Source organism: Coregonus lavaretus (assembly GCF_964263955.1).
Source record: "Coregonus lavaretus genome assembly, contig: HAP1_SCAFFOLD_175, whole genome shotgun sequence".
NCBI classification, from domain to species: Eukaryota; Metazoa; Chordata; class Actinopteri; order Salmoniformes; family Salmonidae; genus Coregonus; species Coregonus lavaretus.
The window spans coordinates 486,777-599,276 of record NW_028164027.1 but is presented as its reverse complement, the minus strand read 5'-3'; the positions used below and the strand labels follow the sequence as shown (position 1 = coordinate 599,276).

At 43.5% G+C, this 112,500-nt stretch overlaps 6 protein-coding genes across 7 annotated transcripts in view; 4 read left to right on the top strand and 2 right to left on the bottom strand.

The window, feature by feature from the left end:
- Positions 1–2,581: 2,581 nt before the first annotated feature.
- Positions 2,582–4,792, top strand: LOC311117530 (von Hippel-Lindau disease tumor suppressor-like). The gene is made up of 3 exons (XM_084192450.1): positions 2,582–2,813; positions 3,022–3,162; positions 4,192–4,792. Exons 1-3 carry the CDS (start codon positions 2,621–2,623, stop codon positions 4,359–4,361), a joined length of 504 nt encoding a protein of 167 aa, XP_084048576.1. The 5' UTR covers positions 2,582–2,620; the 3' UTR covers positions 4,362–4,792.
- A 7,291-nt stretch (positions 4,793–12,083) lies between these two features.
- Positions 12,084–31,182, bottom strand: LOC311117552 (protein lifeguard 4-like). The gene is made up of 7 exons (XM_084192478.1): positions 30,955–31,182; positions 30,599–30,707; positions 29,973–30,078; positions 29,784–29,817; positions 25,706–25,823; positions 22,693–22,738; positions 12,084–13,933 (listed from the first exon to the last, which is right to left on the bottom strand). The coding sequence occupies exons 1-7, from the start codon at positions 31,046–31,048 to the stop codon at positions 13,727–13,729; spliced, it is 714 nt and encodes a 237-aa protein (XP_084048604.1). The 5' UTR covers positions 31,049–31,182; the 3' UTR covers positions 12,084–13,726.
- A 2,391-nt stretch (positions 31,183–33,573) lies between these two features.
- On the top strand, positions 33,574–36,626 carry LOC311117536 (beta-2-microglobulin-like). Its single transcript, XM_084192456.1, has 4 exons — positions 33,574–33,755; positions 34,680–34,952; positions 35,576–35,611; positions 35,722–36,626. Exons 1-3 carry the CDS (start codon positions 33,692–33,694, stop codon positions 35,587–35,589), a joined length of 351 nt encoding a protein of 116 aa, XP_084048582.1. The 5' UTR covers positions 33,574–33,691; the 3' UTR covers positions 35,590–35,611; positions 35,722–36,626.
- A 749-nt stretch (positions 36,627–37,375) lies between these two features.
- On the top strand, positions 37,376–52,218 carry LOC311117537 (beta-2-microglobulin-like). 2 transcript variants are annotated; one of them, XM_084192458.1, is made up of 4 exons: positions 37,376–37,588; positions 45,264–45,536; positions 48,995–49,031; positions 51,581–52,218. In XM_084192458.1, exons 1-3 carry the CDS (start codon positions 37,525–37,527, stop codon positions 49,006–49,008), a joined length of 351 nt encoding a protein of 116 aa, XP_084048584.1. In that variant the 5' UTR covers positions 37,376–37,524; the 3' UTR covers positions 49,009–49,031; positions 51,581–52,218. The 2 variants fall into 2 exon arrangements, with proteins under 2 accessions (XP_084048584.1, XP_084048583.1); XM_084192457.1 differs by lacking the exon at positions 37,376–37,588 and adding an exon at positions 44,753–44,928.
- A 425-nt stretch (positions 52,219–52,643) lies between these two features.
- Positions 52,644–68,381, bottom strand: LOC311117535 (serine protease FAM111A-like). Its single transcript, XM_084192455.1, has 3 exons — positions 68,187–68,381; positions 55,823–55,878; positions 52,644–55,433 (listed from the first exon to the last, which is right to left on the bottom strand). The coding sequence occupies exons 2-3, from the start codon at positions 55,859–55,861 to the stop codon at positions 53,571–53,573; spliced, it is 1,902 nt and encodes a 633-aa protein (XP_084048581.1). The 5' UTR covers positions 55,862–55,878; positions 68,187–68,381; the 3' UTR covers positions 52,644–53,570.
- A 22,902-nt stretch (positions 68,382–91,283) lies between these two features.
- The window catches only part of LOC311117527 (carboxypeptidase M-like), a gene marked incomplete at both ends in the record, with an annotated part of 78,777 nt that continues 57,560 nt past the window's right edge, over positions 91,284–112,500 (top strand). The window contains 2 exons of the mRNA XM_084192448.1: positions 91,284–91,446; positions 108,988–109,085. Of these exons, the coding sequence (XP_084048574.1) occupies positions 91,284–91,446; positions 108,988–109,085 (261 nt within the window). The remainder of the gene's footprint in view (positions 91,447–108,987; positions 109,086–112,500) is intronic.

The following is a 112,500-nucleotide window of genomic DNA, read 5'->3' as shown; positions in this document are numbered from 1 at the left end:
ATTAGACTATTGGACTCTATTGAACTATATTAGACTCTATTGGAATCTATTAGACTATATTGGACTCTATTGAACTATATTAGACTCTATTAGACTCTATTGGACTATATTGGACTCTATTGGACTCTATTGGACTCTATTGGACTCTATTAGACTATTGGACTCTATTGAACTATATTGGACTCTATTGGACTCTATTGGACTCTATTAGACTATATTGGACTATATTGGACTCTATTGGACTCAATTGAACTATATTGGACTCTATTGGACTCTATTGGACTCTATTGGACTCCATTGGACTAAATAAGCTAAACACACACTGTACCTTGCCTCTACAAGGTGTCGTATTTCTGTCAGACTAGGAGTCAACACCGAAACTACTGTAGCTCATCAGAGACTATTAGTAGTGATGAAAGCACAGCCACACACACACACACACACACACACACACACACACACACACACACACACACACACACACATACACACACACACACTCCCCAAAACACTCCCTTAATAGTGTTCACACATTATTACCTACTGCAAAACACAGGACTCTCTCAGAGATCTTTAATAGGACTCTTTTGGGGTCTATTGGACTCTATTGGACTCTATTGGACTCTATTAGACTCGATTGAACTATATTAGACTATATTGGACTCTATTGGACTCTATTGGACTATATTGGACTCTATTGGACTATATTGGACTATATTAAACTATATTAGACTCTATTGGACTCTATTGGACTCTATTGAACTATATTAGACTATATTGGACTCTATTGGACTCTATTGAACTACATTGGACTCTATTAGACTATATTAGACTATATTAGACTCTATTGGACTCTATTGGACTCTATTGTGTCATCGGTCTGTATGGCAGAAAGGTTGTTCCAAAACAAAGCACGGTGTGGAGGGGAGACAGAGTAGGACCCTATTCCCTGTAGTGCACTGCTTTTGACAGGGGTCTCTCTCTGCCCAGGGCGTGCTTGCTTTGTGGAGGACCTGAGCCCCAGGACCATGCCTCAGGACTACCTGGCCTGATGACTCCTGGCTGTCCCCAGTCCACCTGGTCGTGCTGCTGCTCCAGTTTCCACTCTTCTGCCTGTGGCTATGGAACCCTGACCTGTTCACCGGACGTGCTACCTTGTCCCAGACTTGCTGTTTTCAACTCTCTCTCTCTACCGCACCTGCTATTTCAACCCCTAAATGGCCGGCTATGAAAAGCCAAGTGACATTTACTCCTGATGTACTGACCTGTTGCAACCTCTACAACCACTCTGATTATTATTTGACCCTGCTGGTCATCTATGAACGTTTGAACATCTTGAAGAACAATCTGGCCTTAAATGGCCATGTACTGTTATGATCTCCACCCGGCACAGCCAGAAGAGGACTGGCAACCCCTCAGAGCCTGGTTCCTCTCTAGGTTTCTGCCTTTCTAGGGAGTTTTTCCTAGCCACCGTGCTTCTACATCTGCATTGTTTGCTGTTTGGGGTTTTAGGCTGGGTTTCTGTATAGCACTTTGTGACATCTGCTGATGTAAAAAGGGCTTTATAAATAACATTTGATTGATACGGGCCCAGGGCGTGCTTCTCTTCCAGAAGGCTATTATCCCCCATTCTCCTTTGATTTCCTTTAAATATGTGTGTGTGTGTGTGTGTGTGTGTGTGTGTGTGTGTGTGTGTGTGTGTGCGTGCGTGCGTGCGTGCGTGCGTGCGTGCGTGCGTGCGTGCGTGCGTGCGTGTGTGCGTGCGTGCGTGCGTGCGTGTGTGTGTCAGTTCTTTGCTGGGTAGCGTACCATGCGAGGTTTGGGTCTGTGATGTTTGCTTGACACCTTGACGGTTCTGAGGGATACAAGGTGCTGGTCAGAGGTAGTGCACTAGGGTATAGGGTGCCATTCAGGACTGGATAAGTACACGGCGAGGCCAAACGATACGAAGGGTAACTGGTCTTATAGCCAGTCTCCTTGGGATGGCAAGGACAGATCAGCTGAAGGTAGGGAGGGTATTGGAAAGCATGTCCCCCACCCATCAGGCAGATACTACCTCCAACTGTGTTGATGAGCTCCCTGTTATTGAAATAGTATTGAAATGAGTATTGACATTTAAATGAGTATTGACATAAATGACTGTCATCATTGTTTTATCCTGCTATTTGTTACAGTGATTTAATTGGTCAAAGCAGGAAACCTCAGAAGCAAAATACCATCATGGGCTGAACCAAGGGGACAGTTATACCCCAACAAAGCATTACTCAGCTATGGGCTGAACCAAGGGGACAGTTATACCCCAACAAAGCATTACTCAGCTATGGGCTGAACCAAGGGGACAGTTATACCCCAACAAAGCATTACTCAGCTATGGACTGAACCAAGGGGACAGTTATACCCCTACAAAGCATTACTCAGCTACTTGCAAATATGATAATATTGGGTTTTATGCATCAATGATGGGAATATTGGAGACTTGAGCAACACAACCCACCACACCACATCTGGTCACCAGAATGACATTTCAATGTCTGACTCGTCAGAGCGCTGAACAACAGCGCCCTCTTCTGGTCCGTTTAGGGAACGACATCGTCGTGGCATTCCGAGTGTTTATATCGTCATGGATGAGCAAGAAGTAGTCATTGGCGAAAATAAAGCTCTCCGGTCTCTAAATTCTGATGTCCAAACCCACGTTAATTTTATTAACAGGTCGACACGAAGCGCCCGAGCATGGTGGTTGGATTTTTCCGGACATCCAGTTTCATATGGCGATATACGACCGAGCGGGTTATTACATATGGACACATTTCTGAGTGAGTCCCTCCCTCATGCAACACAGCCTTCTGTCTTTCCGTTATTTTGTCTTTCTTGTGTTACTCAAATTCTTTATTAAGTTTAACACGTAATGTAATTCAGCTATATGCCTTTCCCAAATGTCGAATTGAATGCGTTATAGCCTATAGCCTAAAAACTATTTCGCATGACATGTAATTTCCCTCAATCTCATTCCACTCTCCGCAGCGCATCCGTGGGTTTTCAGAGCCTCTCGAAATGGGCCGAAACTTGTAGCTGATCAGCAGGACGTTTATATGCCAGCAGCTGCCACCGAATATGAAGAGGACGGTAGACCCAAGTTTCTGAATGTGGTCATAACTGCCCCAGGTGCGTCCCTCTCTGTGTGCTTCCCGTCAACCGCCCAGATTCACAAAACCTTCTTAAGAAGACATTTCATCTTAACTGCCATTTTTCCCTTAACTATATATATAAGAAGAAAGTTAAGCAAAGTTGCTATTCCTCAAAAAGGTTATTGAAAATGTTCTTGCGCCATTTATAATGTTTCTCCTTAAGCAAAAAGTTAAAAAGAAATTAGATTCTTGAAAATAAAGTACTTGGAAATGTTCTTAATTCCAAGATCGCTAAACCCTTGTCTTAAACTCAGGGCAGTGAGAGAAAAAGCAATTGAAAACAATTGAACATGTTTAATTCACTCACAAACTTCATCTGAAAGTTTCAGTATTGATTATTTTAAACCCAAGAACATGTTTTAGAACAGTAATCTTAGTAAGAAATATGCTAACATGATTGCCATTGCTAGCTAGATAGCTAGCTAAATCGGTTGACTAGCAACAGACATCTTAAGAAGATAGTTAAGAAATCCATAAGAAGATATTTTAGAAGTTATCAAGAAAATCATTAAATCTTAAGATATTGTTGAGGAATTGCACTTACAAACTATCTTATGAACCTCTTTATTTTCTTCTTAAGATGCTTCTTAAGTTTTTGCATAAGAAGTGTTTTGTGAATCTGGGACCAGCTCTGTCCAGGAGTGTTGACAGATCTGGGACCAGCTCTGTCCAGGAGTGTTGACAGATTTAGAACCAACTCTGTCCAGGAGTGTTGACAGATCTAGGACCAACTCTGTCCAGTACTGTTGACAGATTTGGGAACCTGCTCTGTCCAGGAGTGTTGACAGATCTGGGACCAACTCTGTCCAGGAGTGTTGACAGATATGGAACCACCTCTGTTCAGGAGTGTTGACAGATTTGGGACCAACTCTGTCCAGGAGTGTTGACAGATATGGCTCCAGCTCTGTCCAGGAGTGTTGACAGACACAGGACCAACTCTGTCCAGGAGTGATGTAAAAACACACGTCAAGTGTCAAAGACATAATTGTTTCTCTCTGTGTTCCAGTGTACTCTCTCCAGGAGTTGTGTCTGATGCTAATCCGTAAACTGGTAGAAGAGGAGGACTACGGCCGACTGGACATCCCTGAGTCACTGAAGACAGACCTCAGACAACGGCCTGACTTACTGAAGGAGCTGGGGCTCATCAACCGTCTCAGAATAGGAGTGTTGATTTAGGATCAGTTGTGTCATTTAGAACATAATGAATCAGATGACATGGACAGGGGGGGACCTGATCCTAGATCAACACTCCATCTCTGAGAAGCATTATGCATACAGGCCCTGAATCATGGACTTTCTGTTTGACCAAATGTATCCTTTCTTTTCCCCTCCTCCGGACTCTTTGGTGTCTCTAGAACAGTGGTACTCAGAGTCGGGGGAACTGCAGTGGGGTCGCCAATTAAGAGTACATATTATTGTATGAGACAAAAAAAAATAACGTTTTTGAGAAAGATAATACAAAAATATATATGTTTATTGAATAAATGTATTTCATTTTGATAAGAGATTAAAATGCAATGAATTTAAGGTTATTTGTTGATGTAAACATTTTAATGTATCGATCGTGTCATTAGATTTTGGGGTGGGGTCGCAATACATTCTGGAGGAAAAAATGGGGTCCCCACAGAAACAGTTTGAATACCACTGGCTTAGAGCATTTGAATGGAACTTATCCCTGCCCTGAACTCATTGGTGACTCAAGAATGTGTTCACAAGATATGTAAGCTTAGAGTATTTTAATGAAACTTGTCCCTACCCTGAACTCGTTGGTGACTCTAAGGATGAAGAGTATGTGAGCACAGTGCTTTATGTTGTTTCCTAGCCTGGTCCCAGATCTATTTGTGCTGTCTTACCAACTCCTATGGTCATTGACACTCCTGTGATCATTGACACTCCTGTGATCATTGACACTCCTATGGTCATTGATACTCTTATGGTCATTGACACTCCTGTGATCATTGACACTCCTGTGGTCATTGACACTCCTGTGATCATTGACACTCCTATGGTCATTGACACTCCTGTGATCATTGACACTCCTATGGTCATTGACACTCCTGTGATCATTGACACTCCTATGGTCATTGACACTCCTATGGTCAATGACACTCCTATGGTCATTGACACTCCTGTGATCATTGACACTCCTGTGATCATTGCCACTCCTGTGGTAAAGACAAGATCTGAGATCAGGTTAGCCTTCCCCTTCCTCAAAAGACTCAAGAGTATAGAATGTATGAACAACATATTTAGGCTTAGAGCATTTGAATGGAACTTGTGACCAAACATTATCACAGAGCAACACAGTGGGCCTGCTCCTACTTATCAGCCAAGCCTTGTTTCTACAGTATAATACAGGGCCTTGCAGAAGTATTCAGACCCCTTGGATTTATTCACCTTTTATTGTGTTACAAAGTGGGATTCAAATGGATTGAATCTTTTTTTTTGTCAACAGTCTACACAAAATACTCTGTAATGTCGAAGTGGAATTACTTTTATTTAGATTAATACACATTTTATAACAGAAATATAGTCATCGCATAAGTATTCAGCTCCCTGAGTCAATACATGTTAGAATCACCTTTGGCATCGATTACAGCTGTGAGTCTTTCTGGGTAAGTCTCTAAGAGCTTTCCACACCTGGATTGGACAACATTAGCCCATTATTCTTTTTTATAATTCTTCAAGCTCTGTCAAGATGTTGGGGATCATGGCTTGATAGCAATTTTCTAAACATGCCATGGATTTTCAAGCAGATTTAAGTCAAAACTGTTGGCCGCTCAGGAACATTCACTGTCTTCTTGGTAAGCAACTCCAGTGTAGATTTGGCCTTGTGTTTTAGGTTATTGTCCTGCTGAAAGGTGAATTCCTCTCCCAGTGTCTGGTGGAAAGCAGACTGAAGCAGGTTTTCCGCTAGGATTTAGCCTGTGCTTAGCTCCATCCCCGTTTTTTAAAATCCTGAATCCCCAGTATTTGCCCATACCCAGACAGTACCATGATGCAGCCCACCACCACACTTAAAACGAAGGAGGCAGTTGTCAACCTCTATTATTTCACACAGAGTGAGTCCATGTAACGTATTATGTGAATTGTTAAGCCAAAATGTACTCCTGAACTAATTTAGGCTTGCCTAAACAAAGGATCTGAATACTTATGCAATGACTATATTTTAATTATGAATTGATCTTTTAAAAAATATGATTTTTCTTCCACTTTGACATTACAGAGTATTCTGTGTTGATTGTTGACAAAAAATGAAAAATCAATTTTAATCCCACTTTATAACACAATAAATTGTGAAGAGATCCAAGGGGTCTGAATACTTTTGCAAGGCACTGTAGGTGTGTTCACCTGGTCTAGTGGTATAACTGGTTCTGGATAGGGGAGTGCTCACCTGGTCTAGTGGTATAACTAGTTCTGTATAGGTGAGTGTTCACCTGGTCTGGTGGTATAACTGGTTCTGTGTAGGTGAGTGTTCACCTGGTCTAGTGGTATAACTGGTTCTGTATAGGGGAGTGTTCACCTGGTCTAGTGGTATAACTGGTTCTGTATAGGGGAGTGTTCACCTGGTCTGGTGGTATAACTGGTTCTGTATAGGGGAGTGTTCACCTGGTCTAGTGGTATAACTGGTTCTGTATAGGTGAGTGTTCACCTGGTCTACTGGTTCTGTATAGGTGAGTGTTCACCTGGTCTAGTGGTATAACTGGTTCTGTATAGGTGAGTGTTCACCTGGTCTAGTGGTATAACTGGTTCTGTATAGGTGAGTGTTCACCTGGTCTGGTGGTCTACTGGTTCTGTGTAGGTGAGTGTTCACCTGGTCTAGTGGTATAACTGGTTCTGTATAGGTGAGTGTTGTCTAGTGGTATAACTGGTTCTGTATAGGTGAGCGCTCACCTGGTCTACTAGTTCTGTATAGGTGAGTGTTCACCTGGTCTACTGGTTCTGTATAGGTGAGTGTTCACCTGGTCTACTGGTTCTGTATAGGTGAGTGTTCACCTGGTCTACTGGTTCTGTGTAGGTGAGTGTTCACCTGGTCTAGTGGTATAACTGGTTCTGTATAGGGGAGTGTTCACCTGGTCTAGTGGTATAACTGGTTCTGTATAGGTGAGTGTTCACCTGGTCTAGTGGTATAACTGGTTCTGTATAGGGGAGTGTTCACCTGGTCTAGTGGTATAACTGGTTCTGTATAGGGGAGTGTTCACCTGGTCTGGTGGTATAACTGGTTCTGTATAGGGGAGTGTTCACCTGGTCTAGTGGTATAACTGGTTCTGTATAGGGGAGTGTTCACCTGGTCTAGTGGTATAACTGGTTCTGTATAGGGGAGTGTTCACCTGGTCTGGTGGTCTACTGGTTCTGTATAGGGGAGTGTTCACCTGGTCTAGTGGTATAACTGGTTCTGTATAGGGGAGTGTTCACCTGGTCTAGTGGTATAACTGGTTCTGTATAGGGGAGTGTTCACCTGGTCTAGTGGTATAACTGGTTCTGTATAGGGGAGTGTTCACCTGGTCTAGTGGTATAACTGGTTCTGTATAGGGGAGTGTTCACCTGGTCTAGTGGTATAACTGGTTCTGTATAGGTGAGTGTTCACCTGGTCTAGTGGTATAACTGGTTCTGTATAGGTGAGTGTTCACCTGGTCTAGTGGTATAACTGGTTCTGTATAGGGGAGTGTTCACCTGGTCTAGTGGTATAACTGGTTCTGTATAGGGGAGTGTTCACCTGGTCTGGTGGTATAATTGGTTCTGTATAGGGGAGTGTTCACCTGGTCTAGTGGTATAACTGGTTCTGTATAGGGGAGTGTTCACCTGGTCTAGTGGTATAACTGGTTCTGTATAGGGGGGTGTTCACCTGGTCTGGTGGTCTACTGGTTCTGTGTAGGTGAGTGTTCACCTGGTCTAGTGGTATAACTGGTTCTGTATAGGTGAGTGTTGTCTAGTGGTATAACTGGTTCTGTATAGGTGAGTTTTCACCTGGTCTACTGGTTCTGTATAGGTGAGCGCTCACCTGGTCTACTAGTTCTGTATAGGTGAGTTTTCACCTGGTCTACTGGTTCTGTATAGGTGAGTGTTCACCTGGTCAACTGGTTCTGTATAGGTGAGTGTTCACCTGGTCTACTGGTTCTGTATAGGTGAGTGTTCACCTGGTCTACTGGTTCTGTGTAGGTGAGTGTTCACCTGGTCTAGTGGTATAACTGGTTCTGTATAGGGGAGTGTTCACCTGGTCTAGTGGTATAACTGGTTCTGTATAGGGGAGTGTTCACCTGGTCTAGTGGTATAACTGGTTCTGTATAGGGGAGTGTTCACCTGGTCTGGTGGTATAACTGGTTCTGTATAGGGGAGTGTTCACCTGGTCTAGTGGTATAACTGGTTCTGTATAGGGGAGTGTTCACCTGGTCTAGTGGTATAACTGGTTCTGTATAGGGGAGTGTTCACCTGGTCTGGTGGTATAACTGGTTCTGTATTGGGGAGTGTTCACCTAGTCTAGTGGTATAACTGGTTCTGTATAGGGGAGTGTTCACCTGGTCTAGTGGTATAACTGGTTCTGTATAGGGGAGTGTTCACCTGGTCTAGTGGTATAACTGGTTCTGTATAGGGGAGTGTTCACCTGGTCTAGTGGTATAACTGGTTCTGTATAGGGGAGTGTTCACCTGGTCTAGTGTATAACTGGTTCTGTATAGGGGAGTGTTCACCTGGTCTAGTGGTATAACTGGTTCTGTATAGGTGAGTGTTCACCTGGTCTAGTGGTATAACTGGTTCTGTATAGGGGAGTGTTGTCTAGTGGTATAACTGGTTCTGTATAGGGGGGTGTTCACCTGGTCTAGTGGTATAACTGGTTCTGTATAGGGGAGTGTTCACCTGGTCTGGTGGTATAACTGGTTCTGTATAGGGGAGTGTTCACCTGGTCTGGTGGTATAACTGGTTCTGTATAGGGGAGTGTTCACCTGGTCTAGTGGTATAACTGGTTCTGTATAGGGGAGTGTTCACCTGGTCTGGTGGTATAACTGGTTCTGTATAGGGGAGTGTTCACCTGGTCTGGTGGTCTACTGGTTCTGTGTAGGTGAGTGTTCACCTGGTCTAGTGGTATAACTGGTTCTGTATAGGTGAGTGTTGTCTAGTGGTATAACTGGTTCTGTATAGGTGAGCGCTCACCTGGTCTACTGGTTCTGTATAGGTGAGCGCTCACCTGGTCTACTAGTTCTGTATAGGTGAGTGTTCACCTGGTCTACTGGTTCTGTATAGGTGAGTGTTCACCTGGTCCACTGGTTCTGTGTAGGTGAGTGTTTACCTGGTCTAGTGGTATAACTGGTTCTGTATAGGTGAGCGCTCACCTGGTCTACTAGTTCTGTATAGGTGAGTTTTCACCTGGTCTACTGGTTCTGTATAGGTGAGTGTTCACCTGGTCTACTGGTTCTGTATAGGTGAGTGTTCACCTGGTCTACTGGTTCTGTATAGGTGAGTGTTCACCTGGTCAACTGGTTCTGTGTAGGTGAGTGTTCACCTGGTCTAGTGGTATAACTGGTTCTGTATAGGGGAGTGTTCACCTAGTCTGGTGGTATAACTGGTTCTGTATAGGGGAGTGTTCGCCTGGTCTAGTGGTATAACTGGTTCTGTATAGGGGAGTGTTCACCTGGTCTAGTGGTATAACTGGTTCTGTATAGGGGAGTGTTCACCTGGTCTAGTGGTATAACTGGTTCTGTATAGGGGAGTGTTCACCTGGTCTACTGGTATAACTGGTTCTGTATAGGGGAGTGTTCACCTGGTCTAGTGGTATAACTGGTTCTGTATAGGGGAGTGTTCACCTGGTCTGGTGGTATAACTGGTTCTGCATAGGGGAGTGTTCACCTGGTCTAGTGGTATAACTGGTTCTGTATAGGGGAGTGTTCACCTGGTCTAGTGGTATAACTGGTTCTGTATAGGGGAGTGTTCACCTGGTCTAGTGGTATAACTGGTTCTGTATAGGGGAGTGTTCACCTGGTCTAGTGGTATAACTGGTTCTGTATAGGTGAGTGTTCACCTGGTCTAGTGGTATAACTGGTTCTGTATAGGTGAGTGTTCACCTGGTCTAGTGGTATAACTGGTTCTGTATAGGGGAGTGTTCACCTGGTCTAGTGGTATAACTGGTTCTGTATAGGGGAGTGTTCACCTGGTCTAGTGGTATAACTGGTTCTGTATAGGGGAGTGTTCACCTGGTCTGGTGGTATAACTGGTTCTGTATAGGGGAGTGTTCACCTGGTCTAGTGGTATAACTGGTTCTGTATAGGGGAGTGTTCACCTGGTCTAGTGGTATAACTGGTTCTGTATAGGGGAGTGTTCACCTGGTCTGGTGGTATAACTGGTTCTGTATAGGGGAGTGTTCACCTGGTCTGGTGGTCTACTGGTTCTGTGTAGGTGAGTGTTCACCTGGTCTAGTGGTATAACTGGTTCTGTATAGGTGAGTGTTGTCTAGTGGTATAACTGGTTCTGTATAGGTGAGTGTTCACCTGGTCTACTGGTTCTGTATAGGTGAGTGTTCACCTGGTCTACTGGTTCTGTATAGGTGAGTGTTCACCTGGTCTACTGGTTCTGTGTAGGTGAGTGTTCACCTGGTCTAGTGGTATAACTGGTTCTGTATAGGGGAGTGTTCACCTGGTCTAGTGGTATAACTGGTTCTGTATAGGGGAGTGTTCACCTGGTCTAGTGGTATAACTGGTTCTGTATAGGGGAGTGTTCTCCTGGTCTGGTGGTATAACTGGTTCTGTATAGGGGAGTGTTCACCTGGTCTAGTGGTATAACTGGTTCTGTATAGGGGAATGTTCACCTGGTCTAGTGGTATAACTGGTTCTGTATAGGGGAGTGTTCACCTGGTCTGGTGGTATAACTGGTTCTGTATAGGGGAGTGTTCACCTGGTCTAGTGGTATAACTGGTTCTGTATAGGGGAGTGTTCACCTGGTCTAGTGGTATAACTGGTTCTGTATAGGGGAGTGTTCACCTGGTCTAGTGGTATAACTGGTTCTGTATAGGGGAGTGTTCACCTGGTCTAGTGGTATAACTGGTTCTGTATAGGGGAGTGTTCACCTGGTCTAGTGGTATAACTGGTTCTGTATAGGTGAGTGTTCACCTGGTCTAGTGGTATAACTGGTTCTGTATAGGGGAATGTTCACCTGGTCTGGTGGTATAACTGGTTCTGTATAGGGGAGTGTTCACCTGGTCTGGTGGTCTACTGGTTCTGTGTAGGTGAGTGTTCACCTGGTCTAGTGGTATAACTGGTTCTGTATAGGGGAGTGTTCACCTGGTCTGGTGGTATAACTGGTTCTGTATAGGGGAGTGTTCACCTGGTCTGGTGGTATAACTGGTTCTGTATAGGGGAGTGTTCACCTGGTCTAGTGGTATAACTGGTTCTGTATAGGGGAATGTTCACCTGGTCTGGTGGTATAACTGGTTCTGTATAGGGGAGTGTTCACCTGGTCTGGTGGTCTACTGGTTCTGTGTAGGTGAGTGTTCACCTGGTCTAGTGGTATAACTGGTTCTGTATAGGTGAGTGTTGTCTAGTGGTATAACTGGTTCTGTATAGGTGAGTGCTCACCTGGTCTACTGGTTCTGTATAGGTGAGCGCTCACCTGGTCTACTAGTTCTGTATAGGTGAGTGTTCACCTGGTCTACTGGTTCTGTATAGGTGAGTGTTCACCTGGTCCACTGGTTCTGTGTAGGTGAGTGTTCACCTGGTCTAGTGGTATAACTGGTTCTGTGTAGGGGAATGTTCACCTGGTCTAGTGGTATAACTGGTTCTGTATAGGGGAGTGTTCACCTGGTCTAGTGGTATAACTGGTTCTGTATAGGTGAGTGTTGTCTAGTGGAATAACTGGTTCAACTGAGTTAGCGGAAGCAGACATCTATCTACATGAAAATCTATAGTGCAACAATTTAAAACACTCAACTCCACAATTTAATCAAGAAACGAAATCAAAGCATGTACAATTGACAGTGCATTCACAGTTCACCAAATAGACGTGCAACTACTCTGCTCTCCACCTGACAATTTGGTATTGCACTTGCGGGCTTGTTAATAAATGAATGACTGCAGAAACATAATATATAGCCTAGTGAAAATCCCTTCATAGTATTTACATGATCTCAAATGGAGACCTCTTATTATCCAAATCTGTAGTGTTCTTCAGATTCCCTTTATCCTGGCAACTGACGTGGTGTTATTCTACTGTGAATAGCTAACTGGTTGAACATGTTTCCCGGTCCAAGAGCAATCCCTCTTGTTTGCTGGCATATCAAAGCTCCGTCCCAAAATGACTCCTAGGGGCTCTGGTCAAAAGTAGTGCACTACATAGGGAGCCGTTTGGGATGCACACACTGGTCAAAAGTAGTGCACTATATAGGGAATAGGGTGCTATGTTTGATACATTTTCTCAGGTGTCCTGGTTAAGTCTATAGTGCAGAATACTGTATTTTATAAAACTTTACTGTGACTACTATTTAAGTCTTTCTAGAATGATCAGATCTCTACACTCAGTGGCCAGTTTATTAGGTACACCACCCCGTTCACGAAAATGGTTAGAGATGGACCTGATACACTGGGGGTCCGACCCGGTTCCAGATGGACCTAATACACTGGGGGTCCGACCCGGTACCAGATGGACCTAATACACTGGGGGTCCGACCCGGTACTAGATGGACCTGATACACTGGGGATCCGACCCGGTTCCAGATGGACCTAATACACTGGGGGTCCGACCCGGTACTAGATGGACCTGATACACTGGGGGTCCGACCCGGTTCCAGATGGACCTAATACACTGGGGGTTCGACCCGGTACCAGATGGACCTAATACACTGGGGGTTCGACCCGGTTCCAGATGGACCTAATACACTGGCCAATGAGTGTATTTATCTATTATTATGGAGACTAACCAAGGGACTGTTTTTATGTGTTGAAATTCAGAAGAATACCAGCAAGGTAGCGGATGGAAGTTAGACTAAAGTATTTCCCCCAAAAAATGTGTTCTGCTATTTTACACCATCACCCAAAACAACCTTACACAATCCGTATGCTTGAATATTCAGAAAGGTATCATTCACTGAGCGAGCACCCACAATTAAACATGATTTTTTTTTAAACATTCAGGATAATAAACAGAACAGAACGAACAGCATAAGTCTACAACACATCCAGTTCCAGAAATGATAAAACAAAAATGTAATAATAATATTATTCCCGGGGTTAAACTTAGATGGCGGGTCTGCGTTTCACATTCACTGGTAGGATCTACAGCAGGGTTGGCCTATCAGAGTTTGGGAGGCAAATCAGTTTTCAATTCAGGAGGTGAATCGATAAAATGCCCATTTCTTTTCTATGAGGATTTTCTAAATTCAAGAAAATGTACTGAATTGAGAAATGAATCGATCCCAAGTCGCTCTGTGAGCTAAGCAACAGAACACTAATAGGGTGCGTCGCAAACCACAAACTATTCCCCTTCACGGTGCACTACTTTCACCCAGAGCCCAATAGCTAAACAGGGAATAGTGTGTAGTGCACTAAACATGTAACGGAAGCTCAGTTCTTCTTCATGGAGTCCAGCATGCGGAGGATGTGCAGGAAGAGGTTAACGATGTCCAGGTACAGGTTAATGGAGGCTAGGACGTGCTCCTCGGGGGACAGCTGGTGCATCAGAAGGTGGGTGTCATAGATGATGAAACCACAGAACAACAGAGCACCTGCACCAGCAAACACCAGCTCCACCGTGTCGTTCTGGAAGAAGAGCTAGGGGAGGGGGGGGGGGGAGAGGGAGGGAAGAGAGGAGACTCAGATTAAACTGTGGACAGATGGATTGACTGACGGATGGATTAAGGATGGATGGATGATAGATGGATGACTGACTGACACGACAAGGCGTCAATGAGGAATGACTACTTAATGGATAATGTAGAAATAATGGATGTTGAAAAGAGTGGTAATGATCTACCTCTACTGTAGTAATAACCACTACCTGAAGGAAACCACCTCTACTGTAGTAACCACTACCTGAAGGAAACCACCTCTACTGTAGTAGTAACCACTACCTGAAGGAAACCACCTCTACTGTAGTAACCACTACCTGAAGGAAACCACCTCTACTGTAGTAACCACTACCTGAAGGAAACCACCTCTACTGTAGTAGTAACCACTACCTGAAGGAAACCACCTCTACTGTAGTAATAACCACTACCTGAAGGAAACCACCTCTACTGTAGTAGTAACCACTACCTGAAGGAAACCACCTCTACTGTAGTAGTAACCACTACCTGAAGGAAACCACCTCTACTGTAGTAACCACTACCTGAAGGAAACCACCTCTACTGTAGTAACCACTACCTGAAGGAAACCACCTCTACTGTAGTAGTAACCACTACCTGAAGGAAACCACCTCTACTGTAGTAGTAACCACTACCTGATGGAAACCACCTCTACTGTAGTAACCACTACCTGAAGGAAACCACCTCTACTGTAGTAACCACTACCTGAAGGAAACCACCTCTACTGTAGTAACCACTACCTGAAGGAAACCACCTCTACTGTAGTAGTAACCACTACCTGAAGGAAACCACCTCTACTGTAGTAGTAACCACTACCTGAAGGAAACCACCTCTACTGTAGTAACCACTACCTGAAGGAAACCACCTCTACTGTAGTAACCACTACCTGAAGGAAACCACCTCTACTGTAGTAACCACTACCTGAAGGAAACCACCTCTACTGTAGTAGTAACCACTACCTGAAGGAAACCACCTCTACTGTAGTAATAACCACTACCTGAAGGAAACCACCTCTACTGTAGTAACCACTACCTGAAGGAAACCACCTCTACTGTAGTAGTAACCACTACCTGAAGGAAACCACCTCTACTGTAGTAACCACTACCTGAAGGAAACCACCTCTACTGTAGTAACCACTACCTGAAGGAAACCACCTCTACTGTAGTAGTAACCACTACCTGAAGGAAACCACCTCTACTGTAGTAGTAACCACTACCTGAAGGAAACCACCTCTACTGTAGTAGTAACCACTACCTGAAGGAAACCACCTCTACTGTAGTAACCACTACCTGAAGGAAACCACCTCTACTGTAGTAGTAACCACTACCTGAAGGAAACCACCTCTACTGTAGTAACCACTACCTGAAGGAAACCACCTCTACTGTAGTAGTAACCACTACCTGAAGGAAACCACCTCTACTGTAGTAGTAACCACTACCTGAAGGAAACCACCTATACTATAATAACCACTACCTGAAGGAAACCACCTCTACTGTAGTAACCACTACCTGAAGGAAACCACCTCTACTGTAGTAACCACTACCTGAAGGAAACCACCTCTACTGTAGTAACCACTAACTGAAGGAAACCACCTCTACTGTAGTAGTAACCACTACCTGAAGGAAACCACCTCTACTGTAGTAGTAACCACTACCTGAAGGAAACCACCTCTACTGTAGTAGTAACCACTACCTGAAGGAAACCACCTCTACTGTAGTAGTAACCACTACCTGAAGGAAACCACCTCTACTGTAGTAGTAACCACTACCTGAAGGAAACCACCTCTACTGTAGTAGTAACCACTACCTGAAGGAAACCACCTCTACTGTAGTAGTAACCACTACCTGAAGGAAACCACCTCTACTGTAGTAACCACTACCTGAAGGAAACCACCTCTACTGTAGTAGTAACCACTACCTGAAGGAAACCACCTCTACTGTAGTAGTAACCACTACCTGAAGGAAACCACCTCTACTGTAGTAACCACTACCTGAAGGAAACCACCTCTACTGTAGTAACCACTACCTGAAGGAAACCACCTCTACTGTAGTAACCACTACCTGAAGGAAACCACCTCTACTGTAGTAACCACTACCTGAAGGAAACCACCTCTACTGTAGTAGTAACCACTACCTGAAGGAAACCACCTCTACTGTAGTAGTAACCACTACCTGAAGGAAACCACCTCTACTGTAGTAACCACTACCTGAAGGAAACCACCTCTACTGTAGTAGTAACCACTACCTGAAGGAAACCACCTCTACTGTAGTAACCACTACCTGAAGGAAACCACCTCTACTGTAGTAACCACTACCTGAAGGAAACCACCTCTACTGTAGTAACCACTACCTGAAGGAAACCACCTCTACTGTAGTAACCACTACCTGAAGGAAACCACCTCTACTGTAGTAACCACTACCTGAAGGAAACCACCTCTACTGTAGTAACCACTACCTGAAGGAAACCACCTCTACTGTAGTAACCACTACCTGAAGGAAACCACCTCTACTGTAGTAGTAACCACTACCTGATGGAAACCACCTCTACTGTAGTAACCACTACCTGAAGGAAACCACCTCTACTGTAGTAGTAACCACTACCTGAAGGAAACCACCTCTACTGTAATAACCACTACCTGAAGGAAACCACCTCTACTGTAGTAGTAACCACTACCTGAAGGAAACCACCTCTACTGTAGTAACCACTACCTGAAGGAAACCACCTCTACTGTAGTAGTAACCACTACCTGAAGGAAACCACCTCTACTGTAGTAACCACTACCTGAAGGAAACCACCTCTACTGTAGTAACCACTACCTGAAGGAAACCACCTCTACTGTAGTAACCACTACCTGAAGGAAACCACCTCTACTGTAGTAGTAACCACTACCTGAAGGAAACCACCTCTACTGTAGTAGTAAACACTACCTGAAGGAAACCACCTCTACTGTAGTAACCACTACCTGAAGGAAACCACCTCTACTGTAGTAGTAACCACTACCTGAAGGAAACCACCTCTACTGTAGTAGTAACCACTACCTGAAGGAAACCACCTCTACTGTAGTAACCACTACCTGAAGGAAACCACCTCTACTGTAGTAACCACTACCTGAAGGAAACCACCTCTACTGTAGTAGTAACCACTACCTGAAGGAAACCACCTCTACTGTAGTAACCACTACCTGAAGGAAACCACCTCTACTGTAGTAACCACTACCTGAAGGAAACCACCTCTACTGTAGTAACCACTACCTGAAGGAAACCACCTCTACTGTAGTAGTAACCACTACCTGAAGGAAACCACCTCTACTGTGGTAGTAACCACTACCTGAAGGAAACCACCTCTACTGTAGTAGTAACCACTACCTGAAGGAAACCACCTCTACTGTAGTAGTAACCACTACCTGAAGGAAACCACCTCTACTGTAGTAGTAACCACTACCTGAAGGAAACCACCTCTACTGTAGTAACCACTACCTGAAGGAAACCACCTCTACTGTAGTAGTAACCACTACCTGAAGGAAACCACCTCTACTGTAGTAGTAACCACTACCTGAAGGAAACCACCTCTACTGTAGTAACCACTACCTGAAGGAAACCACCTCTACTGTAATAACCACTACCTGAAGGAAACCACCTCTACTGTAGTAACCACTACCTGAAGGAAACCACCTCTACTGTAGTAACCACTACCTGAAGGAAACCACCTCTACTGTAGTAGTAACCACTACCTGAAGGAAACCACCTCTACTGTAATAACCACTACCTGAAGGAAACCACCTCTACTGTAGTAACCACTACCTGAAGGAAACCACCTCTACTGTAGTAACCACTACCTGATGGAAACCACCTCTACTGTAGTAACCACTACCTGAAGGAAACCACCTCTACTGTAGTAGTAACCACTACCTGAAGGAAACCACCTCTACTGTAGTAACCACTACCTGAAGGAAACCACCTCTACTGTAGTAGTAACCACTACCTGAAGGAAACCACCTCTACTGTAGTAACCACTACCTGATGGAAACCATCTCTACTGTAGTAACCACTACCTGAAGGAAACCACCTCTACTGTAGTAGTAACCACTACCTGATGGAAACCACCTCTACTGTAGTAGTAACCACTACCTGAAGGAAACCACCTCTACTGTAGTAGTAACCACTACCTGAAGGAAACCACCTCTACTGTAGTAACCACTACCTGAAGGAAACCACCTCTACTGTAGTAGTAACCACTACCTGAAGGAAACCACCTCTACTGTAGTAGTAACCACTACCTGAAGGAAACCACCTCTACTGTAGTAACCACTACCTGAAGGAAACCACCTCTACTGTAGTAGTAACCACTACCTGAAGGAAACCACCTCTACTGTAGTAACCACTACCTGAAGGAAACCACCTCTACTGTAGTAGTAACCACTACCTGAAGGAAACCACCTCTACTGTAGTAGTAAACACTACCTGAAGGAAACCACCTCTACTGTAGTAACCACTACCTGAAGGAAACCACCTCTACTGTAGTAACCACTACCTGAAGGAAACCACCTCTACTGTAGTAGTAACCACTACCTGAAGGAAACCACCTCTACTGTAGTAACCACCACTACCTGAAGGAAACCACCTCTACTGTAGTAGTAACCACTACCTGAAGGAAACCACCTCTACTGTAGTAGTAACCACTACCTGAAGGAAACCACCTCTACTGTAGTAGTAACCACTACCTGAAGGAAACCACCTCTACTGTAGTAACCACTACCTGAAGGAAACCACCTCTACTGTAGTAGTAACCACTACCTGATGGAAACCACCTCTACTGTAGTAGTAACCACTACCTGAAGGAAACCACCTCTACTGTAGTAGTAACCACTACCTGAAGGAAACCACCTCTACTGTAGTAACCACTACCTGAAGGAAACCACCTCTACTGTAGTAGTAACCACTACCTGATGGAAACAACCTCTACTGTAGTAGTAACCACTACCTGAAGGAAACCACCTCTACTGTAGTAACCACTACCTGAAGGAAACCACCTCTACTGTAGTAACCACTACCTGAAGGAAACCACCTCTACTGTAGTAGTAACCACTACCTGAAGGAAACCACCTCTACTGTAGTAGTAACCACTACCTGATGGAAACCACCTCTACTGTAGTAGTAACCACTACCTGAAGGAAACCACCTCTACTGTAGTAGTAACCACTACCTGAAGGAAACCACCTCTACTGTAGTAACCACTACCTGAAGGAAACCACCTCTACTGTAGTAGTAACCACTACCTGATGGAAACAACCTCTACTGTAGTAGTAACCACTACCTGAAGGAAACCACCTCTACTGTAGTAACCACTACCTGATGGAAACCACCTCTACTGTAGTAACCACTACCTGAAGGAAACCACCTCTACTGTAGTAGTAACCACTACCTGATGGAAACCACCTCTACTGTAGTAGTAACCACTACCTGAAGGAAACCACCTCTACTGTAGTAGTAACCACTACCTGAAGGAAACCACCTCTACTGTAGTAGTAACCACTACCTGAAGGAAACCACCTCTACTGTAGTAACCACTACCTGAAGGAAACCACCTCTACTGTAGTAACCACTACCTGAAGGAAACCACCTCTACTGTAGTAGTAACCACTACCTGATGGAAACAACCTCTACTGTAGTAGTAACCACTACCTGAAGGAAACCACCTCTACTGTAGTAGTAACCACTACCTGAAGGAAACCACCTCTACTGTAGTAACCACTACCTGATGGAAACCACCTCTACTGTAGTAACCACTACCTGAAGGAAACCACCTCTACTGTAGTAGTAACCACTACCTGATGGAAACCACCTCTACTGTAGTAGTAACCACTACCTGAAGGAAACCACCTCTACTGTAGTAGTAACCACTACCTGAAGGAAACCACCTCTACTGTAGTAACCACTACCTGAAGGAAACCACCTCTACTGTAGTAGTAACCACTACCTGAAGGAAACCACCTCTACTGTAGTAACCACTACCTGAAGGAAACCACCTCTACTGTAGTAACCACTACCTGAAGGAAACCACCTCTACTGTAGTAGTAACCACTACCTGAAGGAAACCACCTCTACTGTAGTAACCACTACCTGAAGGAAACCACCTCTACTGTAGTAGTAACCACTACCTGAAGGAAACCACCTCTACTGTAGTAACCACTACCTGAAGGAAACCACCTCTACTGTAGTAGTAACCACTACCTGAAGGAAACCACCTCTACTGTAGTAGTAAACACTACCTGAAGGAAACCACCTCTACTGTAGTAACCACTACCTGAAGGAAACCACCTCTACTGTAGTAACCACTACCTGAAGGAAACCACCTCTACTGTAGTAGTAACCACTACCTGAAGGAAACCACCTCTACTGTAGTAACCACCACTACCTGAAGGAAACCACCTCTACTGTAGTAGTAACCACTACCTGAAGGAAACCACCTCTACTGTAGTAACCACTACCTGAAGGAAACCACCTCTACTGTAGTAACCACTACCTGAAGGAAACCACCTCTACTGTAGTAACCACTACCTGAAGGAAACCACCTCTACTGTAGTAACCACTACCTGAAGGAAACCACCTCTACTGTAGTAGTAACCACTACCTGAAGGAAACCACCTCTACTGTAGTAGTAACCACTACCTGAAGGAAACCACCTCTACTGTAGTAACCACTACCTGAAGGAAACCACCTCTACTGTAGTAGTAACCACTACCTGAAGGAAACCACCTCTACTGTAGTAACCACTACCTGAAGGAAACCACCTCTACTGTAGTAGTAACCACTACCTGAAGGAAACCACCTCTACTGTAGTAGTAACCACTACCTGAAGGAAACCACCTCTACTGTAGTAGTAACCACTACCTGAAGGAAACCACCTCTACTGTAGTAACCACTACCTGAAGGAAACCACCTCTACTGTAGTAGTAACCACTACCTGATGGAAACCACCTCTACTGTAGTAACCACTACCTGAAGGAAACCACCTCTACTGTAGTAACCACTACCTGAAGGAAACCACATCTACTGTAGTAACCACTACCTGAAGGAAACCACCTCTACTGTAGTAACCACTACCTGAAGGAAACCACCTCTACTGTAGTAGTAACCACTACCTGAAGGAAACCACCTCTACTGTAGTAACCACTACCTGAAGGAAACCACCTCTACTGTAGTAACCACTACCTGAAGGAAACCACCTCTACTGTAGTAGTAACCACTACCTGAAGGAAACCACCTCTACTGTAGTAACCACTACCTGAAGGAAACCACCTCTACTGTAGTAACCACTACCTGAAGGAAACCACCTCTACTGTAGTAGTAACCACTACCTGAAGGAAACCACCTCTACTGTAGTAGTAACCACTACCTGAAGGAAACCACCTCTACTGTAGTAGTAACCACTACCTGAAGGAAACCACCTCTACTGTAGTAACCACTACCTGAAGGAAACCACCTCTACTGTAGTAGTAAACACTACCTGAAGGAAACCACCTCTACTGTAGTAACCACTACCTGAAGGAAACCACCTCTACTGTAGTAGTAACCACTACCTGAAGGAAACCACCTCTACTGTAGTAACCACTACCTGAAGGAAACCACCTCTACTGTAGTAACCACTACCTGAAGGAAACCACCTCTACTGTAGTAACCACTACCTGAAGGAAACCACCTCTACTGTAGTAGTAACCACTACCTGAAGGAAACCACCTCTACTGTAGTAGTAACCACTACCTGAAGGAAACCACCTCTACTGTAGTAGTAACCACTACCTGAAGGAAACCACCTCTACTGTAGTAACCACTACCTGAAGGAAACCACCTCTACTGTAGTAGTAAACACTACCTGAAGGAAACCACCTCTACTGTAGTAACCACTACCTGAAGGAAACCACCTCTACTGTAGTAGTAACCACTACCTGAAGGAAACCACCTCTACTGTAGTAACCACTACCTGAAGGAAACCACCTCTACTGTAGTAACCACTACCTGAAGGAAACCACCTCTACTGTAGTAACCACTACCTGAAGGAAACCACCTCTACTGTAGTAACCACTACCTGAAGGAAACCACCTCTACTGTAGTAACCACTACCTGAAGGAAACCACCTCTACTGTAGTAACCACTACCTGAAGGAAACCACCTCTACTGTAGTAGTAACCACTACCTGAAGGAAACCACCTCTACTGTAGTAGTAACCACTACCTGAAGGAAACCACCTCTACTGTAGTAGTAACCACTACCTGAAGGAAACCACCTCTACTGTAGTAGTAACCACTACCTGAAGGAAACCACCTCTACTGTAGTAGTAACCACTACCTGAAGGAAACCACCTCTACTGTAGTAACCACTACCTGAAGGAAACCACCTCTACTGTAGTAACCACTACCTGAAGGAAACCACCTCTACTGTAGTAACCACTACCTGAAGGAAACCACCTCTACTGTAGTAGTAACCACTACCTGAAGGAAACCACCTCTACTGTAGTAGTAACCACTACCTGAAGGAAACCACCTCTACTGTAGTAACCACTACCTGATGGAAACCACCTCTACTGTAGTAGTAACCACTACCTGAAGGAAACCACCTCTACTGTAGTAGTAACCACTACCTGAAGGAAACCACCTCTACTGTAGTAACCACTACCTGAAGGAAACCAGATTTTAACAGTAAACATAAACAGTGAAAAGGACTAAACTCACCTTCATGAAACCAGCGATGATCAGGATCCACAGGCCAGAGAACAGTCTGGAACAAAATGAAGGTTCAGATTCTGTTCCGAGTGTTCAACCATTGGATACCTATTACACCTCGTCTGCAGTTGACAACAATACAGTTGTGGATACAGTTGTGGATCCTGTTGTCGATACAGTTGTGTGTGAAGCTTTATCAAGAAGGGGCCTCCCGAGTGGCGCAGCGGTCTAAGGCACTGCATCACAGTGCTAGAGGCGTCACTACAGACCCGGGTTCATTCCCGGGCTGTGCCACAACCGGCCGTGAGTCCCATAGGACGGGGCACAATTGGCCTAGCGTAGTCCGGGTTAGGGGAGGGTTTGGCCGGGGGGGATTTACTTGGCTCATCACGACTCATCTAGCGACTCCTTGTGGCGGACCGGGTGCCTGCAAGCGGACCTCGGTCGCCAGTTGAACGGTATTTCCTCCGACACATTGGTGTGGCTGGCTTCCGGGTTAAGCTGGCGGGTGTTAAGGAGCGCGGTTAGGCGGGTCATGTTTCGGAGGCCGCATGACTAAACCTTCGCCTCTCCAGAGCCCGTTGGGGAGTTGCAGCGGTGAGACAAGATCGGAAATTGGGGAGAAAAAGGGTGGTAAAATACAAAATAAAGGAATAAAATAAGAAGGGGTCTTAGTGGCTCCTATGGTCATAACATGAGACAGCACTAACACATCTGGGACCAGGCTAGCTCTGGGTGTTTACAAATCACCTCTAAATAAACAGGTCATATATCTGTAGCAGTGTAGCAGTGAGCAGCTATAAAAACAGGTAATATATCTGTAGCAGTGAGCAGCTATAAAAACAGGTAATATATCTGTAGCAGTGAGCAGCTATAAAAACAGGTAATATATCTGTAGCAGTGAGCAGCTATAATAACAGGTAATATATCTGTAGCAGTGAGCAGCTATAATAACAGGTAATATATCTGTAGCAGTGTAGCAGTGAGCAGCTAACAGGTAATATATATGTAGCAGTGTAGCAGTGAGTAGCTAACAGGTAATATATATGTAGCAGTGAGTAGCTAACAGGTAATATATATGTAGCAGTGAGCAGCTAACAGGTAATATATCTGTAGCAGTGAGCAGCTAACAGGTAATATATCTGTAGCAGTGAGCAGCTAACAGGTAATATATATGTAGCAGTGAGCAGCTATAATAACAGGTAATATATATGTAGCAGTGTAGCAGTGAGCAGCTATAATAACAGGTAATATATATGTAGCAGTGTAGCAGTGAGTAGCTAACAGGTAATATATATGTAGCAGTGTAGCAGTGAGCAGCTATAATAACAGGTAATATATATGTAGCAGTGTAGCAGTGAGCAGCTATAATAACAGGTAATATATATGTAGCAGTGTAGCAGTGAGTAGCTAACAGGTAATATATATGTAGCAGTGTAGCAGTGAGCAGCTATAATAACAGGTAATATATATGTAGCAGTGTAGCAGTGAGCAGCTATAATAACAGGTAATATATATGTAGCAGTGTAGCAGTGAGTAGCTAACAGGTAATATATATGTAGCAGTGTAGCAGTGAGCAGCTAACAGGTAATATATATGTAGCAGTGAGTAGCTAACAGGTAATATATATGTAGCAGTGAGAAGCTAACAGGTAATATATATGTAGCAGTGTAGCAGTGAGCAGCTAACAGGTAATATATATGTAGCAGTGTAGCAGTGAGTAGCTAACAGGTAATATATATGTAGCAGTGTAGCAGTGAGCAGCTAACAGGTAATATATATGTAGCAGTGTAGCAGTGAGAAGCTAACAGGTAATATATATGTAGCAGTGTAGCAGTGAGCAGCTAACAGGTAATATATATGTAGCAGTGTAGCAGCTAACAGGTAATATATATGTAGCAGTGTAGCAGTGAGCAGCTAACAGGTAATATATATGTAGCAGTGTAGCAGCTAACAGGTAATATATATGTAGCAGTGTAGCAGTGAGAAGCTAACAGGTAATATATATGTAGCAGTGTAGCAGTGAGCAGCTAACAGGTAATATATATGTAGCAGTGTAGCAGTGAGTAGCTAACAGGTAATATATATGTAGCAGTGTAGCAGTGAGCAGCTAACAGGTAATATATATGTAGCAGTGAGAAGCTAACAGGTAATATATCTGTAGCAGTGTAGCAGTGAGCAGCTAACAGGTAATATATATGTAGCAGTGTAGCAGTGAGTAGCTAACAGGTAATATATATGTAGCAGTGTAGCAGTGAGCAGCTAACAGGTAATATATATGTAGCAGTGTAGCAGCTAACAGGTAATATATCTGTAGCAGTGTAGCAGTGAGAAGCTAACAGGTAATATATATGTAGCAGTGTAGCAGTGAGCAGCTAACAGGTAATATATATGTAGCAGTGTAGCAGTGAGCAGCTAACAGGTAATATATATGTAGCAGTGTAGCAGTGAGCAGCTAACAGGTAATATATATGTAGCAGTGTAGCAGCTAACAGGTAATATATATGTAGCAGTGTAGCAGTGAGCAGCTAACAGGTAATATATATGTAGCAGTGTAGCAGTGTAGCAGCTAACAGGTAATATATATGTAGCAGTGTAGCAGTGTAGCAGCTAACAGGTAATATATATGTAGCAGTGAGCAGCTAACAGGTAATATATATGTAGCAGTGTAGCAGCTAACAGGTAATATATATGTAGCAGTGAGCAGCTAACAGGTAATATATATGTAGCAGTGAGCAGCTAACAGGTAATATATATGTAGCAGTGTAGCAGCTAACAGGTAATATATATGTAGCAGTGAGCAGCTAACAGGTAATATATATGTAGCAGTGTAGCAGCTAACAGGTAATATATATGTAGCAGTGAGCAGCTAACAGGTAATATATATGTAGCAGTGTAGCAGCTAACAGGTAGGTCTGCATCCGAAATGGGACCCTATTCCCTACATAGTGCACTACTGTTGAAAAAGAGGGTGCCATTTTGGACGCAGCCAGGTCTCTGACAGGAGTTTAAGGCCTCTTACCCAGCTCCCAGTTTACTGAAGTCTCTCTTAGACTGGAAGGTGTAGGCAGTCAGCCCAAGGAACACCGCTGCTGTGAGGAAGAAGGCCTGGAGCACGATGGAGTACTCATAGAAGGTCACTACAGGGACGAACACAAACACATGGTTGATTCACAATGTATAGGAGGGAAAAAACAACATGGCCTGCATCTGAAATGGCACCCTATTTCCTGTTAAGGGCACTACTTAGTGACCCTATTCCCTATAAAGGACACTACTTAGTGACCCTATTCCCTATAAGGGACACTACTTAGTGATTCTATTCACTATAAAGGACACTACTTAGTGACCCTATTACCTATAAAGGACACTACTTAGTGACCCTATTCCCTATAAAGGACACTACTTAGTGCACCCTATTCCCTATAAAGGACACTACTTAGTGAACCATATTCCCTATAAAGAACACTACTTAGTGACCCTATTCCCTATAAAGGACACTACTTAGTGACCCTATTCCCTATAAAGGACACTACTTAGTGACCCTATTCCCTATAAAGGACACTACTTAGTGCACCCTATTCCCTATAAAGGACACTACTTAGTGCACCCTATTCCCTATAAAGGACACTACTTAGTGCACCCTATTCCCTATAAAGGACACTACTTAGTGCACCCTATTCCCTATAAAGGACACTACTTAGTGCACCCTATTCCCTATAAAGAACACTACTTAGTGACCCTATTCCCTATAAAGGACACTACTTAGTGTACCCTATTCCCTATAAAGGACACTACTTAGTGCACCCTATTCCCTATAAAGGACACTGCTTAGTGCACCCTATTCCCTATAAAGGACACTACTTAGTGACCCTATTCTCTATAAAGGACACTGCTTAGTGACCATATTCCCTATAAAGGACACTACTTAGTGACCCTATTCCCTATAAAGGACACTACTTAGTGTACCCTATTCCCTATAAAGGACACTGCTTAGTGCACCCTATTCCCTATAAAGGACACTACTTAGTGACCCTATTCCCTATAAAGGACACTACTTAGTGACCCTATTCCCTATAAAGGACACTACTTAGTGACCCTATTCCCTATAAAGGACACTACTTAGTGACCCTATTCCCTATAAAGGACACTACTTATTGACCATATTACCTATAAAGGACACTACTTAGTGACCCTATTCCCTATAAAGGGCACTACTTAGTGCACCCTATTCCCTATAAAGGACACTACTTAGTGCACCCTATTCCCTATAAAGGACACTACTTAGTGACCCTATTCCCTATAAAGGGCACTACTTAGTGACCCTATTCCCTATAAAGGACACTGCTTAGTGCACCCTATTCCCTATAAAGGACACTGCTTAGTGCACCCTATTCCCTATAAAGGACACTACTTAGTGCACCCTATTCCCTATAAAGGACACTGCTTAGTGCACCCTATTCCCTATAAAGGACACTACTTAGTGACCCTATTCTCTATAAAGGACACTGCTTAGTGACCATATTCCCTATAAAGGACACTACTTAGTGACCCTATTCCCTATAAAGGACACTACTTAGTGTACCCTATTCCCTATAAAGGACACTGCTTAGTGCACCCTATTCCCTATAAAGGACACTACTAAGTGCACCCTATTCCCTATAAAGGACACTGCTTAGTGCACCCTATTCCCTATAAAGGACACTACTAAGTGCACCCTATTCCCTATAAAGGACACTGCTTAGTGCACCCTATTCCCTATAAAGGACACTGCTTAGTGACCCTATTCCCTATAAAAGGAACTACTTAGTGCACCCTATTCCCTATAAAGGACACTACTTAGTGACCCTATTCCCTATAAAAGGAACTACTTAGTGCACCCTATTCCCTATAAAGGACACTACTTAGTGACCCTATTCCCTATAAAGGACACTACTTAGTGACCCTATTCCCTATAAACGACACTACTTAGTGACCCTATTCCCTATAAAGGACACTACTTAGTGCACCCTATTCCCTATAAAGGACACTACTTAGTGCACCCTATTCCCTATAAAGGACACTGCTTAGTGCACCCTATTCCCTATAAAGGACACTGCTTAGTGCACCCTATTCTCTATAAAGGACACTACTTAGTGACCCTATTCCCTATAAATGACACTACTTAGTGACCCTATTCCCTATAAAGGACACTACTTAGTGCACCCTATTCCCTATAAAGGACACTACTTAGTGCACCCTATTCCCTATAAAGGACACTGCTTAGTGCACCCTATTCTCTATAAAGGACACTACTTAGTGACCCTATTCCCTATAAAGGACACTACTTAGTGACCCTATTCCCTATAAAGGACACTACTTAGTGCACCCTATTCCCTATAAAGGACACTACTTAGTGCACCCTATTCCCTATAAAGAACACTACTTAGTGACCATATTCCCTATAAAGGACACTACTTAGTGACCCTATTCCCTATAAAGGACACTACTTAGTGACCCTATTCCCTATAAAGGGCACTACTTAGTGACTCTATTCCCTATAAAGGACACTACTTAGTGACCCTATTCCCTATAAAGGACACTGCTTAGTGCACCCTATTCCCTATAAAGGACACTACTTAGTGCACCCTATTCCCTATAAAGGACACTACTTAGTGACTATTCCCTATAAAGGACACTACTTAGTGACTCTATTCCCTATAAAGGACACTACTTAGTGACCCTATTCCCTATAAAGGACACTACTTAGTGAACCATATTCCCTATAAAGGACACTACTTAGTGACCCTATTCTCTATAAAGGACACTGCTTAGTGCACCCTATTCCCTATAAAGGACACTGCTTAGTGCACCCTATTCCCTATAAAGGACACTACTTAGTGACCCTATTCCCTATAAAGGACACTGCTTAGTGCACCCTATTCCCTATAAAGGACACTGCTTAGTGCACCCTATTCGCTATAAAGGACACTACTTAGTGCACCCTATTCCCTATAAAGGACACTGCTTAGTGCACCCTATTCGCTATAAAGGACACTGCTTAGTGCACCCTATTCCCTATAAAGGACACTACTTAGTGACCCTATTCCCTATAAAGGACACTACTTAGTGACCCTATTCCCTATAAAGGACACTGCTTAGTGCACCCTATTCCCTATAAAGGACACTACTTAGTGACTATATTCCCTATAAAGGACACTACTTAGTGACCCTATTCCCTATAAAGGACACTACTTAGTGACCCTATTCCCTATAAAGGACACTACTTAGTGACCCTATTCCCTATAAAGGACACTACTTAGTGACCCTATTCCCTATAAAGGACACTACTTAGTGACTATATTCCCTATAAAGGACACTACTTAGTGACCCTATTCCCTATAAAGGACACTACTTAGTGACCCTATTCCCTATAAAGGACACTACTTAGTGACCCTATTCCCTATAAAGGACACTACTTAGTGCACCCTATTCCCTATAAAGGACACTACTTAGTGACCCTATTCCCTATAAAGGACACTACTTAGTGACCCTATTCCCTATAAAGGACACTACTTAGTGCACCCTATTCCCTATAAAGGACACTACTTAGTGACCCTATTCCCTATAAAGGACACTACTTAGTGCACCCTATTCCCTATAAAGGACACTACTTAGTGACTCTATTCCCTATAAAGGGCACTACTTAGTGCACCCTATTCCCTATAACTAAGTAGTGTCCTTTATAGGGAATAGTCCCTAAGTAGTGCCCTTTATAGGGAATAGGGTCACTAAGTAGTGCACTATATAGGGAATAGGGTGCACTAAGTAGTGCACTATATAGGGAATAGGATGCCATGTCAGATGCAGGCACGGAGTGAAGCCTGTGGTGTTGCTATGGAAACTGATATATTTCCTGAGGAGAACCATAAGCTATAAATAATATCATATTACTAATGAGATCAGAGGTGTCTCACAGTAAATTAACTAATTGATTATTTCTTGAGACACAAACAGAATGAATTAAACGTTGTTTATATAGAGGCGTTGGATATTTTCAACGAAAACATAAAATACAACTTTACAAGAGATGACTTGACATCAAGCGGGGCAGAACTCACCTGCGGTAGCAACAGAGACGGACTCCAACAGAGTCTGAAAGAGACAAAGAAAACAATGTTAGGTTAAACTAATTCCCTACATAGTGCCCTACATTTAACCAGAACCCTATGGGCCCTAGTCAAAAAGTAGTGCACTATATAGGGAATAGGGTGCCATTTGGGACGTAGCCTGTGCAAATCAGAACTTACGAATGCGGCAAGCAGGTATAGGTTAATGGGGTGTTGATGTCTGTAGAAGGCTAGGGCAACGATCAACACCAGGGAGCCGATGGCTGACACCAACACTACAGCTGGACTGGGGTGGGGGGGGGACAGAACCAATGAGAAAGTCAGAACCAAGCCAACCAGGCACAGTGTTGGACAGATTATACTACTGCACATCTGGTTGTGCTCTTGTCTCTTGCATTCTCCACTGCATGTTCCATAAGGAGTTGGGCAAGATGGCAGAAACAGACTTGACACCCAGGCTGGAGAGATTAGTATTATAGTAGGGTAGTAATTCTATGTCGTCGTATCACAGTATATGAATACATGCACAATACTGGTGTATAGGGCTCTGTGGGGGGGTCGAGGATTGGCGTACATTCATTTTTTTCCCTCAAAAATGAATGTATGCCTATTCTAACGGTTATTTTATTTTCATGCCGGTCTTCATCCATAACCGGCGATTACCATGGTTACAGCACTAGTGGTGTATGCATGCAACTATCCGAATGTACTAATATCTGTCATAACAATATTGTTACCCCTCTACCACAGTGTTTCCCAGATATGCCCATTGAATTATGTAGGCCTACTAATAGTTCACAATTTACCTTGAATGGACAAAGTCCTTGATGGTGTCACAGAACATGAAGAGAGCAGAGGTAGCCGTGGTCAGGATGATCTGAAGAGACAGGATGGTGTACACCTTGCGCAGGAAATCTGTTCAGGGGAGAGAGAATAGATCGATAGCTAGCTTACTGACATCATGATTTAATTTAGTTAAAATTCTAGACCAGCAGATTTATTTGATTCTGTCATTTAGTTAGATACCACCACAATAAATATCACATCGTTTATTTCATTTGGCAAGGCATGATCTAGATATATTGATAAGATGGCTTGCTAGTTAGCGACCATCATCAGCTAGGCTAACTGAGTAAATAGACTACAACGGGACTTCTCTTACCCATCCGGATTTGCACACTCGCAGTCGCAACGTTTGTCCCATAGTTGAAATCATCTTCAATAGAAGACCGAGGGTATTTTTCAGGTGTAGTCATCTTGATCCAGCTTTAATTGAGAGTAAAATACTGTCTGATGTTTTCTGTTTTGGGGCCCTTGCTCAGCTGTTTCCGTAGACGTGCGTCAGTTCAGTCCACTTCCGGCTTGGTTTGTAAACGTTCGTCATGTGACATGGCTCGTGATTTCTGTGAAACCTGCAATACCAAAACACACCACTAACTGTCGACAAAGGGGTCATTTTCAGGAAACTATTAAAACAGTAGAGAACAGTCGTGGTCAAAAGTTTAGAGAATGACACAAATATAAATTTTCACAAAGTCTGCTGCCTCAGTTTTCATGATGGCAATTTGCATATACTCCAGAATGTTATGAAGAGTGATCAGATGAATTGCAAAGTACCTCTTTGCCATGAAAATTAACTTAATCCCCCAAAAAAACATTTCCACTACATTTCAGCCCTGCCACAAAAGGACCAGCTGACATCATGTCAGTGATTCTCTCGTTAACACAGGTGAGCGTGTTGACGAGGACAAGGCTGGAGATCACTCTGTCATGCTGATTGAGTTAGAATAACAGACTGGAAGCTTTAAAATGAGGGTGGTGCTTGAAATCATTGTTCTTCCTCTTAACCATGGTTACTTGCAAGGAAACATGTGCCGTCATCATTGCTTTGCACAAAAATGGCTTCACAGGCAAGGATAATCCGGCTAGTAAGATTGCACCTAAATCAACCATTTATCGGATCATCAAGAACTTCAAGGAGAGAGGTTCAATCAACCCAAGAAAGTCCAGCAAGTGCCAGGACCATCTCCTAAAGTTGATTCAGCTGCGGGATCAGGGCACCACCAGTGCAGAGCTTGCTCAGGAATGGCAGCAGGCAGGTGTGAGTGCATCTGCACGCACAGTGAGGCGAAGGCTTTTGGAGGATGGCCTGGTGTCAAGAAGGGCAGCGAGGAAGCCACTTCTCTCCAGGAAAAACATCAGGGACAGACTGATATTGTGCAAAAGGTACAGGGATTGGACTGCTGAGGACTGGGGTAAAGTCAATTTCTCTGATGAATCCCCTTTCCGATTGTTTGGGGCATCTGGAAAAAAGCTTGTCCGGAGAAGACAAGGTGAGCGCTACCATCAGTCCTGTGTCATGCCAACAGTAAAGCATCCTGAGACCATTCATGTGTGGGGTTGCTTCTCAGCCAAGGGAGTGGGCTCACTCACAATTTTGCCTAAGAACACAGCCATGAATAAAGAATGGTACCAACACATCCTCCGAGAGCAACTTCTCCCAACCATCCAATAACAGTTTGGTGACGACCAATGCCTTTTCCAGCATGATGGAGCACCTTGCCATAAGGCAAAAGTGATAACTAAGTGGCTCGGGGAACAATAATAATAATAATAATAATAATATGCCATTTAGCAGACGCTTTTATCCAAAGCGACTTACAGTCATGCGTGCATACATTTTTTTTTTTTGTGTATGGGTGGTCCCGGGGATCGAACCCACTATCTTGCCGTTACAAGCGCCGTGCTCTACCAGCTGAGCTACAGAGGACCATCGACATTTTGGGTACATGGCCAGGAAACTCCCCAGACCTTAATCCCATTGAGAATTTGTGGTCAATCCTCAAGAGGCGGGTGGACAAACAAAACCCCACAAATTCTGACAAACTCCAAGCATTGATTATGTAAGAATGGGCTGCCATCAGTCAGGATGTGGCCCAGAAGTTAATTGACAGCATGCCAGGGCGGATTGCAGAGGTCTTGAAAAAGAAGGGTCAACACTGCAAATATTGACTCTTTGCATAAACTTAATGTAATTGTCAATAAAAGCCTTTGACACTTATGGAATGCTTGTAATTATATTTCAGTATACCCATAGTAACATCTGACAAAAAATATCAAAAAACACTGAAGCAGCAAACTTTATGAAGACCAATACTTGTGTCATTCTCAAAACTTTCGACCACGACTGTAGACTATGCTCAACTTGATGTTGAAACTCAAATTGGTATGTGTGTAGTGTCCTAGGGTGGTCTAATGGTCTAAACCGGACATGTCTACGGTGTCGGCACGGGTTCAAATCCGTCCTACTGCCGGACACAAACTATATTTCCCCACTGTCATCCTCCCGCTCTCTTTGTAAAAAAAATTATCAGAAAATACCTTAGAAATACACGTATATTTTTAAAAAGACATACATGCATTGTAATATTGTATTCAGTAATGGTGTGAAACCATTATTGCAGCTTTTCACTGTAATTACTAATATATTAGATAAATGGAGGCATAAAATATTGAAAAGCTAGCACTTCTACTATTCTATTTTATTCTATTTATTTTTTTCTTCTCAAAATGGATGCTAAGTGAAATAACATTATCTCATGACATCCATGTTAAATCGAAAGTGCGATGACGGTAACTCACCTGGATTTCAGGTTATTTCCAGACTATAGTCCTCCCCAATAAACAATCTAACCTGTGCCGCTTTCTTTAGCCTAGCAACAGAAATACAACATTTTTGATTGGCTTTTAAAAAAGAGAGAAGAGGCGGTCCTAGAGAGCATTTATACGACTGTCTGCCATACTCCCAGTTAGGTTATTTCTACAGCCAGGTTCAGACAGACAGCTAGCCATTCTCTGGTTTATTTGAGTACGAATAATTACGGATTAGACCAAAAAAAATGAAGTCTATTCTGTCAATCGTTGTACTTGGGCTCATTTACAGCGCTGTGGAGTCCAAAGAATGTAAGTATCTTGATTTATAAAGTCAACGCAACGTTTGGAAATGCATGGCATTATCGATTTCTTGCCATTAGGTTGTTTGTAGGCTGTTTATATTTTAGTTTTTAACGTTTTTTACTAGGATATTTATTTCTATACAAAATTGATTACTTTTTTTTTTAGAGTTAATAAAACACTTTCTTGTAGTAAACCCTACCTTCGATGATCATGTCATATGGGAGGGAATACACCAAAACCTCGAGCCCTACCTAAATAATTTGAATGAACCCTTTGCCATTTTTGCTAGATAATCATTATTTCTACATACTAATCCTTGATTTTTAATGTAGGCCTCAACTATTTGCTGGCATGCATGTACACTGTTGTGAGATGTGTGTTGAACACGTCACCTAATGTAAAAGTTTTTAACCTTGATCAGAATATAAGTGATTGTTTCAGTAGATCGGTTATATCTTAGCTGGTGTAGGCCAACAATGACATGATGTCACATTTTGTTATGGTTGGAAATCCCCTCCAGATTTTACTTTCACTTTGAGTGAAATGGTTGCTGTCTATGGCAGCCATTATGGGTCAGGGCCATCATAAATTAGATATTACTGCGCTGTCGGAGCTAGAAGCACAATCATTTCGCTACACCCGCAATAACATCTGCTAAACACGTATGTGACAAATACAATTTGATTTGAAATGGTTGTTTCTTTGGCAGCCAGTATGGGTCAGACCCATCATAAATGGCTGATAACTCATAGACCTTTGTCCCTAAGTGTACTTCACTAGGAAATAACTTGGTGAAAATATATAGCATACCTGTGTGAAATGTCAATTAATATATTTATGTATTCAAATACCTGCAAATGGCATAATACAACTTCAACTAATGAAAACCTATGAATCTCCCTGTTGCCTTTCCTTTTGTGTTACTATCAGCTCCTCCCAAGGTGCAGGTGTACAGCCGTAACCCAGGGGATTATGGGAAGGACAACACCCTGATCTGTCACGTGAGTGGCTTCCACCCCCCTGACATCAGCATCCAGCTCCTGCAGAACGGCGTGGAGATCCCCAACGCCAAGCAGACAGACCTGGCCTTCGAACAGGGCTGGCAGTTCCACCTCACCAAGAGTGTTGCCTTCAAACCAGCCAGCGGAGAGGAGTACACCTGCAGAGTCCGCCACCTGAAGAATCTGAAGACCTACACCTGGGGTGAGTTACTAGTATAGTTAGTAGTTAGAGGAGTACACCTGGGGTGAGTTACTTTAGTATTTCCTCCTCCTTGATTAACCCTGGCTCCTGCGTTTATGTGTGACTGTCACCTGCAGAAGCCAACCACTAGACCTGGGCCCTGTACAGAAGCCCCCTACCCCTTAGAATCACTTGTGGAGAGGTTGAAAGAATTTGGTTTAGGTTGAACCTTTTCCTTCTGATTGACTAGATGGAATTTTCGTGCCACAGTGATCTACAACTCAAGTGTCCACTTTTTTATTTGTCCCAGAGAGGGCAATTTTGTTTTTGCAGCAGAGGAGCACGAGATATAAAAATAATATAACATCGTAATGGATTACAATGATACTGAATACAGAGGGCTAGTACAGCAGGCATGGGCTGACTGGCCAATCCTCTCAGATCTCAGTGTCTAAGGAGGAAGGACAGGGGTTGTTTCTGGACAGGGCCCTGGAGAGCTAGGTGCGTTATGTGGTAGTTGATTTAGATACCAATGGATGAGCGGTTTAGTTACAGGAACAAGACTGATTCCATGTAGACATTTTAGTTAGTGGAAGTCTGAATGTATAACAGTGCTTTCTGTGTTGTTGTGTTTTTTTCTCCAGAGGCTGATATGTAAGGATCTGGAGCAGGACTTACTGGTAGGTATTCTGCTGAGTTTATTTATTGAAACTTTTCTAATTAGATTAACATTTTTAAATAGATTAAATCAGAACTAAACCTCATACCTTTTACCCTTCTATCTTAACAGGGTGCCATTCCATCTGTGGCCGTCCAATCCGTACCACCCCCTACACTAGAGCTGAGATGACTAAACTTCCCCTCTCAACATGGGCTTTAGTTTTCATTTTTGGTAACACTTTGTGCCAAGGGGCCAGTTTCAAGGGTTTTAAATAGAAAATGATTAAACACAAAATTATTTGATTTTGGGCAAGCGATTGTTTATTGACATAGCAACACTGCTGATACACATTCTCTCAATCTAAGTCACTTCTTTAAAAAACGATCATCAAGGCTTTATCAAGCGTTTTTATTTTTGGATTAAAAAAAAACATTAATTTCCTTGAAATTGGCACCATTAGATTATAATACTTTTTTTTTCTCAAAATGGAAATAAATAAAACAAACTCCATAACTTGCACTATTTGAATGTGCTTTTATCTACAAGCAAAAATCAACAACAGTGTAATGTAAAGTCAGATATTTGATCAACATATATTTTTTTTAAAGCCCAAATAATTTTAGAGGAGGCCCATGTGATATGTATTTGTGTGACTTGTAAATATCAACGTCCTTTTTGGTTTGAAGTCATTTTTATCAACATAACATCTCATCTTCTGTCTATCCTTCAACATTCCTGTAAATTACCAGTTATCAACAGTCTAATAAATGGGGCCTTTTTACAGGAATATTTTTGATAAGTAGAGAACTGTAATTTCGTTACTTTAAAAAAAAAAAATACTAGTTTGTTCTGTCTTTGGGTGTGATATACAACACTGTTCTGTTGAGTTTGATTAACAAATACATTGTAAACTATTTACATTAATTGGCTATTTGATTAAATGTTTTTAATTTAAAGAAATACAAAATCATTGAACAAAAATGCACTTTGTTGTATTTGTTGGTATTTCTTGATTAAATGTCTAACTGTAAGGACTTGTTGTGACTGACTCAGTAATGTTCAAAAGCCATTTTTGAGAAGTTATATTATTTATGAGTAAATCATTCAATCAGTAATGTACTTGTAATAAGCTACTCCTATTGTCAAGGCAGGTAGGCAATGCATGCAGAGCTGTAGTCTACAGCATTATAATGGGTGATGATGCAATGTTGACATTTCAGATCATACATGTATACACTATACTTTATTGCCATTCTTTCTCTCAATGCAATACATGTCCATTATTGTAACTGGTAAAGTGAAGATTACATCAACTTTGTAACTGACTATCCTGGTCATGGCTAGAAGGGATACAGCTTATCCTGGTCATGGCTAGAAGGGATACAGCTTTTATCAAAGTCAGGTCAGCTTTTTTGTGTGCATTTTAGCTAACCCTTTTCCTAACCTTATCCAAATTCTCCTAACCTGCTACGTTAATTCTCCTAACCTGCTGTGTAAATTCTCCTAACCTGCTACGAAAAGTCAATTCTGACGTTAATTTGACAAAAGCTGTTTCCTTTTTAGCCCTGTAACCTTTTTGGTCTCAGGTTAAGGATAGGCACAACGTTAGCAGTGTGCTTATGGTTACGGTTTAAAATCAGATAAATTGTGGAAATGGGCGGGGTTAAGCCATCATTATGACTTTGTGGCTGTGTTAACTAGTGACGACCCCTGGATCAGCCTAGAGAAACATCGAGAGTTGAAGCCTGCATAGCAACTGTGAAGTAGGATTTTCAATTGGTGCATCAATCGAAGGGGGTGCGGCTTTACTATGTTTTAGGAAAACAGTAATTTTACTTTCACCTTTCATCAGACATCAGCTGCGAAGTCTGTTTTTGTTTGGCGCAGTTGTATATTTTTTTTTACATTGGAAATACTTTGGAAAAAGAAATCATGAAAACTGTTTTGTCCGTGGTCGCTTTCTGCGTCGTCCTGGGGTTCATAAACGCAAAAGAATGTAAGTAGCTAAAGTAAAGCGGATATCACTTTGTCGTCACGATTACTGATGACATTGTCTTTGTCACCCCGTGCCGTTCGTGAAAACAATGATATATTTCCTTAACTATGTTTTAAGTGAACAACAATAATAATAATAATATGCCATTTAGCAGACGTTTTTATCCAAAGCGACTTACAGTCATGCGTGCATAAAATTTTTTGTGTATGGGGTGGACCCGGGGATCGAACCCACTACCTTGGCGTTACAAGCGCCGTGCTCTACCAGCTGAGCTACAGAGGACCAATAAGCCTAGTATTAGGCAACTTTATTTTTATTTGATAAACATTTACCCCGTACAAATGCATTGAATAACACATTCATAAAAGGCAAAAAGTCTCAAAATAAATCATAAGGTTTTGAAGTGTGTTTTATATCTTGGAGATATAAGAGACCTCAGGAAATATTTACTTTTTTGGGGACGTATTTAACCCCATGTTTTTGGCACAAAACTACCTCAATACTTCCATTTGTTTGTATGGGTTGAAGAGTCCCATGCAGTGGCGGTTCTAGACACATTTTACTAGGGGGGCCAAGGAGGGGCCAGTGTTTAATCAGGGGGGCACACATAAAAAAACTGGCAACACATGATATTCAAAGATTATAAACTTTATTTTACTTTAAAATCATATGACATTTATTATAACACGTATTTTGTACAAGAGTGCAGATGCAAGAGAGATAGTGCCATAAAAAAAAAAAAAAAAAAAAAAGTACAGGGTACAAATACAGGGTTCATATTCAATGTGAACAAAACTCCAGGATACAACAAAGGGTACAACAATGTGCCATTTCCTATTTATGGAAGCCCCACTACTGTGGACAGTTGATTCCACATTTTGTTTTAAGAAAGAAAACTTTCTGAGTGATTTATAAACAAAACACACTACCCTGTATCCATTTAGGTAAAATAAACCAAATCAGAAAAGAAATTCAATTCAAAGAGGCTTTACTAGCATGACCATATTGACATACAGTATTGCTAAAGCACATAAACAGGGAAACGTGTTACACATTAACATCCAGTAGTCCAATAGGATGCAGACAATAAACATTAAGTTAACATTCGTTTAAAAGCAACAATCATGTCAACACAATGTAGCAATATGAACAACACCGATGGATATCAGCAACAACATGAAAACAAGAATATTACAGGTGTCTGTGTGTGTGTGTGTGTGTGTCTGTGTCTTTGTGTACTTCACTGTCAGTTGATGAGCAGGTGTACAAAAAAAGGCTTTACAACATATATGGGCAAGTCCATTTAGGACAGCACATTTCCACCATAGTTCACATTAGGAAAAAATGACAGCATGAATGCTCACTAAACAAACATATACTACATATACCTTTTTATACACATTTTTTTTCAGTAATTTTTTAAGAGTGAAAGGGAAGTAAGCAATCGCTCATCATAGGATCATACATATTTCAGTTACAATATTAGTTACAATATTAGTGTTAGTTAGATCATCATGTCAAAGCTGGACCTGCAAAGTCTGAACGACACAAGTGTGCAATGATTGGAGTGATTTTTTTTCTTTTTTTTCTTGCTTTGCTTGTTTTCAAAAGGAAAAATCATAGTTGGTAAAAAATAAAATAAACTTTTGTTGAAAGGTATCACACTGTATAATTTACAAATATCTAAAGAGGTTTAGTGGATGCCATAAAACATCTGTGGAGCTTGAAGATTTGTAGTACATAGATGTTTGGCAGAGATAATTCAAAAGAATAAAATCATAAACTCTATCTATCGAGAGAGAGAGAGAGAGAGAGAGAAGTGTTTCCTTAGAGCAGTACATGCAGCAATCACTTAATGGAGTGATGTCATAATGGGCCACAAAACTTTGGGGATGTGGATGGAAAGTTACAGGCAGGAGAGGGGAACCAACAGAAGCAGGTCTTGAGACATGAGTTTGCCCCTTTTTGAAAACCTCTTGAGAGAGGATTGGTGGGATATATATACATACATACATACACTCTAGTAGTGTGTGGAACTACTGGTACTGTGAGGAAAAAAAGATAGATGATGTAAAATGAAAAATAAAACAAGCTTCAGCTTCTTAAGACACGGTGGGTTCATCTAAGTAGACACATGTAACTTCATGTGGACACCAGACCGTCTCTGTTTACACATGTAACTTCATATGGACACCAGACTCTTTGTCTACACATGTAACTTCATATGGGCACCAGACTGTCTCTGTCTACACATGTAACTTCATATGGACACCAGACTGTCTTTGTTTACACATTTAACTTCATATGGGCACCAGACTGTCTCTGTCTACACATGTAACTTCATATGGACACCAGACTGTCTTTGTTTACACATTTAACTTCATATGGGCACCAGACTGTCTCTGTCTACACATGTAACTTCATATGGACACCAGACTGTCTCTGTCTACACATGTAACTTCATATGGACACCAGACTCTTTGTCTACACACGTAACTTCATGTGGACACCAGACTAACTCCATTCATTTTACCGGTGGTATTGAGAACAGATAAACCCACCGTGTCTTAAGAAGCTCAAGCTTGTTGTTTTATTGTTCATTACATCTCTTTTTCCTCACAGCGGCACTCATACGCTACTAGCGTATATATCATATAGATACACTACAGCAACAGGATACGGCGGTTGTGCTGTCTGGCAAAACGGTGCGCCACTCTAATTTACCCGTGTAGAACGTTGCCGTGTAGAGCGTTGCATTAGTTCCGCTTTTGGCGCTCGCGTGTAAAATAGTTATAAATTCATAATTTTTTATTTGGTCAGCACGGGGGGGCCACAGGGGTGGCCAGGGACATTTCCAGGGAGGCACGGGCCTCCCCCGGCCTCCGTGTAAAACCGCCACTGGTCCCATGACACTTATGGTGGTCATAGAGCAAAACGTGTTGGTGAGAGTCTCCCCTTTCCACCGAGGGGTCGTAATAGTTTGTAGCCAAATGGTTCGGACACTACAGAGGGTTTCGTGAGATTAACGATTGCGTAAATAGACTCTTAAGGATTTTAACCAGTTCGTTTGAAATCATTGAGATCAAGATCTTGAAAACTTCAACTACATTTACCTGAGCAGAGAGATGACTATTTTCCTTATAGAGTAAGAATATGACAACTTCTGTGATACACTGTGTGTTTCTCTGTCTGCATACCTACCTGACTGTGTGTGTTTCTCTGTCTGCATACCTACCTGACTGTGTGTGTTTCTCTGTCTGCATACCTACCTGACTGTGTGTGTTTCTCTGTCTGCATACCTACCTGACTGTGTGTGTGTCTCTGTCTGCATACCTACCTGACTGTGTGTGTGTCTCTGTCTGTATACCTACCTGACTGTGTGTGTCTGCATACCTACCTGACTGTGTGTGTGTTTCTCTGTCTGCATACCTACCTGACTGTGTGTGTTTCTCTGTCTGCATACCTACCTGACTGTGTGTGTTTCTCTGTCTGCATACCTACCTGACTGTGTGTGTTTCTCTGTCTGCATACCTACCTGACTGTGTGTGTCTCTGTCTGCATACCTACCTGACTGTGTGTTTCTCTGTCTGCATACCTACCTGACTGTGTGTGTTTCTCTGTCTGCATACCTGCCTGACTGTGTGTGTCTCTGTCTGCATACCTGCCTGACTGTGTGTGTCTCTGTCTGCATACCTACCTGACTGTGTGTGTTTCTCTGTCTGCATACCTACCTGACTGTGTGTGTCTGCATACCTACCTGACTGTGTGTGTGTTTCTCTGTCTGCATACCTAATTCCAGTCTGAGGTCCTGAGCGCTCTGGAGCAGGTTTTCATCAAGGATCTCTCTGTACTTTGTTCTGTTCATCTTTCTCTCGATCCTGACTAGTCTCCCAGTCCCTGCCGCTGAAAAACATCCCCACAGCATAATGCTGCTACCACCATGCTTCACCATAGGGATGGTGCCAGATTTCCTCCAGACGTGACGCTTGGCATTCAGGCCAAAGAGTTCAGTCTTGGTTTCATCAGACCAGAGAATCTTGTTTCTCATGGTCTGAGAGTCTTTAGGTGCCTTTTGGCAAACTCCAAGCAGGCTTTCATGTGCCTTTTACTGAGGAGTGGCTTCGATCTGGCCACTACCATAAAGGCCTGATTGGTGGAGTGCTGCAGAGATGGTTGTCCTTCTGGAATGTTCTCCCATCTCCACAGAGGAACTCTGGAGCTCTGTCAGAGTGACCATCGGGTTCTTGGTCACCTCCCTGACCAAGGCCCTTCTCCCCTGATTGCTCAGTTTGGCTGGGCGGCCAGCTCTAGGAAGAGTCTTGGCGGTTCCAAACTTATTTGATTTAAGAATGATGGAGGCCACTGTGTTCTTGGTGATCTTTTGTTGTGCTTTTTATTTTTATTTAGGGGGTAGAAGGGTTACTTTTATACTATCCCAGGTATTCCTTAAAGAGGTAGGGTTTCAAGTGTCTCCGGAAGGTGGTCAGTGACTCCGCTGTCCTGGCGTCGTGAGGGAGCTTGTTCCACCATTGGGGTGCCAGAGCAGCGAACAGTTTTGACTGGGCTGAGCAGGAACTGTGCTTCCGCAGAGGTAGGGGGACCAGCAGGCCAGAGGTGGAAGAACGCAATGCCCTCGTTTGGGTGTAGGGTCTGATCAGAGCCTGAAGGTAAGGAGGTGCCATTCCCCTCACAGCTCCGTAGGCAAGCACCATGGTCTTGTAGCAGATGCGAGCTTCAACTGGAAGCCAGTGGTGTGTACGGAGGAGCGGGGTGACGTGAGAGAACTTGGGAAGGTTGAACACCAGACGGGCTGCAGCGTTCTGGATGAGTTGTAGGGGTTTAATGGCACAGGCAGGGAGCCCAGCCAACAGTGAGTTGCAGTAATCCAGACGGGAGATGACAAGTGCCTGGATTAGGACCTGTGCCGCTTCCTGTATAAGGTAGGGTCGTACTCTGCGAATGTTGTAGAGCATGAACCTACAGGATCGGGTCACCGCTTTGATGTTAGCGGAGAACGACAGGGTGTTGTCCAGGGTCACGCCAAGGTTCTTTGCACTCTGGGAGGAGGACACAACGGAGTTGTCAACCGTGATTGCGAGATCATGGAGCAGGCAGTCCTTCCCCGGGAGGAAGAGTAGCTCCGTCTTGCCGAGGTTCAGCTTGAGGTGGTGATCCGACATCCACACTGATATGTCTGCCAGACATGCAGAGATGCGATTCGCCACCTGGTTATCAGAAGGGGGAAAGGAGAAAATTAATTGTGTGTCGTCTGCGTAGCAATGATAGGAGAGACCATGTGAGGATATGACAGAGCCAAGTGACTTGGTGTATAGAGAGAATAGGAGAGGGCCTAGAACTGAGCCCTGGGGGACACCAGTGGTGAGAGCATGTGGTGTGGAGACAGATTCTAGCCACGCCACCTGGTAGGAGCGACCTGTCAGGTAGGACGCAATCCAAGAGTCAGCCGCGCCGGAGATGCCCAACTTGGAGAGGGTGGAGAGGAGGATCTGATGGTTCACAGTATCAAAGGCAGCAGATAGGTCTAGAAGGAAAAGAGCAGAGGAGAGAGAGTTAGCTTTAGCAGTGCGGAGAGCCTCAGTGACACAGAGAAGAGCAGTCTCAGTTGAATGACCAGTCTTGAAACCTGACTGGTTTGGATCAAGAAGGTCATTCTGAGAGAGATAGCAGGAGAGTTGGCTATAGACGGCACGCTCAAGAGTTTTGGAGAGAAAAGAAAGAAGGGATACTGGTCTGTAGTTGTTGACATCGGAGGGATCGAGTGTAGGTTTTTTGAGGAGGGGTGCAACTCTCGCTTTCTTGAAGATGGAAGGGACATAGCCAGCGGACAAGGATGAATTGGTGAGCGAGGTGAGGTAAGGGAGAAAGTCTCCGGAAATGGTCTGGAGAAGAGAGGAGGGGATACGGTCAAGCGGGCAGGTTGTTGGGCGGCCGGCCGTCACAAGTCGCAAGATTTCATCTGGAGAGAGAGTGGAGAAAGAAGTCAAAGCATAGGGTAGGGCAGTGTGAGCAGGACCAGCGGTGTCATTTGACTTAATAAATGAGGATCGGATGTCGTCAACCTTCTTTTCAAAATGGTTGACGAAGTCATCCACAGAGAGGGAGGAGGGAGGGGGGGGGGGGGGATTCAGCAGGGAGGAGAAGGTGGCAAAGAGCTTCCTAGGGTTAGAGGGGTTATTACCCCAGCACAAGGTGCACCTGTGTAATGATCATGCTGTTTAATCAGCTTCTTGATATGCCACACCTTTCAGGTGGATAGATTATCTTGGCAAAGGAGAAATGCTCACTAACAGGGATGTAAACACATTTGTGTACAACATTTGAGAGAAATAAGCTTTTTGTGCGGTATGGAACATTTTCTGGGATCTTTTATTTCAGCTCATGAAACATGGGACCAACACTTTACATGTTGTGTTTATATTTTTGTTCAGTGTACATACACCATACTTTATTATGACTATACTGTACATGGCCTTTCACCATACTTTATTATGGCTATACTGTACATGGCCTACCTTTCACCATACTTTATTATGGCTATACATGGCCTACCTTTCACCATACTTTATTATGGCTATACATGGCCTACCTTTCACCATACTTTATTATGGCTATACATGGCCTACCTTTCACCATACTTTATTATGGCTATACATGGCCTACCTTTCACCATACTTTATTATGGCTATACATGGCCTACCTTTCACCATACTTTATTATGGCTATACATGGCCTACCTTTCACCATACTTTATTATGGCTATACATGGCCTACCTTTCACCATACTTTATTATGGCTATACATGGCCTACCTTTCACCATACTTTATTATGGCTATACATGGCCTACCTTTCACCATACTTTATTATGGCTATACATGGCCTACCTTTCACCATACTTTATTATGACTATACTGTACATGGCCTTTCACCATACTTTATTATGACTATACTGTACATGGCCTTTCACCATACTTTATCTCAATGCATTACATGTGCAACATTGTAACTGATAAAATGAAGACTGCATCCACTTTGTAACTGACTGCATCAGGCTTCCTAAAGAAACATCTAGAGAAGACGACATAGCAACTGTGATGTAGGATTTTCGATTGGTGCATAAATCGAAGTGGGTGCGGCTTCACTGCGTCGCAGTAAAATATCTATTTTACTTTCAGTTTCATCTCACCGTTTGCGACTGTCCGTTTTGGTGCAGTTTGATATATTTTTCTGCATTGGAAAGACTTGGGAAAATAAATCATGAAAACGGTTTTGTCCGTAGTTGCTTTCTGCGTCGTGTTGGTGAACATAAACGCAAAAGAATGTAAGTAAAGTAAAACTATGACTTGGTCTTTATGATTAATTCACCTTATGTGTACGAACTTGATTTGAAAGGCCTCACCCACGACGTTCGTCAAAACAATTATATATTTCCTTATGTCTTAAGTTGACAGCAAATGTGTACTTTACATGGGTTACGCTTTTAAGCAAATGTAAATTGAGCAGAGACTATTTTATTTTTATAGTGAGAATAAGTTAATCAACTTTTGTGATACTGTGTGTGTGTGTGTGCCTACCTGACTGTGTGTTTCTCTGTCTGCATACCTACCTGACTACCTGACTGCCTGACTGTGTACCATTCCCTCCTCCCCCCTGTAGCTCCCCCCAAGGTGCAGGTGTACAGCCGTAACCCAGGGGAATATGGGAAGGACAACACCCTGATCTGTCACGTGAGTGGCTTCCACCCCCCTGACATCAGCATCCAGCTCCTGCAGAACGGCAAGGAGATCCCCAACGCCAAGCAGACAGACCTGGCCTTCGAACAGGGCTGGCAGTTCCACCTCACCAAGAGTGTTGCCTTCAAACCAGCCAGCGGAGAGGAGTACACCTGCAGAGTCCGCCACCTGAAGAATCTGAAGACCTACACCTGGGGTGAGTTACTAGTATAGTTAGTAGTTAGAGGAGTACACCTGGGGTGAGTTACTAGTATAGTTAGTAGTTAGAGGAGTACACCTGGGGTGAGTTACTAGTATAGTTAGTAGTTAGAGGAGTACACCTGGGGTGAGTTACTAGTATAGTTAGTAGTTAGAGGAGTACACCTGGGGTGAGTTACTAGTATAGTTAGTAGTTAGAGGAGTACACCTGGGGTGAGTTACTAGTATAGTTAGTAGTTAGAGGAGTACACCTGGGGTGAGTTACTAGTATAGTTAGTAGTTAGAGGAGTACCCCTGGGGTGAGTTACTAGTATAGTTAGTAGTTAGATGAGTACACCTGGGGTGAGTTACTAGTATAGTTAGTAGTTAGAGGAGTACACCTGGGGTGAGTTACTAGTATAGTTAGTAGTTAGAGGAGTACACCTGGGGTGAGTTACTAGTATAGTTAGTAGTTAGAGGAGTACACCTGGGGTGAGTTACTAGTATAGTTAGTAGTTAGAGGAGTACACCTGGGGTGAGTTACTAGTATAGTTAGTAGTTAGAGGAGTACACCTGGGGTGAGTTACTAGTATAGTTAGTAGTTAGAGGAGTACACCTGGGGTGAGTTACTAGTATAGTTAGTAGTTAGAGGAGTACACCTGGGGTGAGTTACTAGTATAGTTAGTAGTTAGAGGAGTACACCTGGGGTGAGTTACTAGTATAGTTAGTAGTTAGAGGAGTACACCTGGGGTGAGTTACTAGTATAGTTAGTAGTTAGAGGAGTACCCCTGGGGTGAGTTACTAGTATAGTTAGTAGTTAGAGGAGTACACCTGGGGTGAGTTACTAGTATAGTTAGTAGTTAGAGGAGTACCCCTGGGGTGAGTTACTAGTATAGTTAGTAGTTAGAGGAGTACACCTGGGGTGAGTTACTAGTATAGTTAGTAGTTAGAGGAGTACACCTGGGGTGAGTTACTAGTATAGTTAGTAGTTAGAGGAGTACATCTGGGGTGAGTTACTAGTATAGTTAGTAGTTAGAGGAGTACACCTGGGGTGAGTTACTAGTATAGTTAGTAGTTAGAGGAGTACACCTGGGGTGAGTTACTAGTATAGTTAGTAGTTAGAGGAGTACACCTGGGGTGAGTTACTAGTATAGTTAGTAGTTAGAGGAGTACACCTGGGGTGAGTTACTAGTATAGTTAGTAGTTAGAGGAGTACACCTGGGGTGAGTTACTAGTATAGTTAGTAGTAAGAGGAGTACACCTGGGGTGAGTTACTAGTATAGTTAGTAGTTAGAGGAGTACACATGGGGTGAGTTACTAGTATGGTTAGTAGTTAGAGGAGTACACCTGGGGTGAGTTACTAGTATAGTTAGTAGTTAGAGGAGTACACCTGGGGTGAGTTACTAGTATAGTTAGTAGTTAGAGGAGTACACCTGGGGTGAGTTACTAGTATAGTTAGTAGTTAGAGGAGTACACCTGGGATGAGTTACTAGTGTAGTTAGTAGTTAGAGGAGTACACCTGGGGTGAGTTACTAGTATAGTTAGTAGTTAGAGGAGTACACCTGGGGTGAGTTACTAGTATAGTTAGTAGTTAGAGGAGTACACCTGGGGTGAGTTACTAGTATAGTTAGTAGTTAGAGGAGTACACCTGGGGTGAGTTACTAGTATAGTTAGTAGTTAGAGGAGTACACCTGGGGTGAGTTACTAGTATAGTTAGTAGTTAGAGGAGTACCCCTGGGGTGAGTTACTAGTATAGTTAGTAGTTAGAGGAGTACACCTGGGGTGAGTTACTAGTATAGTTAGTAGTTAGAGGAGTACACCTGGGGTGAGTTACTAGTATAGTTAGTAGTTAGAGGAGTACACCTGGGGTGAGTTACTAGTATAGTTAGTAGTTAGAGGAGTACACCTGGGGTGAGTTACTAGTATAGTTAGTAGTTAGAGGAGTACCCCTGGGGTGAGTTACTAGTATAGTTAGTAGTTAGAGGAGTACACCTGGGGTGAGTTACTAGTATAGTTAGTAGTTAGAGGAGTACACCTGGGGTGAGTTACTAGTATAGTTAGTAGTTAGAGGAGTACCCCTGGGGTGAGTTACTAGTATAGTTAGTAGTTAGAGGAGTACACCTGGGGTGAGTTACTAGTATAGTTAGTAGTTAGAGGAGTACCCCTGGGGTGAGTTACTAGTATAGTTAAGCAATAAGGCACCTCAGGGGTTTGTGGTATATGGCCAATATATCACGGCTAAGGGTTGTTTGTTGTGTTGTGCCTGGATACAGCCCTTAGCCGTGATATATTGGCCATATCCCACAAACCCCTGAGGTGCCTTATTGCTATTATAAACTGGTTACTAATGTAATCAGAGAATTAAAAATAAATGTTTTGTCATTCCCGTGGTATACGGTCTGATATACCATGGCTGTAAGCCAATCAGCATTCAGGGCTCGAACCACCCAGTTTAGACCGTATACCATGGGTATGACAAAACATATTTTTTCTCTGTTCTAATTACATTGGTAACCAGTTTATAATAGCAATAAGGCACCTCTGGGGTTTGTGGTATATGGGCAATATACCACGGCTAAGGGCTGTGTCCAGGCACTCTGTGTTGCGTCGTGCTTAAGAACAGCCCTTAGCAGTGGTATATTGGCCATATACCACATCCCCTCGTGCGTTATTTCTTAAATATACCACGGCTGTCACCCAGTTTATAATGAGTATTTAGTAGCAGTTAGTAGATAGTGTACACCTGCAGAGTCCCTCACCTGAAGAACCTCAAGACCAAACCTGAGGTGAGCGCGCACACACACACACTGCTACGTTCCAAACCTGGGGTGACCCCCCACACACACACTGCTACGTTCCAAACCTGGGGTGAGCACACACACACACACACTGCTACGTTCCAAACCTGGGGTGAGCGCACACACACACACTGCTACGTTCCAAACCTGGGGTGAGCACACACACACACACACTGCTACGTTCCAAACCTGGGGTGAGCACACACACACACACACTGCTACGTTCCAAACCTGGGGTGAGCACACACACACACACACTGCTACGTTCCAAACCTGGGGTGAGCACACACACACACACACTGCTACGTTCCAAACCTGGGGTGAGCGCACACACACACACTGCTACGTTCCAAACCTGGGGTGACCCCCCCCCACACACACACTGCTACGTTCCAAACCTGGGGTGACCCCCCCCCCCCCCCACACACACACACACACTGCTACGTTCCAAACCTGGGGTGACACCCCCCCCCCCCACACACACACACACTGCTACGTTCCCTCTTTCAGAATCTGACTTCAGTGTGTGTGTGGGGGGTCTTGTAAGTGTGTGTGTGTGTGTGTGTATGTGTGTGAGTGTGTGAGTGAGAGTTAATCATAATATATATATATATATATATATATATATATAGAAGTGCCCTTGACTGACAGAAAGCAACTTTTCCTATTTCCTCTACAGAACCAGATATGTGAGGCTTCGGTGCTCATCCCTGCAGGTGTGTATGTCTGATCATTTCATTTGTAGAGAAATAGTCTATTTATATGGCAGTTCTTTAGCTTTGGTTACTAACAACTGATGGTTTTTATTGTACTACTGTATAGAGAACTGCATAGGGCTGGGTGATATGATAGGGCTGGGTGATATGATTGGGCTGGGCGATATGACAGGGCTGGGCAATATGATAGGGCTGGGCGATATGATAGGGTTGGGCGATATGACAGGGCTGGGTGATATGATAGGGCTGGGTGATAAGATAGGGCTGGGTGATATGATAGGGCTGGGTGATATGATAGGGCTGGGTGATATGATAGGGCTGGGTGATAAGATAGGGCTGGGTGATATGATAGGGCTGGGTGATATGATAGGGCTGGGCGATATGACAGGGCTGGGTGATATGATAGGGCTGGGCGATATGACAGGGCTGGGCGATATGATAGGGCTGGGCGATAAGATAGGGCTGGGCGATATGATAGGGATGGGTGATATGGCCAAAATATCATATCACAGTATTGTTGACAGTATTTGATGTTTTCTAATAATACAAGTTCTAAATGTGCTTCGTGAGTAGTGTAGTGATGAGCACGGTTATTTTAACAATAAATTAAATGATCCATGTTACATTGTTACACACAAGGATATACCATAACATTTGAAATGCTTAATTTAATAAAACATCAAACTTTAGAATGCAGTGTTTATGTACGGCGCATTGAGCTACTGCTGCTTCAGACGTCACGTGGCTTTGACAGAACGTTGTTTACAGTTGGCCACTTTAAATGGAGCCTACAGTTCTGAGGACAAAGTCATTGTTATATCTTCAAGCTCATTTGTCTCTCATGGGATGTGGGTTCATTTTACATGAAAAGGCATTTTACTATCACAAGGGCGGCAGGTAGCTTAGTGGTTAAGAGCGTTGTGCCAGTAACCGAAAGGTCGCTGGTTCTAATCCCCGAGCCGACTAGGTGAAAAATCTGTCGATGTGCCCTTGAGCAAGGCACTTAACCCTAATTGCTCCTGTAAGTCGCTCTGGATAAGAGCGTCTGCTAAATGACCAATTATTATTTATTTATAACGCTTTTAGCCCCTCCGGTCAACCCTGACAATGGTGTGCTATCTTCCCCACTTCAAATAGTGGTTAGTCTACAGACCACAACACTGACACAGATCAATGCAAAAACACTCACCAGAAAACGTATTTTGAAACAGAATCAGTTCTATGACATCTCTTTCACTGTTGCTGTTAGCCTAGGCTACTGTTAGCCTAAACACTGTTGCTGTTAGCCTAGGCTACTGTTAGCCTAAACACTGTTGCTGTTAGCCTAGGCTACTGTTAGCCAAAACACTGTTGTTGTTAGCCTAGGCTACTGTTTGCCTAAACACTGTTGCTGTTAGCATAGGCTACTGTTAGCCTAAACACTGTTGCTGTTAGCCAGGCTACTGTTAGCCTAAACACTGTTGCTGTTAGCCTAGGCTACTGTTAGCCTAAACACTGTTGCTGTTAGCCGGGCTACTGTTAGCCTAAACACTGTTGCTGTTAGCCGGGCTACTGTTAGCCTAAACACTGTTGCTGTTAGCCAGGCTACTGTTAGCGTAAACACTCTAGCCAAAAACTCACATATGGGCAAACAATCGCAGCCTTATTTTTTTACCAAATATTGCGATTTAGATCAAAACACCTGGGTGAACTGTTGGAATCATGGAATAGAATGAGTATTCTAATTCTGTAGTTAGAATATAATAGTGGGCACTTTGAATACAGTGTTGTTTGACAGGGTAGGAACCAAAGTGTTGGTCAGTGTTTTCAGGCGGCACCCTATAATCTTTGGCTACATGAAATGTTTTCTCTTTACTTCACGTAGCTAACATATTCATGCTTTGCGTAATTCCTCTTTGATTTAGAAGATACTGTTGCACAAACAACATGCTGATTTAGGTCAACACCTTCACTGGTACCAGGCTGTATTAGCTAGCTACGTTTGGCCTGACGTTTAGCCAACTAGCGATTAGCAGCTAACAATTTATTCTAGCCACAATTTTCTAAGAAAAGACAAAACTAGCCGTTTGCAAACAGTAAGATACACAAACTAATAGTGGAATTAAAGAACAGCAGCATAGTTGTCATCGAATTCTTGTTGCAATGTGCTGTATTGACCATGCAGTCTGAACGCAAGACGAGGGAAGTGGTCTCCTCCTGGTCGAGCAACAACTGCGCTACTTGAGTGACAGGGGGCGGGGCTAGATATGTGTGGAGAGAGCGGGAGAGGAGAGACGACTCAAGTAGCGGAGGAAAGTATAAAAACGGACGTTACACACGGCGGAATAGCGTATCATTTAACAAACCTAACGTTGAAATACCGTTATAGAAGGTAACGTAAAAACCCAAACCGGTCTGTGCATCAATACCGGTATGTAGTAAAATATGGTATACCGCCCAGCCCTAGTACTGTATATGTAAGATTGAATGAAGTCAGCATGAACCATTGTGGAAATGAAATGTGGATGAGATGAATGACCTCTTGTTGTTGTTGTTGTTGACAACCACAGAATCCACCAGCCTCCGAGAATCTCCACTCCAGATGCTGTCTATATTCCTGGGAATCTTCACAACACTGTCCTATCAAAACTCCTCTTCACAACACTGTCCTATCAAAACTCCTCTTCACAACACTGTCCTATCAAAACTCCTCTTCACAACACTGTCCTATCAAAACTCCTCTTCACAACACTGTCCTATCAAAACTCCTCTTCACAACACTGTCCTATCAAAATTCTGCAGGTGAAATCTGTGATGACTCCGTCTCTGCACATTGCGACTTGTCATTGATATTGAACATGAATTGTATTTTATTTGAACAGTGCTTGATTTGTGTGGTATTTGATGTGTGTAAGTAATGAAGCTCATATCTGTGGGATTGTAAATCTGCACCAGAGGAGAACAACCTAATTGCAGCCAGGCTTGTCATTTGTCAGCCAATACAGTAGGCCCAGGCTATGTTGGCTTTTCTCTTAGATATGATCAGGAAATGAGCAAAACTGATCAATCCAGATGTGATTGATGAGAAGAAATGTTGAACTTTTTTAAAATCTATTTTTTAAATCGCTTAGATTATCAAGTGCATTCTCTTTTGGTTTTTAAAAACACATCACCAAAATAAATAAAGTCTGACTTAATGGTCGTTGAACTACTTGTCATTAATACCAATAATTTCCTGTTCTATTCTTGTCTGAAAAAAGCGACATGATATTTGTATGCATTATATTTCATACTATTCTGCTAATTTATCACTTTACTGAAACTAGATGATGTAAAAGTCATGTACCACTGTCTCACCCTGTACTGTTTGGAGCAGACCATCCAATCTAATGTTTTGAAGAGAGGGTTGCCTCTTCTGCTGTAGGTTGAGGGCTAAATCACCATAGAGATATTTCTATATAAATCACAAGCTCTACAGCCAGGACATTAGATCACATGCAGGACGACAGTACTACTCTATTCTAAACGGATTCACGTTATTTCTCTCTCCTCGAGTTCCATGGTCTGTGCCGGTTAAATGATCAGACACACCGTTGTGTGGTCCACTTGCAATAAGAAGCAATAAGCAAGCTGTAATTGTCGACATATTTATTGATTAGTCTGTCACTGGTTTTATGCATGGTTGTTTTCATTTCATGACTTTGTAACAATTTCTAAATGATACAGTGTGCCAATGTAATAACAGTTACAACATTGTACTCATGATGAACCTTAACAAGCCGTCAAACCAAGAAAGCAAAATGACGGGTCCATTAAGTAATATAATAATATGCAATTTAGCAGATGCTTTTATCCAAAGAGACTTAACAGTCATACATGCATAACATTATTATTATTTTTTTAAACTTATGGGTGGTCCCGGGAATCGAACCGACCAACTGATGAGTTGGTCGAGCAACTACAAAGAAGAGTACAAAAGTATTGATCTATTACTCTATTCAACATGATCTATTGAGATGAGTTAAAGCAAAGACAAGTGATGAAAACTGAATCAAGTCATCAAAATGTAGAACACAATAAAACAATAGTTTGATTGTTGCAATCTGATCCAGGTAGTTGTCTTCATCTGTTTATTTACTGAAACGTTTATTTTTGCAGGGAAGGCCCACTGAGACCAAAGTCTATTTTTTTCAAAGAAAGCCCTGCTTCACAGAATTGCAGAGGACATAATAAGGAACCAGTGATGAGAATTACAGCAGACAAAGGAGAAATAAAACAATACAAAAAGTTTTAAAAAACATGTACATTTGTCTGAGAACAGGTCATCTATCAATAACCTAAAATGCCCAAAAGGCACTAGTGCAATGGTTGAACATAAATACTGACATTACAGTATTTGCGGCCTATCTCTGAATTCTTAATAGATGTTGTGTTGTTCCCAAGACAACCACTGGGTGACATTGTTGTGTTGTTCCCAAGACAACCACTGGGTGGCATTGTTGTGTTGTTCCCAGGACAACCACTGGGTGGCATTGTATTAACTGTATTTGCAACAATCTCCTAGGACTCATCCATAGGCTCATCACCGTCTGTCTTGAAAAGAACGTCAAACAGGAAGTGGGTTTCCTGTGCCTCTTCCTGAACTCTTTTCAAAATTGCCTGATTGTTGTCCTCCTTCAAACGGATGACAAAGTTCTGTAAAATGGTGAGCAGTGGGAGGGCGTACTCTAGAACGCTCTGTGTGCTCTGTGTGCGCTTATCCTCATAGGTAAAGCCACCAGTATGCATGCCGAACACTCGACCAAGGTCATCGAAGACTGGAGAGCCAGAAGATCCATGGAAGAAGGAGGTGTTATAGGTCACAAAGTCGTCCTTCTCCTGCATCACCTCATCATAGCGCTTTTTGTTTTTTTTAATTTCATCATTTATTGTGAAGATTGCATGTCCGTTTTCCCGTTTATATTTATTCGCAGCCTCCTCTCTTATCTCACTGCCAATGATGGAGGTGGGTTCCATTTGTTTCGGTAGTCCACTTGGGTGTCCAATGAGGCAGGCCCCACCGCCTGGTGGAACTTTGCCATATTCACGGAGGAGACCAGGAGGGACCTTTTTCTGTTGCTTCTTATTCAGAGGACTCAGCTCCAGTATGGCATAGTCCATGTAATGTTTATTCTGATATCCATGTTCAAAGTCGATCAGCAGGGTTTTGGCTTTGAACACGTTCGCATCCAATCCAGTCGGATCTTCGTAGTTGAACTTCACAGACACATCAACAGACAGCTGCATGTTTTTTCTGACATTTTCAAACAGATGTGCATTTGTTAGGATGAAGTTATCAAACAGCACGAAGCCTGTCCCCTGAATACTCTGAACATTCCCATCCTTGTCCTGAACACCGTCAACAATCACCTGACAAACGGCGGCACCAAGTTTAATCAACTTCTTCAGTCTGTGAACCTCCGAGAACGTCTGTCTGATTTTCCCGAATTCCTGCTTCATCCGATGCAACTCTTCAGGAAATGTCTTCTTCTGGCTGTCCTCCCCCCTACTTTCCATATGCTTCACCAGACCCTCAAACTGGTTGCGAAGGATCTTCAATATTTCACCATGGTCTGGCATGGGACTGCATTTCCGATTCTGCTTTCTTTTCGAAGAGGACTCCCCTACATCTGATGTTTCAGTTCTTAGCTTCGATGGAGTCATCTGTGTGCTGTCTCCTTTAGAGACAGGGCTTGGGTCGAACAGAGATGTTTGTGTGGTGTCTCCTTCAGCGGTTACAAGGGGTTTTATTGTGGAGTCAGATGTTTCCATCTTAGTTGCCGTTTTCTCCTTGTATTTTGTCAGACAGATTTCAAAGTTTCGACCGTTCAGTTTTTTAGCTATTTGCCCCATTGAAAACTTGCTCCCTGTTGATCGCTCAGAGAGCTGACATTTTTGTTCAAACACAATGTTTGAGAAGCGTCCATCATTTTGTAGAGCCTTCTCCACTTCCTCCTTCTGTTTTGCATAGATACATAGAGGTCCGTAGGACTGAAGTTTTTTTTTAATAAGTATTGGTTTTGATTTGCTGTTTTTCCCTCCTGTTGTCTCAACAGAGAAAGTTACATAATTGTCTGTTTCTTCATCCGTGACCCCTGCAGTTTCACCTGTGGCATGTGTGACAGTGTCAATAGTGAGAAGGTCATCCTCTTTGATCAGCCAACATGGAAAGTGCTTCACTATGTACCCCTTACAACTCTTGATGACAATGTGTTTCCCTTTCAGTGTCTTCTTGTCCATTTGGTTGAAGTCCTTGAATGTGTCAATAGTTTCAAGTGCTCTCAGTATTGTTCCAGGTTTGGTGCAGGTGATTTCCTGTTTGAATATGTTATGAGTTGGGAAACTGAAGGAGAATGAGTGACAGTGTTCCGTTTGTGGATAAACCTATAAAAGAAAATCTAATATTGATTTTGGCATCGACATTCTTCTGTTACTGACGTTACTAAAATGGTGAGCATAAAGTACTCTGAGATACGTGGCATGCAGAGTCCTCATATTAATAAACAGTGTAAATATATAGACACAAGATAAATAAATTGGTCATTTAGCAGACGCTCTTATCCAGAGCAACTTACAGGAGCAATTAGGGTTAAGTGCCTTGCTCAAGGGCACATCGACAGGTTTTTCACCTAGTCGGCTCGGGGATTAGAACCAGCGACCTTTTGGTTACTGGCACAACGCTCTTAACCACTAAGCTACCACTAAGATCCCTCTGTCATTGATGCTGATGATACTTTTGATGATGATACTAAAACAAAAATAACTTCACTTACATTGCTCTCAAGCGACTCAGACTTCACCATGGCTGCCATTGGACCTGTGAAATGACCTGTGAAATTATTCAACGTTATTTATTAAGTCCATTGCGGTTGATAAGAGGGTCATTCCATCAATAGTGCCTTTTGGGTAATTCGGGCTAATTGTAACAGTGTCATAAAGAGCACGTTCAACTTAATAAAAAAACATGTTTTCCCATCTCAAGAGGTTAAAGGTTGACTCAGTGAAATGACCTAGCTAGGAGCAGCTGACTAGGGATCCCCTTTCCCCAGCTCACCTGCTTTTACACATTTTTTTTTTTTTTTTTTTTTCGGAAGTTTCTCCGTATTAAAATGAGAGTTCAGTTCACGTACGAAACAGAGATTATCTTAAAATGAGGGACAAATGTAAATTTCATCACGTTAAATAATTAGAAATCTTCAAAAAATGACTGTCAAAGCAACAAAGTAATTAGGCTTTACAATGATGGTCAAAAAGTGGCGAAATGTTTGGGTTAAGTGGGTTCAAATCTTCCTAGAAATAGAAAAAAACATAAGGAGGGACATGTAAAATGCTGTCTTTATTTTAGCAAGTCTTTATTCATATTAAAAATCGGATTTATTGAATTTTCCATTTGGAACTATATCAAAGCACAGTTAATTTAATATAACAGGCTTTTAAAATGCAATATTGTTGCACATTTCTACTTAAAATATCGAAAGGGCAAAAGGCACTCCACCTGTGCAACGACGGAGAACAGGTAGACTGCAGAAGAACAAGGAAGCAGAGGGCCCAGAGAGGGCTTTCAATAAAGACCCAAATACTACAAGATAAACCAGTACCTTCTCTCTTTGGCTTGTAAAATAGGACACCCCACCAGTGGTTGACAAGAACAAGCCTATTGCCAGATCCAATGGCACTCAATGACCAGTTAAGCTTTGGTTGAATGAATCCAACTAGCAAAAGTGATTGTACAGTAGCCTACTGCTTTGGTAACCACATCTAAACCAGATAATGTAGAAATGCCCCCCTACGCAGCGAGCCTAGCATACCTGCCCCACCCTCAACTTCTGGATAGGCCCTGGCTAAACCAAATGGTTGTAAATGAATAAAGAAACTGGCTTTTTGGTCAAGATATAGAAGGCAATGGAGAGAGGGAGAGATATAGTTATAATAATAATTATAAAATGTCCTTGTTTTACATTTTACAATTTGGTTGAGTACATTCATATGTGAAAATCCCAAATGATTACTGTAATGTGAACCAAACAGTCTCTTATGATGACATGACTAGTACCTACAACAGGTATGTTCAAAAGACAGTGGTCAATTTTCGAAAGGTTTTGGATTGATAAACTTGTGTTATTACCAACGATACTATTATGTACAGGGTGTGTTCGTAAATGCAATCTGGAGTGCCAGAGTGCGCTCTGGGCGTTCGTAAATTCAGAGCGTTGTCACATTGCCCGTTCATAATTTCAGAGCGTTTCGGCTCTCGGAGGGTTCAGAGGTCATACTGTCCTGCTCTGGCCGAGGAGTTGGGTTGACCCGAACCTTCTGACCTCACAACGGCAGTCAAGCACACAAGCTAACTGGCTAGCTACTTCCAGACACAAATGAGAGAACACCGCACTCTGATAATTTCTCTCGCCCTAGCAGAGCTGGTTAGGCTGTTTTCATATTATACAGAGCGTTGGTGACTGTAACTGTGCTGCTGGCAACAATTTAATTACGCTTTTGTTGCCGACGTTTACTGACTCCGGCCATATTCAACAGGTGTTGAGCGGTCGTAAATTCATCAGTTAGTCTGCGCGCTGGTACACAGACGAGAGTGCTCTGAAATCGGAGTAGATAGCCAGAGTGAATTTACGAACGCACCCTTAATGTGACATTCAGGGCCCTATTTTAACAAACCTAACACAATGGTACATCTTAGCGCTGGCGTTAGCGTTATAGGTTCGGGGGTAGTGGCCGAAATATTTTGTATATTTTCACAACCTGAAAGGGCAGGGTTTTCACTAAAGAGCTGGGTTTTCACTAAAGAGCTGGGTTTTGATGAATAAACAAGTTATGGGTGTGGACTGTAGTGTATTAAGATTATGACTTTCTTAATGGGTTTAAGTGGAAACCTTTGAGGATGTTTATTTTAGTATCAAGAGGGAATGTTTTAGTGTAACGCCACATACAACAGACAGGAAGTGTGTGTTGTAGACAGGGGATTGGACAGTAGAGGGAGCCACCCACATCTTGGGAAGATTATATATACTGGGTAAAAAGCGAAGAAGAGGTTAGAGCAGACATTACAATTCGAGGACACTGCTCTCCGGGTGGGCATGACATCCGTCACTTATGCTGAAATCTTGTGATACGAATAAAACTTATGATCAAGGTTCAGTATGAGCGGACTCCTTTGTTTATCAGCAATAATTGCCAGCATTTACTCGATACTACAAATGGCGTCACGAAAAGGGAGGGACTGCATCTCTTTGTTCCATTCATTGCCGCCAAGCTAACTCGTTCTGAAGTCATGGCCAGATAAGGGTGAGTTTTTTCCTCACCGCTTTGGGAGTTTGTTAGTTTGGATGCTATTTGAGTGTGTACTGGAGAGATGTACCGTTAGAACCGATGTGCTTTATGTTTATTGCTGAGAACTTGGGGTCTGGCTAATCATTATAAAAAAAAATTGCACTGGTAAACAGCGCAAAAGGGGGGAGAGCCTATAGATTGGCTATAGAGATATGTTGCTTGAATAGTAAGTCAAGAACAATTGATGGAAGTGAATAAGGCAGATATACGTATACATTAGGACATTGCGGGATTTGATAAGCCCTCGGAACGAACGAGGCGACCTCTAGGGTGGGCCATAAATCCTAATAACGCATTCGGTGTGATTAGGTCAGTCTAGGACTGGAGTTTTGGTTATACATTTTATTGTAAGTTGCTGCTCATCTTCTATCCGACGAGGTATCTGCTTGGGGGGACCTCTCATAAAATATCCATAATTCACGGCAGCCTAAAGTTATTGAAAAAGGAAAAAGTAATTTAAGAAGCAATGTCGGGTGCATTGTTTTCATGCCACATGGTACTTACATGCTAATGCTAAATGCTAATGCTATCTGCTGCATGCTAACATGTGACCTTAGAGGTCCACTGCGATGGAATAAAGCCTCTTAAATTATGTTTGTGAGTGTAGAATTTAGGCTCTATGCTTTGTGAGTTCTGTTAAATGTTGTTTGACTATGAGGGGAAAACGGAGTTACAGCAGGACTGTTAACTGTGTGTTTGGGTTGGAGAGAGAACTAAAAAGCTGCCGTCCACGGTGAAATCGTATGGTTAAATGTATTTGCGCATGCGTTTGATTTTACTACACTAGGTTACGACACGTGGGAGTTTACGGCACGAGATTATGACACGTTTGATTTTACGGTACTAAACTACAACACGTTGTTTACTAGAACTACAACAAGGGGGATTTTGGGTAAATTGGTCATACTTCTGTTGGATTGTGCTGCAGGGGGAGACAGAGAAACAGACGAGAGGGAACAAAGAGAAAATATTTGAAAATGAATGGAATCTTCTAGTTGTTAAAGCGGCTGTTGGTTAAAGATGAAACTGGTTTTGTGACCTATTGAATTGATAAATGAGAGAGATATATGTTGACTGATTAAGATAAATAAAATAAAATGACGGATTAAAATAAAATAAAAATGTTATTGAGCTATCTATATTTATTCCTGAGTTGATTCTTAGAGCGAATGTGAACGAAGGAATATTGAATGCTGGAAATAACTCAGTGACTGCATAGACTGCTAAATTCTTTTTCTGTGTCTCTGTTCTTTTGTCATATGAGAGGAACGATAGGACGAGAGGAGAGAGAGAGAGAAAGAGAGGAGGGGCTGGCGTGTATGTCACGAGACAAGGATCGAGTCAAAAAGGTTTTGGTACTGTTCTGTTTACAAAATCTTCCCCTACAGGATATTTGATTATATGACAATTTCACAGAGGCTTGGCAAATACTGATTCATTAAAAATTTGCATTTTGGAGTTTCTGTGCATCACTTGGGTTGATTGGAGTTGTGTTGGGAATCGAGTACTGACATTATTCTTTAAAATTAAGATAATTGGGTGCTTATAAAGCAAGGGGGTTTATGGGTATTGTAGTCTGAAGTTGACTACTTGCATTTACTTTCCGGATGGGTTGTGGTAAGATAGCCACTAATTGATAAATTGGTAAAATAGGAATAATAGGAATATAGAAAAAAAAAAAGTTTTAATTATTCATAATGTTTTTATTGATATTTTTTTTGTTTTTTGTTAGCTTTTTTTTTTTAATGAAATTTTTTTGGGGAATAAAATTTTTATTTGAATTTTTTAATATTCATATTTTGGTTGATTGATAAAAAATACAAATAAATAAAAAATGTGTTGTTTAGTTTACATTAATAATTAAAGGGGGGAAGCCATAGGCTATATAGTCTAAAATAAAATAATTCACAATAAAGGAATATAAAAGGGTTGTTACAATGGGGAAAAAAGACATCAAGGCTATGAAGGTAATTACACCTGTTGATATAGTACAAAATAGTAATCCTTTAACTAAAGTATTGCTAGGTTATCCGGCAAATGAAACAAAAGTTGCCCTTCATTCTCAAACAAAAACTGATAAAAGATTCCAGCAATAAGATAAACAAAGGTATAGGGAAAATATTGTGGTTGAATTCAAATATACTAATTGACAAAAAACCTTTATTTTTTGACAGAATGTTTAAAAAAGGTATAATCTTCGTAAATTATATCATCGGTAGGACTGGTGGAGTTATGTCGCACATGCAGCTAACAAAAACATATGGAAATGTCTGCTCTACCCAAAATTACAACCAAATAATTGCAGCCTTACCGCAAAAGTGGAAGAGAAAAGTTGAAGGGGGAGAAAGTAAGGAACTTGTCTGTCGGCCTTGCATTAAAGAACATAATTGGTTAAGGAAAACTGTGATAAATAAAAAAGTATATCAGTTTCACTTAAGGACCAAAGGATTGACAGCCGTCCCATATAGATTGCAAAATAGTTGGGAAGAGATCTTTGACGTACCGATCCCATGGCATAGTGTTTATGAACTGACACGCAAAACGACACCGGATTCAAAAATTAGAATCTTTCAATTTAAATTATTATATAAAATTCTTGCTACCAATAGAATGTTATTTATATGGGGGATACAATCTTCCCAGCTCTGCAGATTTTGCTGTGAAGAGATAGAATCATTAGATCATTTGTTTTGGTTCTGTCCATTTGTAGCTTGTTTTTGGACACAGGTCCAGGAATGGCTAAAGGATTGCAATATTTACCTGGAACTAACCTTGCAGATAGCATTACTGGGTGATCTGAAAAGTAATAGTCAATCAATCAATAATATAATAATACTTTTAGCAAAAATGTTTATTTTTAATTCACAATCTGTAGAAGCAATGAGAATAGAAAGGTTCAGAACTTTTGTAAAACATCACAGTATGGTTGAAATATATATGGCAAATAGAAATCCTATATGGATGGTGTTAAGAGATAGATGGGAGGTATTGAATATAGTTGAAGGATGGGACTAATAACAAATAACAACAAATAATAACAAAGATAGCTAATAATGTAAGCATACTGTGTCCATAATAAGTATATAGGTTGTATGTTGGGAGCTTTTGGGAAAGAGCACAGTTAGAAAGATATGGCTTTTAGAAGCAAACCGGATGGACATCATGAAAATGATCGGAGAGGTTTAGAGTAGAAGAAGTTCAGGAGCAAAAAAAAAAATATATATATATATATATATATATATATATATATGGATATAGAATTATTGTAAAATTAACTGTGTCCATAAGGTGTAGATAGTAAGTATAGACCGGAAGTAGATGCCTGGGCGTTGTTGTTCACTAATTTACTCCAAGTAGGGAAAGGATGGTGGGGTTGAAAAGTAATAAAGGGGAATATATATATATAAAAAATAAAAAAAAACATGGGGGATTGGAAGTGATGCAGACAATTACATTGATAGAAGATACAATCTATCTGCAATATTAAGCTGATCCATCCCCCCCAAAAAAAAATAAAAGGTATAGGGAAAAGGCTAAAGGAAGTAAGGCGACAGAAAAACTAATGGCAGAAGTTAGTACACCTTTCTCACATACGGATTCAGCAAAAAGACCCCCACCTTATGAGAAGGAAGTAGAGCTTAGGGATGTTTATCCTCAGCTTCCGGTGATCATCCAGGAGGGTGATTATTGCATCAGAGATGAAGATGAACGAATAACAGAGAGAGGGAAAGCAGAAACGACGATAAAGATGAATCCAAAACTCCAGAAGGAAGAAAATGAGATGTCTGGAAGAGAAGAGTGAGGTTAAGGAAGATGGAATTTGAAGAAGATGATGGTGATGAAGATGAGAGTGATTGAGAAGAGATCATGGGTGGTATGACTCTGTGATCAGAAGGAAGTGGCAAGAGAGGAAAGAAGAAGGATTCTAGAGATTTGATTTCTGATGAAAGTGAAGATGGAGAAAGCGATGAAAATTTGGAGATTAAAGGTGCTTTATGTTCAAGAGGATTTTATCCTACAATGACTAGCAAAGAAGAAATAGAGATATAGACCGATGTTTATCATGCCTGGATAAAGCAAATAGTTTAGAAGAAGTAACACAGCTGAAGATACAGAAGAGGAGAAAAACTGCTGAGAAAAGGATCCCAAGAATTGGAGGAGAAGAATACATTGAGGCCAAGGAAAAAGGCCACTAGTAATAAGATGATGGAAGATGATATTTCGAGGACAGAACTTAGAATATAACCGTTGTTGACTGATATGTCAACAACAAGAAAGAACAGGACCAAGAAACTCTCAGAAAACTCAATCAAATACAACTGGAAGAAGAAGAAGAGAAGCTTTGGTTATGAAGAATCAGAGTGAACCAAATCAACAATCACTGCTACAGCTTCAACTGAACAAGGTCAAATGCAATTGTACCAGCCACCAATGGCGGTACCAGTTGTTTCATATCCACAGCCAGTTTCTGGACAGACACAGAATTGGAGAGGAAGAGGACGAGAAGGCTTAGAAGGAGGAGGTAGAGTTCAGCTACACTTCAAGCAACTTTCAGAAGAGTGTTATAATTGTGGACAGATTGGTTACTTTACCTGTGAGTGCAATGCGCCAGGAGGAAACAACAGAGGAAATTTCTGAGGAAGATAAAGGAGCAAGTGAAGATCACCTGTTCTCTAGGTGAACCCTTCAAGGATTCTAGAGCCTAGAAGATCCGAAGGGGGGTGTCAGCTGGTAGCACCGATTTAGGGAGAGGAAGAAAATATCCAACAATTGAAGTGAAAACAAAGGACTATGAGAAATGATGGTGAATAGTGGAAAAACTTTTATCTGTGTTCAGCCTAAAGAAGTTAAACATTTCACTATGTAAAATTAACTAATTAGGATAGGATTTGAGGTAGTAAAACAGCTAATTACTCTTAAGGAACCAATTGAGCTCTGCTATAAAAATCTAAGAGAAATTAAAATAGACATACTAATATTAGAACATATACCTATTGCATTGTTGGGAAGAGATGCATTGTGTAAATTGAACTGTACAATAAGATGTACACTAAACGGCTGTCTGGTAGAATATTTTAAAAGAGTAGGGTTTTGGGAATCTATTAGACTGCCTATTAGACAATCTGTCTGAAAAATAAAGTTAAAAGGGGTGACTGTTATTCTTGGTTACATTCCCACACCAAGAGATGTCAAACTAGGCTAAAATATGTTTAGTCGTTTGCCAAGTCTGTGTGTAAAGAAGTCAGAAGCAGGTGGGGACTTCCCAATCACATATTCTAAAAATTGGTGGTAAAGGATTTTGTGAATAAATCAGTGGAAAAGGTTTTTAAAGGTTAGGAGAAAAGATTAGATTAAAAAAAGTTAGGAGAACTAGGGTTGAAGGAACTCTAAGACAGTAAGCTAAGGTTTAAAGTTAGTAGTAAGAGAGAGAGAACAGTGGTGAAGAACATTTTAGAGTTTAGTGGGAAGATAGATATGGTAGGAGTTTAGATCTGTTAGGAGCAGATGCATTGAGAAAGTATGCGTTGCTGAATGATAAGAGAAGATTGAGGGTGATTGAGTAGCTATATTTACAGTTCCCAGCAGGAAGATCAAGGTAATTGTAGGTGTATTTTTTATAATCAAAAGTTTGAAAGTGAGGGTTTCGAGTAGGAAGAGAGAGTTAATGTAGGGACACTAGTGGTGATAGATGGAAGTACAAGTAAAGAGTTCAATGCTTTGGGGAAACTAGATGAAACAACAACAAGGACAATAACACTTCAGCATATTAAAACAACAGTGAGAAGCAATTTAACTCTTTCAACATTGATAGTTATTAAAGCCATAAATATATCGCATTTGATTACAAGGGAACCAATAGCTCCAGCACCAATTTTAGAAGAAAAGACTGTTATTAAGGTTAGGAGGGGTGAGACAGCTCATCTTCCTTGTAGCTGTGAGAGATGGAGTGGGGGAGGGGACGTTCCTCCCACATGGAGAGATAATTATGGAGAAGAAGTATTGTTATCAGGACCAGATGTAGAAGCGGTGCCCCCTAGTCAAAGGAAGTATATTTTGTACAACGATATGAAGTGGAAGAGGGTTATGAGTGATTGTTCACTTATTTTGCGTAATGTTACAGAGAAAGATCAGGGAGAATATGTGTACTTATCTAGTGCAAGCATTAACATTTATTCCGGTTAAGAATTATTGGTTAAAAGGCTATGTAACTCGTAAGGTGACGCTTATGATGGAAGATTTGAAGTCTGTTGAAGCTTCCACAGTCACCAAAGGAGTTCAGGAGAAGTATATTACAGTAGCCACTCCAGCAGTAAATAATACACAGAGGATATCGGTAGCTTTCCCACTAGAAGTAGTTAAGGGTGTTAATACATCAACTAAATCAACATCTTTAATGGTAACTTTGGAAGGGATTAATGATACGATGGCAATAACAAATGTAGGAAGTATGACACCGACACCAACAACAACTTTTCTGTTGTATCAGCAACAATCATTAACAGATAAAATAATGTCGTTGTCAAAACATTTGTTTAAGCCTAGGTTTAAGTGTTATTGGGTTAAGTGAAATAACCTATGTGAATTTGTTAAATGGGAAGGAAAATCAGGTAACAGCGAACCCTGAAGCATTGGAGGTGAAACCAGTGAGGGTTAAAAGTTGTTTTTGTTCTAATAAAACATATGATGTAAGGGGTATGTTTATGGGAATATCAGATTGTGATGATTATATGAGGACTTTGGGTAAGCATGACCTTAAGGGTAGTAATGAGAAATATAATGTTACTTTTTATGTTCCAGTTAGTAAGAAGAGCAGGACTTTGATGGTGAAAGATTAGCTTTTGCCTGGCAATGTGACTATTGGGAATTTTAGAGATATTTGGAGGGTTTGTGGTGATAAAGCGTATATATTCTTACCCTATGGATGGACAGGATGTTGTTTCATGTCAACGTTGAAGCTTCCATATGAGTTTTTTACCATTAAAAGAGGGGTAGCACCGGACACAGATAAATCTGATTCTAGGTTTGGAAATAGGGTGAAAAGGGACATCATTTCATAGTCTTGAAGCCTATCATTGGAGGATAAGTCTAAGAGAGAAGGGGGGACTTTTTCCATGGTATGGTGTAACATTTTTGGCAGATCATATTGATAATATTAGCTATACTTTGATTCCAGATAGTTATATGGAAATATGGAAATATAAGGGATGCGTTTGGTAGATCTGAAGGAGCTGGATGGTCAACGAAGTCTTGGTTGCAAGATCAGTTAGGCCCAGTGGGAGCAGTGATGGATTAGATTTTAATAGCAGTTTTGATAGCACTGTGTGTGATGTTTGTAATTTGTTACTGACCTTTGCGAAAGCTATGATATTAAGATGGGTTGGAGTTGTGATGCCTGGAGACAACACTCAGATGCCGTTGTTGACTGTTCCTGATCTGGAAGAAGATGGACAAGGGGGTCTGGATGGAGTATTAATGGATAAATATCCTTTTTGATTATTTGATCATTTTTCAAAAAAAAAAAATCTATATTAGTGTGATTTTAGTATGATTTTATGAATCAAAGGGGGGAATAGGATAATGTGATTCATACATCATTTATATATAATTTTTATATTCTTAGTTGATATTGATGTTTAATTTGAAAGTGTTGTTTTGCAAAAGATACTGTTTGGTCTTTTATTTTCTTCCAGAAGCATATGGGGGAATATGTAGAGATTGAAAAACGCAAACAAGGACAATATGAAGGGACAATATGAAAGGACAATGACTGGAGGAGATGGAACAAGGAAGGGGTGGAAAGGTTCCGATTCCATCATCAACAATACATTGGAAGAGGAGACTACGGAGGAGATGAAGTGTAGTGGACTACATTCCAGTCTCTGCAATGAAATATAGACATATTTGCATGTGTAAATACATAATTTGTGTCATATTCTTAGGTATTACTTTTTGTAGAATGATATTTGATGTTATTGAATACATGTGGGGATCTTAGATGTTTTTGTTTATTTCGTGGAAGCTTAGGGACATGGAGTCTAGGCAGGGATAGAGATCCACTGTAGGGTCAGATGGGTCGACCAGCCTGAGAGTGGACATTTTTTGGATAGTATTTTGTTTGCAGGGGCTTACATGTGTATTTAATTGCATCATAGTTTCAAATGCATTGATAAAGATTTATGAATTCATCGGGAGTACCTAGGTGGTTGCCTGGGGCAGAGGGACCGTGAGAGAATTTTACTGTCTTGATTGATGGATGGATATTTGGAACGAAGGTTGCCAGACAGTTTTTCGCTCTCACACTCCATAAAGATTTGTTCATATTTCATAGTAATCTATTCACACTTCATAAACATTTGTTCATATTTCATAGTAATGTATTCACACTTCATAAACATTTGTTCATATTTCATAGTAATGTATTCACACTTCATAAACATTTGTTCATATTTCATAGAAAGGTATTTACACTCTAGAGGAAAATGTTTTTGGTTTAATGTTAAAGATACTCAATAAGATAAATTGTTACTTGTCATAATCCTATTCTGTTTGTTTTCGAGACTTATAGTTCGTCTCGAAGGGGGGATATGTAGTGTATTAAGATTATGACTTTCGTAATGGGTTTAAGTGGAACCTTTGAGGATGTTTATTTTAGTATCAAGAGGGAATGTTTTAGTGTAACGCCACATACAACAGACAGGAAGTGTGTGTTGTAGACAGGGGATTGGACAGTAGAGGGAGCCACCCACATCTTGGGAAGATTATATATACTGGGTAAAAAGCGAAGAAGAGGTTAGAGCAGACATTACAATTCGAGGACACTGCTCTCCGGGTGGGCATGACATCCGTCACTTATGCTGAAATCTTGTGATATGAATAAAACGTATGATCAAGGTTCAGTATGAGCGGACTCCTTTGTTTATCAGCAATAATTGCCAGCATTTACTCGATACTACAGGACGCTTGGCCCCACACTGGCCAATCAGAACGTGCTCCAAGGCTAAATATGTGGTTGCTTCAAGTTGTGTCCTTATGGTCTTTTATGTATTGCGTTGTCATCAACTCCAATGTTTGTCCGTTATGGCCTAGTTTGTTAAATAGCCTGCCCATATTTGCTAAATATGTTTTACATTTTTTTGCAGTCCACATTGTTCTTATTACATTGCTTCAACAAGTCCGGGCGATAACGGCCTACACTATTAACTCGAGCTTTGTTCCCAAGTTTCTAAACCATCCCAAACCATCTTCGGTATAGTGTCGCCATGATATTTGAATTGAGGAAGCGTGATCATAAATCATTAGGATATTTTAGCGATCCGCAGTAGCCGTCCTAAATGGACGCCAGCCTTCAGATGTGAGCTAAACAGCGTACTTGCACTTGATATGTGTTTTTAGGCTATGGACGAGAAAGTGAACTTGTCATTTCCAAACGCTTAGCTCAGTTATATGCTGCTTAGCAATCTATTAACAGCAAGGGTTGCATTAAATAGGCTCAATATTTTTTTCACTTTCATTTCACTTCCTGCCCTCGACATGTGTCCTGCTCACTGTTTCTACTTGCCACCAACTCAGTTGTATGCTGCTTAGCGATCTATTAACAGCAAGGGTTGCATTAAATAGGCTCAATATTTTTTTCACTTTCATTTCACTTCCCGCCCTCGACATCGTGTCCTGCTCACTGTTTCTTCGGTTATATTAACCAGTACACACTTCACAACTCTTATACAGACTCGTCTACATATAGCTAACATTGTCCAATTACTATTTTGTAACATTATGTTTGTTTACAGTACCAACCTGTAAAACAGGAGCAAAGTTGCGACAGGATAACGTTCGCTTCTTTCCAGTTAGGCTTCTCTCAGAAGAATGAGGAAGTTCCAGCAGTTCGTTCAAAACCGTTCCACATGTGAAGACAAAACGAACCGTTATCTCCTTCTACTGGCAACAATAGGTATATGTGCATTTCAATTGGAAACCATTGGGAGTTCTCAAGTAATACCTAGAATGAATCAGAACTTTAAAATATTCCTCTTAAACAAAATAAAAACACAAATAAAAAAACAAACGTGACCATACATTTCACGTGCGTCACAAATGCAATTGAGACATGGATTGTGTATGTGTGCCATTCAGAGGGTGAATGGGCAAGACAAAATATTTAAGTGCCCTTGAACGGGGTATGGTAGTAGGTGCCAGGCGCACCGGTTTGAGTTTGTCAAGAACTGCAACGCTGCTGGGTTTTTCACCCTCAACAGTTTCCCGTGTGTAGAATAGTCCACCACCCAAAGGACATCCAGCCAACTTGACACAACTGTGGGAAGCATTGGAGTCAACATGGGCCAGCATCCCTGTGGAACGCTTTTGACACCTTGTAGAGTCCATGCCCCAACGAATTGAGGCTGTTCTGAGGCCAAAAGGGGGGTAAGCAACTCAATATTAGGAAGGTGTTCCTAATGTTTTGTACACTGTGTAGATGCATTCCTCTGTGCTGTGAAAGGGAAACATTTAAACTGTGAAATGTTATTTCCTAAGTACACTCCCCTACGTATTTATTTGGACAGGGAAGCTAAAACTTTTAATTTGGCTCTATACTCCAGCATTTTGTACAGGACAGAATGTCACCTTTTTTATTTGAGGGTATTTTCATACTGTTTTACTGTTTAGAAATTAAAGCACTATTACTTATATGTGTATTAAAGTAGTCAAAAGTTTAGTATTTGGTCCCATATTCCTAGCACGCAATAACTACATCAGGCTTGTGACTACAAATGTGTTGGATGCATTTGCAGTTTATTTTGGTTGTGTTTCAGATTATGTTGTACCCAATAAAAATGAATGGCACATAATGTATTGTGTCCTTTTGGAGTCACTTTTATTGTAAATAAGAATAGAATGTTTCTACATTAATGTGGATGCTACCATGATTATGGATTTGTGACGTACAGTACCAGTCAAAAGTTTGGACACACCTACTCATTCAAGGGTTTTTCTTTATTTTGACTATTTTCTACATTGTAGAATAACAGTGAAGACACCAAAACAATGTAATAACACATATGGAATCATGTAGTAACCAAAAAAGTGTTCAACAAATCAAAATATGTTTTAGATTATTCAAAGTAGCCACCCTTTGCCTTGATGACAGCTTTGCAAACTCTTGGCATTCTCTCAACCAGCTTCACCTGGAATGCTTTTCCAACAGTGTTGAAGGAGTTCCCACATATGCTGAGCACTTGTTGGCTGCTTTTCCTTCACTCTGCGGTCCAACTCATCTCAAACCATCTCAATTGTGTTGAGGTCAGGTGATTGTGGAGGCCAGGTCATCTGATGCAGCACTCCATCACTCTCCTTCTTGGTAAAATAGCCCTTACACAGCCTGGAGGTGTGTTGGGTCATTGTTCTGTTGAAAAACAAATGATAGTGTCACGATTCTCTAAAGCAGAACCCAGAAGCAGACCAGGACAAGGTGAGTAGAACGAAGGTGAGTATTTATTTACAGACTCAAATGTGGGAGCAGAATAATCCAGGAGACGGAGCGGGCAGCGGAGGTGAGTTGGTGGGAGAGAAGAGGCAGATCCAATGGTGTCACAGAAGCCACCGACGACCAGGCAGGGGTGGGGTGAATGTTCCGGGAGAATGATGTCCATGGCTAACGATCCGGCAGGGAGTGGATGTCAGGTCAGAGCTTATGAAGTGGAGAGGTGATGATCAGGACCAGGTGTGCAGATAGCTGATGAGATGCAGGTGCGGGTAATAGAGAGATCTCCCGCCTAGCTTCGTCGCCTGGCAACCAGACAGGGTGCATTCAGGAACCTCAGGAAACAGACTCCAGAACAGAAAACAGGCAACACAGGCAGAAACAGACTCAGGAAGCGGGATTCATGACAGATAGTCCCACTAAGCGTGAACCAGATGGGATGGCGTAATGTGGACACTACCATGATTACGGATAATCATGAATTAATCTGGAATAATGATAAGTGAGAAAGTTAGACGCACAAATATCATAACCCTCAAAAAATGCTAAGTTCCCCTCATGAGAGGTTAGCATTACACGTTTATACCACCAGACCAGAGGAGGCTGGTGGGAGGAGCTATAGGAGGAAAGGCTCATTATAATGGCTGAAATGGAACGGTATCAAACACATTAAACATATGGAAACCACTTGTTTGATTCTGTTCCATTTATTCCATTCCAGCCGTTACAATGAGCCCGTCCTCCTATAGCTCCTCCAACCAGCCTCCTCTGCACCAGACATCTTCTCTGCCCTGCGTCCCCAGGGAGCTGGAGCCCTTCTCCGAGATGGTCAGCGAACAGCGACACCTACCTCGCCAATACCACGACCAGCTGGCACAACTGGGGACGGCTATGGATGAGGTCCTCCGCGTTCTTCAACGTCTCCACATTTCCTCAAGGGGCGTCACCTCCAAAAAGCGGAGGATTCTCTACCACAAGTCGACCCAGTGAGCCAGCACCCCAGCCCATCCAACAGTCTGCCCAGGTCAGTGATGCCCATTTGTCCCTCCCGGACAAATATGACGGGTCTCCCTCCAAATGCCGTGGCTTCCTACTCCAGTGCTCCCTCTATTTCACTCATCAGATGGGAGCTCTCACCACCGAGAGGTCCAAGGTTGCCACGGTTATAACCCCTACTGACCGGACGGGCGTTGGACTGGGCTACGGCCGTCTGGGAGAGAGGAGGAGCTGGGTTCCTATGAGGGGTTCATGGCTCTGTTCAGGGGGGTCAGCATCCAGCGGATGGAATGAGCCGGCACTCTGCACCCTATTCAGAAGAGGATTGCGCGGAGAGGTCCAGACGGAGTTGGCGTGCTGAGACGACAATCTAACCTTGGAGACGCTCATCGTGATGGCCATCCATCTGGATAACCTTCTTCGGGAGCATCTGCACCCCCATCGCCTCTCTCCCTCCTTCGTTGACCGTTCTGAGTCAGAGCCTGAACCCATGGAGGTAGGGGCCACACGCCTCCCCCGCGGCTGAGCGACGCCGTCGGAGACAGTTGGGGCTCTGTCCCTACTGCGGCCAGGAGGGGAACTAGCTTCAACAGTGTCCGGTACGTCCCAACCCAGACTCCATGAGAGCAGAGGGACTGCCCAGTGGTCATCCGTCTCCTGGGTTAGGCGTGAGTACTCCATCATCATCACTTTCCGCCAAACCTTTTTTAGTATTGATCTCACTAGCTGGCTGTTCCTCATCTATTGTTTCTACAGCTCTAGTGGATTCCGGTGCCGCGGGGGATTTTATTGACTCCTCCCTGTACATCACCTCATACCCGCTCACCTCTCTGTTTCCGGTCCAAGCGTTGGATATGCGACCATTGGGATCCGGCACCATTTACGCACGTCACAGCTCCACTCACCCTCACCGTGGGACCCAAGCACCAGGAAAGCCTTTCCTCATCACCTCCGCATTTGTAGTTTATTTTGGTTGTGTTTCAGATTATGTTGTACCCAATAAAAATGAATGGCACAGGAGGACCTGTTTTCCCGCACCCTGTGGTTCCACGTCGGTGGAGGGCCCTGTGAGTGTCCGCCAGCCCATCAGTCGGTCCTCCTCCCGTAGCGTTGGCCCCGTGCTTCGTGACGTACAGAACCAGTCAAAAGTTTGGACACACCTACTCATTCAAGGGTTTTTCTTTATTTTTTAAAACTATTTTATACATTGTAGAATAATAGTGAAGACATCAAAACTATGAAATAACACATATGGAATCATGTAGTAACCAAAAAAGCATTAAACAAATCAAAATATATTTGAGATTCTTCAAAGTAGCCACACTTTGCCACAAATGTTCCTACAGTTTGATGACACGTTGAACTTTTCTGATGAAACCTGTTGAATGTTATTAATTACCCTAATGCCTGAAGTGTTTTTATTTGTTACGATATTTACTGCAGTTTGGTTAATAAAACCCAGATTATTCTAAAAATATACCTAATGTCCTTATTACATCGTTGCATGTTTTGGGGTACATCTTGGAGGGATTTTGATAGTAAACTAAAATAGTTTATATAGAAACCGATGTGTCTCTTCAACCCCGTTACAGTATTAAACTCTGTCACCATAGTCTCAACCCCGTCACATTACAAAATGTGTTAAATAAAATGGCAAAGATGAATAAATATGAATGTAATGTTTTCTGAGCTCAGTCTGAAATGTTAAAGACAATCCCAAAAAGATTAGATTTATGTTACAATTCTGAATTGAAAGCATTTTTTTTATTTAAATGATGAGCCGGATTTGATTTGCTTTTCTGAAACTCTCCCAAAGAAAATGTTGCGCACCCTGGTGAAGTGGCGTCTTGGTTTTTCTGTAGGTTATGCTCATTGTGTAGTGTCACAAATTTTACAGAAATGTAGTGTATAGTTCTAATTATTGAAGTTTAAACTATGAAGCCTGTAAGAATCTGATCGCCTAGTGGCGCTCATCCTGTCGAGCTCATCTGTGCATGTTGGTAGGCGCAAATTATGTGTCGCCCTACTTGGCAGCTACCGCTGCATTTCGAATATTACTTGTTGTATGTCAGGAGTTTCCAACAGGTAGATCTCGAGTCCCACATATGAGTAGCTCGCCAAAAAATTCCCGAGAGGACACAATTTTCACGTGATACACCGCAAACTGTCATAAACAAATCTCACAAGTATCAGACGCCGTAAACTCCCAGTTACTATCTAATCAACGCTACATTTACATTATCCCACCCCCATGTTAGCCACTATTGGCTTAAAAAGCAAAACCCAACACAATATCTGACAATTAATTTCCAGCAATATTGCTGTCGGTTGACGTGATCACAACCGTCTTGTTTGCTTTTGGAAAATGGGACTAGCTGAGAATAGAACATTCCGTTTTCTGCCTCAGTGTGGCGCTGTTTACCGCAATTTTCTGGGGGTTATTTTGTGACCAGAAGAAAACTACTTATTTTACTCAACTAGAGATTGAAATAAATGGTGTTTCTTTAAAAAGATGGGCCTGGCTGACATCAAAAATGCATTGAGGGCACATCTCTTTACATACCATGCTGTCCTGCCGTTTGTGTTAACCATGGCAACCAGCATTGTAAATAAAGAGATGTGCAGAAAGATAACCAGCCTCTGTGTCTGTGGATCATTTACATTTACATTTTAGTCATTTAGCAGACGCTCTTATCCAGAGCGACTTACAGTTAGTGAATACATATTTTTTTAATACTGGCCCCCCGTGGGAATCGAACCCACAACCCTGGCGTTGCAAACGCCATGCTCTATCAACTGAGCTACATCCCTGCCAGCCATTCCCTCCCCTACCCTGGACGACGCTGGGCCAATTGTGCGCCGTCCATGAGTCTCCCGGTCGCGGCCGGCTGCGACAGAGCCTGGATTCGAACCAGGATCTCTAGTGGCACAGTTAGCACTGCAAAGCAGTGCCTTAGACCACTGCGCCACTAGTGCCTTAGACCACTGCGCCACTCACTACCCTTCATGTAGTTTTCATGTTAGCCAGGCACAGCTTTTCAAAGAAACACCATTTATTTCAATCTCTCTAGTTGAGTAAGGAGTCTTGCTTCAGTCCTTTTATAGTTTCCTGTAACGTGTACGCTGGGAAGCAAGTACAGGGAGTAAATTCAATAATAAAATGGAACGAAACACGAGTAGCGTACAGACATGAAACACAGAGTCAATAACGCCTGGGGAAGGAAACAAAGGGAGTGACATATATATATATATAGGGAAGGTAATCAGGAAGGTGATGGAATCCAGGTGAGTCTGATGAGGCGCTGGTGCGCGTAACGATGGTGACAGGTGTGCGTAATAATAAGCAGGCTGGCGACCTCGAGCGCCGGAGAGACGTGACAGTACCCCCCCTTCCCCGAGGCCAGTTCGTACTGTCACGACTCAGGATATGACCCAGATGCAGACACAGGAGGCGGACAGTACAGTTCTCAATAACAACGTATTAGAGAACACGGGGCAGGTTAGAGGACAGGTTAGAGGACAGGCAGAGGTTCGTGATCAGGTCAGAGTCAGGCAGGTACGGGACGGCAGGCAGGCTCGGGGTCAGGGCAGGCGGAATGGTCAGAACCGGGAAAACTTGGAAATAAACACTTGCGAAACGGGGAAAAGGGGAAAGCACGCTGGTAAGACCTGACAAGACGAACTGGCAACATACAAACAGAACACAGGTATAAAGGTATAAATACACAGGGGAAGATGGGCGACACCTGGAGGGGGGGTGGAGACAATCACAAAGACAGGTGAAACTGATCAGGTTGTGACAGTTTCCACTTATTGTTACCTGGTAAATAACCAACGTTTCAACCCATGTGATCTAGTACACAATAGAAGTATAACAAAAACATATACAAATATGATGAATCATAAAAAATAAGCCTTTTCATACTTTATAATATGTCCATATATATAGTTATAATCTGTTTTTAGGAACATCTACCCGAGATATTTCACCTTCTTTATTACTTTACCAAACATATCATGACATTAGTGATAGTCCAAATCTGTTACATTTGTGAACGTCTGAATCAACATTTGGTCCATTTAAACAGCATGAGCCCCTCCTACAGACAAGGGGAGAAGGGATACGTAAAGGACTCCATTTTGTTGTCCTGTACCTACAGACAAGGGGAGAAGGGATACGTAAAGGACTCCATTTTGTTGTCCTGTACCTACAGACAAGGGGAGAAGGGATACGTAAAGGACTCCATTTTGTTGTCCTGTACCATATGCAATGTGTCTGTAACGTCGACGCAGTCAGTGAGTTTAATAATAATGAACATTGAACGATACAAAACAAGAGAAACGTCATGACAAGGAAACATAACCAATCCTACCTGATAACTGATAACAAAAGAGTGCTATATAAAGGGTAAGTAATCAGTTAGTAATGAAGTCCAGGTGTGACTGATGATGGTTGCCAGGTGTGCGTAAAGATGGGTTGCCAGGACCGGTGGTTAATAGACCAGCGACATCGAGCGCCAGAGAGAGAGAGAGAGAGAGAGAGAGAGAGAGAGAGAGAGAGAGAGACAGAGAGAGAGACACAGAGAGAGAGAGAGACACAGAGAGAGAGAGAGAGACAGACAGAGAGAGACAGAGAGACACAGAGAGAGAGAGACACAGAGAGAGAGAGAGACAGACAGAGAGAGACAGAGAGAGAGAGAGAGAGAGACAGAGAGAGAGAGAGACACCGAGAGAGAGAGAGACACAGAGAGAGAGAGAGACACAGAGAGAGAGAGACACAGAGAGAGAGAGACACAGAGAGAGAGAGACACAGAGAGAGAGAGACACACAGAGAGAGAGAGAGACAGACAGAGAGAGACAGAGAAAGAGAGAGAGAGAGACAGAGAGAGAGAGAGACACAGAGAGAGAGAGAGACACAGAGAGAGAGAGAGACACAGAGAGAGAGAGAGAGAGACACAGAGAGAGAGAGAGAGAGACACACAGAGAGAGAGAGAGACACAGAGAGAGAGAGAGACACAGAGAGAGAGAGAGAGACAGAGACAGAGAGAGACACAGAGACAGAGAGACAGAGAGACAGAGAGACATAGAGAGAGAGAGACACACAGACAGAGAGAGACACAGACAGAGAGAGACACAGAGAGAGAGAGACAGAGACAGACACAGAGAGAGAGACAGAGAGAGAGAGAGAGAGAGAGAGAGGGAGTAGACATAATAGTACCAACCCCCCCCAAGACACGTGGCTCCAGCAGCAGGACGACGCTGGCCAGGAGGACAGCCCCAGGGGCGAGGAGCAGGCCGTTCCGGACGTAGAAGGTGGAATTCTCGGATGATGTTGGGATCTAGAATGTCGTCCACCGGAATCCAGGACCGATCCTCTGGACCGAACCCCTCCCAGTCCACCAGGGACTGGAGCCGACCCCCACGAAGTCGGGAGTCCAGGAGTGATCTGACGGCATAGGCGGGGCTCCCCTCGATGTCCAAGGGAGGCGGAGGGGTGTCGTGGGGGACGGCATCAGCCAGGTCGGAGACGATATCATCCGGAAGGCCAGTGCTGGAAGACCTGCTGGAACAGTGCCTCAGCGACCTGGAGAGCGGTAGGGAGACCAGAGAGAGGGATGAAACGGCATGATTTATAGAATCTGTCCACAACCACCAGAATGGTGGTGAAACCATCAGAGGAGGGGAGATCAGTGACTAAATCAATGGACAGATGAGACCAGGGACGTTGAGGCACGGGATGGGGAAGGAGTTTACCTGCTGGAGCGTGCCGGCGAGATTTAGATTGAGTACAAACTGAACATGAGTTGACATAGTGTGCAACGTCCTGCGCCAAAGTGGGCCACCAGTATTTCTCAGAAAGGGATTGAGTGGTGCAGGTAATACCTGGGTGTCCAGCGGAGAGGGATATGTGTGCCCAGGTCAGCAACCGATCTCTGACCCCCGTGGGGACGTAGATGCGCTCCGGAGGGCAGGTGGCAGGAGCAGGTTCCCTCTCCAGAGCCTGGCGGATGTCCACATCTACAGTACCAGAATCCACTAGAGCTGTAGAAACAATAGATGAGGGACAGCCAGCTAGTGAGATCAATACTAAAAAAGGTTTGGCGGAAAGTGATGATGATGGAGTACTCACGCCTAACCCAGGAGACGGATGACCACTGGGCAGTCCCTCTGCTCTCATGGAGTCTGGGTTGGGACGTACCGGACACTGTTGAAGCTAGTTCCCCTCCTGGCCGCAGTAGGGACAGAGCCCCAACTGTCTCCGACGGCGTCGCTCAGCCGCGGGGGAGGCGTGTGGCCCCTACCTCCATGGGTTCAGGCTCTGACTCAGAACGGTCAACGAAGGAGGGAGAGAGGCGATGGGGGTGCAGATGCTCCCGAAGAAGGTTATCCAGATAGATGGCCATCGCGATGAGCGTGTCCGAGGTTAGATTGTCGTCTCAGCACGCCAACTTCGTCTGGACCTCTTCGCGCAATCCTCTTCTGAATAGGGTGTAGAGTGCCGGCTCATTCCATCCGCTGGATGCTGCCACTGTCTGAAAGGTGATTGCGTACTCCGCTGTGGTCTGGCCATCCTTCCGTAGTTGGAGTAGGCGCTCAACCCCATCTCTGCCCTCCGGTGGATGGTCGAAGACCCCCCTGAACAGAGCCATGAACCCCTCATAGGAACCCAGCTCCTCCTCTCTCCCAGACGGCCGTAGCCCAGTCCAACGCCCGTCCGGTCAGCAGGGGTTATAACCGTGGAAACCTTGGACCTCTCGGTGGTGAGGGCTCCCATCTGATGAGGGAAATAGAGGGAGCACTGGAGTGGGAAGCCACGGCATTTGGAGGGAGACCCGTCATATTTGTCCGGGAGGGACAAATGGGCATCACTGACCTGGGCAGACTGTTGGATGGGCTGGGGTGCTGGCACGCTGGGTCGACTTGTGGTAGAGAATCCTCCGCTTTTTGGAGGTGACGCCCCTTGGGGGAATGTCGAGACGTTGAAGAACGCGGAGGACCTCATCCATAGCCGTCCCCAGTTGTGCCAGCTGGTCGTGGTGTTCGCTGACCATCTCGGAGAAGGGCTCCAGCTCCCTGGGGACGCAGGGCAGAGAAGATGTCTGGTGCAGAGGAGGCTGGTTGGAGGAGCTATAGGAGGACAGGCTCATTGTAACGGCTGGAATGGAATACATGGAACAGAATCAAACAAGTGGTTTCCATATGTTTAATGTGTTTGATACCGTTCCATTTCAGCCATTACAATGAGCCTTTCCTCCTATAGCTCCTCCCACCAGCCTCCTCTGGTCTGGTGGTATAAACTTGCAATGCTAACCTCTCATGAGGGGAACTTAGCATTTTTTGAGGGTTGTGATATTTGTACATCTAACTTTCTCACTTATCATTATTCCCGTCACCATGGTAGCGTCCACATTACTGTAGTAGTGTTGAGAAACATTATATTCTTATTTACAATAAAAGTGACTCCAAAAGGACACAATACATTATGTACCATTCATTTCTATTGGGCACAACATAATCTGAAACACAACCACAATAAACTGCAAATGCATCCAACACATTTGTAGAGTCACAAGCCTGATGTAATCATTGAATGTTAGGAATATGGGACCAAATACTAAACTTTTGACTACTTTAATGCACATATAAGTGAATTTGTCCAAATACTTATGACTCCTTCAAAAGATACATAAAGTGATTTAATTTCTAAACAGTAAAACAGTATGTATGAAAATACCCTCAAATAAAAAAAGGTGACATTCTGTCCTGTACAAAATGCTGGAGTATAGAGCCAAATTAAATGCTTTAGCTTCCCTGTCCAAATAAATACGTAGGGGAGTGTACTTCGGAAATAACATTTCACAGTTTAAATGTTTACAACGAGCTATACATTTTTTAAAAGCGCAATAATGCCCTTCCCTTTCACAGCACAGAGGAATGCGTCTACACAGTGTACAAAACATTAGGAACACCTTCCTAATATTGAGTTGCTTACCCCCCTTTTGGCCTCAGAACAGCCTCAATTCGTTGGGGCATGGACTCTACAAGGTGTCAAAAGCGTTCCACAGGGATGCTGGCCCCCATGTTGACTCCAATGCTTCCCACAGTTGTGTCAAGTTGGCTGGATGTCCTTTGGGTGGTGGACTATTCTACACACGGGAAACTGTTGAGGTTGAAAAACCCAGCAGCGTTGCAGTTCTTGACACACTCAAACCGGTGCGCCTGGCACCTACTACCATACCCCGTTCAAGGGCACTTAAATATTTTGTCTTTCCCAATCACCCTCTGAATGGCACACATACACAATTCATGTCTCAATTGTCTCAAGGCTTAAAAATCCTTCTTTAACCTGTCTCCTCCCCTTCATCTACACTGACTGAAGTGGATTTAACAGGTGACATCAATAAGGGAGCATAGCTTTCACCTGGATTCACCTGGACAGTCTGTCATGGAAAGAGCAGGTGTTTTTAATGTTTTGTCCACTGTTTATGTCAGTGCTTTTTGCTTTCCAATAAAAAGTAGCCTTCAGTGCAAATATTCTCCCTCAATCATGTGTTATGGAGCATGTTTATTTTCCAGGCAATTGTTAACATTTGTTTAGTGTTTACTTGTTTGTCCTACAACACATCCTGACTCTCTTCCTCCATCTGGGTTTCAGGCCAGAGCAGTAGAGCAGTGTGAAGGGGAACAGAGGAAGGACAGAGATGGGCACAGTCAGTCAGTCAGTCAGTCAGTCAGTCTCTCTCTCTCTCTCTCTCTCTCTCTCTCTCTCTCTCTCTCTCTCTCTCTCTCTCTCTCTCTCTCTCTCTCTCTCTCTCTCTCTCTCTCTCTCTCTCTCTCTCTCTCTCTCTCTCTCTCTCTCTCTCTCTCTCTCTCTCTCTCTCTCTCTCTCTCTCTCTCTCTCTGTCTCTCTCTCTCTCTCTCTCTCTCACATACATACATACACACGTAATTGTTCCAATGAAATAGAAAAGACAGGCATGTGGTCTGGCCTGATGATAATCCACTGATTAATTACAATGAAAGTTTGCAGAGATTCTGGATCAGGGAAACAATAGGTATTCTAATGCAGTGGGAATGTTCTCTGCCAGCGAACGGCTCAGTTCATCATCACAGGTTCCAGAGCCTTCTAAATCAGTTCATCGTGACAGGATCCAGAGCCTTCTACAGTGGGGAAAAAAAGTATTTAGTCAGCCACCAATTGTGCAAGTTCTCCCACTTAAAAAGATGAGAGAGGCCTGTAATTTTCAACATAGGTACACGTCAACTATGACAGACAAATTGAGAAAAAAAATCCAGAAAATCCCATTGTAGGATTTTTAATGAATTTATTTGCAAATTATGGTGGAAAATAAGTATTTGGTCACCTACAAACAAGCAAGATTTCTGGCTCTCACAGACCTGTAACTTCTTCTTTAAGAGGCTCCTCTGTCCTCCACTCGTTACCTGTATTAATGGCACCTGTTTGAACTTGTTATCAGTATAAAAGACACCTGTCCACAACCTCAAACAGTCACACTCCAAACTCCACTATGGCCAAGACCAAAGAGCTGTCAAAGGACACCAGAAACAAAATTGTAGACCTGCACCAGGCTGGGAAGACTGAATCTGCAATAGGTAAGCAGCTTGGTTTGAAGAAATCAACTGTGGGAGCAATTATTAGGAAATGGAAGACATACAAGACCACTGATAATCTCTCTCGATCTGGGGCTCCACGCAAGATCTCACCCTGTGGGGTCAAAATGATCACAAGAACGGTGAGCAAAAATCCCAGAACCACACGGGGGGACCTAGTGAATGACCTGCAGAGAGCTGGGACAAAAGTAACAAAGCCTACCATCAGTAACACACTACGCCGCCAGGGACTCAAATCCTGCAGTGCCAGACGTGTCCCCCTGCTTAAGCCAGTACATGTCTAGGCCCGTCTTAAGTTTGCTAGAGTGCATTTGGATGATCCAGAAGAGGATTGGGAGAATGTCATATGGTCAGATGAAACCAAAATATAACTTTTTGGTAAAAACTCAACTCGTCGTGTTTGGAGGACAAAGAATGCTGAGTTGCATCCAAAGAACACCATACCTACTGTGAAGCATGGGGGTGGAAACATCATGCTTTGGGGCTGTTTTTCTGCAAAGGGACCAGGACGACTGATCCGTGTAAAGGAAAGAATGAATGGGGCCATGTATCGTGAGATTTTGAGTGAAAACCTACTTCCATCAGCAAGGGCATTGAAGATGAAACGTGGCTGGGTCTTTCAGCATGACAATGATCCCAAGGAGTGGCTTCGTAAGAATCATTTCAAGGTCCTGGAGTGGCCTAGCCAGTCTCCAGATCTCAACCCCATAGAAAATCTTTGGAGGGAGTTGAAAGTCTGTGTTGCCCAGCGACAGCCCCAAAACATCACTGCTCTAGAGGAGATTTGCATGGAGGAATGGGCCAAAATACCAGCAACAGTGTGTGAAAACCTTGTGAAGACTTACAGAAAACGTTTGACCCGTGTCATTGCCAACAAAGGGTATATAACAAAGTATTGAGAAACTTTTGTTATTGACCAAATACTTATTTTCCACCATAATTTGCAAATAAATTCATTGAAAATCCTACAATGTGATTTTCTGGATTTTTTTTTCTCATTTTGTCTGTCATAGTTGACGTGTACCTATGATGAAACTTACAGGCCTCTCTCACCTTTTTAAGTGGGAGAACTTGCACAATTGGTGGCGTACGGCCCAGTACATCACTGGGGCAAAGCTCCCTGCCATCCAGGACCTCTATACCAGGCGGTGTCAGAGGAAGGCCCTCAAAATTGTCAAAGACTCCAGCCACCCTAGTCATAGACTGTTCTCTCTGCTACCGCACGGCAAGCGGTACCGGAGTGCCAAGTCTAGGTCCAAAAGACTTCTCAACAGCTTCTACCCCCAAGCCATAAGACTCCTGAACAGCTAATCATGGCTACCCGGACTATTTGCACTGCCCCCCCACCCCATCCTTTTTACGCTGCTGCTACTCTGTTAAGTATTTATGCATAGTCACTTTAACTCTACCCACATGTACATATTACCTCAACTACCTCAACTAGCCGGTGCCCCCGCACATTGACTATGCAACGGTACCCCCCTGTATATATAGCCTCCCTACTGTCACTTTATTTTACTGTATATATAGCCTCCCTACTGTCACTTTATTTTACTTCTGCTCTTTTTTTCTCAACACTTTTTTGTTGTTGTTTTATTCTTACTTTTTTTGTTTAAAATAAATGCACTGTTGGTTAAGGGCTGTAAGTAAGCATTTCACTGTAATGTCTGCACCTGTTGTATTCGGCGCATGTGACCAATAAAATTTGATTTGATTTGATTTGATTTGACTAAATACTTTTTTCCCCCACTGTATATCAGTTCATCATGACAGGATCCAGAACCTTCTAAATCAGTTCATCATGACAGGATCCAGAGCCTTCTAAACAAATTACTCCCTCACTGCCTGAGTTTAGGCCCTATGGCTACAGAATTCATGCTTGTGTTGGGGGGCAATAAAAAGGGGGAAAATTAAACAATTCTTTCAAAAGCTAGGTTGCATAAAGAAAAGATGCGCATTTCCCCAACTGACTTGTTGCAGATAAACATCAGTGTGTGATAGCGCACACAAAATGTACTTTTTTCCGCTTAAGTTTTCATGTACCGAATAAAAATCTTATGTTCAATGTGTTTCCATCGCATTTTCAACTCTACCAATAGTTTTGTCACAAAAAACTGTCGTGTTAAATTGCAAATGTACCTACTCTGATCTTCCCAAGTGCGTTCTAGCCAACACCTGGCAGATACAGTGTGGGTAGGCTCTGCAGGTAGATTAGTCTACAATACATGATGAGATTATTATGGATTTTTTTTAAATACGGTATGACTTTACTCGCATAAAAACTGTGGATTGAAACGTCAGAAGTCATACCGTATAAAAAAATAAATCAAGACAGGTGTGTTGAAAACAGGACGTTTCGGTACAATTTTGTAAATGGCTACAGATAATTTCTTTCATTCAACATGGTGGGATCTTCTTGTGTCGGTAAAACATTTATTTTATTTATGCGAGAAATGGCGATGGAAACACCTTTTTATGAGCAAATACTGATATACTAACCATCATATGGAAGTAAACTTGGAGTCACGTGATGATATGGTGTATGGTCCTCCCACTACGACTCAGGAAACCATACAGTTTATTAGGATACAGATTAAATAAGTTATGATGAACTTCACAGGGTGGTGAAAGGGCACGGTGCTGAGCTCGATGCTCCTTTCCAATAAATACCGAGGGTTTTTATTCAGGTGACATGATGATCGATGCTTGACTGCCGTTTGACAAATCAAATATCCATAATAATCTCATCATGTAGACTAGCCAACCCGCACTGTATCTGCCAGCTGTTGGCTTGAGTGCACGTGCCAAGACCAGAGGAGGTACATTCACTATTTAACGCAACCGTTTTTGTGACAAAAACAATCGGTAGAGTTGAAAATGCGATGGAATCACATTGAACTTTAGATTTTTATTCGGTACATGAAAACTTAAGCAAATAATTACATTCGTGTAATCACGCACTGATTTTTCTCAGTTTGGTGGAAATACCACCGAAGGGAAAATGACTACTTGTTTCAGGTTCTCTTTCCACAGGATAAGGTAAGTCCATTATGGTTTCTGACTGTGTCTCTCAGGGGTGTTGTTTCATGTGTTTTTAACAGGTGTCTCCAGTTCCTTCTGTAGATTCTCTCGTTTGGTGTTTGTACTATGTATGACCTTGGCTGCTCGTGTTTTCCAAGTTGCCACGTGTCGTCTTGTCGGATCCTGACTCATTCTCCTTCCTTCATGACCGAAAGGTTACGTGTGCCTTGGTCAAAGTAGTGTTTTTGTCTCTGTTGTCTGCTTGAGAGACCGGCTCCTGACATGCTGATAGAGTCCTGGCTTTAACAATCTCTTTGATGTCGGAATTTTTGTCTTCAGCCTCCTTCCCATTAGTAGTTGTGCAGGTGAGAGACAGGTGAGAGACAGGTGAGAGACCTACTCCATCCAGGGGTCTATTTCTGTACTCAGGGAGAGCTATGTAAGGATCTCCGTTGCTGTCTCGTGCTTTTTTTCAACAGGTTCTTCACAGTCTGAACTGCTCTCTCAGCTTGGCCGTTTGACTGTGGAAATCTAGGGCTCGACGTGACATGTTTGAACTCCCAGCTGGTAGAGAACTCTGACATTTCTTGACTAACCAACTGTCTTCCATTGTCAGAGCTCAAATGTTGGGCACCCCATGCCTTGCCAAGATCGACTTTAGTGCTGTAATGATGTGTTTACTTGTTGTCCCACTGAGCTTGGAGATTTCTGGGTATTTTGAGCAGTAATCCACACATAGTAGATATTCTGTGTCGTCGTAATGGAAGAGGTCCACTCCAACTTTGGCCCAAGCTCTCTCTGTGATTGGATGAGACATGAGCGGCTCTCTTTTGGTTGTTGTTTTTGTGTGTGTTGCAGACTGCACATTTTGTTACAACATCTTCAATCTGTTTAGCCATGCCTGGCAAAGAACAGAACATCCACAGATAGTGTCACTGTTTTTTTTCACATCGTAGCACTTTAACGCTGGCGCATTGCTGACGAGTGTTTTCAAGCTTTGGAATCTCTGTTCCTGTGCAGACTCCCAGTGCCACCGAACGTCTCCTTCCAGCAGTTGTCTCAGTGGTGCGCTGACATCTGAGAGATATTTGGGATAAACTTTGCGAGATACTGCAACATTCCCATGAACCTCTGAAGCACTGCTTTGTCCTCTGGCTCTGGCATTTGTTGTATTGCTCTGACCTTTTGGGAGTCTGGTTTCAGGCCTTCTTTGCTTAATACACGTCCAATGTAGCGAATTTCTGTCATTCTGATTTTGCACTTGTCCTTATTCAGTTTCAAGTTGATGCTTCTCAGTCTGTCTAGTAGCTGTCTCAGTCTCCGGTCGTGCTGCTCTGTGTCATCACCCCAGACAGGAATGTCATCCATTATGTTTACGACAACTTCCAGACCTTCCAAATGCTGGGCGAGGCACCTCTGGAGCAGACTCAATTCCGAACGGCAGTCTCTTCAAAACAGCGTATTGGAACGTTCAGAGTCGGGAACGCTCTTCACCCAGTTGGATTTACCAGAATCCTTGTTTTGCATCAACTACTGAAAATAGTTTCATGATTGTCACCAATTTGTTTAGCCATTCAGTAGGCTCAGTTTGCCTGACGACATCATCCATGTTTTCCATGCGGTTCAGTTCATCTTCAAGTTGTTATTTTAGTGCTGTAGGCACCTTTCTGGGTGAGTGAACCACTGGTGTGACTTCTGGGTCTATTTGTACATTTACATTTACGTCATTTAGCTGACGCTCTTATCCAGAGCGACTTACAAATTGGTGCATTCACCTTATAGCCTGTGGGACAACCACTTTACAATATGTTTATTTTTTTCTTTCTTTGGGGTGGGGTAAGGGGGGGTAGAAGGATTACTTTATCCTATCCCAGGTATTCCTTAAAGAGGTGGGGTTTCAAGTGTCTCCAGAAGGTGGTGAGTGACTCCGCTGTCCTGGCGTCGTGAGGGAGCTTGTTCCACCATTGGGGTGCCAGAGCAGCGAACAGTTTTGACTGGGCTGAGCGGGAACTGTGCTTCCGCAGAGGTAGGGGGGCCAGCAGGCCAGAGGTGGATGAACGCAATGCCCTCGTTTGGGTGTAGGGACTGATCAGAGCCTGAAGGTACGGAGGTGCCGTTCCCCTCACAGCTCCGTAGGCAAGCACCATGGTCTTGTAGCAGATGCGAGCTTCAACTGGAAGCCAGTGGAGTGTGCGGTGGAGCGGGGTGACGTGAGAGAACTTGGGAAGGTTGAACACCAGACGGGCTGCGGCGTTCTGGATGAGTTGTAGGGGTTTAATGGCACAGGCAGGGAGCCCATCCAACAGCGAGTTGCAGTAATCCAGACGGGAGATGACAAGTGCCTGGATTAGGACCTGTGATGCTTCCTGTGTAAGGCAGGGTCGTACTCTCCGAATGTTGTAGAGCATGAACCTACAGGATCGGGTCACCGCCTTGATGTTAGCGGAGAATGACAGGGTGTTGTCCAGGGTCACGCCAAGGCTCTTTGCACTCTGGGAGGAGGACACAATGGAGTTGTCAACCGTGATGGTGAGATCATGGAACGGGCAGTCCTTCCCCGGGAGGAAGAGCAGCTCCGTAGGCACCTTTCTGGGTGAGTGAACCACTGGTGTGACTTCTGGGTCAATTTGTATGTGACGAACTGATGGAACACATCCAAGTCCTGTGAATAAATCTTCATATTCACTCAAAATGTCAGTCTCTGTCTTTTATTCAAGCTTGAATATTTTCTGTATTGATACCATTTGCATACAAGCTGATCTTCCAGGTATTGCAGGTGCATCTTGTTATATAACTTGAAATTCCAGTTCAAACACTTTCTCTTTGTATTGACATTTTAGTGTTTTGTCTTTTGGCTCCATCTGGTGGCCAGAATACGTCACTAGATTGCAGTTGGATTTTTGCATGGAATCGCCACACACTTTCACTTTCAGCGTTTTCAAGTCTCTCTCAAGGACAAGACGCTACAATCAGCTCCTGTATCCATCTTAACAGTACGTTTGTGGTTGTTTTATTGTCAGTGTTTCTGTCCACTGCTCTTTCTCAGTGTTTTTCCCTCATTGACATTCACTAGCTGTGCTACACACTGTCCTCTACTCTGTTTCACTTCAATTGTCCCAATGAACATGTCCCCATTTCCTGCTGTAGTCTCCCTGTCAATTCCGTCAATCCTCCGGCTTTCTGCCCGTGTGGGTAAGGACCACATTTTGACTTAATTATTTTTTTTCTGCTCTGCATATCTGACCGTATACTGGACACTTTATTGGTTCATGTTTGTACCCACAACGTGAGCATTCTCCCTGAGACCACAACGTGCGCATTCTCCCTGAGACCTCTGTTTTACTGGCTGGGCACCGTCTTTTTGCCATTTCTGTGTTTTATTTGTTGTTTTTTTGCTTATGTACCTTGTGAACCTCGACTTCATCACGAAGCATTTTCAGCTGGCTCTGGCTCACTTCACTAGCGCGGCTATTGCTCTAGCTAGCAGGAGATCTGGTTCTCTGAGTAACCTGCCTCGTACTTGGTCATTGGTGGTTCCACACACAACTCTGTCCCGTATCAGTGACTCGGTAAGTTGTTGAAACTCAGTCTTTTTCTTTATTTTTTTTTAGATCAGTCACATAAGCATCAATTGACTCTGTTTGTCCTTGCACTCTCATAAAAAAAGATAAGCCTCAGGTACAATACCAGTCAAAAGTTTGGACACACCTACTCATTCAAGGGTTTTTCTTAATTTTTACTATTTTCTACATTGTAGAATAATAGTGGAGACATCAAAACTATGAAATAACACATATGGAATCATGTAGTAACCAAAAAAAGTGTTAAACAAATCAAAATGTATTTTATATTTGAGATTCTTCAAAGTAGCCACCCTTTGCCTTGATGACAGCTTTGCACACTCTTGGCATTCTCTCAACCAGCTTCACCTGGAATGCTTTTCCAACAGTCTTGAAGGAGTTCCCACATTTGCTGAGCACTTGTTGGCTGCTTTTCCTTCACTCTGCGGTCCAACTCATCCCAAACCATCTCAATTGGGTTGAGGTCGGGGGATTGTGGAGGCCAGGTCATCTGATGCAGCACTCCATCACTCTCCTTCTTGGTCAAATAGCCCTTACACAGCCTGGAGGTGTGTTGGGTCATTGTCCTGTTGAAAAACAAATGATAGTCCCACTAAGCCCAAACCAGATGGGATGGCGTATCGCTGCAGAATGCTGTGGTAGCCATGCTGGTTAAGTGTGCCTTGAATTCTAAATAGATCACTGACAGTGTCACCAGCAAAGCACCCCCACACCATAACACCTCCTCCTCCATGCTTTACGGTGGGAAATACACATGTGGAGATCATCCGTTCACCCACACCGCGTCTCACAAAGACACGGCGGTTTGAACCAAAAATCTCAAATTTGGACTACAGACCAAAGGACAAATTTTCCACCAGTCTAATGTCCATTGCTCGTGTTTCTTGGCCCAAGCAGGTCTCTTCTTCTTATTGGTGTCCTTTAGTAGTGGTTTCCTGATGTTGAGATGTGTCTGTTACTTGAACTCTGTGAAACCTTTGGGCTGCAATTTTTGAGGCTGGTAAGTCTAATGAACTTATCCTCTGCAGCAGAGGTAACTCTGGGTCTTCCATTCCTGTGGCGGTCCTCGTGAGAGCCAGTTTCATCATAGCACTTGATGGTTTTTGCGACTGCACTTTAAGAAACGTTCGAAGTTCTTGAAATGTTCCATATTGACTGACCTTCATGGTCTTGAAGTAATGATGGACTGTCGTTTCTCTTTGCTTATTTGAGCTGTTCTTGCCATAATATGGACTTGGTATTTTACCAAATAGGGCGATCTTCTGTGTGCAAAGCTGTCATCAAGGCAAAGGGTGGCTATTTGAAGAATCTCAAATAGAAAATATATATTTTGATTTGTTTAACACTTTTTTGGTTACTACATGATTCCATATGTGTTATTTCATAGTTTTGATGTCTTCAATATTATTCTACAATGTAAAAAAATAAAAAAATAAAGAAAAACCGTTGAATGAGTAGGTGTCAGCTTTTGACTGGTAGTGTATGTCAGATTTTTTTCTTGCCTCACAGTACATTCGGAAAAGCTCTTTTAATACATCCAAGTCATCTACATCATCATCAACATCAAAAGTATTGAATACCTTGATTGCATCATCTCCGGCTACGTGCAGGAATGTGGCACATTTCACTTTTTTTTCGGATTTCTCTGCGATGCCAGTGGCGATGATATAAAGGTTGAATTTCTGGATCCACACCCTCCAATTTTGTCCTTGGTTCAAGTGCAAGTACAGATGATCACATGTAGTAATTAGTAACAGCGCCATCCTCAGGCCACTCCAGGTAAGTACATGTACATTCATGACACCGTTGAACTATCTCGTCGATAAAAACAGGACGAAATGACATCACACCTAAAAAAAAAAAAAAAAAACTTTTCGCAAAAAACAACAATAATAAATTGGCGACAGCCTGTATGCCCTCTGACCTCTGTTTTAATGTCTAAGTTAGCCCGCGAAAGCCAGCATTGATAGAATGCAATAATTGACTAATATTTGCCATATTCTAATAATTGTCATGTGAAACGTTCACTCCCGTAGATCTGAAATAATTGGATGGCGAAACTTGGCATCCAGCCAACCAGAAAAGCCAGGCGAAATAGTAGCCAGGCATTCTTGAAAGTCAGGACAATTCTTGTCCTGCAAAGAAACATTATGTTTGTATAGTTGAAAACATTTATATTGCAAGATGTAGGCATTTAGAATGAAATGTGGCGCTTTATAGTTACGAGGTGACATCATGTTCCCCTCTTACCTTCAAAATGATTTTTGCAATCATCATTTATTAGAAAAACACAGTTTCCATCATCATTTGTTGCAATAAAGAAAGTTTGACAGAAGACAAATCCACTCCTGTCGAATGGATAAAAATGTTGTCAATCTTTAGAAAAATTATTCTGTATGCATAGTAGAAGTAGTTTTCACATACAAACGTTATATGTCTGAACTCAGAATCAAATACAGTGCTATGAAAAAGTATTTGCCCCCTTTCTAATTTTCTCTACTTTTGCATATTTGTGATACTGAATGTTATCAGATCTTCAACCAAAACCTAATATTAGATAAAGGGAACATAAGTGAACAAATAACACAACAATTACATATTTATTTCATAAACAAAGTTATGCAACACCCAACTCCCCTGTGTGAAAAAGTAATTGCCCCCTTACACTCAATAACTGGTTGTGCCACCTTTAGCTGCAATGACTCCAACCAAATGCTTCCTGTAGTTGTTGATCAGTCTCTCACATCCCTATGGACGAATTTTGGCCCACTCTTCCATGCAGAACTGCTTTAACTCAGTGACGTGTGGGTTTTCAAGCATGAACTGCTCGTTTCAAGTCCTGCCACAACATCTCAATTGGGATTAGGTCTGGACTTTGACTAGGCCATTCCAAAACTTCCAATTAGTTGCTTTTTAGCCATTTTCATGTATACTTGATTGTGTGTTTTGGATCATTGTCTTCCTGCATGACCCAGCTGCGCTTCAGCTTCAGCTCACAGACGGATGGGTCTGACATTCTAACTAACTAACTGCGCCTATCTGCTTTTCATTCAATGCAGATCAGGCTGGGGAGTCGCTCAAGATTGTCTTCGAAATTGGGCGTCTGTCCATGTCCTTGGGATGTCTTGAAATGCCTTCAAAACCGCTATTACCATCAAGTAGGATTGGGTTTTGATAGGTTGTTGTGGACAGGGGTGGTAGATGGATGTAATCCCATGACTCCAGATCCAAAGGTTGCATGTTCAATCCCGGTGGTAGATCCCAGTGATAATCCCATGGACTCTGCATCCGAAGTTTGTTTGATCCATTTTTTTTTTAACCCTATAAAACCTTAACCCTTACCTTAGCCTTAACTTCGAAATTTGACAACTTCCAAATGTTGTCAACTTCCGAATTTGCGTTTGGAGCAATTTCCAAATTGTACGTTTGGACAAATGTGGATAAACGTCAGAATCTGAAGTCAAAATGGTAAAACGGTGCGATCATGTTGAGTTGAGAAGTGTTTTAGCTCCGCCTCGCCTCTGCTGGCTGCTGTATAAAGTCTTGCCGGGTGTGCGTGTAGACAGTGATAATGCCATCCAGGGCGGCGCGCAGGCAGGCAGGGGACCCGACGGTGTGACGTGGCCAGGAGTTTATCTATAGACTAAGAACCAAACCAGCGATTTGGAACTTTAAAAGAGTTGTTATGAATGCAGTTGGACTGGCGAGGGTGACTTCAAGAGACGTCTTCACAGAAAGAAGTTATGCGCACACAGCCAGCTGTTGGAAATATACATTGAGCAATAAGGTAATTTTGAATGTCATGTGAATAGGCTAAAATTCAGTTTATTTTTGTGAATTTAATACAATTTGATGTATTTTTGACACGTGTATTGATAGCCTAGCCTACACTTCTATACACACGTTTTTTTTTTCTGACCTAAAAATAGGAATTGCTTGCAAAATGTTGTCATTTAGATAGCCCTGAAATGACCAGATATGAATAATATGCCTATCATTTTAGAGAAAAGACTAAACGTAGTGCATCGTGAATTGAGATGAAACTATAATGCCAGTTTACTGAACACTGGTTTCCATTAACATTATTGAAATTTGACAGTGGGTTTATTTTAAATGGGCATCCGCCTAACGTTTTTTCTTCAACGTCGTTCTGTGCGTTAGGTTGTCACTGTCCCGCCCGAGACGATGTTTCTTTTTGCGCTCTGCCTGAGCCTCGGGACGTTGGTGTCGTCCGGTGTCAGTTTGGAGTTCCGTTATCACGACACGGTGGAGGTGGAGAGATACCTGCGAGACGTTAACAACACCTTTCAGTTCACCCACCTGCACAGTATTGGCAAATCTGTCGAAGGTAAGAAGTCAGACCCCTCATATGTTGTCTTGAAATGTAAGATTGGAAATTGAAATTCATTCTTTGATATGCCTAGATTTTGTCACAGGTGGACATTTTCAAATTTGATAAGAACGTTTGAAAGTGTATGGGGCACTTTGTAGGCAGGGCAAAACCGTTTTGGTGATTTCTGGTATATCATCAAAATAAATCAATAACATAACTTTTGGGGAATCATTCAGCAGTTTGACCAGATTAAGTACAATACCATTGGAAAGTAATGTTGAAAGTTCACATTTTAGGAATATAAATTAAGTTGAAAATAATGCTGTCGTTGCTTCCTGTTGACAAGACCATATTGATAAATAGCCCAATGTCAAAACACAGTTTTAAAGTGTCCAAATCATTAACCAATATGCAGAAACTGTTAGTGCATTTGATCTTAAAGTTTTCAGTATATCACTATCTACACATGCATGTGCAACAATAGTAATCATGTTACTTGCATATGTTTTTAAATGGGCACCTTTATAAACTGCACATGCAACAAACACCCTGTTGTTTTGTCGTGTCAATAATCACTACTTGATTGGGGGGGGGGGGGGGGGGGGGGGGGGGGAATATGCACTGCTGAAACTACCACAACTCAAACCACATGAAAACGGGATATATTTTTACATCACTGGTTAGAGGACAACCTGCAGAACAGTCGGCTACATTTAGGAATGTTGCATTTTGATACATAAAGAGAAACGCAACACTGTTTTGTCAATCACTCCTATGGAAGATCAAGTTGAAAACTAACAGCTCAAAAAACACATGAAATCTGGGAGTAATGTGTACATCACTGGTTAGAGGACAATTTGTAGAAGACAGCTAGCTACAAGTGTTGGTATTTGATTCAAGTGGGTCGCCAACGCGGTAAGTGTAACGCAACACTTTTTTTTTGTTAATCACTTCCATCGATATCACGCTGAAATCAATAGAACGGGGGGAAAACGTTTGGGGTGTAGCGCTGTTTAAACTAACACTATTCAAAGGCCACATGGAAACTTCAACCTGGTCTCAGAGCATTTCTTATTATTCTGTACGTAAATCCGAGGACTTGTTACATTTAATACGGTATGGTATTAATTTGTGGATGTCCATCACCCATTTCGTATGATATGTTACGAATTACAATTTGTGTTATATGTTACGAATTTCGCAAAACGTATAATATGTTACGAATATATCCAAATCGTTCAATATGTTACGAATTTGAAAAATGTATGATATGTTACGAATTCTAGCTAGGGGGCCTAACGTTAGCTAGGCTAGGGGTTAGGGTTAAGGTTAGGTTAAAGGGTTAGGGTTACAGGAAGGGTTAGCTAACATGATACACTATATATATATACAGCAGTATGTGGACTCCCCTTCAAATTAGTGGATTCTATTTCAGCTACACCTGTTGCTGACAGATGTATAAAATCGAGCACACAGCCATGCAATCTCCATAGACAAACATTGGCAGTAGAATGGCCTTACTGAAGAGCTCAGTGACTTTCAACGTGGCACCGTCGTAGGATGCCACGTTTGTGAAATTCAGTCAGTTTGTGAAATTTCTGCCCTGCTAGAGCTGCCACCGGTCAACTCTAAGTGCTGTTATTGTGAAGTGGAAACGTCTAGGAGCAACAACGGCTCAGCCGTGAAGTGGTAGGCCACACAAGCTCACAGAACGGGACCACCGAGTGCTGAACCGCGTAGCGGGTAAAACTCGCCTGTCCTCGGTTGCAACACTCACTACCGAGTTCCAAACTGCCTCTGGAAGCAACGTCAGCACAAGAACTGTTCGTCGGGAGCTTCATGAAATGGTTTCCATGGCCGAGCAGCCACACACAAGCCAAAGATCACAATGCCAAGCAGTGGTGTAACTCTGGAGCAGTGGAAACATGTTCTTTGGAGTGATTAATCACGCGTCACCATCTGGCAGTCCGACAGACAAATCTGGGTTTGACGGATGCCAGGAGAACGCCACCTGCCCCAATGCATAGTGACAAATGTAAAATTTGGTGGAGGAGGAATAATGTTCTAGGGCTGTTTGTCATGGTTCGGGCTAGGCCCCTTAGTTCCAGTGAAGGGAAATCTTAACGCTACAGCATACAATGACAAAGCGAGGTCCGTACAGAAATGGTTTGTTGAGATAGGTGGGGAAGAACTTGACTGGCCTGCACAGAGCCCTGACCTCAACCCCATCGAACACCTTTGGGATGAATTGGAACGCCGACTGCCAGCCAGCGCCTAATCGCCCAACATCAGTGCCCGACCTCACTAATGCTCTTGTGGCTGAATGGAAGCAAATAAAAAATAATAATAATAATTTGTCATATGCGCCGAATACTGACTAAATAAACCAAAGTAAAAAATACAAACGTAACATAATAAAATAACAATAACCAGGCTATTTTATACAGGGTGTACCGAGTCAATGTTCGGGGGTACAGGTTAGTCCAGGTAATTGAGGTAATATGTACAGTACCAGTCAAATGTTTGGACACACCTACTCATTCAAGGGTTTTTCTTTATTTTTGTAGAATAATAGTGAAGACATAAAAACTATGAAATAACACATGGAATCATGTAGTAACCAAAAAAAGTGTTAAACAAATCAAAATACACTGCTCAAAAAAATAAAGGGAACACTTAAACAACACAATGTAACTCCAAGTCAATCACACTTCTGTGAAATCAAACTGTCCACTCAGGAAGCAACACTGATTGACAATAAATTTCACATGCTGTTGTGCAAATGGAATAGACAACAGGTGGAAATTATAGGCAATTAGCAAGACACCCCCAATAAAGGACTGGTTTTGCAGGTGGTGACCACAGACCACTTCTCAGTTCCTATGCTTTCTGGCTGATGTTTTGGTCACTTTTGAATGCTGGCGGTGCTTTCACTCTAGTGGTAGCATGAGACGGAGTCTACAACCCACACAAGTGGCTCAGGTAGTGCAGCTCATCCAGGATGGCACATCAATGCGAGCTGTGGCAAGAAGGTTTGCTGTGTCTGTCAGCGTAGTGTCCAGAGCATGGAGGCGCTACCAGGAGACGTGGAGGATGCCGTAGGAGGGCAACAACCCAGCAGCAGGACTGCTACCTCCGCCTTTGTGCAAGGAGGAGCAGGAGGAGCACTGCCAGAGCCCTGCAAAATGACCTCCAGCAGGCCACAAATGTGCATGTGTCTGCTCAAACGGTCAGAAACAGACTCCATGAGGGTGGTATGAGGGCCCAACGTCCACAGGTGGGGGTTGTGCTTACAGCCCAACACTGTGCAGGACGTTTGGCATTTGCCAGAGAACACCAAGATTGGCTAATTCGCCACTGGCGCCCTGTGCTCTTCACAGATGAAAGCAGGTTCACACTGAGCACGTGACAGACGTGACAGAGTCTGGAGACGCCGTGGAGAACGTTCTGCTGCTTGCAACATCCTCCAGCATGACCGGTTTGGCGGTGGGTCAGTCATGGTGTGGGGTGGCATGTCTTTGGGGGGGGGCCGCACAGCCCTCCATGTGCTCGCCAGAGGTAGCCTGACTGCCATTAGGTACCGAGATGAGATCCTCAGACCCCTTGTGAGACCTCATGCTGGTGCGGTTGGCCCTGGGTTCCTCCTAATGCAAGACAATGCTAGACCTCATGTGGCTGGAGTGTGTCAGTTCCTGCAAGAGGAAGGCATTGATGCTATGGACTGGCCCGCCCATTCCCCAGACCTGAATCCAATTGAGCACATCTGGGACATCATGTCTCGCTCCATCCACCAACGCCACGTTGCACCACAGACTGTCCAGGAGTTGGCGGATGCTTTAGTCCAGGTCTGGGAGGAGATCCCTCAGGAGACCATCCGCCACCTCATCAGGAGCATGCCCAGGCGTTGTAGGGAGGTCATACAGGCACGTGGAGGCCACACACACTACTGAGCCTCATTTTGACTTGTTTTAAGGACATTACATCAAAGTTGGATCAGCCTGTAGTGTGGTTTTCCACTTTAATTTTGAGGGTGACTCCAAATCCAGACCTCCATGGGTTGATAAATTTGATTTCCATTGATAATTTTTGTGTGATTTTGTTGTCAGCACATTCAACTATGTAAAGAAAAAAGTATTTAATAAGATTATTTCATTCATTCAGATCTATGATGTGTTATTTTAGTGTTCCCTTTATTTTTTTGAGCAGTGTATATTTGAGATTCTTCAAATAGCCACCCTTTGCCTTGATGACAGCTTTGCACACTCTTGGGGAATAGTGAGAGATGTATGTAAGAGGTCCATAGGCTGTGATGGATTCAGTCTTCCCCTCTCATAAGAGGACTCTTTGTAAACAGGGTCCCTGCCTGCCTGCCAGCGATTGCAGCTGGCAATTTAAAGGCTCATGTGAAGACTAGCCAAAACAGACTGTTAATATATCATCCTGATCACTGCTCCCAGCGTCCCACCAGCCCTACCTAGTCCTCCTACTCCCCAGCCTCTCTCCGGTCCTACCCAGTCCTCCTACTCCCAGCCTCCCTCCGGTCCTACCTAGTCCTCCTACTCCCCAGCCTCTCTCCGGTCCTACCTAGTCCTCCTACTCCCCAGCCTCCCTCCGGTCCTACCTAGTCCTCCTACTCCCAGCCTCCCTCCGGTCCTACCTAGTCCTCCTACTCCCCATCCTCTCTCCGGTCCTACCTAGTCCTCCTACTCCCAGCCTCCCTCCGGTCCTACCTAGTCCTCCTACTCCCCAGCCTCTCTCCGGTCCTACCTAGTCCTCCTACTCCCAGCCTCTCTCCGGTCCTACCTAGTCCTCCTACTCCCCAGCCTCCCTCCGGTCCTACCTAGTCCTCCTACTCCCCGGTCTCCCTCCGGTCCTAACTAGTCCTCCTACTCCCCAGCATCCCACCTGCCCTACCTAGTCCTCCTACTCCCAGCCTCTCTCCGGTCCTACCTAGTCCTCCTACTCCCAGCCTCCCATGCTCCCTCCGGTCCTACCTTGTCCTCCTACTCCCAGCCTCCCATGCTCCCTCCGGTCCTACCTAGTCCTCCTACTCCCCAGCCTCCCTCCGGTCCTACCTAGTCCTCCTACTCCCAGCCTCCCTCCGGTCCTACCTAGTCCTCCTACTCCCCAGCCTCCCTCCGGTCCTACCTAGTCCTCCTACTCCCCAGCCTCCCATGCTCCCTCCGGTCCTACCTAGTCCTCCTACTCCCCAGCCTCCCTCCGGTAATACCTAGTCCTCCTACTCCCCAGCCTCCCTCCGGTCCTACCTAGTCCTCCTACTCCCCAGCCTCCCTCCGGTCCTACCTAGTCCTCCTACTCCCAGCCTCCCATGCTCCCTCCGGTCCTACCTAGTCCTCCTACTCCCATGTTGTGGATTTCAAAGAACAAGCCGCTCAGAATGCAGGGTTTAACCATCAGCCTGGATGGATGCTTTCTGCACCCCAGAGAGTATAGAACAGAGGCAGCTCAATGGTCATCATGTCATGTCTGCAGTGTTGGCGCCAGGAATTCTTCACTGGGGTAGCTGTGGGGCAGCTTGGTCATTACACAAGGGTGCTTGCAACTCGCGGTTACGGCCGTGAGTTGAGACAGTAGCAGAAAGATGTGGACCTCGACCACCACAGTAGTGTATGTAGGCTGTGCTGGCTTGCTTGAGCAGTCGGAGCTCCTTCCTGACAACAGGATGTTGAGAGAAAGAAATGTGTCGACTCATCGCTATATAAACTGAGTATACAAAACATTAGGAACACCTGCTCTTTCTATGACAGACTATCCAGGTGAAACCTATGATCCCTTATTGATGTCGCCTGTTAAATTCACCACAGGTTAAAGATGGATTTTTAAGCAATGAGACAATTGAGACATGGATTGCGTGCGTGCCATTCAGAGGGTGAATGGGGAAAATATTTAACTGCCTTTGACCGGGGTATGGTAGTAGGTGCCAGGCGCACCAGTTTGTGTCAAGAGCTGCAAAGCTGCTGGGTTTTTCACGCTCAACAGTTTCCCGTGTGTATCAAGAATGGGCCACCACCCAAAGGACATCCAGGCAACTTGACACAAGTGTGGGAAGCATTGGAGTCAACATGGACCAGCATCCCTGCGGAACGCTTGACGCCTTGTAGAGTCCATGCCCTGACGAATTGAGGCTGTTCTGAGTGCAAAATGATGGGGGTAAGCAACTCGATATTAGGAAGATGTTCTTAATGTTTTGTACACTCAGCGTATGTTGAACATCGAAAACATGTAATTTCTTTCTTGGGGGTGCTAGGCCTATTCTAGAAGGGTCATGATACCTCCTAGTGCTGCCACCTATAGGTCATATCTGGTATTACAGGACCCTATAGGTAATCATCATGGCCAGAGCTAGGGAGTGTTCCAGACCAGGAGAAACTCCGGGCCCTTCTAATGTGAGAACCCAACCGACGGCCCATCCAGTCCCTTGGGTGTTAGTACCACTGTACATGGATACAGCCAAGCTCCGGAGGAATGTAATGCACCGCACCTCAATGCACTGGAGACACTTCCTGTGAGACTCAAATGGCACCCTATTCCCTTTTTGTAGTGCACTACTTTTGACCTGAGCCCTGTGTGCACTACATAGGGAATAGGGTGCCATTTGGTACATAGGCTTCATCTAACAGAAGCCTTATACAGCTGGGCTGGACCACAATGATTTCTGATGAAGACCTGTTTGGCTGCTGTCTGATGAAGACCTGTTTGGCTGCTGGCTGATGAAGACCTGTTTGGCTGCTGTCTGATGAAGACCTGCTTGGCTGAACAGCGTTGTAGTATGTGACCTGCTTTAATATAAAATGCTGATCTGCTCCTACCTGTCTTTTTTGTAAATCTTTTTTTTTGTTTTTTGTAGATAGTTTACTAACGTTTATCTGCCTCATGCTGGCTGCGTTTTGTATTGTTTTTGGGGTTGTACCACCACACACCCCCGGCCCCTCCTCCCCCCGGCCCCTCCTCCCCCCGGCCCCTCCTGCTGGTCTACTATCACCACACACCCCTGGTTCTGGAGGGGCGGGCTGGGTTGATACCACACACCCCTGGTTCTGGAGGCTGGGTTGATACCACACCCCTGGTTCTGGAGGCTGGGTTGATACCACACACCCCTGGTTCTGGAGGCTGGGTTGATACCACACACCCCTGTTTCTGGAGGCTGGGTTGATACCACACACCCCTGGTTCTGGACGGGCCGGCTGGGTTGATACCACACCCCTGGTTCTGGAGGCTGGGTTGATACCACACCCCTGGTTCTGGAGGCTGGGTTGATACCACACACCCCTGGTTCTGGAGGCTGGGTTGATACCACACACCCCTGGTTCTGGACGGGCCGGCTGGGTTGATACCACACCCCTGGTTCTGGAGGCTGGGTTGATACCACACACCCCTGGTTCTGGAGGCTGGGTTGATACCACACACCCCTGGTTCTGGAGGCTGGGTTGATACCACACACCCCTGGTTCTGGAGGCTGGGTTGATACCACACACCCCTGGTTCTGGAGGCTGGGTTGATACCACACACCCCTGGTTCTGGAGGCTGGGTTGATACCACACACCCCTGGTTCTGGAGGCTGGGTTGATACCACACACCCCTGGTTCTGGAGGCTGGGTTGATACCACACACCCCTGGTTCTGGAGGCTGGGTTGATACCACACACCCCTGGTTCTGGAGGCTGGGTTGATACCACACACCCCTGGTTCTGGAGGCTGGGTTGATACCACACCCCCCTGGTTCTGGAGGCTGGGTTGATACCACACACCCCTGGTTCTGGAGGCTGGGTTGATACCACACACCCCTGGTTCTGGAGGCTGGGTTGATACCACACCCCTGGTTCTGTGATGTGGCTGAGTGTAGTTTTACCACATGTGGGTTATTACAGTACATCCAGAGCATTGGGAAAGGATTCAGACCCCTTGACTTTTTCCACATTTTGTTACGTTACAGCCTTATTCTAAAATGGATTACATCGTTTTTTCCCCCCTCATCAATCTACACACAATATCCCATAACAACGAAGCAAAAACTGGTTTTTAGACATTTTTTGCATCATTCCCTCGATCCGAACTAGTCTCCCAGTCCCTGCCTCTGGCTGGGCCACTCAAGGACATCATATACTTGTCCCGAAGCCACTCCTGCATTGTCTTGGCTGTGTGTTTAGGGTCGTTGTCCTGTTGGAAGGTGAACCTTTGCCCCAGTCTGAGGTCCTGAGCACTCTGGAGCAGGTTTTCATCAAGGATCTCTCTGTACTTTGCTCCTTTCATCTTTCCCTCGATCCTGACTAGTCTCCCAGTCCCTGCCGCTGAAAAACATCCCCACAGCATGATGCTGCCACCACCATGCTTCACTGTAGAGATGGTGCCAGGTTTCCTCCAGATGTGACGCTTGGCATTCAGGCCAAAGAGTTCAATCTTGGTTTCATCAGACCAGAGAATTTTGTTTCTCATGGTCAGAGTCCTTTAGGTGCCTTTTGGCAAACTCCAAGCGGGCTGTCATGTGCCTTTTACTGAGGAGTGGCTTCCGTCTGGCCACTCTACCAAAAATGTCTGATTGGTGGAGTGCTGCAGAGATGGTTGTCCTTCTGGAAGGTTCTCCCATCTCCACAGAGGAACTCTGGAGCTCTGTCAGAGTGACCATTGGGTTCCTGGTCACCTCCCTGACCAAGGCCCTTCTCCCCCGATTTCTCTTGGTGTTTCCAAACTTCCATTTAAGAATGATGGAGGCCACTGTGTTCTTGAGGACCTTCAATGCTGCAGACATTTTGGTACCCTTCCCCAGATCTGTGCCTTGACACAATCCTGTTTTCGGACCTCATGGCTTGGTTTTTGCTCTGACATGCACTGTCAACTGTGGGACCATTTATATAGACAGGTGTGTGTGCCTTTCCAAATCATGTCCAATCAATTAAATGTACAACTTCATTGGAGTCCACCTGTCGTATAAATATTTCAAGGATGATCAATGGAAACAGGATTCACCTGAGCTCAATTGTGAGTCTCATAGCAAAGGGTCTGAATACTTATGTAAATAAGGTGTTACAAAAAATTATCTATAAACCTGTTTTCGTTTTGTCATTATGGGGTATTGTGCGTAGATTGATGAGGATAATTGATTACTTAATCAATTTTAGAATAAGGCTGTAACGTAACAAAATGTGGAAAAAGGGAAGAGGTCTGAATACGTTCCGAATGCACTGTATCTCCTGATCCATCACTGGAGGTCTGGGAGTGCCCCCCCTCTACCTCTCACTCCCTCCTGCTACCTACCTACGTCCCTCTCCCTCCCCCTGCATCCCACTTCCCAAATTTTAGTTTTTATGGCGCAAAGTTGACGGTCAGATATTTTTGCCGTAGCGATACAGGAGGAATCAGGAGATATTCCTCCCTGTTGGTGTTGTAGATACAGGAGGAATCAGGAGATATTCCTCCCTGTTGGTGTTGTAGATACAGGAGGAATCAGGAGATATTCCTCCCTGTTGGAGTTGTAGATACAGGAGGAATCAGAAGATATTCCTCCCTGTTGGTGTTGTAGATACAGGAGGAATCAAGAGATATTCCTCCCTGTTGGTGTTGTAGATACAGGAGGAATCCGAAGATATTCCTCCCTGTTGGTGTTGTAGATACAGGAGGAATCAGGAGATATTCCTCCCTGTTGGTGTTGTAGATACAGGAGGAATCAGGAGATATTCCTCCCTGTTGGAGTTGTAGATACAGGAGGAATCAGAAGATATTCCTCCCTGTTGGTGTTGTAGATACAGGAGGAATCAAGAGATATTCCTCCCTGTTGGTGTTGTAGATACAGGAGGAATCCGAAGATATTCCTCCCTGTTGGTGTTGTAGATACAGGAGGAATCAGGAGATATTCCTCCCTGTTGGTGTTGTAGATACAGGAGGAATCAGAAGATATTCCTCCCTGTTGGTGTTGTAGATACAGGAGGAATCCGAAGATATTCCTCCCTGTTGGTGTTGTAGATACAGGAGGAATCAGAAGATATTCCTCCCTGTTGGTGTTGTAGATACAGGAGGAATCAGGAGATATTCCTCCCTGTTGGTGTTGTAGATACAGGAGGAATCAGGAGATATTCCTCCCTGTTGGAGTTGTAGATACAGGAGGAATCAGGAGATATTCCTCCCTGTTGGAGTTGTAGATACAGGAGGAATCAGGAGATATTCCTCCCTGTTGGAGTTGTAGATACAGGAGGAATCAGGAGATATTCCTCCCTGTTGGTGTTGTAGATACAGGAGGAATCAGAAGATATTCCTCCCTGTTGGTGTTGGAATCAGGAGGCAGCATCAGAGAGACCTGACACTTTCCTCTATTTTGTAACATACAGTATGGGGCCTCGTCCCAAATGGCACCCTATTCCCTACGGGCCCTGGTCAAAAGTAGTGCACTATATAGGGAACAGGGTACCATTTGGGACGCAGCCTCAGTTGGGCCTCAGACACAACAGTTTGATAGGGATCTTGGCTGGGGTTCAGTACCATGACGCAGGCTGCGGCCGAACAGCGTAGTCTCACTCTCTCTCTCTCTCTCTCTCTCTCTCTCTCTCTCTCTCTCTCTCTCTCTCTCTCTCTCTCTCTCTCTCTCTCTCTCTCTCTCTCTCTCTCTCTCTCTCTCTCTCTCTCTCTCTCTCTCTCTCTCTCTCTCTCTCTCTCTCTCTCTCTCTCTCTCTCTCACAGTCAGTCATGTGGCTCACAGATCGCTGCAGCTGCAGCCGGCAGCATGAACACAGAGCGGTCTCTTGTTACTTTAAAACAATGAAGGTGATTTTTTAAAAAGCCACAGTCAACGTGAATTGATTAAATGTAGCTTCTCCTCGGTTTTGACAGCCTAAATGGGGTCACAGCCGTCTTATCTTACCTTTTATCCTTATTGTAACAAAAAACGAAGAACCTCCTGCGTTTTTATGTTGTTGTAGGAGGCCCTGGCCAGGATACTGAGGGTACTCTAGGCGCAGTACATCTTACAGAGTGTGGCTTTAAAGAGAGAACCCCCCCAGTGGTGACGACATCCTCCTCTGCAACCCCTCTCAAAAACCCAGAAGTATTTTTCCACGACAACAGATCACATTGTCGTGACTACTGTTCCATTTTTGTTACAAGATGTAAATTATTTAGCAGGGCTCACAGAGACCGTGTGAGAGGGTTGTTTATTCAGCTAGCATTGTCCTGCAAGGCCGGATGTTTATTTATTTCTTTATTTCACCTTTATTTAACCAGGTAAGCCAGTTGAGAACAAGTTCTCATTTACAACTGCGACCTGGCCAAGATAAAGCAAAGCAGTGCGATAAAAAACAACAACACAGAGTTACATATGGGGTAAAAAATATAATAATAATAAAAAAATACAGTGTGTGCAAATGTAGCAAGTTATGGAGGTAAGGCAATAAATAGGCTATAGTGCAAAATAATTACAATTAGTATTAACACTGGAATGATAGATGTGCAAGAGATGATGTGCAAATAGAGATACTGGGGTGCAAATTAGCAAAATAAATAACAATATGGGGATGAGGTAGTTGGGTGGGCTAATTTCAGATGGGCTGTGTACAGGTGCAGTGATCGGTAAGGTGCTCTGACAACTGATGCTTAAAGTTAGTGAGGGAGATAAGAGTCTCCAGCTTCAGAGATTTTTGCAATTCGATCCAGTCATTGGCAGCAGAGAACTGGAAGGAATGGCGGCCAAAGGAGGTGTTGGCTTTGGGGATGACCAGTGAGATATACCTGCTGGAGCGCAGACTACGGGTGGGTGTTGTTATGGTGACCAGTGAGCTAAGATAAGGCGGGGATTTGCCTAGCAGTGATTTATAGATGGCCTGGAGCCAGTGGGTTTGACGACGAACATGTAGTGAGGACCAGCCAACAAGAGCGTACAGGTCACAGTGGTGGGTAGTGTATGGGGCTTTGGAGACAAAACGGATGGCACTGTGATAGACTACATCCAATTTGCTGAGTAGAGTGTTGGAGGCTATTTTGTAAATGACATCGCCGAAGTCAAGGATCGGTAGGATAGTCAGTTTTACGAGGGCATGTTTGGCAGCATGAGTGAAGGAGGCTTTGTTTGCAAAATAGGAAGCCGATTCTAGATTTAACTTTGGATTGGAGATTCTTAATGTGAGTCTGGAAGGAGAGTTTACAGTCTAACCAGACACCTAGGTATTTGTAGTTGTCCACATACTCTAGGTCAGACCCGTCAAGAGTAGTGATTCTAGTCGGGTGGGCGGGTGCCAGCAGCGTTCGATTGAAGAGCATGCATTTAGTTTTACTAGTGTTTAAGAGCAGTTGGAGGCTACTGAAGGAGTGTTGTATGGCATTGAAGCTCGTTTGGAGGTTTGTTAACACAGTGTCCAATGAAGGGCCAGATGTATACAAAATGGTGTCGTCTGCGTAGAGGTGGATCTGAGAGTCACCAGCAGCAAGAGTGACATCATTGATATACACAGAGAAAAAAGTTGGCCCAAGAATTGAACCCTGTGGCACCCCCATAGAGACTGCAATAGGTCCAGACAACAGGCCCTCCGATTTGACACATTGAACTCTATCTGAGAAGTAGTTGGTGAACCAGGCGACGCAGTCATTTGAGAAACCAAGGATATTTAGTCTGCCAATAAGAATGCGGTGGTTGACAGAGTCGAAAGCCTTGGCCAGGTCGATGAAGACTGCTGCACAGTACTGTCTATTATCGATTGCGGTTATAATATCGTTTAGGACCTTGAGCGTGGCTGAAGTGCACCCATGACCAGCTCGGAAACCGGATTGCATAGCGGAGAAGGTACGGTGGGATTCGAAATGGTCGGTGATCTGTTTGTCAACTTGGCTTTCAAATACTTTCGAAAGGCAGGGCAGGATGGATATAGGTCTGTAACAGTTTGGATCTAGAGTGTCACCCCCTTTGAAGAGGGGGATGACCGCGGCAGCTTTCCAATCTCTGGGGATCTCAGACGTTACGAAAGAGAGGTTGAACAGGCTAGTAATAGGGGTTGCGACAATTTTGGCGGCTAGTTTTAGAAAGAAAGGGTCCAGATGGTTCCAGGGTGTGAGAGATATTTATTCAGCTAGCATTGTCCTGCAAGGCGGTTGGTTCCAGGGTGTGAGAGATATTTATTCAGCTAGCATTGTCCTGCAAGGCGGTTGGTTCCAGGGTGTGAGAGATATTTATTCAGCTAGCATTGTCCTGCAAGGCGGTTGGTTCCAGGGTGTGAGAGATATTTATTCAGCTAGCATTGTCCTGCAAGGCCGGATGGTTCCAGAGTGTGAGAGAGAAAATAAATTAGACAACCTAAGATTACGATTATCCTACCAACGGGACATTAAAAAACTGTAACATCTTGTGTTTCACCGAGTTGTGGCTGAACGTCGACATGGATAACATACAGCTGGCGGGATATACGCTACATCGGCAGGATAGATCGGCTGACTCCAGTTAGACAAGGGGTGGCGGTCTGTGTATATTTGTAAACAACAGCTGGTAGATAAAATCTAATACTAAGGAAGTCTCGAGGATTTGCTCGCCTGAGGTAGGGTGTGAGAGTTGTTTATTCAGCTAGCATTGTCCTGCGAGGCGGATGGTTCCAGGGTGTGAAAGGAAAAGGACTGTGTGTATGTGTTCTCTCATCATCTCTGATTTGAAAGTGAAATTAGATCTAGTCAGGTCCTTGCTGCTTGTCTGCCTGTCTGGCTGTCTGCCTGTCTGTCTATCTCAGACTCAATCGGAGAGAGAATAGGGAAGGAGGGATGTACAGTGCTTCACCGCTATAGACTAAACTAGAACGATCACTGTTGGGAATGATTGATGTGACACATGGGAGATGATGGAGGTGGAATCAGAGGCAGTAGAGAGAAAGAGGTGGTGCAGACTGCCCCTGGATTTACACTTCACTGTATCACTGTGTCTCTGCTCTGTGATTCACCGTGTTGTTGTCTTGTGTTGGGAGATTGAAACATCTCCTTGTCACCCTCCCTGGGTTGCCTTGCCAGTTGGTGGCATTTCCGTGGAGGCTCTGTCTGTCTGTCTGTCTGTGTGCTTTGCTTTGCATGGCTGGACACAAAGCTGGCATTGAGGCACCCGCCTCCTCTTCTAGGTCTCTCTCTCTCTCTCTTTTCTCTTCCTCCTCTTCCAGGTCTCTCTCTCTCTCTCTCTCTCTCTCTCTCTCTCTCTCTCTCTCTCTCTCTCTCTCTCTCTCTCTCTCTCTCTCGTGTTTCAGTCTGATGAGATTCAGATGCAAATTGAGACTCTCAACACAATGTCTCAACCTCTGGAGCAGGAACTGGGGCTGTGTAACAAATGGCACCCCTTTTCCCTATATAGTGCACTACTTTTGACCAGGGCCCATAGGACTCTGGTTAAATGTAGTGCTCTATGTAGGGAATAGGGGTGCCATTTGGGACGTAGCCTAGGTTATTACCGTAGGAGGCAGCAGCAGCAAGTCAACTAACTCTGTCCCTGTTCCCTTTTGTTCCTGGGAAGACAGACCAGACCAGACCAGACGTCTGACTATAGAACCCGTTGACGGCATCTGTCTGTGCTCAACCACTCACTTCAGTTGATTAGAACCTGGGATGAACTTGTTTTAGATCGGAGCCGTACGGATCCTTGAGGCCTTAATGCTCAGCCATTCACTTCAGTTGATTAGAACCTGGGATGAACTTTTTTAGATCGGAGCCGTACGGATCCTTGAGGCCTTAATGCTCAGCCACTCACTTCAGTTGATTAGAACCTGGGATGAACTTTTTTAGATCGGAGCCGTACGGATCCTTGAGGCCTTTAATGGTTTAAAGTAAAGCAGGTGAGGAGAGGACAGAGAAGTCCTACAACACTGTGAAGATGACTCCAAAATAGCACCCTATTTTCCTGCCCTATATAGTGCTCTACTACTTTTTGACCAGATCCCTATGAGGAATAGAGTGACGTTTGGGATGCAGGCTAAGACAATACCCTCCAATGTAAAGCTTCTTCAGCCAGCCATTTGAATACAGTCACCCTTTGCTGGTATCCTAGAGTGTGAATGGTACAGATGTAGGGTCTTAATTTGAGCCAGTTTGCGACAGCAGGAAAATAATCCTGCGGCAACAGGAAATGTGGATTATAATTAATGGACATTTTTGTAGGGGTTGATTAAAAAAAAATCGTTATGGCAAATCAAGTCTGAAACTTCAAAGTGGAAATTACGAACTGTAGAAGCCTTTTTAAAACTCAAATACACTACAAGTTTGCATTTCCTGCATTGCAGGAAAATTGTCAGCAACAAGAGTGATCAAATTAAGATCCTACATCTGAAGTGTGTGTCTTGCACCTGTGGAGAGGTATTTAAGCAGTACCGTTAAGCACTAGGCAGTATATTTAAGTAGTGTGTTTAGGCAGTATATTTAAGTAGTGTGTTTAGGCAGTATATTTAAGGAGTGTGTTTAGGCAGTATATTTAAGGAGTGTGTTTAGGCAGTATATTTAAGTAGTGTGTTTAGGCAGTATATTTAAGTAGTGTGTTTAGGCAGTATATTTAAGTAGTGTGTTTAGGCAGTATATTTAAGTAGTGTGTTTAGGCAGTATATTTAAGTAGTGTGTTTAGGCAGTATATTTAAGTAGTGTGTTTAGGCAGTATATTTAAGTAGTGTGTTTAGGCAGTATATTTAAGTAGTGTGTTTAGGCAGTATATTTAAGTAGTGTGTTTTGGCAGTATATTTAAGTAGTGTGTTTAGGCAGTCTGTGTAGACTCTGGTCCTGGACGAGACAGATGTTTTATTTACTGCAGTGTCTATAAATTGTTCAAAACACACAGCCTCTTTCCCTCTATATTACTATAGAATCTTCACCAATACCTTACTATACGTCATTCCCAAACATTCTATGAATGTATGAAAACGTTAAAATGACCCTAAGTGCTCGCTTGTCAGAAAATGTAAAAAAAAAAAAAAGGTAATTCAATTGTTGCCAGCAAGCACAGTTACAGTCAACAACGCTCTGGATGTCATTCTTCCTCGGAGTGTATACGAACAGATTTTTTTTAAATACGATTTCATGTTGCTAAAACGCTGTCAGTTCCACCTTAAGTAGCTTGTTTAGCAGGACCGTATATTTAGGCCTTCCTGTCTATCTGCCCGGCTCCCTGCCTGCAGTAAATCTCTGGCAGATTGTGAGGTCATCATGTTCCGTGGCCTGTCGCCCGTCTTGGGCCGGCCCGTTAATTTAACCTCCCTCCTAATCTCCTGGTGACCCGTGCCGCTCGAGGTGAGAGACTCTTGGCTAATTACTGTTTAATCTAGTACACCACCTGCCTCGTCCCGCTCCTCCGCTGACCCCCTCCCCTCTCTGATCATTCCTCTACAGCCCCTCCTGGTCCTCTACTTGCCCCGCTACACTCTTGCCCCTCCCTGGCCTGCTCCCCTGCTGCCCCCTCCTACCTTACCCCTCCATCCCTCCCGTACCTCTTTGTCATGTAGACAATTTTATTTTTTATTTTTTTTGTCTTTAAGCCCCTGGACAGACACAGCTGTGCTGAGATGACAGGCTTCTATGTACAACACTTCAGAAATAATTGGTCAGAAGTTGAAGTGGTCGTGGGGGTGGGTGGGTGGGTGTGCTTGCGTGCAAGTGTGTGATTGTGCTTGTGTGTGATTGTGTGGAGCAATTGGTTCTATATAGACTTGTCTTAGAGTCATAAGACAGTAAACAAACCCACTAGTTGTTGTGATGAAAGGGAACAGAGATCCTATCCTGTAGTCTGCTACACTAGTTGTTGTGATGAAAGGGAACAGAGATCCTATCCTGCGGCCAGAACCAGCTAGTCATGAGGATTACTCACTGCTGCTTGACATACTGGCCGCGGAGCAGGTTCAGACTTGCTGTGTGGTAGAGCTTTGACAATACTGGAACACAGGAAGTCTCTCTCATACAGGACAGGGGGTGCATTCCAGTCTCTACTACCTCCTGAAGTGTACACTCGTTCATTACTTCCCACAAATGTAAAAGCATTGGATTGGTCGAGCTGGGCTAGAGGGAGTTTTTCATTCTCTTTCCAATCAGTGAAGGGAAGTGAACAAGTGAACACTAGGAGAGGTTATTGGGACGCACCCGGGGAGGAGAGGAGGCTGGGAAGAGCGGGAGAGTGGGGGAGAGGAGGAAATGAGAGGAGAGGGGGCTGAGAGGAGAGGGGGCTGGGAGGAGAGGAGAGGAGAGGGGGCTGGGAGGAGAGGAGAGGGGGCTGGGAGAGGAGGAGAGTGAGGGGAGGAGGAAAGGAGAGACTGGGAGAGGAGCAGGGGCTGGGAGGAGGAAAGGAGAGGAGAGGGGGCTGGGAGGAGAAGAGAGGGGGCTGGGAGGAGAGGAGGAAGAGAGGAGAGGGGGCAGGGAGCTGACGTTGGGTTGCCAGGTGCCAGTCCAAGCAATCTAAACACTATTTGAATAATGTTCTGTTCTGCTCTAGGGGCTGGTGGAAAGAACAGACAGGCAGGCAGGCTGGCTGGCATACTAACACACTGTGCCGCACAAGGTTTAATTTGATTTGTAAATATCTCGGAGATACCTTTTGTATAACGTTGGTGTTGTTTGTTGGCAGGGAGAGACCTCTGGGTGCTCATTCTGGGAAAGAATCCGGCTGAGCACCAGATGGGAATTCCGGAATTCAAATATGTTGGGAATATGCATGGAAATGAGGTAAGCTCATCATGGAAACACACACACACACACACACACACACACACACACTCAAACGAACACACACACACACACACACACACTCAAACGAACACACACTCAAACGAACACACACACACACACAATCAAACAAACACAAAATATTTGGCGTAGTAGCATTAAGTCATTTTACAAATGTGTTTCTAGTCAGCTGTCCAAGCCAGGTCCAAGCCATCTTCACCATTCCTGTTCACTAAAGCCCCCCCCACAGAGAGAAGAGAGGAGATGGAGATGGTACTAGTCAGTGGATTCCTCAATCAAATGAATGTAGACAAAGGGCCTCCCTCCCGTATCAAACAAAAGCAACTCAGCCTTGCATGTCCTCAGCTTTCCTTTGGCCTTGCTAAATGTGGAAGCAGGGGTGGGCTGCTGCGGACACACACACACACACACACACACACACGCACACGCACACGCACACACACACACACAGTGTGATGATGGTTGTATGGAGAGGGATGGATGGATGGAGAGATGTCCTGAAATAGAGATATGTTTCATCCTCATGTCTGGAGGGACATTGTGTGGGTCTGTGTGTGTGTGGGTCTGTGTGTGTGCACGTGAGTGTGTGTGTGTCGCCAGTGTGTGTCGCCAGTGTGTGTGTTTGTGCGTGCCTATGTGTGGTGTGTGTCCGCCCTTCAGTCCGTGGCCTGTGGGAAAGCACAAAGAGTTGTAGATGCTGAGGGCCCTGGGGACTGGAGGGCCACAGAGGAGGAGCAGCTGACTGTGACCCTGGGGCCACTCTACTCTCGGACCGGAAAATCTGATGAGGTTGAGAATATTCCGGCCGACGCACAGCAGAGACGCACGCACAGAGAGCGCGAGAATGCAGAGAGAGAGAGAGAGGGCGCGAGAATGGGAGAGGGAACGAGAATGGGGGGGCGAGAGAGAGGGCGCAGAGAGAGAGAGAGAATGCAGAGAGAGAGAGAGAGAGGGCGCAAGAATGGGAACGAGAGAGAGAATGGTGGAGAGAGACAGAGCGCAGAGAGACAGGGAGCGAGAGAGAGAGGGGAGTATTAGCCAGATCAGATGTAATGTTATGGCAGTTTAACCTCCAGCATTCCTGTACTAGACAAACACTTCCATACTTCAGTGCTTTATTAGTAATAAGATAGACAAGTACGTATTATACTCATGTTTTAAAAAACGAAAACGTGTTCATAATTTACTTCATTGTCCCCATAGGAAAAATTTGTTTGCGGTCAATTATGTACGTTAACCTTTTACTGCAGTGGGCTAAATCAGGGTCACACGGAGTGATTCTTGGTACCACTAGCTGTTTTTATGTTTCATAAAAATATAAAAAAATTACGTCGAAATCTGTTGTTTCAATTTCAAACTGTTTTGTTATATTTCAGTCTTCTCTGATGTATATAAAGTGTAATATTGGGATGCAAACTCAAAATTCAATACATTTCAACTCTATATCTGACATGGTACAGGTGTATACTTTTGAAACAAAAGTATACACCTCACACACATGGTTATGAAAAGAAGACACCTGCACCAGGTCAGATATAGAGTTGAAATGTATTGAATTTTGAGTTTGCATCCCAATATTAGACTTTATACACATCAGAGAAGACTGAAATATAACAAAACAGTTTGAAATAGAAACAACAGATTGACGTTTAAATTTTTTTTTTAATGAAACATATTAATAACATTCTTGGTAGTCTAGAGGGCAATTTGGCCATTTGACTGCAGGAAAGGGTTTTAAAAGGTGTGTACATGTTTGATGTTTGTCAGCTTGAAAGGCTGACAAACAGGATGTGTTTTTCACCAGCCCCTAAATCAGGATAGACCAACCGTTTTATAACTCTGTTGCACCATCCTTTTAGTTCCACTGTGAACGCCCAGTCAGTAGCTTCCTTTTTAGAACGGTGGTGGCCGATCTCAACCGCAAAGGGACAATATGGGTGGATGCTTTTGATTCAGCCCAGCAGTAACACACCTGATTTCAGATTATTGGTTTATCGTAGTCTTTAATTAAAGGGCTACTTCGGGATTTTGGCAATAAGGCCCATTATCTACTTCCCCAGAGTCAGATGAACTCGTGGATACCATTTTTATGTCTCTGTGTGCAGTTTGAAGGAAGTTGCTAACTAGCGCTAGTGCAATTGCTAACGAGCGTTAGCGCAATGAATGGTAAACGCTAGTTAGCATTTGCTTGCAAAACTACCTCTAACTTCCTTAATACTGGACACAGAGACACACAAATGGTATTGACGAGTTCATCTGACTCTGGGAAAGTAGACAAATGTCCTCATTGCTAAAATGCCGAAGTAGCCCTTTTAAGACTGATTAGTTCAATCAGGTCAGGTGTGTTACTGCTTGTTTGGGACAAAAGCCTGCACCCACACCACTACACCTGCAGATAGAAATGGTCGACCTCTACTTTAGACAGTGAGACGGAATTGACTTGTGAGAATAAGGAGGGTGTTGACTTGTGACAATATGGAGGGTGTTGACTTGTGACAATACGGAGGGTGTTGACTTGTGACAATACGGAGGGTGTTGACTTGTGACAATATGGAGGGTGTTGACTTGTGACAATATGGAGGGTGTTGACTTGTGACAATATGGAGGGTGTTGACTTGTGACAACATGGAGGGTGTTGACTTGTGACAATATGGAGGGTGTTGACTTGTGACAATATGGAGGGTGTTGACTTGTGACAACATGGAGGGTGTTGACTTGTGAGAAAATGGAGGGTGTTGACTTGTGAGAAAATGGAGGGTGTTGACTTGCAATCAGTGGTAATAAGACTGATTGTAAACAGACGTGACTCTGAGGAGTCTGCTGCTAGAAGACTGAGAGGCCCTAAGACAGCTAGTGGTACCAGAAGACTGAGAGGCCCTAAGACAGCTAGTGGTACCAGAAGACTGAGAGGCCCTAAGACAGCTAGTGGTACCAGAAGACTGAGAGGCCCTAAGACAGCTAGTGGTACCAGAAGACTGAGAGGCCCTAAGACAGCTAGTGGTACTAGAAGACTGTGAGGCCCTAAGACAGCTAGTGGTACCAGAAGACTGAGAGGCCCTAAGACAGCTAGTGGTACTAGAAGACTGTGAGGCCCTAAGACAGCTAGTGGTACTAGAAGACTGAGAGGCCCTAAGACAGCTAGTGGTACTAGAAGACTGAGAGGCCCTAAGACAGCTAGTGGTACCAGAAGACTGAGAGGCCCTAAGACAGCTAGTGGTACCAGAAGACTGAGAGGCCCTAAGACAGCTAGTGGTACCAGAAGACTGAGAGGCCCTAAGACAGCTAGTGGTACCAGAAGACTGAGAGGCCCTAAGACAGCTAGTGGTACCAGAAGACTGAGAGGCCCTAAGACAGCTAGTGGTACCAGAAGACTGAGAGGCCCTAAGACAGCTAG

Bases quoted from the DNA above. Each gene is read 5' to 3' on its own strand.
- LOC311117530 (XM_084192450.1), top strand. From the start codon at position 2,621: ATGGATGAGCAAGAAGTAGTCATTGGCGAAAATAAAGCTCTCCGGTCT. The intron at 2,814-3,021 runs GTGAGTCCCTCC...CACTCTCCGCAG, and splicing joins ACATATGGACACATTTCTGA to CGCATCCGTGGGTTTTCAGA. The intron at 3,163-4,191 runs GTGCGTCCCTCT...TCTGTGTTCCAG, and splicing joins TGTGGTCATAACTGCCCCAG to TGTACTCTCTCCAGGAGTTG.
- LOC311117535 (XM_084192455.1), bottom strand. From the start codon at position 55,861: ATGGCAGCCATGGTGAAGTCTGAGTCGCTTGAGAGCAAT. The intron at 55,434-55,822 runs GTAAGTGAAGTT...TTTCTTTTATAG, and splicing joins CTGAGTCGCTTGAGAGCAAT to GTTTATCCACAAACGGAACA.
- LOC311117537 (XM_084192458.1), top strand. From the start codon at position 37,525: ATGAAAACTGTTTTGTCCGTGGTCGCTTTCTGCGTCGTCCTGGGGTTC. The intron at 37,589-45,263 runs GTAAGTAGCTAA...TCCCCCCTGTAG, and splicing joins GTTCATAAACGCAAAAGAAT to CTCCCCCCAAGGTGCAGGTG.
- LOC311117536 (XM_084192456.1), top strand. From the start codon at position 33,692: ATGAAGTCTATTCTGTCAATCGTTGTACTTGGGCTCATTTACAGCGCT. The intron at 33,756-34,679 runs GTAAGTATCTTG...TGTTACTATCAG, and splicing joins CGCTGTGGAGTCCAAAGAAT to CTCCTCCCAAGGTGCAGGTG.
- LOC311117552 (XM_084192478.1), bottom strand. From the start codon at position 31,048: ATGACTACACCTGAAAAATACCCTCGGTCTTCTATTGAAGATGATTTC. The intron at 29,818-29,972 runs GTAAGTTCTGAT...TGTCTCTTTCAG, and splicing joins TATACCTGCTTGCCGCATTC to ACTCTGTTGGAGTCCGTCTC. The intron at 25,824-29,783 runs GTGAGTTCTGCC...TCGTCCCTGTAG, and splicing joins CGTCTCTGTTGCTACCGCAG to TGACCTTCTATGAGTACTCC.